The sequence below is a fragment of the Botryllus schlosseri genome, chromosome 3 (assembly GCF_051294905.1).
Source record: "Botryllus schlosseri isolate E-star chromosome 3, Bs_hap1, whole genome shotgun sequence".
Taxonomy (NCBI): Eukaryota; Metazoa; Chordata; class Ascidiacea; order Stolidobranchia; family Styelidae; genus Botryllus; species Botryllus schlosseri.
In genome coordinates, this window is record NC_137238.1 from 29,922,445 (window position 1) to 30,040,457 (window position 118,013).

At 40.4% G+C, this 118,013-nt stretch overlaps 7 protein-coding genes and 1 long non-coding RNA gene across 8 annotated transcripts; 3 read left to right on the top strand and 5 right to left on the bottom strand.

Moving 5' to 3' along the window:
• Window positions 1–365: 365 nt before the first annotated feature.
• Window positions 366–7,617, top strand: LOC145435416 (baculoviral IAP repeat-containing protein 2-like). Its single transcript, XM_080312692.1, has 5 exons — window positions 366–370; window positions 1,115–1,381; window positions 2,005–2,207; window positions 2,940–3,228; window positions 5,514–7,617. The coding sequence occupies exons 1-5, from the start codon at window positions 366–368 to the stop codon at window positions 5,686–5,688; spliced, it is 939 nt and encodes a 312-aa protein (XP_080168818.1). The 3' UTR covers window positions 5,689–7,617.
• Window positions 7,618–19,084: 11,467 nt separating this feature from the next.
• Window positions 19,085–22,844, bottom strand: LOC145435032 (uncharacterized). The gene is made up of 2 exons (XM_080312310.1): window positions 21,585–22,844; window positions 19,085–20,651 (listed from the first exon to the last, which is right to left on the bottom strand). Exons 1-2 carry the CDS (start codon window positions 21,975–21,977, stop codon window positions 19,203–19,205), a joined length of 1,842 nt encoding a protein of 613 aa, XP_080168436.1. The 5' UTR covers window positions 21,978–22,844; the 3' UTR covers window positions 19,085–19,202.
• A 4,894-nt stretch (window positions 22,845–27,738) lies between these two features.
• Window positions 27,739–29,906, bottom strand: LOC145435084 (uncharacterized). Its single transcript, XR_013913702.1, has 2 exons — window positions 29,212–29,906; window positions 27,739–28,166 (listed from the first exon to the last, which is right to left on the bottom strand). It is a non-coding gene; the product is annotated as an uncharacterized LOC145435084 (long non-coding RNA).
• Window positions 29,907–31,419: 1,513 nt separating this feature from the next.
• LOC145435024 (baculoviral IAP repeat-containing protein 3-like) lies at window positions 31,420–61,385 on the top strand. The gene is made up of 17 exons (XM_080312292.1): window positions 31,420–31,792; window positions 33,876–34,014; window positions 34,884–34,981; window positions 35,457–35,539; window positions 35,597–35,659; window positions 35,718–35,762; window positions 37,000–37,138; window positions 38,122–38,195; window positions 40,005–40,114; window positions 41,425–41,613; window positions 42,401–43,187; window positions 44,473–44,617; window positions 46,441–46,540; window positions 47,834–48,100; window positions 50,716–50,909; window positions 56,712–57,000; window positions 58,152–61,385. The coding sequence occupies exons 1-17, from the start codon at window positions 31,702–31,704 to the stop codon at window positions 58,324–58,326; spliced, it is 2,988 nt and encodes a 995-aa protein (XP_080168418.1). The 5' UTR covers window positions 31,420–31,701; the 3' UTR covers window positions 58,327–61,385.
• LOC145435417 (uncharacterized) lies at window positions 52,289–54,527 on the bottom strand. Its single transcript, XM_080312693.1, has 3 exons — window positions 54,469–54,527; window positions 52,798–52,888; window positions 52,289–52,695 (listed from the first exon to the last, which is right to left on the bottom strand). The coding sequence occupies exons 1-3, from the start codon at window positions 54,525–54,527 to the stop codon at window positions 52,465–52,467; spliced, it is 381 nt and encodes a 126-aa protein (XP_080168819.1). The 3' UTR covers window positions 52,289–52,464.
• A 924-nt stretch (window positions 61,386–62,309) lies between the features above and the next one.
• Window positions 62,310–79,197, top strand: LOC145435069 (baculoviral IAP repeat-containing protein 2-like). The gene is made up of 14 exons (XM_080312353.1): window positions 62,310–62,511; window positions 65,048–65,119; window positions 65,177–65,215; window positions 65,682–65,823; window positions 66,401–66,465; window positions 66,814–66,917; window positions 68,168–68,356; window positions 70,524–70,956; window positions 73,317–73,461; window positions 74,972–75,071; window positions 75,135–75,365; window positions 76,489–76,712; window positions 77,973–78,195; window positions 78,454–79,197. Exons 2-14 carry the CDS (start codon window positions 65,051–65,053, stop codon window positions 78,626–78,628), a joined length of 2,139 nt encoding a protein of 712 aa, XP_080168479.1. The 5' UTR covers window positions 62,310–62,511; window positions 65,048–65,050; the 3' UTR covers window positions 78,629–79,197.
• A 15,468-nt stretch (window positions 79,198–94,665) lies between these two features.
• LOC145435050 (adhesion G-protein coupled receptor G7-like) lies at window positions 94,666–100,785 on the bottom strand. The gene is made up of 8 exons (XM_080312332.1): window positions 100,694–100,785; window positions 99,405–99,501; window positions 99,137–99,247; window positions 98,278–98,404; window positions 98,058–98,218; window positions 97,626–97,796; window positions 97,162–97,304; window positions 94,666–96,963 (listed from the first exon to the last, which is right to left on the bottom strand). Exons 2-7 carry the CDS (start codon window positions 99,477–99,479, stop codon window positions 97,182–97,184), a joined length of 768 nt encoding a protein of 255 aa, XP_080168458.1. The 5' UTR covers window positions 99,480–99,501; window positions 100,694–100,785; the 3' UTR covers window positions 94,666–96,963; window positions 97,162–97,181.
• On the bottom strand, window positions 100,243–104,312 carry LOC145435418 (adhesion G-protein coupled receptor G1-like). Its single transcript, XM_080312694.1, has 6 exons — window positions 104,058–104,312; window positions 103,013–103,222; window positions 102,788–102,910; window positions 102,228–102,362; window positions 101,741–101,766; window positions 100,243–100,342 (listed from the first exon to the last, which is right to left on the bottom strand). The coding sequence occupies exons 1-6, from the start codon at window positions 104,223–104,225 to the stop codon at window positions 100,243–100,245; spliced, it is 762 nt and encodes a 253-aa protein (XP_080168820.1). The 5' UTR covers window positions 104,226–104,312.
• Window positions 104,313–118,013: the final 13,701 nt, after the last annotated feature.

Below are 118,013 nucleotides of genomic sequence, written 5' to 3' on the forward strand. Positions count from 1 at the left end.
ATGTGGACTACTGATAGGTTTGGCGATGAATTTTCTGGACACCCGCACACTTGTACAACCAACTACATTTTCAATTGGCGCAACTACAACTAATACTTTTATTGCTTCGAGTCACATTGAGTCATTTTCAATTCACCACTGAGTCAAATCCAAGTTTTGTTCAAAGGTTTGAGTCTGAGTCACAGTGTAGAGACTCGAGTCTGAGTCCAAAGTCATTGTGTTCACTGTTTGTTTTGGAGTTCAATCCTGTTCAACTTACGTTTCTACAACTCTGTTTGGGTCTTATTGAATGACTCGCATTCATAGTATAGTATATTCAATACAATATTTTACAAGCACCAGTACTGATAGATGATATACCAATAATGCGGTAGCTTACTATTTTTTGAATTTACAACGATATGTCTGTTATGCCTGTCCGAGTCTCGAGTCATGGGACTTCCCGGTTGAGTCATGCGATATGACCCGAGTACATGTCCTGTCAATTCACAAATAGCCGTGAGTCATTCACCATATTTAAGAAAGTGACTCGAGTCAAGTTGAGTCACCAAAAATCGGGGATGTAAGGTAGCCAAGTCACAAGGTCACGAGTCAATCTCGCTATAGTTTTGGCGCGAGTCAAGTCTGAGTCCAAGTCATCGAGCAGTGGGCCGAGTCCGAGTCATGGTATTATCACTCGAGTCCGAGTCCAAGTCATTGTGTTGACTGCTCAGTTTCCAGTTGAAGTCTTTTTAAACCCACGTTTTATAACTCTGTTTAGTAAAATCGAATGGTTCGCATAAATAATGTAGGCCTACTATTTTCCTGCACTTTTAGCAGGTTTTGGTCACATTTTTAAGTACCAGCACCAGTAGAAGAAATCTCAATAGTGTGGTTACTTTACTATTCTTTGAAATTATAATGAAATGTCGGTCTTTGCCATCTGACTCTCTAGTTATGACTTGGTTCGAATCATGCGCAATGGCTCGAGTCCAAGTCAAGTCAATATACAGATTGACTCGAGTCAAGTCGAGTCATCAATCCTGAGTTAAAACCTAATTCAGTACTCTGTTAGTACCAAGTAGATATAGATTTCGATTCGATTGTTGTGGTAACAATGCTTCCTTTTTCTTAGCTGCGACTTTCTGAAGCAACATCGCGGACCCGCCTGGGTCAAGAACATCGCGTCCAGACACCTAAATTCGCGACCGGTGCCAATCGACCAGCTCCGCCCAGTCGAATCTTCCGGGCCCCTGCCGCCGCCTCCGCCACCCATCACGGACCCGGTAGAACTGAGCAGGCACCGCGAAGAGATTTTCCACCAGGGCATGACATCAGAGCCGGTCCGGGCCGCCAGGGATGCGGGATATGCGGAGGATAGGATTAGATATATCCAGTGGACGTAAGATGGAGATTGATTGTTACTTTTTGGTGGTTTTGTAGTTATTTGTGAATGGAAAAGCCGTTTCGGTGTTTCGAATGTAACAATGTCTGTGTGATGGGATAATAACTAAAACCAATCAACCCCAGATCCACACTCTACATCACTTGTTTTTAGCTTTTTTGATCGCGGGCCCCTTCGAGATTATTGTGTGGTCGCCCCAAAACTTTTGGATGCTGATGACTGCAAAAAAAGTCATCACTTTGACCCAGTGGCTCTGCATTTTTCCAAGTTAAATTACAATTGCAATTGTCAAATGTCACCATCAAATGCATAGATGAATACTTTATGTGTCATTTGACTCTGTTGCACCCTGCCTAGAACTCGTGGAGAAGAACCAATTCCGACCATCACAATACTTTGACTGATTTTCTAATCAGCTAGTGGGCAGCATTTGTCGCGAAATTTCCGGGCCAAAATATTCGCTAATCTTCCCCTATCAATAATCCAATGTATATTTGGGGTAAAGTTTAGGTTTCCCTTAATTAAATCCTTACTGGCCACCTCGGCTGCTGCAACAACTGTCTCTCTTCCGCACACTGTCAGAGTGCTACAGGAAAAACGCAGTATCTGTTTCTGTACAGGAACGTGTGTAACCGCGGAGCATGCTATCAGTCGGCGGAAGCTTTGCTCAACGCCTTGATAGACGACGCTTGGTATCAGGACCACCATCAACACGCATCCCATGAGATTTTGTCAAGATCACCGCGGCACGAGATACACGACGATGGGATTTATGTCGACGGGATGCCGATGGAGCAATACATCAACAATCAGGCCAATCAGTGTTAGTATTCGAGTACGCTGTCATCAAAGACATCTCCGTCACATTATATGCAGGGCTGGCTAAAATTGAGTGCCTGTGTGATTTGATTTTGAATCGAATGTTATGCTTAGAGTTGAGTATTTAAGCAGGGTTGTAACCAAGTCACAAGGTTCTGAGTCACAAGTCAATCAAGTGCCTGTGTGTTTTGATTATGAATCGAATGTTAGGCTTAGAGTTGAGTATTTAAGCAGGGACGTAAACAAGTCACAAGGTTCCGAGTCACAAGTCAATCTCACTTTTGTAGTGTCGAGTCGTTTTCAATTCACCACCGAGTCTAGTCAGAGTACGAGTCATTGGGGTGACTGTTCAGTTTCCTGTTCTAGTCTTCCTAAAGCCACCTTTTAAAGCTCTGCTTGGTAATATCGAATGCTTCACATCCATAATATGTTAATTTTCCTCACTTGTAACAGTTTCTGGCCACATTTTCAAGCACCAGTACTAGGGTTACCATGTGTCCTGTTTCAAGAGGATTTGTCCTCTTTTTTCAATAAGTTGATCCAAGTGTCCTCGTAGGACGCCTAAATGTCTTCTTTTTTATAGTCAACACTGCAGTAATCTTGATCGAAAAATTTTCAAAATCGCTAGTTTTCTAGAGCTTTCAGAATTCAGAAAAGTGTCCCCTTTTTCGGTTCTCAAAATATGGTAACCCTAACTGACACTGCGGATTGAACCGATGTTTTGTTTCTTTCTCAGTAAACCTGCCGTTTTATGGCGGGGGTGACGTGGCGAGAAACTTGCCCGGCTCAAACGTGACAATGCATTCCATGCGCACCACAACTCGGAGGATCGTCAGATCACCTGCCCCGCAATCCCACGCCGCGGACTACATGGACACGGGACCGTCGCCCCAACACGCGCGCGCACCGGTGCCGAATGTGCCCCGGTCCGAGGAAAACTATGCGTCCGGAAGTCGCGACGGCATAGCCTTGAATCAAAGCGCTGCAAATAATGAAACCACGTCGGAACCATCGGCTCGCAGAAGGTGTGTTTCAGTAGTTTGGGCTCGTCGACTATCATTGCTGCCAGACTTGTAGAAGCTACCTTTCTAGTTGGTTCACAGTCAATTATCTGGTTTTTGAGTAGTTTTATTTCTACTTTTAGTTGCGCGTTTTGAAAAGTGAGCGGTCCTAGTTCTAGTTCTAGCTGCGAGTTTTGAATAGCGAGTAGTTCTAGTTACAGTTTTGGTTGCTAGTTCTGAATAGGAGTAGTTATAGTTTTAGTGGCGAGTTTTAAAAAGTGAGTAGTTCTATTTATAGGTTTAGGTACTAGTTCTGAATCGGGGTAGTTCTAGTTCTAGTTTTGATTACGAGTTTTGAAAAGTGAGTAGTTTCAGTTCTAGTTGCACATTCTGATAGTCCAATAGTTTGTGCAAGTCTGATTGTTGCTGAAGTCGAAGCAGCTGTTGGCAAAACACTACAAAGCATGTCAAACACTTGTACTTGTAACCGAGCAGACATCCATAGCAATGCCGGCCGGCTACTTTCAACAAATCCACTCTTAAAACTGGTTGATTTCTTTACAAGGCTTTGATTCCTCACTTCTAACCGAGCAAAATTTTACTTTCACTCGAATAGCAATGATGGCTCCTTTTACTGTGTCCGATTCACTACTAAAACTATGTCCCCAGATTCATCAGAACACGTGCATCACGCTCTGTGAAAAGCTCACCCTTAACTCATCCGCTTAAGATTGATGCTGATCGATCAAAGGCCATTAATTCTGCCATCCGCAAACATCTGTTAGATAATCCGATGTGCGCGAATAATTATCGAGAGGACCGATTTTGAATCGTTGGGCGAGGCCGTTCACAATTCCATTTGTGTGCCTTGGAGTCGTCTTTTATCAAAATACACCAACCAAAACTATGTCAACAAAAGGAGTTCGTGTACCACCTAAAAATAGTACATTGAACGCTCTCTTCTCATTCACGAAACTTCATGCTGGTGACGTCATATTTTGTGATACGATTGTTGATATACAATGTTCTTTCCAATTCTCTACTAGTTGCTGACGATTACCCCTGACGAGTGTCAGCCGGAAATATTCGGGTTCATTTCAATATGAATATACTGTTCAATTACTAAAACTGCGAGATCTCGACCGACTTCAAATTACTTGAATACTTTTCAAGCCTTCAATGTTCCGAGTAATTTTGGCGTGTATTTGCATTTGAAATCACCATGTAAATACTTATTTGAAATGTAGTATAAATTTAAAATATCACTTTTAATCCAGTAGCAATACTTACTGCTAGGGCTGGGTATACTGATTCGGATACTGGAATCTAATTCCAAAGATTTGAGTCGAGTGATGAGACGTGAATCGTTTGAGTACTTAAATTATGCGCCCCATGCCACTAAGAGTTAATATGGTTGCCCGAAATATGAGTATACGATACAATGCCAGACGATCAGCACTTATGCATGGATGACTTTGGCATGTGATATCACAACCGCAAACTTTCCCAAACCCCGAAATCGACACTTATATATCCTAACCCAAACCTAATCCGATCCTCGATCTACACCAAGGGCGGGCAACATACGGCCCGTGAAGATATTTTGAGCGGCCCGCGAAGAGTTTCTATCGTGAAAGTGAAATTCTAATCTGAAAGTATTGACAAATTTTACGCGTCGTAGCATGAATCCAAGTTTGCCAACCTGAGAAAGACGTTCATGAAATTATACTCGTTCTGCAAACATTTGCGAGCAAACATTTTCGACCATGAACATTAACAAGACACGGCTGCGTTTCAATCTAACCGATTTTCATATGTGCCGTCTTTACTTAGGGTTTGTACATCCGACATGCAGCCAGAGTTCAAAGAACTTGTTGTCAACTTTGATCGATCACAGATGTCTCATTGACTTCGACAGCTATTGAAGCACGGTACATTAGGTTAAGAAATTCATGAAATTCCGTTTTTGGTCTCTATGCTTCAAACTTGAAGTTGGCATTAAATACGACCTATTCCTTGTATACGTGGATAAATACGCGATTAATGTTTCGATTCTGTAATCCGGCCTGCCAAGAACTTCATTTTCCGACATCAGGTTGCCTGGAATGCCCGCCCCTGATCCAAACAATATCTGGCCCTAACCCCAAATTTCGAATACTCGAATATTCGACTCGAAGCCTGATACTCAATTTTGCCTTAGCCCTAATTACTATTTTGTCTGATCCATGAAATAAGCTAGCTACTTGTGCACCTGCTAAATGCATGGCTACTGATAGCTAGTGTCTATTTTTACCTGTACCGCTTTGCAGGTTGGAGATGCTGGAGCAAGAGAAACGTTGCAAAATATGCATGAACAGCGAGGCCAACGTGTTGTTCCTCCCTTGCAAGCACATATGCAGCTGCCAGGCATGCGCCGAAAGAACAAACCAGTGCTACGTGTGCCGCGCGCCCATCCAACGTAAAATCAACACCTTCCATTCTTAATGAGGCAGGTCTATGAAACTGATGAGTGGCAAGCTCAAAATAACGTTCAATCGAATGAAATATTGTGTTGTAGCGACGTTTTGTATGAATATTATAAAAATCCAAAAATTGGCGCCAATCTACGCATTCGGTGAGATTTTGAGTCCGAAAAAAAAAACATTTTGATACTATCAATTATAGACGCTAAGCGTTTTCAAAATAATGTCCATGAAATCGGGCTCCTATGATAAGTAGATTGGTAGATGTGTGTGTGATGTGATTAAGTGTGATCAATCTAGTAGTATAACCTTGTATGCGTTGTAGATTGTTTTGTGAATGTCTAAGTATAAGTATTTATCGATGTTATCGGGAGGTTGGTTGTGTAAGTCTGTGCAGAATGAATGAAATTTCTACTTCTCTCCAAATTTTCTGACACGCATTGTCACGAATGCTTCGTTTACGCTATTGCATCGAAGGCGTCAGCACTAACCATGAAGACGATTTTTATATATCGGAACCTTTCTAAACTTCCTAGGTATCTCTTTGCGAATAGCTAATATTTGAACTTTCAAAGGAAAAAAATTATGAATTTGGTTTTATTTTTATAACAGTCCGATCTTTTATCATAACAACGCCTAACGAAATGAAGTACTGTGATCTCTCATTTGAAATTGCTCTCAACCATTAGACTCCGATAAGAGTAATTTGCATTATAACGTAGAAGTGAAATGATTCATGTATCATCTATCATTCGTCATTTTATCAGCTACCGCTCGAGTTTATATGTAAGCAAACTAAATTATGCCTTTAGACATGTCTCCCAATTAGAATATTTTTCTAAAAAAACGCTAAATTCAAATTTCAATCATAAAAAAAAATGAGAAAACGATTGCAAATTTACACGAAAAAAGAGTATGATGACATCTTTTACGGTGTCTAAAAGATTCGAAGAGATTGGAATTAGTTTGGACAAGCAACAAATTGTTGGACTGATATCGCACTGGTTTGCTCCCTGTCATTGTATTCGGATTTCCCTTGTCTTACCCATAGCTCATTATATTGTAACTGTCTAACTAAACCAGTTTAATTTTGAACCCAGAAAAAATTGCTGTTCAGGGTGTAAATTTTCCAATGCTCGGTTTGACGTCACAGTCTTAATGGCGTTGCAGTGTTGCAAATGAATTTTGAGGAATACCCAACTTGAGCTCTGTCCTGATTCTGACCTTGTCAAAAATGTGGGGCTAGATTTAGCGAAATGTTACTGAATATCAAAAATCAGACATTGAATTTCCTTACCCTCTATATACAAACCAATTTACTCTGAAATGGCAAACAACCCTTAGTCTAACCCTGGTTGATCCCATCAGCCAAGTTACACACCCCTCTGAATGAATGCAACTTATAAGCCAGCATTTCTGTGGCACAAGGTCCCTTGTCTCACTGACGCCGGATTCAACATTTGTGATGTCACTGAGACTGTGATGTCATTTCCGCGACGTGCGTATGTTGCCCGGCAGCAATTTTTTTTGGATATTCAGTAGTAATAGGCTGTTAGCTACTAGATTACTAATTAACATACACGGAGAATGTTGCGTCCACATTATTGTAATGGTGAAGTGTTTTCAGCCGTGTGGATGTCGTCATGAATTATATTGTTGTCACATCTGGAATATCCGCCGTGATTATTTTTCTGGAACTCTTAACAATAGTTGGTATTTTCCCCCCTTGCAAATAATGCACAAAAATCTCCACATTTCGGCGGAGTCGTGGTACGTGACGAAAAGCAAATTAGGGCGTAATTGGCGTGTTGGGTTCTCATCAAAATGGAGGTACTGCGTGGAGATCTCGTGAAATGCGGAATGTCCTGGAATGTTTTCAAAAAATTTCACAATTATGCATCGCTTTACTACCGGCTGCAAATTACTTCAATAAACACATCATTGTAATGCATTGGCTGTCTGTGGTGTTCGTAGTTGAGGGTTTAATGGATGCTCCAGTTCATACCGCGTTCGTGCATATAACTCTGTAAGGAAAGTGAGAGAGAAGCTAGCTGCAGTGCGAGGACAATTGATACACGTAACGAAATATCAGGGTTGTAATGACTAGAGTCGCGATTTTTTCGAATGCGTAAAATGGCTCGACTCGAACCAAGTCGAATGACGCGACGCTAGGACGGCCAAGACAGACATTTCATTGTAATTCCGAAGAATAGCAAAGTTACCATATTATTAGTATTTCGTCTATACTGGTATTCGTCTGGTATTTCTCATACATGGTAAATAGGCCGAGAAACTGTTAAGACTGAGGAAACTTAGTATACCATGGCGGCAATTAAAGGCTTTGAGTCTATTGTGATCTGTATTAAAAATATAGGTAACCAATCTTCTTGGTGCTCGGTTAGGAGACATGGTCTGTTGCTCTTGATGAAGTTCTTCGTAACAGATATATACTCAATGCAATGGTTTACTCAAACGTTTTCAGTAGTTGCGTATAGAGTCTCACAATCAATTCCAAAACACGTGTTGCAGACACTTATATATCCTACGAGACTCGACACTCGAGTAATTACAACAAGAAGTAGTTCCCTTCTGCTAGATCAGTGGTTCCCCACCTTTTCGACTCATCGCCCCCTTTTCAAACTCCGCAGCGATCATCGCCCCCCAAATATTGGGAACCGAAAAATGGGCACACAGACTGCAATCACCGGCGAGTTGGCTAGGAAAAAAGGTCAACTTTTCGGCTCGACCTCGAACTTACACTTTCGCAGCTAAACTTTGGTGAGTTGACTAACAAAAAGGTGATTTCTCCGACTTGATTCCAAGAGGACCGTAACAGCAATTCATCAGCCTCCCTCCCCCAATACGTTGGTCTTGCCCGCCATAGAGCGATAAAGCAAACTTCTGCACCCCTCAGACCAAACTCCCCCGATACCTCTTTACCGCTACTTCTCAGCACAAATTGTTGGCCTCTGTAGTTAATTCACGCGAAGCGCGAAATATTTCTTTCTATCAATCATGATTGGATCGGTCAATATGATCGGGAATTGCATATATATTGCTGTAAATTTTTCATCCTCTCTCTGCTCATGTATTCAGATTTACCGGTAAAGCTGAGTGAGATGTCTTGGAAAATGTAGGGCCCGTAAATAATAATTGAACGTATTCGGGCGGACCCGTGGGTATAATGACTTCGTTACGTAATGGCATTTCGTGGCCTGTCTGCTGAAATATTGAAAGCAAATTTGGAACCAACATTACCTCGAACAAGATAAAGGCTCTCATTTCAAACTTTTTCGTGAATCCCTTCATCATAGTACACCAACTCTTGAAAATCGCATTAGCGACCGAATATTATTTCGATTGCGCTCAGGTCATTGCGGACTGAACGCACACTTGTTTAAGATTGGAATCGCACCATCGCCACATTGTAGCTCCTGCAATGAGTCTGAGACGGTTAAGCACTTTATAATAGACTGCCCCTCGCATGAATTTCATAGAACGTTCCTGCGCCGTGCTTTTGTTTGTATGAATATTCCATTTCGCCTCGTGAACTTACTAACGGATCCAAGCATTTTCTATTACGTGGTAGAATGTGCTGAGTTGTGATCGATATATTTGAATTGCTGCTAAATTAAAATTTAGTAATGTCGTGGCGCACAAGACCTGACGGTGATAGGCGCCACTCTTTTTCTTCTTCCAACAATAAATACAATACCCATACGTAGGCTACTAAACTAAAAGACGCACACGATTTCAAATTGGTACTTCTGCACTGGCCCTCTGCGAGATGGCATTTGTTTTGTGGGAGAGATGATATTCTTTCTCGCCTGCACCATCGAGATGCTTTGACGACGGAGTTGCGATACGGCCCCATAAGGTCATCTAGTCTGCGCCCCCGTTTTTTTCTCCTCCATGCTATCCGTGATTGCTGAGCGCCTAGCAGGATAGCTGCGGATACCATTAACCATTACACTATCTCGCTTGGCGCCAGTCATTTAGGCGCTTATGGACAATTAAATACATATGTATATCGAATATATATCGAGGTCGGTCAGCACAAAGGCAGTCCTTTTCCGCCAAGGTTTTCTCGTTCTGGCGCACTTCTTGGAGTCGCATATGTTACATGGCCTGAAACTTCATATTATTATGTCTTGATGCGTCATAGTGTGATAATGGCTGACGCCAAGATGCTCATTTCTTAACTCATGCGTATATTTCTTGCAGGAAGGGTATCCAATAAGCAAGAAACGTGACACCACGAAATGGCGCGCAGCGCCAATTTTTTTGAAAAAGTTGCCTAAATTTCCAAAATAATACTCTATAATTAATGTTAATTCACGAAAAAAACTTGTGGGCCTCCTTCAAGCTCGGGCGCCCCATCCCAATTGCGGGTTTGAGTGCGGCAGTTACTGTCACGGACGCCAATATAGCCATTTTAACGCGCCATCGGCCCCTTCGTCCGTTTTCGCTCCCCTGTCGCCCCCTTCGCTATTTTCGCCCCCATGGACCGGCAAATAGCCACATGTGGGGCGATATCGCCCACGTTGGGAACCACTGTGCTAGATATAACGGAGGGATATTCATGGGCGAATAATCACAGCAGGATGGCTGCACTATGAATGCGAGCATTCTATATCACTCGGGCAGAGTCTAAAAAAGTGGGTTGAACTCAAAACTGAACAGTGTGTAGGCCTACACAATGACTCTACGTACAATAGCTGTTGAACAGACTAATTTTAGCAGGGCATGGTATGGAATGGAACGGGAATTTTCCATGCTCCCAATGTTCCCCCTAAGCTGCGCACGTGCGCAAATGCGCAGTACTGAAACGGTCTCTGCGCACATAAAATCTACGTTGCGCACAAAAAATCAGAATTGATGTTTTTTTTAATAGTTGTTGCGCACTTTTGCCCAATGGACCACGCATGCGCGCAGATTCGTGAAAATTAAGATGGAACATTGCCACGGCCAAATACTGTTATTACTGAAGTCTGAAACCGAGGTACAAGTGCGCCCCGCAAAGGTAACTATTGCGCTCCGTGAGGAAATTAGAGTTCACAATGACCTGCGCCTCACGGAAGATATTTTTTTTAGTATGGCCTCGTACACGTGAGCGATACTGATATCATTTCACTAGCGCATTATTTTCTGGGAATGGCGAAATAACCTGGTTCAACAAAGTTATAAATAACAATGGGCTAGCTCGAAGTTAATTTGCGAGAAACTAACGAATGATAGTCTTCTTCGCGTGGCATGAACATTGCGTAAGATTTACTCACGACCGTAACTTTCGCACCCCAAACCCCCCAATTGAAGGAGCCGAGCTCGAAGGGGGTCCAAAATTATTTCGAGAATTAACATAAATCATGGTGTATTTTTTGAAATTTTTCAGGATTTTTTTTTCGCGCTACGCGCGTTTTATTATTGTAAGATATCTGATTATTGGGTACCCTTTCCCAACAAAAATTAGGCATGATTTATAGAAATGGGCACTTGGGCGTCGGCCATTACCGCACCATGACGCGCCAAGACATATGAAGTTAAAGGCTATGTAACATGCGAATCCAAGAAGTGCGCCAGAACGATCAGCAGCGTGAAAACCTTGGGCGAAAAAGACTGCATGCCCCGGTGCTGACCGAAAACTTCGATATATACAAATATATGTGTAATTGTCCATGTCCATGGGCGCCTAAATGCCTGGCGCCGAATGTTCCTGTCCTGGCGATCCGAGTAACACAACAAGACAAATGCCATATCGAGGGAACATTATTCTCCAGTTAGGAAATACCAATTTGAAATCGTGTACGTCTTTTACTTTAGTTCGTTTTGCGATTTCAATATCTTTTGACATAGCAGATAGGGGGTCACGAAATAGCAAAGTCATTATATCAACGGGTACGTCCGAAGATTTTTATTATTATTTAGAGGGCCTATATATTCCAACACGCCTCACTGGATCAGCTCTACTAGTAAATCTCATTATTTGAGCAGGGAGAGGATAACAATTGATAGCAATATATATGCAATTCCCGATCATATTGGCCGATGCAATCATGAATTATAGAATTTTTTTCGCGCTTCGCGCGTTTAGGGACGCTACTACTAAATGGGCACCCAAAGTACGTGATAAGTACCGGAAGAAGCCTAGAGCCGTAGGGGGGTCTGGGGGGCGAAGCCCCCCAGTAGTTCGTTTTATCACCATATTGGAGGGTGGTTGCGCACTGTTGTCCGAGGGCCTGCGCAGTGAGTTGGCGTGTTTGCGCAGACTCTTGAAAAATTAGAGGGAACATTGTGCTCCATACACGCCCAATCGTTTCATAACATACTTTGTAATTTTCCACACCATACCAACATTTTTCCATACTATATTTGATACTTTTTGATACTACTTGCAAAGCCTCTCAAGGGATATTCTATTTTTGATGTGTTTATGTTTATATTCTAATTATTTTGGATGAGATTTATCCATTCAAACGTATGGTATGGAACAGGGAATTTCCACATTCCATATAGTAGGTTACCATATACGTTCTTTTTTTTTAATGAGATTCTGTCCTCTTTTTTTGAGAATTTCGGTTAAACGTAGGACAAAATTCGATTACTATACAGTGAATCAGCACTGAAGTGATAACGCTCCATGGAGTATTTCGGGAGCTCATACGGAAAGTTTACCTTTTGTTGGTAAACCAACGGATAATGTAAAAGAAAAACTGTATTTCGGTATTTGAGCCGGAAATGTTACCATTTTTTCTCCTGTTTTGCAAGTCTGATAATTTTGAAAAAGTTTCCTCTTTTCAGATTTCCAGAATATGGTAACGTTGCCATATAGTCACAGTCAAGTCACCTCACGTGTTCCATGCGATACTTGCAGTTTTTCCATACCATAGCCACATCCTCCATACCATTTGGCTCATTTCCACACTTCCTCACTTGCCCAATATCTGATGCAATTCTATTCCAGATTTCTTTTTGTCAGCGTAGTCAACCCTCAAGATTACCGGACCACGGCCCGACTTATCGATCTCGCCAGGGCCAAAAAGAGCCAAATTGTTCAATAACGGTGTTAATAATACATATGCCTAATAATGTTAACAACGTCAATAACGTTGCAAATATTATATATATACCCATATACCAGGAGACAGGAGTCGCCAACTCAAAACGGCTCGCGTCCACTGTCCAAATTTCGAGGAGGCTGCGCGACGCATAAATTCAATATCAAGATGAAAATAGACCGCGCAAAACAACACGTATTTACGTCAGTACAACGCTGTGCTTTCTGAAATAGGTAACGGGTAGGGCTGGGCAAAATCGATAACCTGAGTGATTCGATTCTGAATCACGTAATATGCTTCGAGTCGAGTAATCGAATATCATTCATTATGACGTCACAACAGAATGAACTATGTCGAAGTTCTAATATGTAACTTTTATGCCGTGGGTGCTTTTATGTAGTTGCTTTATGCCAGGGGCGGGCAAACTACGGCCCGCGGGCCGCATGCGGCCCGCCACACCGTTCTGTGCGGCCCGCGAGAGTCTAAAGAACCTTATTAAATATATTAATAAAATGCGTACCAAATATAGAATTAATGCAGGCTCTTGAATTAACTTTTTCTTATCATATTTCACCATGATAATTCTTGGCAGTGGTTCTCAAACTGAGGGCGCACCCCACTTGGGGGCGTGAAAGCAACTGAAAGGGGGCCCGAAACTGAGCTCAACTGAAAAAAATTTTCGCGTTCCGCGCGATTTACAACCCATTCGTCATCATTTCCTAGTATTTAGTCTGAATTTCATATTTAAAAATCTCTCATCCACAGTCGTAACCTTCCATGCCATCAAACTATCAGCCCACGCAGTTTGAAAGGTTTCATCCGCTAAACATCGCAGGAATCCTAAACGAGATTGACATAATTCGGATCACGAGTGTGATTTCAGATCGGCCACTCGAGTTTGAATTATTTTAGTGATGTGCATAGAAAAAACGATTCGCGCGTGTCTTAGGTAAATTCGTTCTCTGTATGCGCAGAATTAGGGTATTTATATTTTATCTACACATAGTAGAAGCGTGTTTGAAGCTAACATGGTTATGATGCTGTCAGATCGCTGCTCAGAGATTTAAATTTCAATCCTGTTCTAAGAATCGGGACAACCGACTTTCATCGCTATAGTTTCGACAAATTGGTTATTGAGGCCGACCAGCCTATGAAATCTCGCCACTGTTTTTGACGCGTGTACGATATCATCAAAGCAATGTGTGGATTGTTGCAAATAAGCATATATATTATCTCCATGTCCTCACTATATAATCAAATACCAATATTGCGTTTTGGTTTATAGTCCCAATTTTATCTAGTGCGGCCCGCGAATGGATTCAGATGTTGAATGCGGCCCGCGAGCTCAAAAGTTTGCCCACCCCTGCTTTATGCTATGTCTGGTCTGGTGCGACACGGCCAATCAAGGTTTCAAGACTTCCTCAGTGGAAAATAGTATCAATAACACTATAATTCTCGTTAGTAAATTAACTTTCAGTTGCGAGGAGCGTATATTTTCAGTACTCGAAAAATTAGTCTTTTACTACTCGACTCGAATCATCAGAATTAATACTCGATTCAGATTCGAGTACTCGAATCATTGTGCCCAGCCCTAGTAACGGGCATAATTAACACATACGAAATAGTATTATATTATAAGCAATACAAGCACAACAAAAATATCATGATCATCACTTCCATTCCATTTCTAAATATGAGCTGCGCACGATACCTGACAACGCGTTTTACCGACTGAAGAATCGATATTGGGGTTAGCTAAACATGGTATCTGGAAAACTCTCCTCGTAAAGCTTGAACTTTGTGAGGAAAGCCCCAGTGGTTTTCTAAGCGCCTCGGTCTTAGCAGTGTCAGGGCCAATGCACGTCAAGGCAATATGCTCAACTCATTCATATCAGCTAATTCTACCTCTATGGATAGCTATTAGCCTACCATCGGCAAAGCCGTATCAGCTGGTGAGGAATAGTGGTTTTGGATACAGGCAAATAGCTTAATATTTTCAACAACAACAGCAACAATATTTTGAAAGCCAAAGAAATAATAATAATAATAATGTGCGTTACTAATAAGCGTTTTTCGGAAATATGAAATCATCATCATCATTGGTTTATTAGCAATTTTATCAGTTCAATACACCACAAAAAAGCGATACAATGAAAAGACAGGAAGATGTCGAAGCGACAAGGAGTAGGTCGCGGGTAGCCATGTATGACCTCGCAGGCCACGTTTTGGTGACCCCGTGCCATGGACCTTTTGTCAATCACCGGGAATTCCAGATTTATATTGTTGATACTGTTGGACACCAAATCAAGTGCAACTGTAGATGCATTGTAGGCAGGGCCGTCTGACGCACCCTAAACCCCCCAATTTGGGGGGGGGCGGACTCGAAGGCAGAGCTCAAAATTATTTCGTGAATTAGCATAAATTATAGACTATTTTTTGAAAATTTATGCAACTTTTTCAAATTCTTTTCGAGCTTCGCGCGATTTCGAGTTGCCAAATATCAAAGACACTTCACTCAGCTCCACCGGTAAATCCGATTACGTATGAGCAGAGACGTCAAGAAATGGATAGCAATATTTTTCTAAATGCAATTCCCTATCATATTGACCGATTTTATTATGAATTATCGAAAATTTTCGCGCTTAGCGCTTGCTCACTGAACAGTACGACTAATTTCGTGGTAAAAGCGAACACCGTGATTGGGGGTAGGTTTATCACCCTATGGTAGCCCAAGACCCACGTTTTTTTGGGGAAGGCTGACGAAGTCCTGTTTCGTTCCTGCCAACGGGTATACGCCAGAAAGATGTTTAATTATTATTGAGGGGTCTTATCGGGGCCTACGATATTTACGGCCTTATCTGGTACATTACACTTGCAAGAGCTAACAGGCCGATGCTCACAAAACAGAAATTCCCTATTACTCTTGACGTAATAATGGGCGAGAGTTTTGATAGGACGATTACTCTCAACGTGACAATCGGCGATTGTCTCGATTTCGCTTCTCATACCGGACTCTTCGCATTTTGAAGCGAGTTTTCGAGTTGAAGGTCGACAGCTATGTTTTGAGCTGCCGTTTTTACCGTCTTATACTATTAGGCAGGCTACAGTAATGCGATTGAAATACTCTGTAGCAGACCCCTCAAGTTTGAGTTGAAGTTTTTGAGCTCGTCGCCGCGTTTGAAATGTTACAGGATGATGCCGTGATTAGCTAAATGCTCCAGGGACGATATTCCGTATATATAGTGTAGTGGAAAACGTTTAGCTGTCGTTTTGACGGGCTTACAGCGTGACGTAGGATACCGCTATGCAGTGCATGGTTTAATAATTCTTTATGGTGCGTATGATGTATATGGTGATTGGTGAAGAATTGGTGGTGAGCTTCATGTGGCCTTTCTTCTAGTTAATTTTGACTGATTGCATATACTTGGTGACTCAGGTTTAGCTTAAGGTAAAATAATTGATAATGGTCAATAAATGCTGTGCTTATGGTTGTACGGCTGGATATTTGACAACTAAACAAAAAGTTTCAATTTCCATTTGAGGATTTGGAGTTACAAAAAAATGAATATATTTCGTGAATGGACGTGATTGGAAGCCAACGAAGAATTCTGTAATTTGTGCGTTGCACTTCGAAGCAAAGTACATTAAAGACTGTGGCTTTCGAAGAAGAACTGCTCTTGGATAGAAAACCAGTTCCTACCATCCGATCGGAGCATGAGGTGCGACGGCCTTCATTAATCCCGACTACGACCCCTTGCAGAAAACCACCGAAGAGAAGGATATTTCAGAATGATCAGTTGAAAGATTTTGAGCTGTCTGATAAAATGAGCAGTTTATAAGATTTGACCGAGTCCCACACTCCAGAAAGCTGTACCATGTACAAAAGAGAGTAATCAATATGTAATTTTCTACTGTATGGAATTCAATGACTAGGTGTGGCGTGGCGCATTATTCAACTTCCCGAAATATCTCAAAAATGTATGAGACAAAACGAGCACAATTTACTGGAAGAACTTTTCGAGCCAAGAAATTTGTCTTTCCTCCATTCTCATTCGCCGTTGATTCTTCAGGTGTATCATCACCCAGCGGATTTGTTGCATGGAGCGATCTTCACAAAATCAGGGTATATCATGATAATGATTTGAATTTGCGGAAAGCGCCAAAAGTGATATATGCCTCGTTACATCCAAGCAATAACAAGCAGAATGTCAACTTAGCTCTTGCTCCATTCTATGAGTCGACTATTGCAGCTTGCAAAAGTTACTTGCCTCTCACGGAAGATATGGCTTCATTCTTGAACCTGATTAATGCTTGGTTGACGATTCTCATGGTATAGGCAAATGTATGGGGGGAGGTTTCTAGTTGGTTCAGCAGAAGTTACCAATTCTGAAAAGATGATACTGCTCTGTTCCATCCTAAAAATTGACATCAAGCTCAACTCATTTTTACCATTTCAAAAAAGTCATTGTAGAAGTGGCTATCGAAATTACCGAATCATTTCTATCTCCTTACAGTGAGAAAGTGTCGTGTGTAGTTGCTGGGTAAATTGGAAAGCAAGTTCACGCTATTTCGACTTACTCGATCGTGGGGGACTGCTTACTCCCTCAGAACCACTTGCCAAATTTGATGTTTTAGCCCTAGATTGTTCTGATAAAATCATCTGCCCTCACCCTAAGTCGCAGTGAAAAAGTTTTGCATCGTTTTTTATTATTATTATTTTTTTTTGGGGGGGGGGGGGGTTATGATCATCGAGATCAAGCTTTGAAATTGGCGACAAAATCATTGTGAATATACCGTATATTACAATAACAAGCAGAAGCTAGTTAATGCCTCTGTGAGAAAAATGCTTTAAAACGGACTTTAAAACAACGACAGTTGAGCAAGACGTAGCTTGCATGCTTCGGTGATGCATTTCATTCTCATTACCGGTACTTATGGCCGTAGCTTGTATGCTGCAAGTTTGTTTTTGATACAAGTAGTTTCTAGTATGACATGTGTACCAATTCTTCTTCACGTGCTTGAATTGATTTTACCATGCAATAAAATGGTTTACATGAGCATGTCGGTGTTTTCTCACTACTTAGCCTACTTCTGCAATCGGTGGATAACTGCATCTGCGAGGCCGTCTCTTGTCACTTTCTGACGGTAAGGTACTAATTTGACCTGTTGTACGAATACATACAGCTTATCTGAGGCATGGCGTCTGGTAGCGAGAAGCGAAATCGCGCATAATCGCGAATTTCTGTTTTGTGAGCATCGGCCTGTTAGCTCTTGCAAGCGTAATGTACCAGATAAGGCCGTGAATATCGTAGGCCCCGGTCTTATCTTTTCAAACCTGTATATCTGATTACATGAGCAGATAGGATAAAAATCGATAGCAATATATATACAATTCCCGATTATATTGACCAATTCAATCATGAATCATAGAAAATCAGTGAACGGCCCTCAATCCAGATCACAAGAAGCGGTAAACATCGAATAGCCTGATGGGAGAAGTTCGGTTTATCATCATGTGGAGGGCCCGAGACCAGGGGGGGGGGGGCTGACGAAGTCCTGCTAGCGGTGAAAGTCTTCCATAATTTTCCACTACTTGCTTAAACGTCAAATTATAGTGACTGTGACCACGGAATTATCCGTGAGGATTGTTAGCATCCTGGTTGCATAAGGTCGATAATCGAGGTAAATTTGATCGGAAACTTGGGGGTCCCCGACAGCCCTAAGGGGGTCCGTGGAGAGGTTGAAAACCACTGGTCTAGCAGCGAGTCGCCTTTAATCAAATGTAAAAAAAGACGCGACGTCATCTCAGTGAGATCTGCTTGTGCCCTGTTCTTATACTCCAACATACAGTTACATCATAGCCTCTCTAACGACCTGCTCTACTCTGACCTGCTACACGGTATCAATTGAATCAGACAAATTGACGAATAAAAGATATTACAAGCTTGTGGCCAAGTCAATGCTTCGAGTCACGAGTCACTTTTCTAGTTTTGAATCGAGTCGTTTTCATTCACCACCGCTTCGCAGTCCACGAGGAAAGGGTCGAGTACGAGTCCAAGTCATTGCTACTCAGTTAGCAGTTAAAGTCTTGTTAATACCACTTTTTATAACTACGTTTGGTGATATCGAATAGTTCGTAATCATAATATACAAATATTACTCGCTTTCAACTGTTTCTGGTCACATTTTCAAGTACCAACACCCATTGACGAAATACCAATGGCGTGTTTCAGTTTGCTATTCTTCGAAATTACAATATAATGTCTGTCTTGGCAGTCTTAGTTTCGAGTCATATGACTTGGTTCGAGTCATGCGCAATGACTCAAGACCAAGTCAAGTCAATACACAAATGGACTCGAGTCAAGTCAAGTCATGACTAGAGTCATACAACCCGGTCTAAAATATTGAATTCCTAAAAATAACGAAAAAAGCACAGCCGATAAATAAAAACAATGAAAGAACATATAATCAGGATTGAACGTCATAAACACGTCGCTGAAATCCCGGCAATGTCTTTGAGCAGACGACGCGGGGTCTTACGTCCTTTTTTGAACTGCCTCCAGAGTTCGTACAATTGGCCGTCAACCGACTGACAATCCTTGCGGCGATGTTTTTTGACCTTGTTATCAGAGAGGAGTGCCTGCTGCTCGTATGAGAACGACCCTTCCTCGTGCAACAGAAGAATGAGGCTGTATATTGGCACGCCGCCCTTTGATCGTCGCACGTTCAGCCGAGCGTGCCACCCGTCCACGTCATCGCTGGTGCGGATCGCAGATTGGTAAACGCTCCAGTTATGCGGCTTCCAATCTTTGGATGTTACCCACGCGCTCTGAATGTAGTCGAATAATGGTTCGAGTTTGGGGTTGGCGTGCTTGCGCCTCAGCCTGGAAAAACTTGGCTGTATGAGTTCCGCGGGCATGTAACACAGACTCATCAACTGTCTGATAACAGCGTGAGTGGCTTTCCTGGCAGCGTAACATTTCGAAAGCTTCAAATCCTTAATTTCCTGGAGAACGCGTTGCGTGAAGTGGTAAGAACACCCCTTCACGTCAACCCCGGGAAACGCCGTGAAAAACGACTTCCAAATCGCCAAGTCAAAGTCGCACATCACTCTCTTCACTCTGCATTCGCCTACTTCGCCGATAACTTTGTTCAAAACAGCGACATAGTCCGATTTTCGATTTCGCGACATCAGGGCAAACAACAAAGGTATTTGCTTTGTCGCGTCCCCGGCTCGAACGAACGCGTGGATAGAGAAAAGTTGGCAGAAAGGTTTCCGCACGACTTCACATGTCGCGTCCGCAAACCAAGTTTTTGAATTTCTTAGAAGGTCTATCTGTTGCTCGGACGCAAACAAGAGGTGACGGGCCCCTCTCAGAATAATATCTGCGAGCAGGAAATTAGAAGGCACGTCCAAATCAAGTTTGAACTTGAGCGTCTTCGGTTCCTGCGGCCTCGAACATGCACGCGCATAGTTCGCGTTCCTACTTAAATTGTCAATAGGTATCAATCCCGGCATATCAAGCTCATTGTTGAGCAGGTATTTTCTGGAGACGGCTCGAGCAATCCGCGCGGCTGATTCAAAAGGATTCTTTAGCGCTGTGGACTTTGTCTCTTTAGAAATCAACGCCCTCATATAGACACCGGGGACTCCAGGGTGGTTGTGCTCGTGCGACCCCCTTGTAAAATTGCCGTCCTGCTCTTTCACCGTTGCCTGGCACGGCGCTTTTGAACGGTTCTTACACCTCCAAACAGTCGAGCCATCCTTGTTTGTCTTTTTCCTGGTGTAAGAGTGACCTTGACCGTCAAACAGCATGTCATATCCTCTTTCCGATGCCCCCTCCACTATATTATATGCTGATTGGTCCGTGCCGGACACTTCAGAACTTATCTGCGCAGCAGACAGCGATGATGCGACAATATCATCTTCCTGCAAAGAAAATAAAAATTTTAATACCATCAGGCGAGTAACCAGCCAAAAAATAAGGGAGGGGTTTCGATTTATTTCGAATTCACTAATACAGCATCAATTCATTAGGGTTAAGTACATGCGTAAATCACGATTATACAATCTCTTCGTGTTGATTATTATACACGTATGATAAGCTTGTCGACGAGACCGGAAAAGCTGTTCAAAACCTTTCCTCTTTTATAACTCAAGTCTTGACACACATCTTTCGATGGTTATGTTCGAGTATTAGCGGACACCAATTACGCATGCACGCACGCGTCGCACATGTTTACGGACATTCGATGCCATTCAGTTTCGGGATGTCACTCTTGAATCACAATCGCCAATCAGCATATGCTTAACGGCATTGTCTCCAAGCCATCAGAAGCCAAAGCATGCTAGGCCCGAGACGCGGCAGTTAGGCAAGCGATGATATCTTTCATACTAGGCCTATCGCAGATGCGATTGTGTAGGCCAGCTACGATATCGTGCACACAAGGCCAATGCAGATGCGATTGTTCAGGCCATCGATGGTATGGTACGCACCAGGGGTCTATTGCAGATGCGATTCTTCAAGACGGCAGAACTAGGCTTGTTGGAGATGGGATAAATCAGCGAAAATTGTCGAGCGCGCATCAATCAGTGACCTAATTTCGCAATCATCTCAGCGGGAGATCGTGTCGCGTTACATTGTGCAGTGCAATGTGCACAGACGAATCTCAATAATTGGCAATACGCCTGTCGCTAATTGGCCGCGCGCCACACTGATAATACGACTTATTGAATTGCAACCAAGTGTTAGAACGGTCATTTCAAAAAGACGGGCTTCGCGTTTATGGAGGGGGTTTCGCGCTTCAAAAGGAAGGGGTTTCGACCGCGAAACCCCCCTGGCTACGCGCCTGTTCGACTTACGTGGTTGTAAGATGGCACTGCTTGAGTCGCATCACAGTCACGCACCCCTTCCACAGCACCCCCACATTCCGGGGCGTCTTGAATCTCCAAAACTTCAATCTCGTAGACACGTGCCCCTTTAACAGTCCCCTCGCATTCCAAGCCAGCTTGGTTCTCCAATACTTCCACCTCACATACACGCGCCCCTTCAACAGCCCTCTCGCATTCCAAGCCAGCTTGGTCCTCTAAAACTTCCACCTCACATACACGCGCCCCTTCAACAGCCCCCTCGCATTCCAAGCCAGCTTGGTCCTCAAAAACTTCCACCTCACATACACGCGCCCCTTCAACAGCCCCCTCGCATTCCAAGCCAGCTTGGTCCTCCAAAACTTCCATCTCAATGCAATCATCCATCTTCCAAAAAGTCACGTCTGTCACGCCTTCAAATAACCAATAACGAGCACTGAGCAGACCACGCGTGGTCGATATGTTAGCCAGTGATGAGCGATATTTTTTAGTCTGAGTTCAGTCCTAAAAATATCCAATTCAGATCATAACATTTAAAAATCGACAATCCAATTCCATGACTGAAAAATATCATGATACGTTACTGAAAATGATGTAACTCTTGTAATAAAACTCCAGACTGGAATCGGTGGTTGTTTTCGACAACATGTTGTGCGTGACAGACGGATTTCTCGCGTGATTGGAAAATTTCATCCGCATGGCGGAAATATTTTTTGCTGATTCGATACTGAATTACTTATTAAACGACACAATGACTAAAATAAACCTGGTATACGCCGGACTAGGGTTACGCCGCTATTGAGCAAATGCCACGCTTGCTTGCGTTCATTGTTAAGCGCAAGCGCCTTATTCAGGATCTGGACTCTATTATCGCTTTGTGACGTCAACATAATTCATTAATCGGCGTGATCAGATATAAATGCTAGCCTCAAGTCGCGCGTGCCGTTGCCACCGATTCCACTCTGGATAAAACTTGGGTCTAAAATTCACAAAACGCATATGATTAGATTCTCCAAGTCTCTGGTACCGGTTATGTCTATACGACATGACGCCTATCTGCCACAAGTCCTCAATCACAACTGAACCATAGTAGCTTTTGTCTATTTCACGCATTCTCAGAAGATTAACTTTAAGTAAAAATCGTTTCATCTTCTTTCGGATTTATCTTGGCCACAAAATAATTTGATAAACAGGACAATGGCCAAGATATGGCCTAACAAATATGAAAATTTTACAATAACACGATTTTCAAACAATTTGAAAAATTCGACTACAATGTGAGAAAATAGACATACCGGTACACTATTTTATGATTCCAGATTCTACCACGACGATATACAAGAGAAAGAGTGAACAACGAATTCATTATCAGGGGGATCATTACACAACAAACTTGTGAAGGTAGTTTACTGAATGAGAGCTAAAATATCGTGGACGATAAAGCCAGACATACATTCAAATCTGCCTAGTTATAGTAGGCCTATGCACGGAAACCGTACCATAGGTCAACGTCAGTCGTCAGCCAGTAACGGTATATGCGAAGCTATTACAGCTGGAAAATTATCAATATATCAACTACATGCTTTTCTTAAATCGAATCTATGAATTAATTGGGTTTTGTAAAAATAAACGGTGCATCGCAGATTTGGCTCAATTCCAACCCATGGGAGCGAAGCCAATGGAGCACAAAATTTGGGAATTGAAATATAGGCTAGTAGGCTACTTATACGGTATATATTATTCATAAAACTATAGAACACTATTTATCAAACCCAGAATTTTAGGCACTTCAATGAATTTTTTCGACCGGTTGGAATCACGACGTCACAACATGCGTAGATCACGTACAATATTTTAAAATCACTCGGTAATACTATTATTAGTTTATCAATTCATATTATAAGTTGTTAATACATTTAATTAGAAAATTCTCCAAGGCCGAATTCTCCGAAGCCGAGTTCACCGATGGTCGAATGCCGAATTCACCACGTGCCGAGTTCACCAAGTGCTGACTTCGTGGAGCCGAATTTACCAAGTGGCGACTTTACTGGTAATCGACGAAGCGAGAAGTCTATAGAATCAGACACCTAACAGTTTTATGAAATTCCTCCGTTTTAGAATGCTTTCATGACTTTGATTGCAAGCATGCATTTTTTCAGTGAATCTCGATGGCTAAATATCTGATGAAGGCATTCGACTTTCAGCCACCGCAAGGTCGGTTTATTAGAAATTTTTATCAGTTCAATACACCACAAAAATGCGATACAACGAAAAGGCAGCAAGGTGTCGAGAAGAACTACTTTTGTATTGAAAAAGACTGAGATGCTGCACAAGCCCTCCTTAGTCTCCTGTTTTGCAGCTAGGCAATAAAGTTTAATATGGTTCCTCAAGTGCGAAGCAGACATGGGGTGATTACTTCATGAATGTAATCGATTGCGATTACGATTACTTCCGAATGACGCGATTACGATTACGATTATGATTACAGCAAAATCAGCAAGTAGTCGATTACGATTACGATTACATTGGAAAAGTAATCACGATTACTCACGATTACATTTATTTTGCATCTTAGAGATTATATTGGAAGACAATATATGGATTGCGCTGAAAAGGCCTAATGAGATGACAAACTTCCTTGAAAAAGATGCGTCATTTTCTTGTTACGTCATAATGTAAATATTGCCCATTTTTATAATGGACGATTAATTGCACCCAGCGATTTGCATTCTTGCCAGGTCCATGACTGCCGTACCCCAAATTTCCCAATTGGGTGGGGAGCGAGCTCGAAAGGGACTGAAAAGTATTTCGTAAACCAACATAAATTATAGAGTATTTTCGAGAGATTTAATTAACTTGAAAATTGTGTTTTTTCAAGTTGTAAAATTATGCCATATTTCTGTAATGCTTTCGAAAAAAACATGTTGTATGAGCCTACGGACAATTGCCGCTCGATTTAGCCGACATACATCGATATAGGTGGGTTGGAACCCCTCAAAATAGTCGGTTCAACCGTTATATTAAAGATATTTCGTCGAAGAAGCTATATTTATACCCTATATTTTCAATTGTCAATGTCGATTCACATTCGTGACGTCATTGCTTAAAAAAGAAACAATAAAAAACATGTTTTAAACAATGGCCGTCTTTTAAACATGTTTGCTTTAAATTGATTTTTGTTTTAAAAGCAGCCCTAATTTATAGTAATAGGGATTTAGGTTCCAATCAATAACGTGCCACGACACACCAAAGACATATGCAGTTTCGACCAACACGCGACTTCACGAAGTGTGCTACTAAAGAAAGACCTTGGCCCAAACCTAGGGTATGTGCCCATTGTCAATCGCCGCGCTGGGTGGGCGTGACTAATAGTCTGGTCCTTCCAATCTGAGCCCACAATGCAAATGCCTCTCCTGGGCACCCACAGAGCATTAAAGACATGACAATTTGTGTGTGCGTCGAACGAAAGTCTGCTTTTAGTCTGCTACGTTTTGGATACAATAATATCTTTTGATTATATAGCAGACCGAATGCCATGAATTAACAACATACACCAAATTAAGTATAACAAGATGCCAGACGTAAATCTGACCATCGGAGGCAGAGAGAGGATTAAAAATTAATAATAATATGATGCAATTACCAATGTTATTGACGGCATTCAGTCTTCAACTTGAAAATATCACCCTATGGGGGCTAAAGACCAACGTTTGGACTGGAAGACGAATTGCTGTTTTGGTTCTGATTCTAGCTATATCCCACGCTAACATGATATATAAGCCCATGGCTATGACGGCAGGTCCCTATGTTGAGTAAAGGATAGTGAAATAACGATTGGCACCCGTTTCAAGTAGAGTCATATGAGAATAAGATGAAGAGAACATAAAACTGCCTTCAACTTAATACAGATAATGAACTGCAAGCGGCCGTTACGAAAAACGGCTCGGTTATGATATTAAACAGTAGCTGTTGATGTTTAATGCTTCGTTTTATTTGACGAGTACAAAATTTCAAATCTTTGTCCGGTGTACATACGTACTACATGGGCCTACTGCTCGCCAATCAGTAACGGTCGGACTGCGTCTAACTAAGCATAACCAAACATCAAATACACAAGTTACTATTTTAAACTAGGCAAGTGGTGATTATTTATCCTGCTGCAATGTACTGTATGGCGTGTGGAACGTGTTGATAAGCTGATAAACAGCACGGCGGGTGTTCTTACAATCACACTAATGTACGTACATCGTACATCGAATATCCATTTACTGTGGATTCTTGTTACGCAATGACTTGCAAAGCTAATAGGCTACTTCTGACGTAATAATAAGCAATGGCATTTGAAAATAAGACGTTTGTGCTATCACGTAACTGGTATAACATCTCTTCCTTGTTCACGAATATTCAGTTCATTTCATAGTCCTTGTACAAATAAAAAGTAATCGTTCTTTCACAAAAAAATCGATTAGATATGGGAAGTAGTCGATTACGATTACGATTACTTCGGAATTTTTCGAATGTAATCGATTGCGATTACGATTACTTGAAAATGCTGTAATCGTCGTAATCGATTACGATTACTAATCGCGATTACCCCATGTCTGGTGCGAAGTACCATTAGCCCGTCGACACTCGATCATGCTGCAACTGCAAAAGCTCATCACATGATTAGATTACCATTGATCTCGGCCCATTGAACTCGGGCTGTGGTGGATTCGGCCTTCGATGCACTCGGAACACGGTGAACTCGGCACATGGTGAATTTGTTGATAAAAATTATTATATACGTCATGAATTGCATACTGCATAGGCATAAAAATTTTCGGACTAGGTTTAGGATTAGGATTCAAAGCTCCGGATTTGGATTGGATTAGGACATAGGAATTTCCAATCCGCTCATCTCTGGTAAAAATGTACAGATGAGATCAACCGTATCGCACGATGTTGCAGGGTTCAAATTCTGTACAAAAATGTTTTGAATGCATTTCTCCATACCACGATTCAATGTTGCAGCCTGCATTGCAGCTGCAGGCTGCAGGTGAGAGTGGAAAAGTGACAAGTAGGTGGTTCGTACTTCGAAGCATTGATCAAGAAACCAAAGATTGCAGACGGGTCATTATTCCGACACACCGAGCTAGGGGTAGTGAGCGGAGGAGACAGCGTAGTATAAAGAACGTCGCGTCTTCAGGATTACCGGACCACTACCTAACATCGGAGTAGGGGTTAAACCCGCTCAGAGGCCAAACGCCAGACGCCAAACGCCGAGCGGCGGCCGAATGTCTATACGGCGTTTGGCGTCTGGTTTTCTGAGACGCCAAGTAGCTATACGGCGTTTGGCGTCTGATATGGTGAGACGCCGAGTAGCTACACGGCGTTTGGCGTCTGCTATGTTCAGACGCCGAGTAGCTATACGGCGTTCGGCGTCTGGTATGTTGAGACGCCGAGTAGCTATACGGCGTCTGGTGTCTCGGTAAACTGAGCAGAGGCTAAATCCTTTCATGGCGCGACTATTAAGTTCCCGCAACTATATGATACCGAAGATTGCATATTGTTACATTTTTTTCATAATAAGCGTTGGCAGAATCCCAAATGATGATATGTTCAGATTCAAAAAAGATCTACTTGATCACCTCCTGTCGTTATACCACTAACTCGACTCACAATTTTTTTGCTGACCTGAGTTATTTTCTTAAAAATGGATTTACTCATTCTATGGCTTATTCAAGAATGGTATATCACGACTAATAAATGAAAAATAGGCCCTAAACCTGCCTTTTATCTGTTACAATAAACATGTTCAGAGTGGGAAAAATGAACATATGAAATATCCGAGGCCTTCGATATCACCCCCGAGAGTTCCACAGAAGTGACCTAAAGCTGAACTGGATGGGGGAACATTATACACCATGACTTGGACTCAACCCATTGCTCTCGGACTTGACTCGGTGTGAATTGAAAATCTGACTCGAGTCAAATTGACTTGGTTACAACCCTGTCACCACCCCATATCAGTGTTGGGATGACTCGAGTCATGACTTGACTCAAGTCACTTTGCTAAAATGACTTGACTCGAGTGAGTCAAAATGTGCAATGACTCGTGACTCGAAGGTAGTGACTTGAACACAACACTATAATTGTACACTCACAATGAATTTCAGACCCAAGTCTGTAGATACAGTATGTAATGAAACCACAATAAGAAATATGCAACGAATACCACAGTAAAAGTCATTAAGAAACAAGCAACGAAACCACAGAAAAAGTCACAAAGAAATCAGCAGTGGAACCACAGTAGAAGTCACAGAGAAATAAGCAATGGAACCACAGTAAACGTCATTGAGAAATCAGCAGTGGAACCACAGTAAAAATCACTATGAAACAAGCAACGAAACCACAGTAAAAGTCATTAGTAAATCCGCAACAAAACCACAGTAAAATGTCCCCAATAAATATATAAACATCAGAATTTACATCTGGGTAGTGGGTATATAGCATGCAATAAAAATCAGGATCAGGTATCTGCTGTCCCGGGCAACAGTGCTCGTGCGTCCATCGACCACAGCTATCACACGCAACCTGGAAACAAGTTAGAATCAATATACCTGACAAATGTAATCTCGTAATTGCATAGGAAAGATGTGGTACCGATGGATCAAAAATTGCAAAATGATCTCTGGCCCTCAAATCTTCAGCCGAGAATATATCTTTTGCTGGCCCAACACTTTGATCCAAGCTCTACGTATCTCGGACATTTACATGAATATCCGCTTTTTCAAAAAATATTTATGAACGTTCAAAATTTGTTGCTTGAACGCATCATTGGTCCCCACCCGGTAGGTCCAAAGGCACACGAGTGACACGACCATGGGACCTAAGAGACATACGTTCAAAAACTCAGATTTTTCATATTGTTTTGTTGTGTGATATAATCTAAGCTACAGCAAGTCAATGAAGAATGTTTCGTCGCCACCTTCAAGAATAAAATAGATTATTTGATTATATCAACTCAAATGTTGGAGTAAAATCACGTTTCGATTTACGCCCAAAATAACAAAATTATGGCACATACATATTACCCGTAAATCGACATTTTGACTTTCAATTACCTCGTTATAGCGATAAAACACCACAGGAAACTATGATTTGCAGCCTCTATATGTTTAGGCGTGTTTCTGTTGTTAAGTGATTATTTGATTCAAACATTTTGCTTGATTTGGTTATGGTACCATAGGTCCCCCACCCTATAAATATTGTAATTTAATTCAAAATAGTCAACTCGAGGATGGTATTGACTTGAAAAAGATGTGGCATTATATACCCTGATACAAGCCCTACACTTCACAATAAAAATAATGGCTGGTTTGTTAGTGTGAAAGATTCTGCCAGCATGCATTTGTAGACAAATTCGCGTACTGTAATCATAGGATTATCTCAGATAATATTTCAAGTATTTTCGGTCACACTGTCTCATCGGTACCACATCTCCCCTACCCATTTCATGTCTTTTTTTATTGGGTTTGGACTACTGCATTCAATGCAACAATCTCCCAATTCTTTTTCATCTGCATGCAAAACATACTACGTATTTTAAATGGTTTTAATCCAACATTGACTAACATACCCGTCGCATCAAGCAAGATTTGACCAAACTGCTGGCGGTAGCTTTCGCAAGCTCGTCAAAAATGATCAAAATCCAGGTTTGCATCGGGTAGAGTTCGGCGGCCTATTACGTGAAAGTAGATTGCAAATCAATTTTCTCAAATCTCAAAACGTGAACGCATCACAAACCTTCAAAGCAAGTACTCCCAATTTCATCCATCTTTTTGAACATCAATCCTGGTCTTCAACCTTGAACTTCTCACAACCGAAGATCATTTGTAGTATACTTGTGTTGTGTAGAATTTTGCGGAGTAATATTGAAACGAAATATTAGGTGTGTCTTGAATACGATCTCAGTGACGCGAACTGTTGATTTACCCCAGCATACGTGAAGTGGAGATACAAAGGATTTTGCAGCTGTGTCAGTGTAGTCTAGAATCAATCACTAACTAACTATACTAGAAAACAATAAAATATCTTGTTACTACACATCACATACTGTAATCTTCTTGCGGTGGTTAAGTTCCCAGCAACAAATCATGCAGTATCTGCAGTAACGTGACTGACGACCTGTCTAATACGAAACGTGTATGTTCTCAAGCAGCCAGATATTCAGTGTCGACCTAGCACCGGTCCACCGGAGCACACGCGATGTCGTCACCTATAGTAGCGTGTACTGTACTGTACAGTCAGTGTACGCACGAAACAACCATCAAATCACTTGCGCACTGGCCAATGATATGACATGCTTTGCTTAGATGCTGCAGAAAACTCCTGTTCAAGCCTCAACCTTCAAATCAAACCCTATTCTCAACATACCAAATGGCGAACGCCGTATAGCTACTCGGCGTCTGAACAGACACCAAACGCCGTATAGCTATTCGGCGTCTGAACATAACAGACGCCAAACGCCGTATAGCTACTCGGCGTCTCAGAAAACCAGACGCCAAACGCCGTATAGACATTCGGCCGCCGCGCGGCGTCTGGCGTCTGGCGTTTGGCCTCTGAGCGGGTTTAACCCCTGTTGTAACATCGACCTCGCCCTCCGCCACATGCCACCCCATTTTGTCGCTTGCGTCTTATATTCTCTGCATTACTTTTCATTCAGTGTGCATGCCTCTTATTTACTTCGCCTAGGCTAAGGTGGGTGTCTGATCTCAATGGCTACTCCAAGTTGTTTCGACACCCTCCTATCTTTTCATTGTATCGCAGTCTTGTGATGTTTTGAAACGATGAAAATATTAATAAACCTGACTGACTGACCTGGCGTCGGCCCGGGCAACTGATCGTTTCGATTCGGCATCTGTTCATTACGTTGCATTGTGACTTGTATATCACATTGGGGTCTGGTCTACTTTCCTACCCACGAAGAAAAGTGTTCCCCACGGACACCAAGAAATGTTTACCATGAACACGAACAAAAATTTATAAACGCCAAAATAAATTGTTTTTTTCTTGTGCCTTTAGAGAGACAAATTTTTGGGTTGGGGTGGATGGAAAGGGAGATTGGAAGTGGGTTAGGGTCAAAGTTGGGGTTAGGTATCCAAAGATTAGGGAAGGGGGATATTAGGGTTGCGGGAGGGGGGATATTAGGGTTGCGGGAGATTGGAGGTGGGTTAAACACCGGTTAGGGGTAATCTAACCCCAACGTTTGACCTAACCAAACCCCTAACCCCAACCCTAATTTCCCCCTCCCGCAACCCTAATATCCCCTAAGGCCCTAACCCCATCCCAATATCCCCCAACCCCAGCCCTAATACCCCCTCCCGCAACCCTAATATCCCCTCTCCCACAACCCTAATATCCCCCTAACCCCAACCCTAATATCCTCCCTCCCACAACCCTAATATCTCTCTCTCGCAATCCTAATATCCCCCCTCCCACAACCCTAATATCTTCCCTCCCACAACCCTAATATCCCCCCTCCCACCCTAATACTCCAACCCTAATCTTGTGATACCCTAAACCCAACTTTGACCCTAACCCTCTCCAAACGCAAAAACAACATATATTGACGTTTGTAAATTTTTGTTCGTGGTCATGGAAAACATTCATTGGTGATCATGGTGAACACTTTACGATCTCTGACTTTGTGGGTAGGAAAGTAGACCAGACCCTCGCATTGTACATCCTGACTGTGAGATTACAGATAGATAGACAAATGTTAAATGGATTTTTTCTCCTTTAATTACCAAGGCATGGTCACCAGAAACTGGCTCATTTGCAAGCTTTACTCTGATGACACTATATATGCATGTGATCCGAATCATTGCAATATAATCATTCGATTGGAGTATTTTTCTTTCTGATACAGTGATCGAAGAACATTATTCCTGTTGTTACAGACGTATTTAAGAAGCAAACAAATTATGATCTACGTTTTGTGGCTTCGAAATCATAGAATGATGGAATTAAAGACTCTGGGAGTCATGAAAGTGGAATATTCAATGTCTTCAAAAGGGACCACGATTACTGATCTTAAATGAAGTACGGGTACGAAGCATAAAGTGTAATGCCGACATCACGCGTTGAAGATAACAACAGCAACAGTGGATCGGGGCGTGCAAAGAGTGTAATCGTCCAACCTACTGATGAACAATCTGGTAAAGGAAATATTCTGTGAACTATAGTTATAACTCACCCAAGCCTGCTGTCATTATCGAGGTCAATAAGTAAATTTGGATAGTTGCAACACACTTTGTCGAAAAGTGCTCCCTGTGACCACAGAAACACAATCTATCATTGCTTTACATGAAATTCTGCTTATTGTGGCCTTTGGTTAGGGTTGAGTGTAATATCAATATGGGTGATAAATTTGCATGCACTCTGGTTAGAGGGAGGGTATGATTCCCATATGGCAGGGATCGGGAACCTATGGCTCGCGAGCCATATATGACCCTTTGCCAAAATTTATTTACAGCGACTTGTTAGTAAACTTTCATCACGGCCAGAAATTATACAATGTAACAGAAAATATGTTTTTTGTTGTTCCCAGTTGGTAATCAATTTTTCCCTATAGCTTAGGACCAGTAAGTGTCAAAAATCAACTTAAGACCACTAAAGCCTACTACGTGAATATGTCCAATCATTACGTTGAAAACATTTGATATTGTAACTAGATACGAATGCTAATGCAAGCATTACACCCAAGATAGCTTTGTTATCAAATCGCAATCACGAAGAAACTCTCACTGCAGTCCCCATTAACCTGTTGGTCTGTGGACCGCGGTTTGGGAACCATTGATCCAGAATCGGTTCCCATCAAATTATGTTGCTTTCAATTTCAAACTTGGTAAATACCATAATTTTCCGAATATAGTGCGCCCCCATGTATAGGCTAATACACGCTTGTAGCAATCAGCGACCTAATTTCGCTTGGGTACAAACGGCGAACCAACTCAGCAAGAGGTCGCGTGCTGTGCAGAAACTGCAGACAACCCTCGTTAATTGGCAACAGGCTTCTCTATTTGGCAGCTCGTTACACTCTATAAAATCAATTACGGGGGGGGGGGGGGGGGGGCTAATGGCTAGAGGTGATGCGCGATTCAAACAAACATGAAGAAAGGTCTGATTTCAAGTTTTTGATCGAGGGATATTTTTTTCAAGGCTTGCTGTACCCATTTATAATACGCACCAGGGTTGTAACCAAGTCACAAGGCTCCGAGTCACAAGTCAATCTCAGTTTTATAGTTTTGACTCGAGTCAAGTCGAGTCATTTTCAATTCACCACCGAGTCAAGTCCGAGTCCAAGTCACCGAGCAGAGGTGCGAGTCCGAGTCATAGTATTATGACTCGAGTCGAGTCCAAGTCATTATGTTGACTTCCCAGTTTACAGTTAAAGGCTTGTTAAATCCACTTTTTATGACTGTGTTTGGTGATATCGAATGGTTCGCATTTATAATATACTAATTTTCGTCATTTTTAGCAGTTTCTGGACGTGTTAACAAGTACCAGTACCAATAGACGAAATCCCAATAGTGTGATTACTGTACGGTACTATTCCTCGAAATTACAATGAAACGTCGGTCTTGGCCATCTGAATCTCGAGTCATATGACTTGGTTCGAGTCATGCACAATGACTCGAGTCCAAGTCGAGTCAATACACAAATTGACTCGAGTCGAGTCATTTCCGTATTTCGAGACAATGACTCGAGTCAAGTCGAGTCAGCTGAAAAACGTGACTCGAGTCGGACTCGAGTCAAGTCATGACTCGAGTCATTACAACCCTGATACGCACCCCCTATTTTAGGGCAAAAAATCGGTAAAATTTTGGGCATTATACATGGAAAATTACGGTACTTCATTTTCATCCCAAAGGGTGCCTCAGTTTTTTGTTAACCTAGCTAGATGGGAAGTAGTCATCAGCAATAGGATTATTACGATATTGCATTCATGATATTGAAATATGATGCCAAATCTTTAACCGGACTATGTAGATCCCGAACTGCTAATTCAACATTGAACATTTTGCAATGCATATTCACTGTCATTGCTGGATCCGCATCAGAAATCAGGATGATCGTTATTCGACCAAAATCAAATCATCAGTTGTAGTTTTTAGCAGTGTAGCTTGCAGGTTAGTTAATTAGCCACTAAAAGTTCTATAGAAGAAGAAAATACCGTAGGCCATTTGTTTCTTTGTGTTGCTCTGAAAAAAAGTCTGATGACCTAATATTTATTTGCAGTATACCATGACCAAGGTGAACGTACAGAAAGCTTCGACGTATACCCGCTTCCTCACGATGTGAATCTTCTTCACTTATCAAAAGCTGGCTTTTTCTACACGCCTCGCACTACCTCTGTACATAGAGTAACTTGCATAGGGTAAGTAAGCCCACTAAAATTGAATTGCATCACTCATATTACTCATGGTAAAGGTCAAGTTTAGATAGATGGATGCATAATTGTAGCCATCGAACATTCTTACCCATATCACATGTCAGAGTGTATCACCTTGAATGTATTCCTAGAAGTCACTGTAGTGTATTTTGGTTATCCACCATGTGAATTCATATTTTCAAGTCTCGTTTTGGCGTGAACCAGAGTCGGACTATTTTCTGTTGAGTTTTGGGTGATAAATGACGTTTCATTTCACCCCTTCTAATTGTAACGGGGGGGGGGGGGGGGGAAATTGAAAACAAATTTGAATTGCAATCATTACAGAATTTGAAGTGGAATGTAATTGTGTTGTATTTAACCAGTCAATTCTTGCAAGTACTGTACTCAACTCCAGCATTTGGCAGTCCGCTAGTTTAAATAATGTACCAATGATCTAAAATTGTAGCGTTAGGTCAAAAAATTGTCAAAAATTTTTTGCAACCTGCATTTTATTTGTATTGTGGATGTTTGCACTGTCAGTGAACTTATCATTTGACATTTTACATCTTGTAGCATACTTTATAGGCCTACCGTTGTAGAGAGCCCATTGTCTGCTTATCGTGGATCATATAATATGGTCAAATGACACAATTCTAACACTATGTGCGAAAACGCCTAATTTACATTGCATGAGGACAAAATTTTGTTTAAATTAACCTTTTAACATCAAAATTTTCAATGTTTTGGTCCAAATTTTGTGGAAATTAAGTTCGTCGAAGTCAAAAAATGTCAAAATTTTCATTGTTTAGGTCATAATCTTTCGTCTTTTAGGTAAAAAGTTGTGTGGCATTAATTATGGTGTACTATTTCTGCAGATGTTCTCACATTGTGAATCAGTGGATGCGTGGAGATGTGCCTTCGGACAGGAAATTTCATGAGCCATATTGTGGATTCATCAAGGACAGTGTGCCAGGCAAGTCGACTAATATAGTGCATCAGAGTTTAGCCCAATGCTGCATGGAATAACTGAGCGACCGTTGACACTTGTTTGCTAATACTGTGTTGCATCAAGGCAAAAACCCTGCATGCGCTTTTTGCGCCACCATTAAGGTGACTTCGCGAAGAAAATGACTGCGGCCAAGAATTATTATTTTTCCCAATTCTGTCTTCGATTTGAAACTACGTCATATTTAGAGCACACAGTGCCCCTTTAATAACAGACGCACTGACTGAAGCCTTTTTCCCAAAGTTAAGAAATGGTGGCCAGCGATACGATCGCATGGTAGCCTACGGTTCGTGATTTATATTATATTATTATTTTGCATATGACCCAACGATGTTTTCTGACGTACATCTTTCGGCATCGAGATCTACACAGTCTATACTTGCTAAAATACCGTATAATAGCCTATGATTTCATGTATCCTTATTTTAAATTATATTTGTAGGCACAAGCGGGGTAAGGCCTCTTGCCCAATCACCAGTAGAGTCTACAAAACCATACGTGGTCGCGAGAAATCTGCTCCATGAGGTAAGGATTCGGTTATGTTGACGGGTCACTCAACATTGCACGATCGTCTTTTTGCAGAGCCTGCCAGAAAGGCAATTGGCTGAAGAGAGAGTCTCGGCTTATATACAAAGACTTCCCACTGTAAGAGATTCTTCTCAAAATAAAATTTTATAGTGAGATGTGGTAATTTATTTTGTAGGTTCCTGGTGCGCCCGAACACGCAAGTGCACCTGCGGTAATAAGGGTGAGAGCTGTTTATTTTATGGTATATTGAAAAGAGGTAGCCCTAATGCGCGGCGCCGTTCCGAAATTCTACTTGGATATTGGATGCAGTCCTATTTAAACCTTGGAATTGTCCAATTTTTTTTAATGCTCAGTTGAAATATAATTTGGTTGTATAATAGCAAAATAGAATTTAAATGTAAAAAGCATCAGTCTTTTGTGAAACAAATATTGGGTTGTCAGAAAGCTAACTTTTAATGTTTGTGGCTACTTACTGAAGTAAAATTGGATAACGATTCTTGTGGATATGACACAACTTTGTATGAGGAACAAAGTCATCATACTCGAGAAGTGACTGTAATCTATCATTTTATTAACATATTTAATGATATTTGTTGATGTATGCACATTAGGGCTCTTCAAAAATGACTTTTTTTTTCTCAAATCGTACTGGCTACTTGATAAAATTGTTGGGTCACCTAATTTAAGCCTACACACAAAATCTGGTTCAATTCCAGCCAGGAACCGCTTTGCTACAGGAGAGGTAAGTTTCTATTTATTACCGGTATACAAAAATAAATAATAAAAAATTTGAAAATTTTCTGTTCACCGCATGAAAATGTTAGGCTCTCTATAGAAACGATGCTCACCAAATTTGGTTCAATTCCAACCAGTGGAAGCGGAGTTATTGCCGTCGAAAATTTTGGATTTGAATAAAATAGTATTTACGGTGAGCACAACTATAATAAATAAACAAAGAATCGGTCACCGTAAATACTATTTTATTCAAATCCAAATTTTTCGATGGCAATAACTCCGCTTCCACTGGTTGGAATTGAACCAAATTTGGTGAGCATCGTTTCTATAGATAGCCTAACACTTTCGTGGGGTTAGCAGAACATTTTCAAATTTTTCGTGATTTATTTTTATATAATAAATAGAAACTTTCTTCTCCTGTAGCAACGCGGTTACTGGCTGGAATTGATCCAAATTTGGTGTGTAGGCCTAAATTAGGTAACCTAACAATTTTATCAAGTAGCCTGTACGATTTGAGAAAAAAAGTCATATTTGAAGAGCCCTAATGCACATCTGTACATATCTGCCGAGGCTAGTGCTTGATTTCTCTAGTACAGTCGTTGCCTACCTCATTACATTGCTCTTCTATACATATCTCTGGTACCGGTAGCCAACGCCTGTATGCTTTATAATTGCCATCGATCAATGTTTTTGTTGTGACATACTATTTTGTGTTTCTGTAGCAATCCTTTGTTCGATCCGTCCGTAATGCTGCAACAGGTGACGAGGAACAATCCCTTCACCATTTTGAAACAAGAAGTAATCATAGTTCAGGAAGAGGTATTTCATCAGGACACCCTGTGCGCCACAGTTCCAGTTCAGGTCAGTTTTAATTTTTAGTCATTTGGGTTGAACGGATGTATTCCTGCATTTGAAAAGTGGTCTGGTCTTGTTTGATTTGATTGCCGTATAACATCAATTCTTATTAAATTTCTATGAAAAATTGTGCACAGCAATTTCATGACCCCACACAGTGAATAGGATTAATAACTAAGCTGCAACAATGCGAAATAATTGGAATCAGACCGACTTTTGAGCATTTAGTATCACAAATTTGCCAGACTCCTGTATTTTGTGACAAAATTTCGATACTTTCAAATCAATAAGCGTGTACCCAGCTGACAAAAAAGCGGAGATTTTGAAAAATATAGGGTTTAGAGTTTCCAAAATTTACTAAAGTAGCATCAATACCGATAATACAGGGATCAAACTGCAGCTAAAAGATTTAATAATTTATACAATAATCCTCATTGCACTCTAGCCGCAAAAATAAATGTACGCTGTTTCGAGGTCTTCGCTTTCTAACCCTTTGTGAAATATCTCTCATGATACATTAACTGCTGCATTAGCGTGACCAAAGTTCTCGTTGTGACCTCTATCTCAAAGTCTTATATTATGTGGTCAACATACTGATGTGTCACTCTCTTGTCTTCTACATCATGCAACAGCACGGCCTCTTTTCCTACTGCGATGCTTTACAAGCCTGCTGCTGCCTGCAGCCTGTGGTTGCTTTGGCTCGTTTAGCGATTGCCTGTCATGCGGGGCTGATTTACATTGCATATAAGCTTACATTGACTTTGGCTGTGATCGATTGACGATTACCTTTACGGTTTCCATAGCCAATAAATTTACTGGACACTGGATACATTAAGATCGGTGTTGTGTGCCAAATTTCAGAGCAATTCTTCATTGGTGCAATGAGATATTTTCAGCTGTGCCTGTATTTGGCAATGAACGAATCTGAAGTTCACCAGTGGACAGTTTCTTCAGTCTGTGTTTGAATGTAATTTTTTCAATATTTTCAGAAGGCGGGCGTACCGTGCCACCGACTGACAATCCTACAACTTCCCGTCAGCCTGAAGAGGACCACAGATTTGAGGTATTCTTTGTTGGTTGCAATGATTAGCAAAAACCCATCAAAGAAATACAGCCGTTCCTAAAGAGTTGCACCAAATTCAATGCATTCCAATTTTCCAACACATTCAGCCTTGTCTCAAAGGGTCACTCCACTCTGTACAATCACAGTCGATAGTTTGAGAAAAATTTAGCAGCCACTGTGTATGCCAAGTACAGAGGTAAAAGATTCTGAAGATTTGTACCATTCCACTCTCCATCTATGTGATATGGTCATCGCTTCTTAAATCTTTCCAAAATTTTTGGCACGGATTATCGTAGAATGATTCCCGTTCTTGACGTGATTGAGCAGCAGGCTTACCCAGGGTTGTAATGACTCGACTCGAGTCATGATTTGTTGATGACTTGACTTGACTTGAGTCATTTTCTCAAAATAAGGAAATGACTCGACTTGGACTCGAGTCATTGCGAATGACTCGAATCAAGTCATATGACTCGAGACTCAGACGGCCAAGACCGACATTTCATTGTAATGTCGAAGAATAGTAAAGTAGCCTCACTATTTGGATTTCGTCTGTTGGCGTTGGTACTTGAAAATGCGACCAGAAACTGTTAAAAGTGAGGAAAATTATTATATTATAAATGCTAACTATTCGATATCACCAAACAGAGTTATAAAAAGTGGATTTTACAATACTTCAACTGGAAACTGAGCAGTCAACACAATGACTTGGACTCGGACTCGAGTCATAATACCATGACTCGGACTCGATCCTCTGCTCACTAACTTGGACTCGGACTTGAGTCGGTGGTGAATTGAAATTGACTCGACTTGACTCGAGTCAAAACTATAAAAGTGAGATTGACTTGTGACTTGGTTACAACCCTGGGCTTACCCCGTCAAGTTGCAATCCTTGTTTCTTTGAATTTTATCATAGCTATGGAATATTACTATAATGGAATTTTTACAGTGTATATACATGCGTAGCCTATAATCTCACACTGATGTAGGCTACTTGTAAACTGCAGTTTAACCATCCATAAAATACTCCTTTTTTGCTGTGATTACGTTGTGTGCTTGCTCTTCCACAGCACTGGTGAATTCAAACTAGGTGCATCCACACGTGAAGCGTTGTGTAAGAAGTTTTTTATAAAATAATTGTACTAGTGTCGTTAATTGATACCTTTTTGAAGGTTTGTATTATCACAGTAGCTGAAGCTTTGCAGCCTCTTGTATTGCTTGTGGTCTTTAGTTCAACCAGGTATCGTCGCTGTGGAATTAAAGTAACTAATGTCCGTTTTAAACACAATGCCAAGTTTTGATTTTCTACCGGTCATGTCTTAGCCATGGTTAACTTTGAAATAACATGAAAAACATAAACATGGCCGAGAAATCGCCGACAAAAATATAGAAATTTTACAAAAACTTCATTTTCTATCATTCTCAAAACTTGAAAAAATGATGATACACAACTTTGATTTCACCGCGACGGTAGTTTCTTGTACAATGAATGCAATGCTATTCGGCAACTGTTGGTTGCAAATCGACAGCGTGAAGTTGCTGTTCTTTCCATCGGTGTTGTGCTGATTTATTATCCTTCAAGAATGCCGTTTAGCAAACAAGTCCGTTATATTAATCAAATACCGGTGAGTTAACCATTAACATTTGCAGAATGCATGAAATAGCAATTAGTAACTTTTCCAGAAAGCTGGGAACGGATAACTGTTGTTACAATATAGTAGACACAATTTTATTAGTCTAAATTGGGCATGAGAATCTCGCTTTCTCTTTTATCATTCATAAAACTTGATGAAACTGGTGCCGAATTTCTAGAGCCAACGATCAATATACCCTCAAAGCGGGTACCTGTCGAGAATCGAAAATTCGCAAGGTCTGGACACGTTCTTGTCGGGTTTGGATATGAGAATCGCTCAAAATCGTCTGTAAGTTTTGTTCTGTACAGTGTACAATGTACATGCTTAGCTTCAATTAACAGTTTCTGATTTGGCATATCGTAAGGCCCGACCATGTTTTTTGACGTACAGCTTACGGCATGAAGTTGTGAACGTACTATACTTGCGGAAATACCGTCATATCGGACCATTTTTTTTAAATGCGTACTATTTAGCTACTGAGTAGTATCTGCGACAATGCGTGTGTTTTGCCAATTTAGGAATATGCAGTTTATGCAACCTTTGTTGTTTTGGAACAGAGCCAGAGTTCAAAGAACTTGTTGACAACTTTGATCGACCACAGATGTCTCGTTGACTTCTATAGCTATTGAAGTACATTACGTTGATTAATTCATTAAATACTATTTTTGTGCTCTATGCTTTAAACTTGAAGTTTACACTGAATACGATTTATTCCTTTATATAGTGGATAAATAGGCCTACCGTAGGCCCTTTCTATATCCGACAAGGTAGCGTAATGGTTAAGCGTCCTGCTTCTTGATCGGCAGGTCGTGGGTTCAATTCCCGGCCGGGTCAGACCAAAGACCTGATTAGTAACACTGGTATCCATGGCTTCCCTGCTTGGCGCTCATGCATTACTGGGATAGCATGGAAGGGTGGTGCATAACTTAGAAAGCTGTAAAGGCTATATCTGCACTTCCTTGTCCAGCGGCATATGCACATCATGTACTCATGGTATGCATATGCGCAGATCGTGTGTATGTGTATCATGAGTCGGTGTATATGCCGCAAAAACATCAAGGACAAAAATAAACTACGTCCTTTTCCTTTCTCCGGCCCGCTGACTGGAGAAGTTGCCTGCCCCTGTTTTGGATGGTGTGATGAAGGCACACCCAAGGCTTGTTGTGACAATTGTGTTGGCTGATTTTTCAATTCTGCCGAGACCTGCATTTTCTTGGAATACTAGAGTACCATCAGAGGATCGCTTTTGCCTTTAATATGAATCGTTGGAAGCGTTGAGGGCTGCGCAAGTGAATTGAAAACCTTTATCATTCTTAGTCTCTTATGTGCAGACACTCATGGAATCGAAAACGGCTGTAAGTCTTATTCATTAGTTGCTTAATGTCTCAGGGTCTGTTGTGTGTTGGCATTGTTTTCTTATCGTTGTGCAAATGGTCAAAAATTAAAATACACAGTGTTTGTCTAAGCATGACGTTATGCTAAGGATACTTGATTCTGAATTAAATCAGTTACATTGGCTTACTTGATTTTGCTTGCCCACCATTTTTGCAAGTTGAATTTGTTTTAAACAGTTATTTTTTCGTTTTCATCCTCTACAGTTACACTTTCGAAGAACTATGGGATGACGATAACGAATTTCGGAACAAACGTTTGCTCGTTACATGTGGATTCTATTGCATCGGACAAGGAGACGCGGTCGAGTGCTTTCACTGTCATGTCGTGGTGGCTAATTGGTCTCGGAACGACAACCCACGTACTAGGCACGAGGAAATGTCACCGGACTGCAGGTATGCATTCGTTTAATACGTAATGAGCGAAGCGATTTTAAGAACTGATTGTGCGAAGTCGTTTTGCCTTATGCTATTTTGTACTGTTGTCGGACTGAAATTTTTTTTTACCTAAAAACGAAAGATTTTGACCTGAAAAATCAAAATTTTGATGTTTTTTGACCTAAAAAAACTAAATTTTGACCTAACATATGCAAATTAGGTGTTTTCCCACATAATGTTAGAATTGCACCACTTATCTTCATTTCTGGTTCGAACTGTCTGTCCTTGCGAAGTAGTTTGACCTGAAAATATTGTTTTTGACTGGAAATCTGGCACTGCTATGAAGAATTCTAGTAGTCACGCCTTATGGTAGAAATAATTAACATTTGTTGTAGTACAACGTTAGGCCTATAAACTAGACCACAACCTGTAAAATGTCAAGTGATAACTTCACCGACAGTGCAAACATTTACGATACAAATGAATGCAGGTTGCAAAATATTTTTTCTTGGTAAACTATTTTGACATTTTTTGACCTAGCGCTACAATTTCGACCTAATTTTGACTTTTTTGACATGTCAAAAAATTCGCCCTAATGATCAGCATAAATTTATTCTTAGGTCATATTATGAACTCCTTGATAATGTGAATTAGAAGCACATATATTTACACTGGCCTACCATGGACCCCTTGAAACTAGTTGGCGAACCTCGAAGGGGTGTAGCACCAAGTTTAAGAAGGCCTGTTGTACTGCTTCTAATTTGCAAAGGCCTGGCCTTTGTGTGATGAATATTTTTGCGTCTAGATTTCTGATCGACGGTGACTGTGGGGACCAGCCGCTGTCGCTTCAAAGGACTGGGCGTGTGGCACCAATCCCATCCACATACACATACAATAGATCTCCGTCTGCCGCAGGCAGTTATCACAAGCTGAATCTTACCCGCCCCGTAGTAAATACCACCCATCATGAAGAATTCGGGTCGCACCCTTCTTCGCGTCAACCCCAAACAGAATATACGAGTTTACCTCACCGTCAGAACGTACATTATGAAGCCCATAGTGTCCCGAATTCTCCTTTTCGAAATTTGCGGGACCTAGGTCAAAGGGAAAGGAATTCACCGTATAGAGTAGCTCTGAATTCCAGTAGCAGAAATTCAAGCCAACCCAGTCTTACTGTGGAGACCCGGCATTCTTCCATTTCCCCACAACGCGGCGGTAGGCAGAGGTCTCACCCACGCGGCCGTACCCTTTCTGGGTCTGCATCTTATCACCCGCATGCATCATCAGCCCCGCCTGTGTCACCCCATCATGGTGTAATATCTCAACTGTCCGAAGAGCTACCTGGAGTGAGCCGGCCCTCAGCTTCTAATAGGAGGAGATACCCGTGGGACCCTACAAGTTCACAGCGACCCTCGGCGTCTGGCGGCACAGAAGGACCGTCACCCCCCAAAAGGCGTGCTTTGTCGCCTCTTAGAAGGCTCGACCCGCAACCCCCACCGTATCACAGTCTAAACCCCCCACCCCCAAGGGCCGAACAATCTCAACCCACTAGAAGTCAGCCAACGTCGTCCGCAGGCAGGACAAGTTGGGCGGTAAGTGGGTTGGCTCTATTTTCCTTTTGCAAAATATATTTCTGAAAGTTATTGTTTTCTTCTGAGCCCGAGGTAGGCATAGTGTCCGACAGATCCAATAACATAGTTTAGCCGTAGTTGTAATAGAGCGGCATTCAAAATGATGAGGCTTTCACAATTAAAGTCTTTTTGAATATGAACAATGAACATACTATCCAATTGTACGTTGAATTTATGTACGTCTAATAGTTCATTGAAATTTAAACAGTGTTATAATTGTGTGGCCTTGAAAATAACCTAAGGTCAACCAAACAAGCTAACCCGACTCCCAACTTTAACCCTGAACCTTTTCCATAACACTGTCCACAAGAGAGAGGGATAGATAAAGCGATTTATTTTTTTCTCAACCGGGAAATTTACAAAAAAAAAACAATTTGATTCTGTAAAAATAATACCCATAAGATAGAAACATATACAATAATAAACCCATGCAAAACCAGTCAGTGGCAATCGTCAGTAACTAGTAGAGTATTGGAGGAAATATTGTATATCAACAAGGGTATCACCTAAGATGATGCCACCGCCATGAAATTTCAAACAATGGAAGCAAGAACATCACTTGAGCAAAACGTATTATTTTTAGATGATACTGGTACAACATCTCATTCTGTTGACACAAACTAGGTTGACGCATTTTGATAAAAGCAGACTCCAAGGCTCATATAATATTTGTGTGTGGGCAACTGTATAATGGTACAGTGTGGTGCTGGCGATATGACCCGTAAGATGGTCATGTCAAACCGGAGCCCTGGAGATTATATGCAATGTATGTGCACATTATACATATTGACGGTATATGTAGAAAAAACAGTGGGCGATGATGAACACATTCAAGTACTTAGTCAATAGCCCAATGTAGTGAAACCTGTAATTTTAAACCTCAACTGCGAGCCGTGACAACAACTCAATATTTTGAGTAAATCGGTAATTTGGATGCTTTACTATTATGACACTGGCTATTTCGTTTGTGACGCTTATTCGCGCAGATACCATTATTGCTGATGTTTCCTTTCGGTGTCGGAATTAGAAGTAGACCTACTAATAAGCGGCAGTGATTTGAAAACTTTGATTCTATACGAGCTCCATTAATTTATGACCAAAATCCGGCTGAGCAAGAAACCAGTAGGCCTACTTCCGGTCCAACGGCCAACCCTTTTTGTCGGGAATTGTCAAAATGACCCAACAGGGTCTGTGAGCTCGTAAGCATCCCTGATGGATGTACTAGCATATCATCTTTTTTGTGCAGAGAGAATATCCTTGTCCGCACCCAGCTAATCCTAACATGGTTGACGCCCGTGCGAGGGAGGCAACGTTTCGTCCCCCGTTTCCAAGATATTCAAGACTGACGGCGTCGATTAGAGAATTAGCCGAAGCTGGGTTCTATTACACAGGTGTGACGGTGATTTTGTATCTTATAGCTTGCCCAACCGTGAGTTGGCTGGAACCAATTTGTTATACAAATTGTAAATATAGTGCAGTTCCTGGATTAAGAGCGCTGTAGTCTCTTCTTTACAGAATATTGGGATCCTGGGCTTGTCGTGTATGCAATCATATCCAATCTGCTGAGAAGCTTCTCTTTTGTACTTTTGTTCCACAGGCCACGGTAGATTAAGGATGGGAGGTGATGATCACCAGAAAAACGTGTTGTCAGGAATTAAAGTTTCCCAGCAACATTTGAACAGTAGATGTCAGGTTTCTGGGTCAAAAATGATGTACAACGCTTATGAATGCAGCTGTTACTTCCTCCTGTAGCCTTGGAAAGCAGGAAAATCCTTTGGCGTGGTGTAGTTTATCACATAACCACCCATAGCTTCATTCCGTCCATTTGCTGAAAAATATCAAGGTTCACTCTTAAAAAGACGAAAAATGATAGTGTCAAAATATTTAGGTTATTATATCTTCTGCTAGGGATGGTGCGAACCCCTGAAAGGTTCAGGTTCGTGTGAACGTGTGAGGGCATATTGCTGATTCCAACCCTACATTTAAGTGAAGTGATATATTAATTAAATAGTAGATTCCTATTGAAATATACCCGAATATTATCGGCTGACACTCGTCAGGGGTAATCGTCAGTAACTGGTAGAGAATTGGAAAGAACATTGTATATCAACAATCATATCACAAAATGTGACGTCACCAGCACTGCAACGATTGTTCATATACCGTACAATGTTCTTTCCAATTCTCTACTAGTTGCTGACGATTACCCCTGACGAGTGTCAGCCGAAAATATTCGGGTTCATTTCAATATGAATATACTATTCAATTGTATATGAAGTTCTGTACCTCCGAGAAGCTCTTGATATATTAATGTACATTGTACATGATACCTAGCGATGACATATTATGCCACAATGCTGAAGTACATGCTCACGTTTTAAATTGGAGCAAACAAATGTTATAGTAATACCGCAAACTCAATATCTTTCGTCGCTTTGCCAACAATTTCGACAAGGACTTGCTATGGAATATAAGCTTACGACTTAATGGTCTAGGACAGACCGGACAATGTATTCTGCGTTAGAGTATTGCTACATTGATATTTAGCAGAGTGTAAAACGGATTTCTATACTTGCTACCGATATTACCCCATGAACAAGTTATGCAGTAGCCGACACCCCAATCATACAGATTTGGTTTTTATGGTACAATAAACATATCAAATCAAGATGGATCCCGGATGTCTGTTAGATTTTTTACATTAAGCAATCATGTATTCTTTATTTCAATTTCATTGATTGATCGAATAAGCATCATACGCTGACTACCTACATGCAGTGTATTTCGGTCTTGGTTTTGTGTGATTGCGGATCAAGCCACGGCAGAGAGTCACTGAATTTTGACAAACGGAAAGCTGAATATTACGAGCAAACTTTTGTAACAAAGCTAGTAAAAGTTTTGAGATTGGTAAGGTGGATGCTTGTTTATTTTTTTATGCTATCAGCGCCATGCATAGAGTGGTCCGGAGCTGAAAGTCAAAGAATTTCAACCAAAGATGTTATAATGACGTGAGAAATTGTAATATATGACAAAGGTTCACGGTGCAGAACCTACCAAGGCTCGTTTGTGAACGTGAAGCTCTAAATTTTCGAGGTTCACACAGAGAACGTGAACGAGAACCTCCCGTTCACACCATCCCTATTGCTATTCTGAGCAACTTGGATTAATAGCTCCGTTACGTTTACCAAGTTGCGTGATCAAGAAATATTTTCAGGTGAAATGGACCGGGTCCGATGCTTCTATTGTCACGGCGGTCTTGCGAACTTTGAACCCAACGACAACATCTGGGACGAGCACGCAAAATTCCATCCCCAGTAAGTGTTCGCCATGGATTTTATTGGGTTGAGACCATAGCCCCACCGATATATCAGCCTGGCGGTAACTGCATCTGTAAAAATATTGGTATCAGCCAACTCTTGTCGGCCTGTTTAATGGCAGCATCACTTTGTCTGCCTCTTTGGTCATCACGGTTGTCTTATATTCCTTGCTCTGAGCCAGTGGGATCTTAACAAGTGTTCCCTGAGCAAGTCTCAGGGGTTCCCTGCTCACGACGTACTACATATAATTTGTGATGCAATTGTGACGTCACCGGCATGTAATTTTGAATAATCGGGGTGGAGAGAGCTCTCAAGGTCAATGTACTCGAACTGCTTCTGTTTGCACAGACTTGGTTGGAGTATTTTGGTACAAGACGTCTCCAAGTCGACTAGATGCTGACGATTACCCCTGACGAGTGTCAACCGAAAATATTTGGGATTCATTTCAATATGAATATACTATTCAATTGTATATTGAAGTTCTGTGCCTCCAAAAAGCTCTTGAAAATTTAAAAGAGAATCTTGTGGTGGCAGGGAATTAAAACTGTAATCAAATATTGCTCCCGTTGAATCTGTCGAGTGTGCTTTGGAAAGTGTGTCGTTTTTCTCCTCAATTTCACTCGTATTGACTGACGCAAACTCATCATGAAACTACTTGTGCTCGGTTTGTAATGACTCGAGTCACAATTTTCTGATGACTCAACTTGACTCGAGTCATTTTTTCAAAATACGGAAATGACTCGACACGACTTGGACTCGAGTCATTGCGCATGACTCGGACCAAGTCCATACGACTCGACACTCAGACGGCCAAGACCGATATTTCATTGTAATTCTGACGAATAGTAAAGTAACCGGACTCTCGGTATTTCGTCTATGGTCACTGAACCTTGAAAATGCGAACCGTTTGGTATCACCAAACAGAGTTGTAAAAAGTGAGTTTAACAAGACTTCAACTAGAATGTGAACAGTCAACATAATAACTTGGACTCGGACTCGAGTACTAATACCATGACTCAGACTCACAATATATTAGGGTTGTAACTTGTAACCAAGTCACAAGCCTCTACTCGCTGACTTGGACTCGGAGTTGACTCGGTGGTGAATTGAAAATGACTGGACTTTGCTCGAGTCAAAACTAATAGTGAGATTGACTTGCGACTCGGGTGACTTGGTTACAACCCTGGTATATTGTGAGTTGTTTTGCTGAAATATGTATAAATGGAACTCCGTACGACTAGATCTACCTTGCCGTACCGATTGTCTCAGTCACAATGCATTCTTTTGTAGCTGCGACTTTCTGCGGCAACAGCGCGGGCCAAGCTGGGTCGAAAGCATCGCGTCCAGATACGAGCATTTGCGACCAGTACCGATCGATCAGCTACGTCCGGTCGAATCTTCGGGGCCTTTGCCCCCTCCCCCTCCGCCGATCACAGACCCGGAAGAACTTAGAAGACAGCGCGAAGAGATTTTCCACCGGGGCATGATGTCCGAACCGGTCCGGGCCACCAGAGAAGCGGGATATGCGGAGGATAGGATTAGACATGTCCAGTGGACGTAAGATGGAGGATAGTATTTTTGTTCTGATTTTCATGGTTGTAATGACTCGAGTACAGCCTGAGTCACGATTGTTTTGTGAATCGACTTGACTCAGTTTCGTAAAATAGAAAAATGATTCGAGTCAACTTGAGTCAATTTGTGTACTGACCTGACTTGTACTCCGAGTCGTAGTGTTGTGACTCGAGACTCGGACGGCCCAGACCAACATTTCCTTGTAATTTTGAAGCATAGTTACGTTACCACACTATTGGTATGTCGTCTATTAGTACTGGTACTTGAAAATGCGACCGGAAACTGTTAAAAGTGAGGAAAATGGCTGAATCATGAATGCTACGCATTCAATATCACCGCAGATTTGTAAAAATTGGGTTTACCGAGACTTCAGCTCGAAACTGAACACGGAACAGCCAACTTGGACTCGGGGTTGACTCGGTGGTGAATTAAAATGACTCGACTTGGCTCGAGTCAGAACTATAAAAGTGAGATTGCCTTGTGACTCGGAACCTTACGACTTGCTTGCAACCACTGTGATTTGCATATCATCAGTTTTACGCTTGAGTAGTCAGCAACTAAGTACTACTCTAGTGGGTATGTTTTTTGATGACTTCCATTTCTGATCAACAGTTCTGACTCGGGGAAAACTACATTCTTTTTATGCCTGAGATTTAGTGGCTTCGGAATTTGTTTGTGTCACCTTCACGTGTGAAATCAACGTATCCAATGGGTGAAATTGACCCTTTAGCACCTCACGGTCACTGTACAAAAAAACATAGTTTAAGAAATGTCTTTGGGACATGTAACTGTAGATAGACAAGTTGTCCCATTCAGCCGTAGTCATATTCTGTGACTGACGTAACAGCAGAGGTGAAGAACTTCACTTCTTTGAGTACTCAAGTAGGATTTTCCTAGTAGCAAGTTATTTTCTTTTAGACAAATTGTTCTTAACCTTTTTAATCCCGCGCACCGGTAAAACTACCAAGCAAATCTCGCGGACCAGTGAACGTTCACAAATTAAGATTAAACAGTAATTTAATTGCGACAAATGTGTGTAATTCAATTGTTGTGATACCAATGACAATTAGTTGTAAAGCTTCTAGGGGCTTAATTACAAATATGAAGGTATTGTTTTGTGTAGTAGGCGAATAAGAAATTTGAAATGGAAATCTTCTGATGATTACATTGGGTGCACTGTATCTTTTGGTGCAGTCACTGTTTGAAGTTGCAAGATGCATCTTCGACGCTAACTCAAAATGATTACTGACACTGTCAATAGGTGAATTAAAAAATGTAGTTAGTTATCAGGACACTGGGGACATTTCCCACATGCATTTAGACCATTTCACTTATAAAAGTAATGCAAATTTATCTTGAAATTACTCTCGCGACTTAACTACAATTTATTGCTTTTAAAACAGCTACACACTGCCTCAAAGGTTGAGAAGTGGGGTTTGTCTGAAAACATATCCTATTCACTTTAGCAAGTATCGTAAGTAGCAGGGTTGTAACCAAGTCACAAGGCTCCGTATCCCAAGTCATTCTCACTTTTATAGTTTTGACTCCAATCAAGTCGAGTCATTTTCAATTCACCACCGTCTCAAGTCCGAGTCCAAGTCATCGAGCAGAATGTGGAGTCCGAGTCATTGTGTGGACTGCACAGTTTCAAGTTGAAGTCTTGTTTAACTCATTTTATAACTCTGTTTGGTGATTTGAATGGTTCGCATTTATAATATACTAATTTTCCTCACTTTTACCAGTTTCTGGTTGCATTTTCAAGTACCAGTACTAATAGACGAAATCCCAATAGTGTGGTTACTTTGCTATTCTTCGAAATGACAATGAAATGTCGGTCTTGGACGTCTGAGTCTCGAGTCATATAACTAGGTTCGAGTCATGCCAGGGTTGTAACCAAGTCACAAGGCTCCGAGTCACAAGTCAATCTCACTTTTATGTTTTTGACTCGAGTCAAGTCGAGTCATTTTCAATTCCCACCGAGTCAAGTCCGAGTCCAAGTCAGCGAACAGAGGATCGAGTCCGAGTCATGGTATTGTGACTCGAGTCCGAGTCCAAGTCATTGTGTTGACTGCTCAGTTTCCGGTTAAAGTCTTCCTAAACCCACTTTTTTAACTCTGTTTGGTGATATCGAACGGTTCGCATTTGTAATATATCAATTTTCCTCACTTTTAGCAGTTTCTGGTCGCATTTTCAAGCACCAGTACCAACAAACGAAATCCCAAGAGTGTGTTGGCTTTGAAATTACAATGAAATGTCGATCTTGGCCGTCTGAATCTCGAGTCAAGGACTTGCTTCGAGTCATGCGCAATGACTCGAGTCCAAGTCGAGTCAATACACAGATTGACTCGAGTCGAGTCATTTCCGTATTTTGAGAAAATGACTCGAGTCGAGTCGAGTCATCTGAAAATCGTGACTCGAGTCTGACTCGAGTCGAGTCATGACTCGAGTCATTACAACCCTGAGTCATGCGCAATGACTTGAGTCCAAGTCGAGTAAATACTCAGATTGACTCGAGTCGAGTAATTTCCGTATGTTTAGAAAATGACTCGAGTCAAGTCCGAGTCATCAGAAAATAGGATACAGCATTCGTTTGTGTACAGGAATGTGTGTAACCGCGGGGCATGCTATCAGTCAACGGAAGCACTGGTCAATGCCTTGATAGATGACGATTGGTATCAGAACCACCATCGCGACGCCTCCGATGACATCACGACCGGTTCGCCGCGATCTGAGATACGGGAGGATGGGATTTATGTCGACGGCATGCCGATGGAACAATACATGGCCAACCAATGTGAGTAATAACCAGGCAACTTAATCACTTTACCGCAATCATTTTCCTGTTAAAAGAAGACCCATATAAGATATAAGAGTGCTAACAGCCTACTAAAAATATAATTTGTGATTAGCAACTTCGCATCCAGAGGGGCTGTTTTGGGGGCAGGCCTATAAACCGCTTTGTTTCAATATCGAAACTAGGTCATTTCGAAATGCCGATTGTATCCAATATTTCTTGGCTCGTTTGCGCGGGATCCTGTTGCGTTTGGATAAGAAAACAGAAAGGCCTTTTTCTCATGCTCTTTCGTGTGCAGACCAGGGTTGTAACGACTCGACTCGCGATTTTCTGATGACTCTACTTGACCCGAGGCATTTTCTCAAAATACGGAAATGACTCGACTCGAGTCAATTTGTGTATTGACTCGACTTGGACTCGAGTCATTGTGCATGACTCGAACCAAGTCATATGACTTAAGACTCAGACGGACAAGACTGACATTTCATTGTAATGTCGAAGTATAGTAAAGTAACCACACTATTGGGATTTAGTCTATTGGTACTGGTACTTGAAAATGCGACCAGAAACTGCTATGAGTAAGGAGAATTAGTATATTATAAATGCGAAGCATTCGATATCACCAAGCAGAGTTATAAAAAGTATGTTTAACGAGACTTTACCTGGAAACTGGGCAGTCAACACAATGACCTTTACTTGGACTCGAGTCATAATAACATGACTCGGACTCGACCCTCTGCACGATGACTTGGACTCGAACTTGACTCGGTGGGGAAATAAAAATGACTTGAATGGACTCGAGTCCAAACTATAAAAGTGATATTGACAACGTAGGCCTACTGTAACTGAAATTGTAATCAGGCAAAACATTTATCAAATTACAATTACGAATATACAAAATAAAAATCATTCAATTGCAATTACATGAAAAGTGTGATTAATTACATTAAGCTCAATCGCAAATCACAACTGATCCAACTCTGGTGGACACCAACTGAAAGCAGTGTAACGCATTGTCTACGAGTGCCGAACATCGCAAAAGATTCACCGACGGCTTAGACGCCTCACCTAAGGCGAGCCAATTGAGCTAAAAGCAGAAATCATGGAGAGACTAATCCAGAATAATGCTCGCAATAAATAAGCATAAAATGATACAACATAGGATTAAATTGGACCAGGCGATGGAACTAAATAAGGCAGGAATAATCAGAGATCTGCAATAAAACATGTGGAACTCTAAAAGTAGACTAGAAATATCTAACGAACTAACAAAAGACGTAAATGTACTTAAACTTCTTTTGAGCTTACCTTGACATACTTTACATATTGGGTGTTATTGGTCTCGTACAATTTAGAGGTACATGGTTGCTTCATGGATTTGCTCTTATTGGATTTTCTTTATGCGCTGTATGATCTGTATGATCTGTAAAAAAAATGTATTTATTGACAGACAAGAAAATGTACAATGCGGTAGACAGGACGGATAAAATAAGATATCAACAGATAGAAAAACTTCAAAACGACCAAGAACGTTCTATATTGTCTGTCTGGTGCTTCATATTCCCTCTGCATCACCAGTGGGATGAGCGATGTAAGGCCTTGCGCACCGTATTTCACCTTCTCCGGCATGAATCGGACGATCGATGCGAGTGGGAGTCTTCCCTGATTTCGAGTAGAGCAAGTATAATATTACCATAATAGCGGCGCAATTACAGACAGCAATCACGACAAGGGATATGTTCGTTTGTCTTTGAGACTTGCATTCCGCTGTGATGCAGACTTTTTCCTGCAAATTGAAGATCAAAATTCACCGCGCTGTTCTATCTATTTAAGCTTATCATATCTTATCCCAGATCGGCTTCTATAATATGTATGCAATTTTACATACCTGTATATACGCCAAAGCGGTCGTGTTCTGGTGCTCTGAGGAAGTCGTCGTGACGCCATTTGCACAAGAATTAACCAACAGAATGCAATAGCTGAAACATAATTATTAGTGTTAATTTTCCATGTGTCCATTTAGCTGTAAATCTTGTTTCAAGCCATGAAGAATGTGGCATGGTATTTGAACGCCGATGGAACTCATAAGCGAAGCAACATGAAATGCATCAGTGTGTTATTCCGTGGCGGTACTTCCCATTGCATCTGGGGCATTGCCTCACCCGGTAATTCTGTGTTTTGACCAATTGACCATTTTCACATATATTCATTTAATATAGTCGCAGACCAATTAAAATAGAGCCCTTGATTTTGATTTCTGGATTAGAATGCCTTGAGTCAAATGAGTCAATTGAGTCAAATTTGGTGTGCATCGTTTTCTTAGACAACCTGACGATTTGGTCACTAAGATAGTGAGCTTTGGATTTTTTTTTTGAACAAAAGTATTGTACATTAAGCTCTTATCATTAACGAACCAGGAGATTCCAATCACATCATTTTGCAAACAAATGAAGAACAACCTATACGGAAGATCGCGCACCGCTGCCCAGTCGATTCTCGGTGATTGGAGGCACTGATAATATGATTTGGGGAATTGCGAATGAGCTAAGAAATATCAGAGATACGTTCGGCATTTCATAAAGACATTTAATAAACGAGGTTATCATTGTAAAGAATTTATTTCAAGTCTGTTTTATTCCCAACCAGAAACCCTAAATTAGTCACCAGTTGGAAACCACTGCATTAAAATATATCTTAAAATATTATTTTACATCACTACAATCATTTTGCGATGGTGGATCAAATGTCCAACACTTGTTAGATTCATTAGCCAACAGCAGGATGTCCAACTGTCCATTCTTTTATCATAGATAACCAGATTTCATGAAGTTACAATACGTCTTGGAAACCGGCATATCATGACAAGCTACATATTTTGGAATTACAATGATAGCTATGCCAAACAGATATTGCGCGATGATCCTCCGAACAAAGCGCAGAAAATTATTTCCAAGCTCAACACATTGATAAAAATAATCATGTAACTGGTAGCTACATTCTTAGAGCCTAGGATTTCAAAACTCACTTGGTAGTTTATGGAGTTGAAGTTACGATAAGCGGAATGCAAGTTCCAATGCGACAGCGGCCGAATATCATTCGTTTTTATGATATTTTGATTGAAATAATTAACATTGATATTATTTTCATTCATATGTGCGTTGCGCAACTGTCTTCAAATAGATGTAAACCGGGGTGGGTGAGCCATGAATCGCAATTTGAGATATGAATATAGACCGTGAGCGATTTTCCTAGGTATGCAATCAGTTTAACAAATTGAAAGTAGACTCATTGTCATGGTTTTGGCAAATCTGCCAAAGTATGGAAAACAATTCCAAACCCTACTTGAAAAACATCCATACCATAATTGCACATTTCTATATTCCAGACCGAAATTTCGTTTCATACCATGCCCTGCCTGATAGTCCCGTTAATGTGGGCTTCATATTTTTAGACTGAGATGGTGTAACAGCTGGAATCGATACTATAGGAATATTTGGTAATACCAATGATACACCGATAGCACGTAATTTTTATCCAACAATACTAATATTTCACTCACCAAAACATGTTTTCCATCTCTTTTTCCACGCGTTTGGCTATTATCAATTCCGTCTGCATTTATATAGAACACCTGACTTGGCATTTACCTGGAAGCTGTACCGGTGCCAGCCACCAAATTCTTAACCGGGGACATCCCCTGCTCAAATCCTTGAGAGAGGTGGTTTGTTTGTCCTAGTTCAATAAACTACGACCACCACCTCTCCTACTTCTGGCCACAGTAAGTTTGGACTTTGGACGTCTTGCTTGAATCCAAACTGCACGGTTTGTACGTCTACAGTACGTCTGCCGTCATCAATGTCATGTATTCCTCCGACAGCTGTCTGTGCTTGTGACGCAATTCATTAATAATCTGGTTTTAGTGAAATGGGCCAACATTGCTAAAATAATTTCTACAGGATTTGTTGTTTTTCGCTGTTCCCTCGCTTACTTGACACATTGGTATAAAGACAGGCGATGGGTATCCTTAGCTAGTTGATCTGTTGGTTAATTGTTTAGGTAAGTGGTAAGAAATGAGCATCTATACTAGTGGTTCCCAACGTGGGCAATTTTGAGAAACAAGGGGGTGAAAATACTAAAGGGGGCAGCTGAGGGGGGGGGACGAAAATGTTAGAACGGCCAATGAGATGTATTTAATTACCACGGAAAACTGCATACAAAGACGGATAATTCTGCATACGACGTGTAACCAGATCAACTCAATGTAAGCAGACGCAGAAATCGGGTTTTCCGAGCACCTACCACCTCGGAAAATGGCCTTTTTTAGTAAATTCACCAGCGATCAGAGTTGGGTGAATAAATTTCCCGTTTGTATGTCCTCCTTTTCAGATTCGTAAATATTGGGGGGATTTGTGTCGGGATTGGTAAGGGGGCGATCAGTCGAAAAAGAATGGTATCGTTATCGCGTTATTAAATATCACGATGCATCACATTCATTTGCTGTATCACGCTGTTTACAATCGCATCACTCCCGCGTATGTAACACTGGTCATCAAAATGAAAAATATAATGTCGGAACATCTTGGAGTCGTTGCAAGGGTTTTCTAGGTTACTGATTACGAATATCATAACAATTTAGCCAGATTGACCCTTGTTTAGAAAATATGATGCCCCTAAAAAGCCCAAAGTAGTGTATCTATGACTCCAATATTTCGCTTTGCAGCAAGTAAATCCTAGCTTTTTTGCCTTCATTCTGCGCATAAATAGATAATTGACTATGAGGAACCCTCATGTCGTCCTCATTTATTCAATCAATACGAACACAAGCTGATGCATCATCTTTGTTAGTCAAAAAAGCCTAAAAATCATACTTTTGAACAATCAAAATATGTATGTTCTCTTGTACCAATTGGTAATTCTACCAAGATGAAAGTGCAGTATAGAGCTATCAAATTTGTTCTTGGAATGCTTCATTCCAATACTGATGTGAGTCTTGTCTTTTTTGACCTGTAAAAATTATTCTGCTGAGCCTATACAAAGTGGGTATACCTAGTATCCCTATCAGACGAGCAGCTTAAAGCTGGCATCTTTGATGGACCTAAGCCGGGCTGTAATGACGATTTCCTGATGACTCGACTTGACTCGAGTCATTTTCTCGATATACGGAAATGACTCGACTCGAGACAATCTGTGTATTGACTCGACTTGGACTCGATTCATTCGCGAGACTCAGACGGCCAAGACCGACATTTCATTGTAATTTCGAAGAATAGTACAGTAACCACACTCTTGGGATTTTGTCTATTGGTACTGGTATTTGAACATGAGATCAGAAACTGCTAAAAGTGAGGAAAAATAGTATATGATAAATGCGAAGCATTCGATATCACCGAGCAGAGGTATAAAAAGCATGTTTAACAAGACTTTAACTGGAAACTGAGCAGTCAACACAATGACTTGGACTAGGTCTTGAGTCATAATACTGTGACTCGGACTCGACCTTCAGCTCGCTGACTTGGACTTGACTCGGTGGTGGATTCGAAACGACTCGACTTGACTCAAGTCAAAACTATAAAAGTGAGATTGACTTGTGACTCGGAGCCTTGCGACTTGGTTACAACCCTGATGCAGACTATCTCATCGTTATTCTGAATGCACTTAATCATTGATATTATAAAAAAATATCACATCGAACTGGTAAATCACCAATTCGTAGCAGACGAGAAATTCTTGGATTTACAGAGAGCGAATCCAGCCCGTCAAAAAAACTGATTTTGTGTTGGTTGACTTTTGTTTGTTTTTCAGTAAATACGCCGTTATTCCGGGGAGCTGACGTAGAGAGAAACGTCCGTGGCTCGAACGTGACAATGCAGACCGTGTACACCAGAACTCGTAGGAATATCAGAACGCCGGGTCCGCTGTCCCAGTCTACGGAAGCCAGGAACACGGTACAACCGTCCCAACACAGGCCTGAACGGATGTCGACTGTACCAGGGTCAGGCGAACACTATTCGCCTGGTTCTGGAAGTCGTGAAGCAGTAAATGGCAGAGCTACGACTGACGAAAACACTTCACGGCCATCAGCACGCAGGAGGTTGGTTTTATGGGTTTAGTCTTTACGCCCCTGCTACCAAACGTGAACCACTAGAAAATTTTCACCCTTTTCCAAATTAGATCTTGATATGGATTACAGCTACGCGGTTTACCCGAATTAGACTGGAATTAGAATTACTGAATTCGCAACAACTTGTAAATTAGAAAGACAACAAAAATCATGTTCAGCTCATTTGAAATCAGCATTCATCCAGGCCAGTATGAGAATGACAAATCTCTGTACACTAGGATTGTTCAAAAAATCTTTTTCTCCGGATTCCGAGGATTCATCGAATAAATTGTTAAGTCGCCTAAAATAATGTTTGGCAAGGTTGTAATGACTCGAGTCAATCTGTGTATTGACTCCACTTGGACTCAAGTCATTGCACATGACTCGAGACTCGGACGGCCAAGTCCGACAATTCATTGTAATTTCGAAGAATAGTAAAGTAACCACACTATTGGGATTTCGGCTATTGGTACTCCTACTTGAAAATGCGACCAGAAACTGCTAACAATGAGGAAAACTAGTATATTATAAATGCGAACCACCAAACAGAGTTGTAATAATTGGATTTACAAGACTTCAACTGGAAACTGAGCTGTCAACACAATGGCTTGAACTCACACTCGAGTGATAATACCATGACTCGGACTGGAACCTCTGCTCACTGACTTGGACTCGAACTTGACTCGGCGGTGTCTTGAAAACTATAAAACTGAGATCGACTTGTGACTCGGAGCCTCGTGACTTTGTTACAATCCTGGTGCTTGGCACTAAATTTGGCTCGATTCCAACTGGTAGATAGATGTGAAGGCATACGATGTTTGGAAATTTTGAATTATTTTATAAAAATATTTAAAACAATACTTCAAATATCACTGTCAACCCCGTGAAGTTGTTGAGTTGTCTACAAAAACGGTGCAAAACAAATTTGACGCAATTCCAACCAGTAGAAGCGAAGTTATTTGGGTTTATTAATAATTTGGTTGGCTACGCGCCTCGGTCTGACTACTACAATGAAGGCATTTCTGTAATAGAAATGCTGAACACTTTGAATGCATCTGCATAGCAACTACTTAAGTACCGAGGACAAAAGCACCTGTACATGTTTTTGCCGAGTTTTACGACTGCCACTTTTTACTTCGCAGGTTGGAGATGCTGGAACAGGAGAAACGATGCAGAGTATGCATGAACAACGAGGCCAGCGTGTTGTTCGACCCTTGCGGGCACATATGCAGCTGCCAGTCATGCGCGGACGGGACTAACAGTTGCTACGTCTGCCGCACGCCCATCCAGCGTAAAATACAAACCTACCGCTCCTAATATAATAGCTGTGTATTTCCGCATTAATCTTTATATGTTCAACACGTAGGTTGATAATAACTGATAAGTTAATAGCTATTAGTATATGGATTCTATCTATGTTTAAGCTAGGTATTTTAAAGTAGTAACTTTTGATACTCGGGTAGAGGTGGTAGTGGAAATTCTATGCTGTAAATTTATCAATGTGGAATCGAAAATGTAGGTCTGAAATATAACTTGATAGTTACCAAAGTTAGATTTAGTCCAGATGTCGCGTACTTTTGGCGGTTATTCGGGAGAGAATACTTTCGAAATTGCAAGTTGCGACAGCTTAAAATGACTGATGACACCATAAAAAGAGCAGTTTTAGAAAATATATTCTGTTGACGTGATACAGGGGCCATTTGGCCAGGTTATTATGATAATTTCACTCGGAAAAGGTATTCAAACCAATCCATTATCTACTTTGTACTGTATTTAAGCAAAAGTGTGTAAAGTCAGGTTTGTATCCGAGTCACAAGTCAATCTCACTTTTATGGTTTTGACTCGAGTCAGGTTGAGTCATTTTCAATTCACCACCGAGTCAAGTCCAAGTATGTGAGAAGAAGGTTGAGTCTGAGTCATGGTGTTGTGGCTCGAGTCCAAGTCATTATGTTCACTGTTCAGTTTTGAGTTCAATCCAGTTCAACCCACTTTTTTCAACTCTCCTCGAGTGATATAGAATGGCTCGCATTCATAATATCGTAATTTTCCTCAGTCCTAACAGTTTCCGACCCTATATTCCAAGTTTCAGGACTGTTAGACAAAATACCGATAATGTGGTGACTTTACTATTATTCGAAGTTATAATGAAATGTCTGTCTTAGCCGTCCTAGTCTCTAGTTGAATGACTTGGTTCGAGTCATGCATATTGCACAATGACTCTAGTACAAGTCGAGTCACTACACAAAGTGACGAGTCGAGTTATTTTATGCATTTGAAAAAAATCCCGAGTCAAGTAGAGTCACCAAAAAATCGTGACTCAAGTCATTACAACCCTGTATAAAGTAGATGGTTTTCCCTGCATAAAGGGTTGAGTAGAGGTGGGAGAAGTATCAACACATGACCACAAGAGTAGTTGGTTTAAGTAAGCAAAACTTTGTGAGTACTCTGTAAAAGTTGTAGTACTTTGTGACTGGCCACCTCTAGGTAGGGACCATGCGCTTACTATGGCACACCTAATATCTAGAAACCCATGTAGCTGCATAAATGCTACTAGATAGTGGTAATGGGTTTTCTGAAACAATTCAATATGGATGAATTTTATTCAATTGTCCTGAAAAGGCTTTTTTGCTAATCTACAGTTATATAGACGGTTAGTGTGGTTATTCCGAAGGCTAAAAAAAACTTTTTAAGACCATTTTCATACAATAAATTATATAAGCATTTTCAAAATATTGTCTGTGTAATCTGGGTTCTATGATATATTGCTATGTTTGATGTGGATTGAATGCTTTGTGATTAGTGTGATTGATTTAGCAGTCGTAAACCTTGTACGCATTGTAGAATGGCATCTAGATCCTCATTACTTTATGTACGTGTTAGAAGTTATCAATGTTTTCAATGAATTTCGGGGAGTAAAAAACCCAACTAAAAGTTTGGTTGTATTAATTTGTGTAGAATCTATCACGTATTCTACCCTTGACACGCATTGACTCGAAATTGCATTTACACTGTTGCATCAAATGTGTCGGCAGAAACCATAAAGACGATTTAATGCACCTGAACCTTTATAACTCTTTATAAATATTTAAACTTTCAAACCAGAACAACTTGAAATATGTAGCAAATTCGTAAATTTGGTTACATATTAGTTTTATGGCATTACAAATTTTATCACAACAGTTCATAACGAAACGAAGTAACTGTCATCTCTCTTGTGAAATTTCATTTAAGCATTAGATGCCGATCATAACAATTAATATAATAAATAATAAAAAAAATTAATAACAAAGTGATATGATTGACATAATTTACATGTGTTGGCTATCATTAATCATTTTATCAGCTACTGCGCGAGTTAATGTAAGGAAGCTAAATTATGCCGTTCAATATGTCTGTAAAAGGGATTTTTTCTTTACAAAAACACTAAATCAAATTTTAAATATTTGACAAAAGTGAACAAAATATAGTAAAATTTATTATATATATATTTATGGTATTAAATTGGTGCTCAATGCAGAAATTTTTGGTGATGCTCGGTTTGACGTCACGGTCTTAATAGTGTTGTAGTGTTTGAAATGAATTTAGAGCAATCTCAAACATTAACTTTGGTCTGATTGTGATCTGGTAAAAAATGTGGGCATAGGTTTAGGTAATAGTTACTATAGAAGTATCAACTGTGATCATTGCCAATCAACGAACAAATATTTGATTTCCTTGCAATACATAAAAGACAGTTGACTCTGAAATGGCAAACAGCTCTTATTCATAGCCTGGCTGACCCCATTGGCCAAGTTACACCCCTCTAAACTACTGCAGCTTACAAGCTAGCATTTGTACCGCAGAAAGTCCCTCGTCTCACTGACAACGAATTTAACATTTGTGATGTCACTGAGACTGTGACGTCATTACCGCAACATGCTTATGTTGCCGTGCAGTAGTTTTATCTGCGTATTTAGTTAAAACAGCTCGTTTGCTATTAGATTACAAATTAGCATGCACGGAGTATGTTGTGTTCACAGTACCGTTAGTTGTGAGCTGTTTCAGACGTTTGGATATCGTCATGAATTATATTGTTATGTAACATCGGAATATTATTTCTCCGGATGTCCTAATAATAGTTGGTTTTCACCCTTGAAATAATGCACAAAAATCTCCACATTTCGGCGGAGTCGTGGCACGTTCAGTAAAAGCGAATAGTATGTAATTTAGCGAGTTTGATTGTCAAATGAAAAATTTGGTATTGCATGAAAATGTTACGAAATATTATGGAATGTCGCGGAATATCTTCTGAAGTGTCGCAATTTTTTATCAGCTAATTATGTGGTGTTTATATATCTGGCTGCAAATGACTTCAATAAACACGTGATTGTAATGCATTGCCTGTCTGTTGTGTTTGAGGTTGATGCAATATTTCACTCAATATTGTAACGTGAGATATCAAATATCATCGAAATGCCAGGTCGTGGTCCGGTAAACTTGAGGGCGGATAGCATTCATTCAGTATAAATTGCTTGTATTTCGACTTGAATGTGGACACTTCATATACTCGACGACTGTCGGATAGTCGGCGAGATATGTCACAATTCCGGTCCGGCATATTTGATAGAACGATGATCTTTCCTGTCGACCAGATGACAGTTGGACGACGAGTACGCGCCTGTATTGTAGTTATACACTTTTGATGATTGCCTACCGAGGTAAAGAAGTCATTGAAATTTTCGGGGCAGTGACCGCACTGATACATGGAGTCGAGTCAAAGTGATGGCCTGTTCTTCTATATTCTTTAGTTCTGATAACCCAGTGCTTCCTTCCAGAAAATATCTTGGGTTCCACGGACTAGTTTTACGAGATAAGATGAAGACGAATTTCGGAACTACAGTTCTGAAAATTCATTATCCTTCATAATTTCTGGTCATATTTTTGACAAAGTCCGTATTTTGCGTAGTTTTCAGCGCTCACAGTAGGCCACGAGCGAAAGTGATATAAATAATCTTTCATTAGTGACCAGTTAGGTTTTCAGCCTACAACTTCACCAGACGGCAATATGAGGCGCCATGATCTGATGGAACCGCGGAAATGATGACCATTTTGTCATCACTTTACCAGATTTCGCGGTCCGGGTACCACGCAACCACCTAAAAACATTTGGGGTACCAAGAACACTGCCCTAACCTAACGTCTAACAGACCAGACACTAATCACATCAAATTATACTCCCCCGACCCCCGGCAACACCATCTTGGCAAACCCGATGACATCGCTGTATTCGCTGACATCGCCGACAACGCCAATCCATCCAGTTGCATACAAATACTTCCTGTTTTTGCCTGTCCGTATCCGCATTCCGTTCCGTTCCGATTTTCCGAAGTGCTGATGCGGCGATGCAAGTAGTCTAGTAGCGTTGCGGGAGTAATGATTAAAGATTAATGCCGAGATTACGAGTGGAAGATATATGGATCCATAGGTAATCTCCGAATCAGGAACAAAAATCATTATCAGCTGGTAAGAGGTTGTACGGTATTTGTTTCAAAATGTATCAATTATATATATAAGCTGTTCTCCTGTTCAACTTCCTGTTAAACGCATCAAGGGGGGCAAGGTATATATAGCATCTTTCTGATCCCGGCGCCTGGCAGTGTTTTGCAGGCAACACCAATAAGAATATACAATGTAATCAAGATGATTTAAAACTATTACAATATAATTGAATAACAAACGTGACCTCCCGTCCATTTCCAAAAAAATCATTTATTATGCTTTAAGCTTTACCAAGTTGACAAGTTCAATAACCCTCAGGCGTCAGACCTAACTAAACATTTTCAATCGTAGGAAGATACGATGAAACTGGACATATTCTTGGTTCAAATGGTTTTTCCACATTGCTGGTGCTTGTGTGTTTGAAATCAATTTTAAGTTTTAATAAAGCAATCAGTTTATGTTTAGTTAATAATCTCGTCTCACCACAACATTACAATAGTCAGCCCCCAAGATTACCGGACCTCGATCTGACATGAGTCACATGACCCATCAACCTCGCCTATGCTATCGATACATCCACCATTCATTTTCATCAAGCTATTTCTATGCCTTATTTCTTTCCATCTGGTGTGCATGCCTCTTCTGTCTTCTTTACATCACCTAAAGCTCAGGTGGGTGTCTGGCTTCAAAGACGTTAAGGCACCTTCCTATCCTTTCATTGTATCCCGATCTTGTGTTCTGAAAGGATGAAAATTATTAACAAACTGATACCTATGATACAATAAGCAACTGTCAAAACAGTTTGGCTTGGGTCATTGGTTCGTGCTTAGGGCATAGTAAGACATCTGAATTCTAGTCACTGCTGACGGATTAAAGCCAGGCAAATTATGCTGAAATAGTATTACAAATACATGCCTTGGTTTTTCAGTGGAATGCTTATTTATCAAGCGTATTATAGCCTATGGGGCCTATCGTAGTATTACTGGTCATAGCCCGGGCTCTATTCTTGCACACATTATTCGCTAACAAGTCTGTTGGCAATAATACAATTGACCGATTGAATAGTTATTTTACAATATTAATGCATTATACATTAATTGAGTAACCAAGACTGTCGACTATGGTGTTGTTGGCGTCATCGGTACGGTAGACCGTGTTATTGTATTGTGACGCAACAAATGCCGTGGTCGGCCTAACCTTAAGCCACGGAAAAGTGGTGCTATTGCCATTAATTTCGAAAGAATATCTTCAGATCATTTTTTTTGCATTTGATCAACTAAATATCGGACATTTATACACACACTTCTGATACTCTATGGATAAAACAACAAATTAGTGAACATGAGATCATAGAATTTGAAAACATGTGAATGGGAGTAAAATCAGCACGATTGGACAGGACAGCTGAGACCAAATAAATTACTTCGGAAACCAAGATGACTCGGAAATCTTATTGAACTCTGATGTGGGAAGAGACGGCAAAGGGTCCGTCTACTTTGTGCATGTCAGCTATGTCGGTAGAAAATCATCTCCAGATCGGATCATTCATACCAATGTGTAACATGTAATACTCCTGTATGCATGTCAGCTAAATGACTTTTCAGTAATTTGCAAACCGAGACCACTGGCATTACTAAAATGCCACGAAACTCTCATCAATTCAGCCAAATCAAATTTGTGATCAAACTCATGCATGCATCATGCTGCATAAAATCCGTGTTATTAGTCTTTATGGAGTTACATGTTTCCGGAAATGGATTATACCACCTGGGGCAATTTAGAGGGGACCTTGTAGTTTGTGGGTATTTCATTGCAACACCACACACCTGTGACATAGTCGACTTGCACGTAACAGACAGACCAGTCAGCAAATAGAACTTCGGTCTTCTCATGATGCCTGGGTGCATGGATATGCATTCAGGGAATTAACAGCAGTGATCATTTTATTTTTAAAACAGGCTTTACCACTTAATAAACCACCAAATCAGTGGCACTTTACCTGCATTGCTATGCTGTGCCTAGATCTTATATAAAGTTGCCATATGACAAGTTGGATATCTCTGCGTAGTGAGGAGAGTTGTATTGAGATATCCTGGTATCTGATGATTCAAAATTTCTGATAGTACTCCTTATCATATCTGAATTCTCCAATGCCACTTTTCCAAAATTGTTTATTTGATCTCTAGTATGGCTGAAACTCATAGTATCTTACACACACTCGAGTGGATAATATGTTGGGAGCTTGGATGACATAGTCTACACAGAGGAATATCTGTGTTGTGCCTGCCGTCTTGGCTGAGGCAGTTCATGGGGACTATTATTTACAAAAGAGATAGGTACTTTATGAGTACGATATCAGATATTGGTATGGTAACGGTGTAAGAATGTCAGATCATTAGTAATTCCTGACCTTGATCAGATGTTTTCAAATTAGTATTAGTTTTCAAAATGAATTTATTTTTTTCGCGATACCACTGTTATCGCGGATCATTGTAGCTACGCCTTTGGGTTTTCAATGATACCTGCCTCTTTTGATATAACGAGATCATGATTTTTGCAGACCATGTCCGCCCCACCGCAAAGACCAGGGTGTGAAGAGAGAGACCCGGCTTATGCACCAAGATTTCCTCCGGTATGATCCCCCCCACAACAAAACCCATCAGCTTAATCACGGCAATATATTTTTCAGCCTCCTGCCGACCCTAGACATTCAAGTCCATACATGACGGTGAGTGTACTTTATATACTATACAATGCCTATGCAACATAAATTCGTATTCATAGGATGCAATTTTCATATTAGTCCCACAGTGGTCTACCTTATTATCTTGTGGCATAACTTCTGTCAATTTTTGATTTGGCTCCACCACTCAAAGTATATATACTTCAAATTATTCGTCCATGAGTCACTCGATGAAAACTGAACAGTTGATATGTGCGAATGAATGTATGAATAGCGATAAAAATCTCTAAGGTAAAAATATTGCTTGGAAATAGCATTATGTTATCACTATTTCATGAAAATTGTAAGTAGAATATATCATTTAATATCTGTTCCTTGGATTCAATACCACTTGAACGTGATATAATATATTTGTAACATGGTACACACGGTGATCTTCTTTCCTGTGGATGGCTGCGAGAAACGCGTTGAACAACATCATTCCCACATAACATTTCATTTCATCTTGTAGAGACGACTACATGTACGCAATGTTTTCAACCACACAACCGGTGAACGTGAGCAGTATCAGTATTTTGAAGTTACGGGTAGCTGCAGCTCGAATGGAGATGTTTATTCAACCGTACAGCGTAACTGTCATCCATCGAATTCAGGTTGGTATTTTTGATTTAGCTACAAATGTAGCCTGTCCGATTATCTCAATTATTGATTGAAATGATATGAAACAGACTGTAATTTTTAAAATTTATGACTAGGGCGATTTTGTTAACCTAAAAAAAGGAAGATTTTAACCTAAAAAATCAAAATATTTACCTTAAAAAACTTAATTTTGACAAAATTTTGACCTCATGTATGTAAATTAGATGTTTTCCCACAGAATGCTAGAATTGTACTTCTTATCTTCATTTCTGCTTGGAACTGTGTGTCATTACGAAGAAGTTTGGAAGAAGTTTGGGCCTGAAAAACTTTTCTGATTCGAAAGCTGACAAATTTTTACTTGAAAAAACTTCATTTTAACGAAATCTGGACCCATGAAGAATTCCAGTTGTTACGTCACGCGTTATGGTAGAAATGATTAAAAAAAATTGTAGTGTACAACGAAATATAGTAGCCATGAATATTCTCAACTCTACCTGTAGTGTTTGATGGGGGTGGTTATATGAGGTGTCTGTCATGAATTGGAAAATGGTTTGTAATCCTGTCGAAAATAAATATCCTTTTTGCTTCCAGGAAGACCGCCTGTTCAAGCAAATCCTTGCCAATCATACGAAAACGGGGACAATTTTCGATCACAGGTAAGGAATAGTATTGATCATCGCTATAAATGGCAGGTTCGAACACTGGAAAGTCACTCGCATTCCTCAGTTACTTCCGCATAGTAACATACAAATTCGTCAATTCACCAAGGAAATTGTTTTATCCTAGGTTTAGTCATTTCTGTGATGTACCGTACTTACTCTTATATTTCTTAACGCTAGCAAGGTAAGATATCGATAACTTGGCAGGTTTAAATAGATTCAAAGTTCACTTTTGGATGACAGCAGACTGACTAATGACAAACTTTGATAATGCCCTTGATTCATTTAATATGCGACGTAATCTTAGTAGGCTACTGTTGGTATATTAAAACGTTCCTTTTCCAGGCTCAGGCATCAACATCGTACAGCCAAAGTTACCCGCCAAGATACGAAAATACGCGTGTTTTGGAACCTTTTCAGAGAGATATGAGTGTTGCCCATCACCGGCAGTGAGTTGGATCACCTAATTTCCCAACTTTGAATCATAAATTAATGTAGGCGAGGCAATCAGTATGAGCGACGTATCTTGTCACATGATCTGATATTAAGTTGCTACTTATGACTATGGTGTCTTGTGAAGAGCAAATAACGTAAAACACCGCACCTTAGTTTGCTTTGTTGCGGCATGGGTGCAAGTGCTTGGTATGTGTCAACATTTGACTTTCAGTAGCGTTGAGTTTGAGCAGTGGTCTCCGTTTAATCAATGGTATTGTATGTAATTCAGAGGTTGTCAGAAGGCTATAAAAGTACTATTAATATGATGATGTGACGGCTAAGCTTATTTTTTTGAACGAGGTTCCCTTGCATTGTTGACAAACATACTTGCATTTCGTCCTCAACTCCAAGCAGTCTTTCTCTTGCACAGCTATTAGTTTCAGTCAATACGAAGAAGCTCTGTTGATCATGAACGGATGCGAACGGCAATACAATTATGATTGCTTTGGTAACTGTCATGATATAGGATTTGAAATGAGACAGCCATAACTTGTCCATTTTTGTGGAAACAGTGTTTTAAAAAACGTTAGGTAGATCAATGAGCTGTTCCGTCTGCGGAAAGATTGCTTGATTCAATGCTTCCAAATGAACTGACTATCCATACAAAACGTACACCAACGAATCCTGGGAAGTAGTATTGCAATGCAAGTTGAAGTCCAGGCAATGTGCTCAGGTTTTGCGTAGTGTTTTTTGTTTATGAGTTGATTCACCAGGCGCGTGAAATGAACTAAAGACTATCTCCGACACTATGATAAAAACAACACTAATCATCGGCAATACCTTGATTGGTTCCCTTGTAACCGTCACGAGTATCGATTTATCAGCTATGAAGCAGATAAATCGCCTTCCGAGTCGCATATGCTTGCCTGCATGCCTGTTTATGAAGTTCTTTTCCCAAATTACAAAAAGATTCGTGGCACACAGTTTGGGAATCACTGCCCTAACCTAACCCTATACCCATCCAAACCCAACTCAATCCTAACCCGAATTTTAAATCGTATCCTTATGTGTCGCATGCCCAATAGTCGCATACTTTAGCAGCGTTTGCTATTATGTAGCTACGGACCATTTTTGCCATCTGTAGGATATTGTTGATTTTACTAGTAATGAATGTGTAGCAACACTGACAATTTTGACCACCTGATGAAATGCTTGACGACTCTGATAGATGCACTTTTTATCTTGTCATTCTTCAATTTATCAGGAGCACCTTCGATCAATGGTGGGATTGGGGACACGAATTTCACGACACGCATCGGCTTGTTGACTCGGGATTTTACTGCATAGGACAAGGTGATGCAGTCGAGTGCTTCCACTGCCACGCCACTGTCGCCAATTGGTCGTGGGATGACAATCCACATGAGAGACACCGGCAGATGTCACCAGGGTGCAGGTGTGTGTGTACGGTGGCTTGTCATTTAATCCCGTGGTTCGAAGCCTATCGCAATTTGTGGTGAAACTATCAATTCAGAGGTGGTTGTAGTAGTCATTGTGGGTGCTGGAGTGCAGGTAGCAGTGATGTCATAAATTTCTGCTCATTATCAATAACCAAGTGATTTTTGAAGTAGGGCTAATATTGCTTGAGATAGCAATAGTTTTGAGTAGGACGTAGAGGACGTAGGCGTAGAGCCCCATCGCTATCGGATGCAAATAAAGGACAGTTGAAATTCCAAACCGAGTCTGTGAAGACATGACTCGTCAGACCAATAGTTGTCAGTTGTCTTCTTCATCGCGTTTAGAAAGCGTAGCAACCTTTCTGAGGATGTAATGGCTGCTGCCAAAATGCCTTTCACATTTGCAACTGGGTAATTTCCTACCAAATCAACAAGGGGGTTGCACCAAGGTTGGAGAATTTATATGAGATTTGGCACACTGGCTGATGTAGCTTTAGACAGGCCAAATCCAAATTTTTTTTTGAAAAATTCTGAAAAAGTAGTAAGTTATGAGGCTTCAAACTTTGCACATTTTCCTTGTCACGCTTCATTGAACACTGTCAATAATTTTTTCAATGTCATAATTTTAAAGGTAAAAAGCCGTCAGCGTGGCTGGAATTTGGGGACATGATACTACTGCTATCCAAGAATTCTTAAATTGATGGCCCAAACATTTCAGAGTATGTTATCCTAAAAAATAATGTCACCAAAGACTCCTACTGCATGTTTTGGTACCGAAAGTTTACACTCCCACAAATAAAAAGGGGAAAAATTTTAGAAGCCTAAATTCTGAAAAATTGATCTTGAATATATTGTCTTTCATTTAATATTGATTCAATTCATTAATTTCCAACTACACCAGTAAAAAACTTCAAATTAATAATTGGATTAGATAAACAATGAACTAAAACTTGCAAGGCATTGTTCACTGTGATGTCACAATGCATGGATTGTTAAAGGTGGCTGAATGGAGTAAACTGACCATGGGAATTGAAGTACAGTTGTGGCTGAGTAACTAGTCCAGTTTTAGTGAGTGAGTGACTTTATTGTCTTAATTTCAACAGGTAAATAACTCATTTGAATGCATAGTTAGAAAGGTGATGTCTCAGCTTGAAAATTGCAGTATTGGAAGAAATTTGCCACAAATTACATTTTACCGGAAAAACCCGGACCAATTGGCATGGGAAATTTGGATTGAATTACATGTATTCATTTACAGTAGGCCTATACAACCATTTTATGTGAATTTCGTTTGTTAAGCTTGTTTGGTTTGTGACGTCATAATTGGAAATGCTAAAAATTCACAGTAATCAGAAATTGTCAAATTTCCACCAGATAACGTGGAAATTAATTGTTCATTTTTTGTAGCAAGGTAGAATGCTCATTGAAAACCATTAATTCATGAAAATGACCTTAAATTTTTTTTCCCCTTTTCAGATATACCACATTCCATTTAAGCTGTAGGAAAATGAGAAGCTGCTATTCACAAGCCTCACTAACATGATATAGACTTCAAATGGTTCATTCAGCTCACTTTATATGTTAGTCAGGCTCTTGAGGAGATTTCCACCAAATTTTAGGGTTATCAAACTATCATAGTAAGATATATTGCTGTTTCACTGCAGATTTGATGAAAATCACTGAAGCGTGACATGCAAAAAGCATAATTTTGTGAGGAGTGTAACTCGGTCATCAGATTGAATTTGAGAAAAAAATTTTGGATTCCCTCATGATAATGACAGAAGAATCAATCTGCCAAATTTCATAGCCATCCATTAACCTTGGTGCTCATCTGAAAATAAATTTGCTCATTTGGCAGGAAATTACCCAACTGTAATTTTACTCCACATCACATTTGGAGTGCAGAGCCCCTTCAATAAGTTATTGGAAAATTTGGCTAGGAGAAATTTCGTACCTGCATGAGTGGATACACAGAGGTAATCTAAGTAACTAGCATTTGTACTCAAATATAATTAGAAGTAAGACATTGCAAAATTGCTTCGAATGAAAGAAATCAAAAGTAGTTACAAAAAGTAGATCTGTTGGAGGAATTGCATAATCGCGTATCCTACTGCTAACACGCTGCTTCTGCCTTTTATGAGCTCTATTTTTTTTCTTTGCGTTTAGATTCCTGCTTGACGGCGGAAGTCTGAACCAACCACCGTCACCACAAAGACCAGGGCACTTGCCACCAGTCCGGTCTTTCTCGATGCCACACCAAAGATCCCAATCTGTGGCAGGGAGCCATCATGAACACCATTATGAATACCCTTCTGTAGACCCGCCCCGGTACGAGGACCATGATTGGTCGGCCCCTGTGTCGCATTACACGCTTCCGGAAAATCAGAGCAGCTATCCAAATTCTCAGCAAAATTCAACTCCGCCCGTCCAAAGTGTAGGAATTGCACCACAATTAGGACCATCGACCCGATCCCGATCTGACCCTGCAGTTTTTCAGCCTCACTCGGCTAGGCCGCAGCAAGGCGTGCAATCTCAACCAGCCTTGCAGCGGATGCATTCAGATCAACCCCTACCAAGCGTGAACAGGGATAATTGGGAGGTTTGTTTTGGTGCCTTATTAGGTTTTGTATTTTTATCCTGTACGTTCTAAATATCGACTCCCATAATAGTGAGTCAATGAAACTAACTCAAATATACCATGTCTAGGGTTGAGCAAAATGATTCCAATACTCAAACCCAGATCGAGTGTTAATTTTAATGCTTCGAGTCGATTATTATGAGACATTTTGTTTCAAGTGCTGAGGATACGCGCTCCTTGCCACTGTGAAGCATACGAACATGTAGTATAAACGGAAAAAAATCAACTTTCATGCTCAAACTCAATGAAAAAGAGTTATGGATAAATGAAAATTGGGGTTTAGAGCGAAAAAGTTGATTTTTTCCAATTCCTTGGTCCCAGAATTGGATCATTAGATATTTTAATTGGTTCCCTACCGTCATTAACCCTTTGCGACCGGCGGACCAGTACACTGGTCCGCGATCGTTTAACACGGAGGAGTCGTTATTTATTCTAAGATAGCTCGACCTGCATTACATTCTAAACTGTAACAATCGATTTATATGGATAGTTATTATGAATACGCATACATAAGACCACGTACAACCTATTATATCAATGTATATCCTGCTTGAAATGCAGATTGAACACGCAAAAAACGTTTCCCGCAAAAGTGAATTTGTAATGATGTTCGCGTGAATGAACGCCGGGAATATAAACCATTGTATCTTCCGTTCTAGACGTCATATAACCAATTACAGTTATCTTCTATGACTTGTTGTTGGTCATACTATTCTATGAAGTCCTTATATCGAAGATTAGCACGTAGAGATGTTTCAAATCGACGTGAAAGAAAGCAATACCTTATTACGTGAAAATCATGGCTGCGTAAGTTCATCTGACCTGTTGCGGCTTCAAACAGATGTACAATTGCTTCAGGCAATTGCAAATTGTACATATGGTTGGCCATTATCCTGGCATATTCATCAATATCCCTATCATGGGGTTTAGTATTGTATAAGAAAGCCGACACCAGCCCTAACACTACACAAATAAGCGTGAGAGTTAGGCTATTTTGGTACCAGAGCCTGTAATAACAACATCATATAGAGGCAGTTATATATCGGTTTAGATGGCACACGAAGTTACTGTTGGCTTCTATGACTACTGTTGATCATACATGGAACATTAGCCGTGTAGAATACAGTTCAAATTGATGTGAAATATAGCAATAATGTATCACATGAAATGACTTCTCGAGCGTATATGGGCACTGGGCAGTGTCGAATAAGCCAATATGTGTATACTTACGAATCCGTTATGCAGTTGCAAGTTACATATAACAAGCCACTGGGGTTGATACCACTTCAATAGCATGGAGATATATAAAATAGTTACTATGTTATGTAGAATTGGAAGTGAATTGCCTTCCACGAGATTACGCGATTACGTAATCGATTACTCATCGGCGACGACTGCATGATTCGGCTTATCATGTCTACCTTTCCAAGATTGTAGCGCTGGGCTATGAAGCGCTATAGCAGCGTGTAATGTCTCGTTGGAACGTAGATGCGAAACGCATTCAGGAGGTCATATACCAAGAAAGGGCCTAAGTATGACGTCAGAAGATATAGAAGAACAAAATTGTATTTTATTTTCAAGAAATCGAGAACATTTTCTCGCACACCGCTATTCCCTCTGGCGTCTGAGCCGTAAGAGTATCTCAGACCGCTAGGCGGCTACTTCAGGTTTACGGCAATATATTGGGCGTCGATTTAAGCCATATGGATGACATTTTATCGTCTTTTTTGTGGATGCAGTAAAATTTTGGTCAGTAGGCCGGCCGAAAGGGTTAAAGCAAAAAATCTCGGTTTTAAAGATTTTTGCATGCAGCGCCACCTAGTGACAATAGAAATGTGAATTGCATTATCTTTTGAACCGTTTGATATTTTTCAATTTTTTTTAATCTACTTAGAATTCAAAAAAGAACAGCATTTGTAAATATTGGACAATTCTGGGGGTTTGCATTACAGCCCTTGGTAAATTATCATTATTAGCCCACAGCATTATAACAAAGTGCAACGAAATAGGTATATCCTAAAAAAAATCCTACATTATCTTCAAGGAGACGTAGCACTATAGTATTAGATTCTTTGCGATCGTATAAAAGGTACGTATCTGAACTTTCCACGTCATACCTACTGTTCTGGCATCATAATGAGTGATATTCAACTGCTGCTTCACTCTGAGCCTAATATTCTATTCCAGTACGGTACTTGATTTTGCCTGCTTTAATGTAACACAAGCTAACCCTTACTCAACTTAACCGAAATTCTTTGTGTTTTAATTGCTCGCTATTTTGGATGTCTCGCATATCGTAATCTTGAAATTCTGTGTTGCAGACAGGGCGCCCATGTCCACAGCCGGCCAATACCAGCATGACAGACCCGCGTCTGAGGGAAACTACGTTCCGCCCCCCTTTTCAAAGATACTCGAGGCTTCACGCGTCAATTAGAGAAATAGCCGAAGCTGGGTTCTATTACACAGGTTTGTGTGACGGTTTTTAACGTTTTAGCCTTAACTTGTGCATGTGATTACTGTTTTGTTGGCCCTTTCTACTTATTACTCATACTATCATTTATTAAAATTTCTATCACATCAATACACCACAAGAACGCGACGTAATGAAAAGATAGGAGGGTGCCCATACGACTTGGAGTAGTCTTTTAATCAGACACCTGCCTTGGCCTATAAGAGGCATGCACACTGGGTTTAAGAAAGGAACATTCAGGGAAGCGACAAAAAATGGATGCTGTTAGTCTGTAGGCCAAACTGAAGTGGACAACGCATGGAAAAGGTTTTAGAATTGGAAGCGTTTTGATTTCACACATACTGTAGCCTAAAAGAGCATATTTACCCAATATTTCCTCCAGCTTGAGTGGGTATTTAGCAAGTGATTGCTGCGAGAGAATACAATTCTCCAAAATGTGGCTATGCTACATTGCTACAGCCGATCTTATTTCATTCGTTCTGGTAGATGAATCCCGATGCTTGTTTCAACTGCAAATCAGGGTAATATCTATGAGATTTGCATTGCTCAATTCTTGGTGACAATGTGTTTTTCATAATATTTAACTTTATATCCTTAATGTAGACTTTTGATCGTAACGGCACATTGCCACGGAAATACTCAGTTTTTATCCCAAACATTTTAATGTCGGAATTCGTAGTCTCTTCAGACAGATATTTTGTGTTGGATGCATCCTGCAATTTCCATAGTAACCATGGTGTGTGACGTCTCGAGACAATTTACTCCTCTAAACAACTTGCTGAGTAAATTAACATCATCACTACGTCCCAGGGTTGTAACCAAGCCGAAAGGCTCCTAGTCACAAGTCAATCTCACTTTTATAGTTTGGACTCGAGTCAAGCCGAGTCATTTCGAATTCACTACCGAGGCAAGTCCGAGTTCAAGTCAGCAAGTAGAGGGTCGAGTCTGAGTTATAGTGTTAAGTCTTGAGTCCGAGTCCAAGTCATTATGTTCACTGTTCTGTTTTGAGTTCCCCACTTTTTTCAACTCTGCTCGAATGATATAGAATGGTTCGCATTCATAATATAGTAATTTTCCTCATTCGTAACAGTTTCTGGCCCTATTTTCCAAGTGTCAGAACTGATAGACGAAATACCAATAATGTGGTAACTTTGCTAATCTTCGAAGTTACAATGAAATGTCTGTCTTAGCCGTCCTAGTCTCGAGTCGTATGACTTGGTTCAAATCATGCACAATGACTCAAGTACAAGTCGAGTCAATACAAAAATTGACTCTCGAGTCGAGTCATTTTACGCATTTGAAAAAATGACAAGAATCAAGTCTAGTTAACAAAAAAATGCGACTCGAGTCATTACAACCTTCCTACATCCACTTGAAGTGGTTTTGACCTGTCTTGAAAATCGCTATTTCCGTTTGAGTAGGCCTACCGACAGTGACCATTTTGACCACGTCATTAGCCTACCTCTTGCCCCTAGCTTTGTTTGTGACTGTAAATTTACATTTTAGGGGAAACGGATCGCTTGCTCTGTTTTCATTGTGACTGCTTGCTCGAGAACTTGGCGCCTGGCGACGACATCTGGGAAGAGCACGCAAAAGTTCACTCTCAGTAAGTGCTGGGCATGGATTGCGATATCAATAGTGTATCTATTTGCAATTCATTCTTTCATAGTTGTGAATTTCTGCGTCACCATTGTGGACCACGCTGGGTGGATGATATTGCGGCGGCGTACCAGCGTTTGCGATCCATACCGTTAGATCCGCGTCCAGCTGTTGGCTCCTTGTCGGGAACTGGGCATCCGAACGTGGAAAGTATTTTTCATTTGGGCATGGCGTCCGAAGCAGTAACGGCCGCGCAAGACGCAGGATACACGTTTGACAGGATCAGACAAGTCCAATGGACGTAAGAATGATATCCGTGTATATTTTGTCTTATTTATGTGCTTGCGTACCAGCCGTATGGTATGGCATGTAGATAAGTAATGTTACTGTTCGGAGATTGTTGAACAAGTGAAGCAACACTGGTTTCCAGAGGACGATATTAGTGGTGCGCGACTGTCTTGACAAGTATGTTGGGGTGACACATAGGCTTTTTTCTGTTTGTTATGCAAAACTACTTACTTTTCAGTTGAGTGGAAGATGATTTTTTGATAATTTTACATCGCTATTCCCAGTCAAATTGTGGTGAGAGTCGTTTTGCGTTAGTCACCAGGATAGATCTTCGAATTTTGAAAGTAGCCAACTGCAATCAACTGCCAAAAGTGCCGCGACCCTTGACCAAATCTAGTTTTTGAAACTACCTATCCTATCAGTCTTCGGACCTTCTTTTGTATGTGTGGTGTTAAATTGGTGCCGGCTTCAGTTTTGTGCTGATCAGGCTTCGTCGTAATGTACTGTAATGGATTGGAACCTATGTCCGTTTTACGTTGCTGTTGTCTCAACTGTTGGTGTTGCGACTTTCGAGTATCATAGTCAAGGTATTAGTTCATTCGAACGGAAGTAATAAACTATATATATTGTTTTGTGCACGCGACACCTTCATTTTTCACTTCAACTCTAAGGACAAAGATCGTAAAGTGGGCTTCTCCGAGATTATCATACTAATCGTCTGAATATAAACAGTTGATCTTGGCAACTCACTGGATTTCTGGGTTCACCAGACAACTCTGGAGCGTGCGCTATGACTAACAGTTTTAATCAAATTATTCGCATTCATCCAGATTGTTGACATACAATATTCTTTCCAATTCTCGACTAGTTACCCCTGATGAGTGTCCGCTGAAAATATTTGTGTTTATTTCAATATGAATATACTATTCAATTGTATAGTGAAGTTCTGTACCTCAAAGAAGCTCTCCCGCTTCATGATATCCACCCCTAGTAGTTTAAGCCCATCTCGGAAATTCAAGTTGTTATTGAGTAGAAGTTAATGCCGTTAATGTTACTCGAGTTGCAACGCTTACTGCTTTTAAACACTTCTGTTAACTAAAAGCTACATGCCTGACACTGCTTTCATGTCTATACAGCAACGTGTGTAACCGAGGGACTTGCTATCACTCGCCGGAAGACCTACTCCACGCATTGAGAGATGACTGCCTGCGTCAGGACCGGCTGCACGGCAGGTACAATGCGACACAACCTTGCCACAATACACAACTGGGTCATGATTCACGTAGCAACATGAATCAAAGCGAAACGCACGGTGCTTATGCCGACAACGTGCCGATGGAACGGTACGCGGACGGACAATGTAAGTAATAACGAATGTGTGATGTGTGTGCCAGAGGTGGGCAAAACAGACAGATTAAGTGGGTAAACCTACTTCAGAACTTCAAAAAAGTAGAGGTACTTTGCTACTACATCTGGTGGGTACCTGCGTGAACAAAGTAGCATGCTTAGATTCAAGTTTTCGATTATCACTTATTGTGATATTATAAAAGTATGAACAGTACGGAAAGTTCAAATATGCAACCGCTAAGAAAATAATACCGGTTCTCTGTCAGATTAAAGATAATTTACGCAGATTAATCATAACGATTCAAAGTTAATTCATATCAGGCTGTCGAAAAATTTGGATTATGTATAAAATAGTATTTACAGTGACCAATTCTTTAATTATTTATTAATAGTGGTGCTCACCGTAAATACTATTTTATTCAAATCCACATTTTTCGACGGCAATAACTCCGCTTCAACTGTTTGGAATTGAACCAAATTTGGTGAACATCGTTTCTATAGACAACCTAACACTTTCATGGGGTGAACAGAAAATTTTCAAATTTGTTGTTATTTATTTTTATATAATAAATGGAAATTTCTCCTGTAGCAATGCGGCTACTGGTTGGAATTGAACCAAATTTGGTGTGTAGGCTTAAATTAGGTAACCTAACAATTTTATCAAGTAGCCAGTACGATTTGGGAAAAAAAGTCATTTTTGAAGAGCCCAACTGCGCAGTCTCAAAACCTTATTCAAACGGCTATGAACGAATTTTTCTTGAAGCCAGCCTTTATATGAGACCCGACTTGCTTGAATGTTTTGATATGTTTTTCAGCAATACGCAATCTACATCGTATAACACCAGACTGATTTCAGACCATTGATCAAATTTACCCTCCATTTAACGTTTGACCCGACCATGCGAGGCATTAAATGGCACTTGGAAATATAGACCATCAGACGCGCTACTCTTAAATCCAAGTGCCAAATCCAAACTGTCTTCCAACTTCTAGCTACCCCTTATTGAATATTGCTATGATAAAACCTGAACTACCCAGACCCGAATCGCGCAGACAATTGTCAATTTACAAAACGACGTAACTTTTGACCCGAAAGTTCAATTTTTGTAATTAATGAAGTTCATCCTGTTTGGAATTAGCTTGTCGATGCTTGCGTCAAATTTCAGGAGATGTCAAAAAGTGATGTTGTTAACAACGGAAGTCCAAGTTTGGAATGGCCCTATTATTACGATGCAAAATGGCGATGCGAATTAAGGGCTGTGCTTGTTTCCAGATGATAGGCCTGTTTTTCATGTGGAAGAGAGGGTGCCGAACGCCAGGGACTACGACTCACGTGAACTGAATTTACGTGCCGGACCATCGTCGAGAAGCAGACCTGATGGGCAAGTGTCGTCCTGTGGACGCAGTTATTCTGGAGACGATAATATGGGGACAACTTCATCGAACGAAAACCCGTCAGAGAATAGAGTCACATTAGAACCGGCCGAACAAACAAGGTATGTATTACTAGCAGAGGTAGATACTGAAGTAAACACAGCGCAGCACAAGAAGTACCGATTTTTCAGAAGTTTTAAGATTACTTCAAATGGTCGTAACACCGTTAATTTCTATTCAATTACAAGTAGAAGAGTAATTTCCAAGACGCTTCAAAACTACTTCAAGAAGTTGAAAATAGGTCTCAAAATTACTTGAGAATGTAGTTTCATAAGAAGGTTTTTTCAAAGCTGTGCTGATCTATATTTCGCGCTTTGCAGGTTGAAGACTCTCGAACAGGAAAGACTGTGCAAAATATGCTTAAACAACGAACACAATGTGGTGTTCGACCCCTGCGGGCATATGTGTAGCTGTGAGGATTGCGCACGGAGAATTAACAGATGCTGCGTGTGCCGGGCCGATATACGACAAAAAATTAGACGCAATAGCACTTGATGCTATTCGGCGTACATCAGGGTTGTTCAAAAATGACTTTTTTTACAAATTGTATAGGCTAGTATAGTGGTTCTCAACCGGGGTGCCACGGCAGACTAGCATGCTAATGGGCCACGGTGCCGTGGCAAACAAGGTCGACAAAAATTGAGGAATCCAAGTTTCTCAACCCCACTTTTTCATGTTCTACTGGCTACTTCATGAAACAGGACAATGTTATCAGCTATCCAGTAAAATCTAAAAGACATATTTTTTTAACAATCCTAGTGTACATTTCTGCCTTATGTGTTCACTGTCCAGCTTCATTATTATCATTGTACAGTACATTCTTTGACTAATTGTTCTATCGTTGATCTTTTTCTTCCTACAGTTCAAACGCTTTCAACATGATCAGTATTTCCGTCTCCTAGGCCGAACAGTACGTCATTCTTAATCTTTCATTTGTACATATAATTTCAGACTGTTCCATTTTGACTACAGTGCAATTTTATTGCGGGATTTGATTCCAAGTTTAGAGGAGAATTATGTATATTACTGCTGACGAATTATATGATGACGTGATTGCAGCGTTATAGCCTGTCTGTTGCCTTGTTTGTCATGTGCTGTATGTAGGTGTAGGTAGATTGAAGGTCAGTGACGAAATACGCTATTTCTTCTTTCTCGGAGCACTCGAGTTTGTTTTGACTGCCTGGACCAATTTTTGGACTACTTCCAGTTCCACTCGTACACTTTTTGCAGGGAAAACGAATGTAGAAAGTGGTTTTAGATGTTGGTATATCACTGCCATGAGTGAAATTATCACAAAAACTGTGCATACCGGTACTAGCCTTCATGTCACCGTAAGTAAATATAATTTCAGTAATTGTAGTGTCATTAATCGAGAAGGAGTGTCTTGCAATTTCGAAACTATAGCCAACTATTGACTAACTGCTAAAAACCTGCACATTCCCATACAGGACTGATTTGATTCGATTTTCGAGAAAGGGTTATTGTTAAGTCATGCACGTGGCGAGCAAGTAAGTTGAAATATCTACCCATTACGCGACGACAAATAGAATATGGCCAATTGCACATTACCAGGAATAATTTCGTGTTCAAGTGCTACCAGTTCCAGACTAGTTCAACTGCGCCGGTAGAAACAATTCTATGGTTACCGGGTAACGATACCATGTCCTTCTTTTTGGCAATTCGTCCTCCCTTACAGCTAGGATAATGGATAGGTTCGACTGAAAATCGACATAAATGACGCTAATACGGACGACGACGACGAGTCGATTGACAGTGACGACCTTTTTTTGTAGTCAACTCCACAAATTTTCCAGCAAAAATAGCAAAATCGGCTGGTTCAAGTCTTGATCAACTACCTTTTCTGATTTGCTAAAAGTGTCCTCCTTTCCCGTTTATCCGAAATATGGTAATCCTACTACAGGGGAACTTCGCACAACGGAGAGCTCTTTACGTGTTCTGTGCCATCACTGTCTTCGTGAGAAAAACCTTGCACATAAAAGCTTACTAAATCAGCACCAAAATCGCGAGTATTAATGTTATGAAAAGTTATTGGGATTCGTATTCTAGTCATGAATAAATTTCGTCGATAATATTGGTAGGCTAGTTGCACATGATATCGAGAACTGCAACATATCGATCTGAACACATCAACCACGGAAAGCCTCTATCCGTGTAAAATAGAGATCGACGTGTGCTTCCCCAATGCCGCGGTCATCAAGCAGGCGCATTTTACACTACAGCGATAACAGCTTCAAACATATAACATCAATTCCAATGACTACGGACAGCCAAAATCATTAAATTATATCACAGCACACACATCATCCAATTCACAATATCCATCTGAGCGCAGTGCCATAAATCGAACTCAAGCCTCCATAGCAGTGGATCTCAACGGTCTTGTTGTCGTGGGCCCCTGTAGAGAAATTGTTAATTCTGCGGACTCCTGCTTAAATTTGCCTGAAACTCAATTAACGTACGAGACTGCAGGGGTGGCCAACCTGCGGCCACAGAAGAAAATTTGTGCGGCCGTCGACGTAATTCAATTAGTAGCCTATGTGTCGGCGGCCGTCGACATGCAAATTGAATTTACGAATTGACTCCCGAATTTCGGAGAGATTTTAATCAATCTTGAAATTTTCTTCGCGCTGGGCACGATTATATGCGATTTCATTTTTCGATTTTAATATGGTAGTACCCTTTGCAATCTGAGCCCTACCCTACAGTACAGACGCGAACAGTATAACCATAGTGTCCTATATGGTGTCGACACAAGCAAATCTCACGGCTCAGTGAAATTGTATCACGTCACAATTTCCATTTGGCTACAGGCAATTTGACGGTCATTTTTGACCGGCTTGCCGAGCACTAAATCTCGTAAAACGGGTATCAATCGAAAGCTGGCTCTGCACTGATTACGAAAATATAAATTTTATTCCGCTCGTAGCCCTGGAACTCCCACAATCAGCCTCGAATTTTTCATTGTTATGGAGATTGGTATTGGGACGCAACAATGCTGTCTGGCGAAACGAGAGTGTAGCTCAAGAGAAAAAGGTCCAAAAAGCGTTATTGCGTCCCAATGCCAACCTCCATAACAATGAAAAATTCGAGGCTGATTGTGGGGGTTCCAGGGCCGCAAGCGGAATAAAATTTATACTTTCGTCATCAGTGCAGAGTCAGCTTTCGATTGATACCCGTTTTACCAAATTTAATGCTCGGTAAGCCGGTCAAAAATGACCGTCAAATTGCCTGTAGCCAAATGGAAATTGTGACGTGATACAATTTCACTGAGCCGTGAGATTTGCTTGTGTCGACACCATATAGGACACTATGGTATAACGGCCCTGTCTTCGGATTGATAATGCTTTATTAGGGAGCTTCAAACGCAAATTGCAACGTATCGACACCACAACATAAAATGGCCTTAAGCCGGCGGTCACAAGACCAGCCGGCAAGACGTCTAGACCAGAAAGGTCGAATCTAAAGATTACAGGAAATCACGTGCACAGTTCATGACCAACCACAGATATCATAAATAACAAGGTGTGCCGCTGAACCAGGCCCGCCACAACCGCAGAAGATAATGATGCGTCCCATATAGATATATCAACTCGGAATCGTGTGCTCCTCACGAAAGAAATTTTTTTTGGTACGTTTGGCCGATTCCAATATATTCCCAATATACCGACAATCCTGATGGGAGACAAGGTGACTAATAACAATTGGTCCACCCAAAGATGCATCATGATTTATAACTGGCCCTAAATTTCGAAGACACCCCGGCCCGATGAATCTGATGCTGTGATCACACGGGCTGAGAAAGGATAAGTGCTTGAAAGTAATATGTGCATTGAGCAATTACTAACATTAATGACGAAATTCGTCCCTGAATCTGGAAAAATTTCCGCGCTTGGCGCGACCCTATCCATCCACCCATCGCCATATTACGCAGGGCGAAAGTCTTCGTGATGTTAAACTTGTGTAAACTGACTCCATAAGGTTACTTGTAGAAATCGCTGCGTATCTTCCCTTTCGACAGGACCAGCATCCAACGGCAGTGAACGGCTTTGACTGACGTAGGGGAGACCGGGGACAAATGTAAGGAAAGGAAAGGAAAGGACGTAGTTTATTTTTGTCCTTGATGTTTTTGCGGCATATACACCGACTCATGATACACATACACACGATCTGCGCATATGCATACCAGTAGTGCATGATGTACGCATATGCCGCTGGACAAGGAAGTGCAGATATAGCCTTTACGGCTTTCCAAGTCATGCACCAACCCTCCATGCTATCCCAGTAATGCATTAGCGCCAAGCAGGGAAGCCATGGATACCAGTGTTACTAATCAGGTCTTTGGTCTGACCCGGCCGGGAATCGAACCCACCACCTACCTATAGATAACTAACCTACGGATAGATATACAACACTCGTCGTCACGCTTGCTTGCTCGGAGAAAAATACTGCTCAACAATTTGAACGCAACGTAATTGGAATTGCCAATCCTACAGCTGACGACCCGAGCGCTCAAATTAAATAAAGTTGGTCTTATTTGAAAACTATTGTCGCACTGATTCCGAAAATATACATTAAATTCAGATCAGGACGATGGAACCGCCTCGAAATACACCGCAAAGTCTGAAAATCGGCATTGTTCTAAACAATCGCAGCGACGCACCACAATGGCCATAACAATGCCCCTTGCACGGTTGCGATTGTTCAGAACAATGCCGATTTTCAAACTTTGCGGTGTATTTCGAGGCGGTTCCATCGTCCTGATGAGACTGTATTGTACATATTCATAATCAGTGCGACAGTAGCTTTCAAATAAGACCAACTTTATTTAATTTGAGCGCTCGGGTCGTCAGTTGTGGGATTGGCAATTACGTTGCGTTCAGATTGTTGAGCAGTATTTTGCTCCGAGCAAGCAAGCGTGACGACGGGTGTTGTATATCTATCCGTAGGTTAGTTATCTATAACCTACCGATCAAGAAGGCGGACGCTATCTTGTCGGTCGGGGCAAATGTAACAATCGATCTCACCGCTAGTAGGGTGGAGAAATCGCCTTGATATTTTGAGTGCGAATGCGATAGTTATGTCTCCTAATATACCTGAAGTAACGTTGAGCTACGACGCAAAACCCCGGAATAATTTGAAAAAAACGAAATTTTGGACACTGTATTAAATATTTTCTGGTTTGGAATAATTTGTTCAGTAGAATAATAGCTCAAGTGGTTACAACGTAATATATGTAGCTGGAACAATGTTACCATAGTCTACTGTGATGATAGGAAAACCAGGACTTGGATGCTACTATTATACTGAGACACTAATCAGTAATCATGATCGAGCGTGTCTGGGGCAATTGTAACACTCTGTTACTTTTGCCCCGTTACAATATCTTTTCAATGCTGACGAATATCTTATTTGTTCCTATGTTGGTATTTATATTTATCTACTACAGATGAATCTTGCAACAGCCAGAAGTTCAATACCAGAACAGATACTACCTTGCCATACCAATTCTAACATGATCACCTGTCGGAACGGCCATACAGTAGTTGTGATGTGAATCTTAGAGTTCGATTATTTCCGCGATTCTACCACCCCTTTTCAGATTGATCGACTTTTGGTATGTCGACCTTCAATGGTCACCCGTGACTGAATCATCTTCCCCTGACTTAGAGTATAGGCCACTTACATTTTGTCATTTGGTGTGAACAATTTATTTTAATTTTGGTACAGAACAGAAGAATGCCATTAGCCGTGACGCCCCACAATGTTGTGTTCTCGTTTTGCTACACTATCATCGGCCCATTCAACCAAGATATTTTAGCCAGGTCACAGGTGACCGAATGCCCAACCAAGGGCGTAGCCAGAAAAATTATTTGGGGGGGGCGAAAAATTCGATGACGTAAATGAGCCCATCCCCCTTAAAGATAAGGAAAAAATAGGTTAAAACGATGGTCTTGGTCCCTTATTGGATGATTAACACAACATCCGGGGCACATATTCCACTCATACATAAAGTGATGTGATAATACAATGATTGTAGAAAACTCGGGCGTGAAGACGCTATACTTTAAAGATCGGAATTGCTGATAGCCTACATACAGACCAAACTAAAAAAACTCCTTTGATCAGACTCGTGCGATTCCAAATTAGCACTTTTTAACGGGAGGTGTGCCAGTCGAATTAATGTTGGAGGGGTCTGATTGCAGGGGCAGGATCATTAGGCACCAGCGGCCAGCCATTTAAGCACCCGAAAATCTATACTGAAGGCTTCGGAATACATGCGTCGGTTTTATCGTTGTCAATCATTTTGAGAGCGGACTTTGCGGAGTCTCAAGTAGCCTACTTTAAATGTCTTCATGTGTCCCGGTACGGAAATTGCCGGAACTAACGGTCCCCAACCCCCTTACTGAACTGACACCACCCCTAGACCCAATCAACCCAACGACCTCGAGCTACTCTCGTGTATCTACCAGACACGGGGTAATCGTGATTAGTAATCGTAATCGATTACGCGATTACAGCATTTTCAAGTAATCGTAATCGCAATCGATTACATTCGAAAAAATTCCGAAGTAATCGTAATCGTAATCGACTACTTCGCATATCTAATCGATTTTTCTGTGAAAGAACGATTACTTTTTATTTGTACAAGGACTATGAAATAAACTGAACATTCGCGAACAAGGAAAAGATATTATACCAGGTTCGTGATAGCACATACGTCCGATTTTCAAATGCCACTGCTCATTATTACGTCAGAAGACGCCTATTGACTTTGCGCGTCATTGTGTAAGAAGTATCCACAGTAAATAGATATTCGATGTAGGCCTACGTACGGTCGTACGTCGTACATTAGTGTGATTGTAAGACACCCGTCGTGCTGTATATTAGGTTATAAACACGTTCCAAACGCCACTACCTCACAGCAGTATAATTTATCTCCGCTCTGCCTAGTTTAAAATAGAGACTTGTGTGTTGAAGTTGATATTTGGTTATGCTTAAACGCAGTTTGACCGTTGCTGCTTGGCGAGCAGTAGGCCTATCCCGTATACGTACGTACACCGGACAAAGATTTGAACTCGTCAATTAAAACATTGCCGTTTCCACAACGAAGCAGTAAAAATCAACAGCTGGTGCAATATATATCATAACCGAGCCGTTATTGCTGTTTCTCGTAACGGCAGCTTGCAGTACAATATCTGTATTAAGTTGAAGGCAGAATTTTATGTTCACTTCGTCTTATCATATGACTCTATACTTGAGACGGGCGCCTATCGTTATTTCATAATTTTTTATTCAACATTGGGACCTGCCGCCATGGGCTTATATATCATGTTGGTGTGGGTTGTAGCTGGAACCAGGACCAATTCGTCCACCAGCGGCCCAGCCCAAACGTCGGTCTTTGGCCCCCATAGGGTGGCAATCTCAAGTTGAAGACTGAATTTCGTCAAAAATTTTAGTAATTACAATATATTACTAATGATTTTTAATCCTCTCTCAGCCCCCCGATGGTCAGATATACATGTAGAGTTTATTTGTTTGGGGTAATCATGGTGTTTGTCGACTACAACGGTCATTTACACCAGGCCGATTTTCTGCATTTTTGATTCCGTATCTGCCGACTTATAGCACGGGTCATTTCTAAGCTTTTTGTAAGGCACCGCTTACGCGGATGAGGCGGCGAGGAGAAGCCTACATAAACCTCCAACACTTAGGTAGGAATTCTGAAGTCGACCTCGGTCAGACTCGAACCCGCAACCGTGGACTATACCACCGCGCTATCTCGGCACACAATTACCTACCTGTAGAGCTGGGGGATCGTAATTCATAATTATGACCTCTGGTTTCTTGTTATAATTACTTTAGTGTATGTTCTTAATTCTTGACCTACGGTTTGTTATATAATCAAAAGATATTGTAGTGGCTCAAACGTAGCAGACTAAAAGAAACACTTTCGTGAGACGCACCAACAAATTGCTATGTCTTTATATCTGACTGGATATCTAGCAACTCAAGTAAATTACTATAGGGTCAGCGGCCACATTAACTACAATAGGACTTCAAAACATTTTCATCATAGGTAAGAAAGCAGCATTCATTCCGTCAATGCTGCCGTTGAACTTAACTATCAGGTCAAATAATCTCTTGGTTTGCTGGTCAGATAGCGTTGTAAAACGTGTTGTAACACCACCTGCACATAAATTTGAGTGCCAGTCCAAACGCATTTGAGTGTGAGCATACTTTTCGACGTGAGTTGAGTAACGAAATCGTTGCTGAGTAAAGAATCGCTACTCGACACCAAAGGAATTGGTCTTCACCCTTAATTATAAACTCCAGATTCCAAGCCATGCTAGTGAAATTTTTGAATATCAATTTTTCGTTCGTTATAGATGTTTTTTTTTTAATTATTTTTGTTGGATTTTCCAGCGTCAATGGGAGCCGCAAGTAGGCTAGCTGAGAGCCGCATGCAGTTCTCGGACCCGCGGTTGGGAATCATTGATCTAGAGAGGATTTTCAAGTTAATTAGATCTCTCAAAAATACTCTATAACTTATGTTAGTTTACGAAATACTTTTTGAGTCCTCTTCGAGCTCGCTCTCCATCCTATTGGGAAATTTGTGGTGCGGCAGTCATGGCCCTGACAAGAATGCACACCGTTGGGCGCGATAAATTGACCTTTATGAAAATGGGCAATGGGTACATTATGACGTAGCAAACAAATGACGCGTCTTTTTTAAAGGGAGTTTGTTATCTCATTAGGCCTTTTCAGTGCAATCCATATATTGTCTTCCAACATAGCTTCTAAGATGCAAAATAAATGTAATCGTGAGTAATCGTGATTACTTTTCCAATGTAATCGTAATCGTAATCGACTGCTTCCTGATCTTGCTGTAATAGTAATCGTAATCGTAATCGCGTCATTCAGAAGTAATCGTAATCGCAATCGATTACATTCATGAAGTAATCACCCCATGTCTGGTATCTACTGGTACTGTCGTAGTCTCATGAGAATGCAGCTAAATTCAATTATGGGTATTTGAGGAACATTTTTTTCGGGATACCGATAACAAAATCAAGACGTGTATGGACACTAAATCGCGCAAAGCGCGAAGAAATTTATTAGGTTGCATTCATCTATCTCAAAATACTGTTATATTCATTGATTTTACGAAAAGTTTCCAAAAATTTGGGGGGAGCGATCGCCCCTTTCGCCCCTCTCTGGCTACGCCAGTGTGCCCAACCCATTATGCACGCTGAACAACAGCACCTTGGTAGAAGAGTCCGAAAAGCCGTAGATAGATGATGGAATGAATGTCTTTCTTGCACACATTGAGCTAGTGAAGTAGGCACAAAGGGTGATACCGTATTCAGATGCCATAAATGCGATGGGGCGTAGCCTGGAAGCGTTCAAATTTATCTTTCTTTAGTTTAATGCAGTGGTTCTCAACCTTTTTGGCTTCGCGGACCCCTTTTGACCGTCACGGACCCTCGCGGACCCCCTCAAGTTTTAGTTCAATTTTAGCTCTATTATGGTGCAACCTTCATCTGTCTTGTGCAAATATGAACTGTAGGCTTGTGATAAACAGCAAAATATTGATTTTTCTTGAAAATAACATCATACCATTTTTGTAGAAATTGGTAGACTTTAATTATTTCAAAGCTATGTTTGCTGCTGTATTTCTTGAAGTAGGCCTACGTGGTCGTGTCTTGTAAATCCGCGTCTTCGTTTTGATATGAACGAGGTGTGCCGAAAACCATTTCCGCAAAGATAGATGGAGGCTAATGCAATATTAACGCATAACGATTCCGACGATACTTCTGGTGTGATCGCAACATTTATGGCACCAAAATGAAGAAATGTATATTTTATGAACATATCACGTCCAGCATCTAGCGCAGGGACAGGCAACAGAGAGCTGCTACCGTCAGAGTGAAATCCTAATCTAAAAGTATCTACAAATTTTATGCGCCAAAGAACGGATCCAAGTTTTCCAACCTGATAAAGACTGTCATGAAACGACTTCTTATGTTCGGGTTTACATATATATTTACGAGCTAAGATTTTCGGCCATGAACAATTGAACATTAGGAAGACAAGGCTGCATATCAATATAACTGGTGATATGAATTTCAGGGTTGGAACGTAATAATGGTTTGATAGCAACGAAACACTCCTTGTTCATCAAAAAACAGCCTTGTCGATAGGGAATCCGCAATAAGAATGTGCCAAATCTGATAGCCAAACTTTAAGAGCAGGTATATCATTGTCCGATTTATGACGAGTGTCAGCCGAAAATCTCGAGTTCATTTCAATATGAATATACTATTCCAGTGCTTTTCAACCTGTGTGACGGTTCGCACTAGTGCGAATGAAAAAAATTGCAGTGCGAATGACGAAGGTGGTGCGAACGGTGCGAATGAAAATCCCGGATGAGTGCGAATGACGAAGGTGGTGCGAATGGGGCGAATAAAAATCCCGAATGAGTGCGAATGAAAATCGTGAATATTATTTGTTAATTTTTTCTGACCTGTAATAATTCAAGTAAACCTAATAGGAAATTCAAGGGCAGTGTAACTTTTGTTGTTGCGACGCAATTGTAAAAACTTGTTTAACTTACGATTCACCTCTCTCACAAGACGTAGTGAATTAATATTTTCGCACTATCATTATTACGTAACAAAAAGCCAGGTTTGGAAGTTATGTGTAATGTGTAGTTGCAGACATATAGTATATCAGCCCGTCTAAGCCTGCGACAGGCTGAAAAAATGACGTCAAACTGACTTTCTGCTTTCTTTCGCTAAACAATCATCATACTTACGCAATAACTGTTCGATTAGTGCGAGGCACGAGGATAGTAGTAAATACCATCATTACAGACTCACATTTGCAAGGTGTTGTAACGCAAATTTATACCCCATCAAGGGTTATTAAAGTATGGACCGCAAAGGGTATAATTTTGGGTCGACACGGTGCCAGAGTTATCTGTGTGTATATGTATGTAATATTTGTTGAATTTATTACAAAAAAATCCTGCGATAGTTTTTACAAATCTAAAGTCCTGGTGTTGGGTACTGTAGCCAATAAGCGAGACGCAGAAAATATGGCTTTATCATGAGAATTCATGATAAGATTTGACCGACTGGTGAACATGGTCGAAGACCGTTGAGATGAACTAGTGTAGGGACTAGGGATGTGCAACGAGCTAGTTCATGCCTATGAGACTCATTCATTTCCCTTCTACGTCGGGTCACATGACGACGTAATGTTTTGGCCAACAAACCGCTGATAAAGTGCGGTGTCAAAACATGAGCGTCGACAAAACCCTGGCTACAAATGACCGACGCTGGACGGCCAAACCACTCGATACGGATATGTTCCGTTGTCGGCACGGAATAGTCCCGTTCTTGCAATCTGAGTAGACAGTAGTACAACTGCGACACGCAGAGGAATTTAATTCACCCTAATTTGAAATCGCGTGCGTCAGACATATTTTGTAAAGCTGTGTTAGATAGAATTGTGGTGTGCGCGTTCTGTATGTCATACATGTCCGTAAAATCGTAGCATGCTACTGTAATATTAAAAATGAATTCCTTTTCATGGGCGAGGCTTGGGTCGCGAGATGCCACAAAAACTCAGATTTTGGTGATAGTCTAAAACAGTGTTTCTCAACCGGGGGTCCGTGAAGCTTTTTCATGGGGTCCGCGAAGCCTCTAAATATGTAAAATGCTTGGTAACCTAATTTTTATTTACTTTCTTAATTAGGAAAAGCATTGGTCTGTTTCGCTTCATGATAGCTAAAACGTTAGGACTCACAACATTGAAATGGTCGTCTGAGTTGAAATATCCGACTGTGCCAACTCATTTTAATTGTCAAATTGTTAATAGCCTGCTGATGTGAACATATTGCTGTTAACGGATATTTTGTTAGGTTTGTGTAAAAATGAAATGTTGGAGATGTGGTGGTCAGACAAGCAAACATTTCGGATTAGGAGTCGTCAGTCTCAGCAAATTAGTAAACAATCGTTTGAAATCGAAATTCCTGAGTTTTTTTCGAACATGTCCCTATGAAGGAATTGAAACCTCGTCACGAAATCTATTTCTCGTGTGATATAACCACTAACTAACTTCAATATCAGATGCTATATAGAAATGACTATAGGCTGGGCCCACGTGGTATGTTCATTAAAAACTCACACCAAAAGCTGTCGTCGGAGGCGGTACGCGTTAGTAATACATTCGCGACCAATATATCTTTGTGGAAATGGATTTTCGGCGCTCATTTTCTGGACAATAAATACGGATGTAAAATTACATTCGAAATAAAATAATTCCACCAAATTTCTGCATATAGTTTTCTGTTATTTTCAAGAAAAGTCATTCTGTGGCTGTTTATCACTAGCCAACATTTACTATTTGCACGAGACAGTTGACGGTTGCACGATAAGTGAGCTAACTTTGAACCAAAACTTAAGGGGTTCGCGGAGGTCCGTGACAGTCCAAAAGGGGTCCGCGAAGACAAAATCGTTGAGAACCACTGGTCTAAAACGCTGCTTTAACGTTATTGAACTGTTATGAATTCTCAAGTTGGATTGATATAAAGAGCAGAACACACAGTATCGTGAGTTTAGTTGCTCTTCCCACATACTCGCGAGACAGAAAATGGTAAATCGAAAAAAAGTTGGAGCTACTTATCATAAGGTAGCGAACTCTAATGTGTCTACTGTGCTTGGTCGTTTGTACCTTATTTTCCAAGAGATAAGGCAAAAGCCTCAACACAAACAAGTGGGTTTTTTACCCTTTCGACATACTGGAGCCTCCTAAAACTTTTTGTCAGCTCTCAAAATCGATTTCTTCCAGCAAGCATTTTTCACTCGTGAAAAAAATACGTTTTATTTTGGATAGGAGTGCAGTACAGATTTTAAGACCTGGCCATCCAGCACTAGCAGACGTTCTTGTACAAAATCCAACAGATGGTTTGGCCGAGAAGGGTTTTAGTGGGATTGTTGAAATCAAAACGAGCGAAAATAGTAGCCTTGTTAATGAGACACTTGATCGCTTAAGATAGACAGTAGCCAATTTGTTGCACATCTGAAGAAATAAATGTTGTATTTTCATCATCTTTTTGTATAAAAACTTTCGGTTAGTTTGTGCGAATGGAATTTATTTTACAAAAAAAGTGCGAATGAAGCTCAAAAAGGTTGAAAAACACTGTACTATTCAATTGTATATTGAAGTTCTGTACCTCCCAAAAACTGTTCAAATAGTGGTAATGTATATCCAGAGGTCAGGTCAGTAACGAAGTACTTCTACTTTTTCGAAGTACTCAAGTAGTTTTCCTCTACTTCTGGTACTTACTCAAGTAGATCTGATGTTCGCTACTTCTACTTCTACTTCAAAATATTTTGTGATCTGCTTACTTACTTCTCGCTATTTTCAGTTTGTCAAGTAGAAATAGTTCGATCCTCAAATCAGGAAGACAGCCTGAGGAATTTCGGGGCTGTTTTCACGGAGTATTAACACTTAATTGTCATAAAAGTTGAGTAAAGCCTAGAGTTTTCGTCGCGCTTCGCGCGCAGTGGACACGGAGTAACCGGTACGATTTCACGAAAGTATCGGTGAATATAATTTACGTAGCAGGTTGGCGTGGTTCTGTTCACACCACATTGTCGCCCTTCGCCCATATGAAATATTTCATCACAGTATATATAGCTCATCACAACGTTTGAAACTGATGCTTCGCAATCTAGCATTTACTTATCATATCGCAGTGTTGGGATCAAGTCACTACCTTCGAGTCACGAGTCAATTCGAGTCATTACACGTTTTGACTCGAGTCAAGTCAAGTCAATCGATTTTCGATGGTGACTCGAGTCAAGTCAAGTCAGTCGATTTTCGGAGGTGACTCGAGTCAAGTCGAGTCAAGTCATGTCAAGTCACGAGTCAAGTCACAATTCAAGTCAAATTGCCTTTCCGAGATATGAGGCGTGATTACGTCATTGTATTTTGCTAGCTGTCTAAAATACAGATTGAGTGGTCATTGATTTTGAACCGATAAACGAATATGGAGTTAAATATACACGCAAGTAAGGCGCTGTATCGCTCGCATATAAGTAAAACTAATAAACTACGTAAGTAATTGCACAGCCTCAGTTTATAGTTACCAGCCAAAATAGAGAATAGAGAAACGATCGAATTGACAAGATGCAATACATTACCCTTTTGCAAATTGATATGATACAATTCGAGCCTGCGCCAATGGTTGAGGACTATATGAATTATTTGCGAATTCAATTTCAATAAAACAAGAGGTTTGGTTAAGTTAAGAACACAGAACAGAAATAGACATTTTGCTATTAAATTACTTTACTATACTATAGTTTACGACAACGTATGCTGTCAGCTTCGATCAGTTCGTTTGCGATCAATATATTTGTGAGAGAACAATGAAAGTTCAGTAAAACGCACGAATGATTGGTCGCGGGTTACACTGGGTTACACCAGCGTTGCGCGAACAATCCGAACATATGTAAGATACAGTGATTTTTATCGACACCGATTACTTGATGACTTGAAATTGACTCGTGAATTTTGCTCCGAGTCACGAGTCAATCCACATTTCTGATACGCCGAGTCAAGTCAAGTCAAGTCATTTTAGCAAAGTGACTCGAGTCAAGTCAAGTCATACGAAAAAGTGACTCGAGTCTGACTCGAGTCAAGTCATGACTCGAGTCATCCCAACACAGTCATATCGTAATCTAACATGTTCAATGTTCATTGTCCATGGCGTGTCCTAATCTGGAAAAGTGGACTCTGACTTTTTTTTAGTTTTAGAGCTGTTTTAGCATACCACCTTTGAAACTTTCTGGACTAAAAACATGAAATAGATATTCTACTTTTAGAAGTAGTATTTATATTTCACTTTCAATTCCCAGTTCATATACTTTGAGTTCTAATTAATATCAGTTCTTTTGTCTGGATAACATATATGTCAAAGTATAAAAGCAAGTGTAGTAATGCCTTTAATTGCCGGAAATAAAGCTACACAATATGGCATTTTTACGGTCCACCATATTTTTTATTAACGTTTACCAATCGCGCAAAGTGTTTACACCGTATCCTAGACAACTTCTCCGTATTGCTCTTCGACTAAACTACAGGCCTTATAATATGGGGGAGGCCGCCATGCCATGATATTTTTGAAAACGTGCTGTTCGAGAAAACAGAGGATTAGTATCGCATTTCCATATCAATACTATCATTTTCACCTCATGATGAGGACGAATGCTTATGCTGTCGAAAATTGGATATCCTCCTGGTATGCATCAAAATAAATCGAGCTCGGCACTTTTCGCATAGCTCAATTTACACCTTTTGACAATCCACGTGGAACGAATTAGGATCGTTTTCACAACTACTTACTTACTTGAGTAGATTTAAAGTCAGTCAATTCTACTTCTACTTCAAGTAGTTTTAGGTTGCTTATGGAAGAAGTACTTCTACTCGTACTTGAGTAGATTTATTCGTCGCTACTTCTACTTCTACTTGAGTAGCTTTTTTGACTACTTTGACCACCTCTGTGTATATCACAGGATAAAATGGATTTCGTAGCGAGGTTTCAATCCCTGCATTGGGACAAATTAGGGAAATATTTCTGATATTTTTACTTCAAACGACTGTTCACTAATTTGATGACAACAGACAACTTCGCATCGAGAAGGTTTCGCAGACATTACGAAGTCACCCTGATTGACGTTACTATCTCCATACTTTTTTTTTCCACAAACCCCAACAAAACGTCTCTAACAGCAATATGTTTGTATCAGGTTATTGGAAAATTGGCATTAAAAATGATTTTTCACACTACGATAGCTCATATCAGACGATTATTATGATGATATGAGTCATGAGGTTTTAGCAGTTGTGGTGCGAAACTGCCTCATGCTTTCTCAAATTAAAAAATAAAATAAAAATTAGGTTATCAACCATTTTAAAAATTCAGAGGTCTCGCGGACCCCCTGAAATTGCTCCGTGGACCCCCGGTTGAGAACCGCTGGTTTAATGCAATAATAGAATTTGTGCTCCCGTTTTCGTTGTTAATTTCGTTTATTTTTAGTTATAACACTGTTATAATTGCCCCGCATGGGCGTTACAATTGCCCCTATGGGTACGGGGCGATTGTAACATTTGAGAGGCGATTGTCGCGACACGAATTCTCGTTGGTTGATTGTTGATTGAGTTCCATTTTAGTTGATTGAGTTCCATTTTAGTTTTTATATCAACTATCGAGCTCGTGACTTCATTATATAAAACTTTTTTGGAAATCAAATTTCCACGAGAAAAACACGTAATGTTAGAAAATAGTGTTACAATTGTCCCTGGTCTCCCCTACGACAGATCCTGTCTTGCACACCCGTAATTGATCACACGAACAACGTTGATTTTGTTTCTGTCTCCCAAGACTTGTGAATTTATTGAATCATTCCAAACCGTAACGTCGAATTGATATGAATGAATGACTGAATCCTGTCTCCACCACTTGTAACTCTTATTGAGCCAATCGTACTAAAGTGAAAATGTCGAATTGAATCTAACCGAATGAATTAATGAATGTTTATGTTGTCTCACACAAATATATATATATATATATAGACGCATTTCACTATACACGTATTATATCACATAATATGTCCTGTCGAGTTCTCATTTCCTGTATAACGTTTCGAGACACTATATGTGATAAGCATAACGCGGCGCTAGCAATATATTTCATTTCCGATCATGTTTCACGATATTCTACTAACTTTATCGTATGTGTTATTTATATTAACCAATATAATTACCAAGATATATAGCCTACCGTTCGTTATAATTCCCACTTTCACCAAAAACACACTTGGTTGAAAAATAAAACGGTATATCAAATTACGTACGTGGATATTAGACTAATCATAGGGATTGGAAACAGTAAACAGTTGTAAATGCAGGGGTAAAATAAACTAATAAACAAAATACCATCATAACATGTTATTCGGCCGATCTTGAAATGACACGAAGTATCATCATACTGTTTATGCAGGCTACTGGAATACCAATCGACAACGGTAAGCGTTCATAAAACAACAAAACACCGAAAGTTTAAAGCACATACGCGATACTACGGCAACATTAAAGGATACATGACATTCGACATTCAGGAAACCTACCATATCACTCGCATGCAAACTAATTAGCAAGATACTAGTTGTGGGCATCAAAGGTCAAATTTTCACCAGCAATCATTTTATTCCAATTGATTGACCCTATATCCCAGAACATGACCAGTCGCGATTTCGGGGCGTATAGTAAGCCGATATCAATACATAGATTAGTCCGGAGTTTACCGGAAATGGACTTGGGTATTTGGCTATCAGCTAGTTCATTTCGACCATGTCCTCGAATGCGGCCGTAGGCTACATGATCAATCGAAATGCGGCCGTGAATAGCAAAAAAGGTGAACACCCCTGGACTATTGTAATATTTATGCTACTCAACTATACAGTACTGTGTCAAATTGTCGGGCTGTTTTGCCTTTCCTGAATTAAACAGCATGCTTTCTATTACGTAATAGACGAGGAAAATATGATTGGACTGTAATCGACATGCGTTGTGGTAGAGGTAGTAATGTAGCGTGTGGTAGAGGTAGTAATGTAGCGTGAGGTCAATGTTGTACACACTGTAGGTAGCATTTAAAGAGAGAAATGAATGTAAAAAGATGTCTTTTCGTTTTGCGCAAAGTTCATCAAGGAATCACTAGGGCGATTTTTTTGCCATGTCAAAATAAGTCAAAATTTTGTCAAAATTGTAGCAACCTGCATTTCGTTGTCGTAGATTTTGATCAGTGGCGAACTTATCGTTCGAAATTTTACAGCTTGTAGCCTACTTTCTAGGCCTACTGTTGTAGACGGCCCATTATCTGATCATTGTGAATCATAAACGGTCAAATGAAACAAATAGGTTGACATGGTGTTATGCTCAACGTACCGCAGTATCCTAACTGAACCAATACTACGCGGGCATTGCGTGGTTCTTATATCAAAAAGCGCAGGATGAAAAATTGTGATGTAGACAACATTGTCAGAATGAAGTCACACGGTGTGTCATCAGCAGTGTACGCACAACTTCAGTGTTGTCAGCCGACAACTGCTGCTGTTGAATGTTCTTTCTCCATTCTTGGCAAGCTACTTAGTAAGGACATCAGGCACTTTCTACCCGAGAATGCGGGAAAGAATCTTTCGTTGTATTACAACAAATTTTAATTATTTCTATCACAATACGTGATGTAACTATACTGGAATTCTTCATAGGGTCGGATTTATTTGAAATAAAGTTTTTTCATTTAAACATTCGTCAGTTTTTAAGTCAAAAAAGTTTTTCCAGCCCAAACTACTTCGTAAGGACAGACAGTTCCAACCAGAAATGAAGATTAGTTGTTAAATTCTAACATTATGTGTGAAAACACTTAATTTACATACGTGAGGTGAAAATTTTGTCAAACTTTCATTTTTTAGGTCAAAATCTTTCGTTCTTTAGGTAAAAAAAAGTCGCCCAGTAATCACGGACCCCCAAATGCCTTCTCACGGACCCCCAAGGGATCCGTGGACCTGAGGTTGGGAACCACTGGCTCCACAGTCTACACACACTGGAAAAATGCAGAAATATCAGATAATTGGTGATACAACCACACATATCGCAGCTATGGAAATGTGTCTAATAAAGTCCGTTCTTTTGGGACTATCACACTGTACATTGCACTTCACGAATCCTGTCGAGTTCTGAAAATAAGACAAAAATTCAACAAAACGTCACGACGCTCCAACTTTGGTACTAAATAAATTCTGAAATGCAACAGGAACACTTATAAGAATTGGAACCGACCGAAGTACACACCGTCTTCCACAATTTGTCAAGATGCAAGTTCAGATCGAGTGGATCGAATTCTCCAAGTCACTATATCGGACGACTCAACTCACATTTCTCCAACGACACGACGTTAGTTTCTACCGTAGGTCGTAGAAAGTTCGGTAGACAGCACCGGCGAATCAGACTTCTGCGGAGAAAACAGCTTGCGAAGTTCGCCCGTTCTGATCGCCGTGAGGTAGAAGATTATGACGCCCTGTATAGGATTATATTATGGTAACATCGCCTCGCGCTTCGCACCATAACTTGAAGCAGGGCCGCAAAGTCGAATTTCGATAAATTTTCTGTTGATGAGGTGGGAGTCAGCGATATTTTCTAACGCTCTTTGTAGTCAGAGCTTGATAAAATGCTCTGACTCCAACTACGTCTAACCAGACATTCTCTAATGCTATTAAAAGTGCCGTTGTAAAAACCGAGGTTACCAAGTTTTTCACGGACTAAATTTCTTTATGCGAGCACTATTTTATTTCCGCGAACCTAACGCCTACCCACTGTAGTCCACACTAACACAACTTGCCTGAAATGAAATGGTGATAGTGAACTGGTAGCTCGTCACATTTAAAAAATCCCCGTCATCAGACACCAGCATCAGGTAGCCGGATGCCCAAGACAGGCCCATCGTCGCCGCCAGACACATACACGTAGCGAGGTTTTGCATTGTGCTTCTTTTGCTTTTGGTAGATTGGATCTGCGCAAAGCAAATGATTTCACTTGAAACATAGGTGTAATAAATGTTTCAGGTAAAGAAGATCAGAAGAGGTGGTCAAAGCAGTCAGTGTTGTTACCCACATTTATACTCAAATAGGACTAGACGTAACCCAGTAAATTTCTTGTACTTATACATATATTCAGAGATAATAATCGGCCACGTAAACATCAGTCATCGCTTCAAGATACCTCTTACATTATTAGAATCACAAAATGACTATCCATGCACGAAATACCTCACCTGGGCAATATTGCAGGTAATTTTCGGTATGACGATGCAATAAACCACAACGTTGAACAACAGCAACAACGCCACAGGCAGTAAAAATCCAAAATACAGAGAATAATGCCGTAGCCAGCAATGATTCTGAGCCCTGTAAGATGACTGCAGAGTCGCGTTTCCTAAAATCGCAACGAAAAATTGAATTACCTTTCAGAGGACGCAGTATGTAAAGAAATACCTGTGACGTGGCGGTCTATGTACCCGAGTGTTATGCCTGCGTTTACTAGGACTATCACTGTCGGCACTCCGTAGCCGAAGAAGGCGGCATACTGGATCTTGAACCTTTTACTGTAGGATGCTATTACCTGCAACAGTCGGTTTGAATTGATAAGTACTTAGTAAGCGGCGTTGAATTCCGATGTCTAAGTAACATATAGGAAGGGCAGTACTGATGTTTGATTAGATATAGGCCTACGTTACAAAATCATAAACAGAGTTTTACTAAGATTACTAAGACGAATTTTGAGTGGCAACGGTCAAAGAACACGAAATTCAAATCCACTCTTATGGACACATATAGGAGAATAACACAGCGATTCCTAATGGATATTATTACCAAAATAGCAATACAAAATCGATAACTCGAATAATTTGATTTTTTTACGGTTATTTTCAATTATAAAAAAATTGGCGATTGTTAAAATAACACCAATCTAATATAATACAGCGGATAATATTTATAATATTATTTATAATATAATATTCAATAATCCGAACCAAAAATCGGTGCTTCTTCAAAATACGTCTTTTAGCATGCCAGCGTCCCCCATGTACATGAACATGTAAAAATATTGTGATTTGCCTTCTGGGGAAGATAGGGGTGCGGTTTCGGGACAATACGGTAATGTTAGGGGTTAGGGATATTACAGTTGGGTGTTATTACTGTTCGGGTTCGGTCGGGGTTGTGTTGACTTGACTCTTTGGTCAGTGCGCACATATTTGGAACCAGACCCTCGTTAGGCCTGTCTGATCAGTGATCAAAGCTGTATAAAATCGACGCAAATTCACGAGTAGGAAGCCCACCGGTCGGCACTCACCTGAGCTATGTCTTGATAGATAGAGTAGCTGTACACGGAGGTCCATGTAAAGGTGGTCAGAAAGAAGAAGTGCATGAGAGCGGTCAGAATCGTACAATACACGTCGTCCACCTTAAAACAAAAGAAACGATCGCTTCGGCTCAGGTTCACTATCCGGTGTCCAGTAAGTTGGTTCTCATCAAACAGGAAATCTATAAAATTCCTATCCACTTTAAATCTTAGCACCAGACCCAGTTAAGTGTACAATAAAATTAGGCAGTCTTATTACCTGATAATGCACTCCAGTCACAAACAGCGTCAGTGCGGTCGCAAGACATAGGCATATGTTTCCGAGGATATGCATCTGATACTTTTTACGCAGTCTCCTGCAATAAGTGTGAAGAAATCAGAGCCAGCAAAGAGTCCAGTCCAGTGTTTTTAGCACTCGTACCCCTTGAGCTGTCATGAAATGTTCTTGGTACCCCTATCCAGGATCGAAACAACACTTTGTCAAGCCACCCCCAAAGGCTGTTCCTTGGCCCCCATAGGATTTTCAGCACAACTTATTTGGATTTCAGGGACAGGAGACATTTTAACAACTGGAGATATTAATATCGAAGGTTTCGTCCCAGCAGGTTTCATACCCCTCGACTTAATCACCCTATAATGGCCTCAAGGCACCATTCTCTCATAATTGCGAAAAAGTCTAGACTCATATCTGCAACTTATGTTATTATTAGGTTACCATTACTTTGTCGAAGGGAATGAATACCGAAATTTAAAGTAAGAATACTCTTGAAATGGAATCGCGCGAAGCCCGAAGTTAATTTTCGAGGTGAAGGAATTCGGCTAATGATATTCTACTTTATCTAAATTTGCATCTCGTACCTCGTACTTTGTTGCTTCGCACCCTCACGGGGTCCATGTAATCCTGTTTAAGAATCGCTGGTCTGGACTAACGATTGAGACCCAATCCCAACCAACTATATACGTAAGTCAGCCAAGTGTCTTGCACAAATTACAATGTGAGTAGGGTGAGTACACGAGTAGAGGTAGAAGTAGCAATTTTCAAGACACGTCAAAGCTGCGGCCGGTTATATATAGAGAGAGTTCTTTTGATATCTCTACTAGTTGCTGACGATTTCCCCGACGAGTGACAGTGAAAAATCTTTCGTCCAGAAGTTCTTTGAGTGAAAGTACAGTGTGAATGTTTGAAGGTGCCGCTTCCTATCATGTACGCAGCAGTTACTCTGATAGCGGGACTATTTCACCCGGTTGTCATGACAATTTCAGATATTTGATGCAAACACATCCCAAAACCACTTTACTTTGCTAAATCCTATGTGTACAAAGTTATTAGTATTAGATAAACTGTCAAGTAGTAGTATAAATACTCTAAACTCAACTACTTGAGTGTGTAAGTAGTGTAAGTTGGTAAAATATGATAGAGAAAAAGTAGAAGTACATCGCAACCGACCTCCTCTGAGGCCAATCAACAAAATACAATAAATATCATTTGGTGATTGAAGCTATCCATGCACAAATTAGGATCCACAATAACCCCAAATCATATCTTACTGTGACAAACATATGACGAGCAAAGTCAAAAGGAGTCCGAGTATAGATAGTCCAAACCCAATGTACGTGATTATGCTCTGCACTGGATCCGCAGGTAGGGGAGATGTGGTACCGATGGATCAAAAATTGGAAAATGATCGCTGGCCCCAAAATGTTCAGCCGAAAACAGCAGGTCTTTTGCTGGCTCAGCACTTTGATACAAGCTCTACCTATCGCGCTCATATACATGAATATCCGTCTTTTCAAAAAATATTTATGGACGTTCAAAATTTGTTGCTCGAACGTGTCATCGGTCCCCACCCGGTGGGTCCAATGGCACACGACCCGGGGACCTATGACACATATACCCTAAATACCTCAGATGTGACAACTTTTCTTGCTCAGTATTATATTCTAAGCTACAGTAAGCCAAAGAACAATGTTTGATCGCAACCGTCAAAAAATAAAATAAATATTAACTCATATGTTGTCATAAAATCACGTTTCGATTTAGGCTCGGACATATAAATTTGAGGGTACATACATATTGCCCAAAAATCGACAGTGTGACTTCCAAATACCTCGTTATAGCGATAAAACATCATATGCAATTATTAAATAAAGATTTTCTGTACGTAGGCATGTTTCATTGGTTTTATGATTAGTATGCTTGATTATTTTGCTTGATTTGGCTATTGTATCATCGGTCCCCACCCTATGAATTTTATACATAAATCGAAAAAAATTCCACTCAAGAAAAGTACTGAAAAAAATAATAGGTGCCATTATATAGCCTGATACAAGCCCTGAACTTCACAATAAAAATGATTGCTGGTTTGTTCGTGTTGAAGATTACAAAGAAAAATGTATATGTAGATATAAATTTACTTTACACCCCCCAAAACAAAAAACATCTGTGAGAGACCCCATAGCTCGCGCACGTCGAATTTTTTGTATGTGAGGAAAGATTTTGCCAGCAAGCAATTGTAGACAAGTTCACGGAGTGTAATCATGAAATTATCATAGAGAATTTTCAAAGTATTTTCGGTCCCAGTGATCCATCGGTACCACATCTCCCCTAGCTCCACCCGACTCTGCAAAGCAAAGCATGAGAGTAGTGATTCTAATAACGGGTATGTTCTACTTCTATAAGCAATCTTCATCACTAGCTGAGGTAATATTTTAACTTGACTGCAATAGTACAGCACCGATAAACCACCAAAAGTACGAGACCAATTGCCCAAAAGTACTTTTCGAAAGCACTTACTTGACTACAATTCATGATTTTCATTTTCTACTTCCAATTTAAATGTTTTTTACATGTCGTGGAAATTGCTACTTGTACCACGGCAGCAACGAGCACCTCTACATAAAACACCAGTACAGCTTTTTAAACAGAGCTTCTACACTGTACTTGGAAGGTAGCCTAGGTATTACAAAACTACACTTGATGTTCGCCGCATGCAATCCGGCATGGATAATATTGCATGAACATTGTTGTTCAGTGTCCAAACATAAATTAACCATAATAGAACTACGAGTCGAATTCACTTACCACCAAAATTGCGAAATTCGTCAAATGATTGCATTGGCATGTTGCAGGTTCGCTAGACAGCAAAGAACATCCTATAGTCGACCAATTTCCAATGTTAAAATCCCAAAACACACATTCGTAACTTGTGACCACTTTCTGTGATGTAACAGTTGGTTTCGTCAACGCAAATTCTTACAGGGCATGTATTGGGAAAATTACGTGACGGGCAAACATTTCGATTTCTGTGACTTTCAAGATATAACCTACATACAATGGAGAATGTGGCATGAATAAATAACTCTTGTGCAATAATATTCTATTTGGACAACAGATAGGCTTTCAATTTATAGCTCTGTATACTTAAATTCCATCTATTAGTCGAAATTAGCAAGCATTTAGTGAAAATTTCTCACTTCCAAGATAGCAAAACGAACTTGTCATTTGTATGCAAATTCGTATTTGCGATCAACGAACAAAATAAAAGAATATACAAAAAATACATTTCTCAGGAGACCCACTTTTGTTTCGTCGGACATAAATGAAAAATACAAGGAAATATAAAATTGGACATTCGAAACTACCTTGTTGTCAACAATTTCCATCCCCACTGGATCTAAAATACCGTTACTTCTGATAATAACTGGATCGTTTAGCACGATGCCCTCCAACGAATGCGTGAAATTACTGATGCTACTGGATATTACCTGCAAGTAAGAAAACAAGTACAAATTATATCAATTCAGCTATCTATACTAAACTAGTTTTGCTACTATTGAAATTGCAAAACAAAAATAGCACAAACTCACCCAGTCAGTCTTTATTTGAGAAGGGAAAAGGACGCTCGATCTATAACCGACAGATACGATGCGCAACGTAGATAGCAAAGATTGCGCTTGAATGAGAGCTCCTACAGGTATTGTTATCGTCATCGGAAATGACATGAAATTGGATGTTTTATCCTCGTAAAACGTTGCGTTGAATACGTACGGAGAGTTTACCTCGAAGATATCGCTGACCTTCACAAAGAAATGCACTTACGTATATCGCATATCGATCTAGAGAGGCAAAGTAGAATCCAGATCGGGTCGCAACACGGCATTTCTTTTGAGCAGCTTGGTCTACAATTCCAATTTGAGACGCTGCTGAGACCGAAACGGAACGTATATTTTGTCGCAACCAGTGTGTTGTGAGACGATGCTAGGTGCGTGGCGGTGTATTTGTATACAATCAGAGGTGGACAAAGTAAACGGCGTTGCTGCTCAAGTTTCAAAATGGGGAATTGGTCTTGGGTTCGCGCGATTTTAGCAGCTAACCGGAGGTGGCAACGTTTGGAATTACGTCATCCGTATTCGCAGCTAACGCAAAAGGACAAAATATACTGCCAATATAGGTGTAATTTCACCCAGCAAGTATTGGAATTGCACTCATTAGAAGAAACCTATAAGATAAAGGGTAACATGTATGTAGTCTTGTCGCCCCCAAATTGAAATGTATGACTGGAAGTGGTCTAAAAGGGTAATCACTTGAGTTGACAAGTGCAAGTAGATAAAACGTACTTAAGAGCACCAAAAAAGTAGAACTACTGCGTTATTGGTCCCCCCTGAGTTTCAGGAATGGCCAACGTATTTTTATTTATTTTCGGATATAAAAAAGGACCGGGACGGTCACACTTCACACTGTGTATATGATATGAATACATTACACGAGCCGAAACTCCAAACTGAAGAAGCGGATGGTACCCGGTACATGAAACTCATTAATTAGGTTAGACCCACATAAGACAAATATGGAAAACGTAAAAGGAATTGAACTGAAAATCGTGAAAATGAAGCCCATAACAATGGTTCAAACCTCCACATTAACGCGACGAGTGTACACCGACACGCTCGAAGCGTTTCCCGCATCGAATCGTCTCAATATCCTCTCAAACGAACGCACCAAGTTCTGACGTTCTATCGGAAATTCGTCAGCTGGTGGGAAGCAAGCCATTACGAGTAACGCCAACTTATAATCAATCATGGATATTACTCACCTGATATCTGAATATTGTTGTAATATTCGGATATGTGACTCATTATTGACGCTGCCTCCAATATTTCCTTTTGAGAATACTGGAAACACAAGAAATGTATGACAGAGCACAGCTACACGAATATTAGGGCCTAGTGTCTATGAAAATGACCGGAATCGACGCATGACTTCTGTAAATTCGCGAGCCTTGATATTATTTCATCGATCAAAGTTTGCAGGGCTTGTACTTCAAAGGATTTGCGTAGAATGATTTTCCACTAACCCGTGCGTCGAGATTGGAAATATTGTTGAGATACTCCACCACCCGGTCTACTTGGGTTTCATTCAAAGTCGATACGTTTGCTGTAGCGAAATCGAGATCTTCCAAAGTAGTGTTACCGAATGGCTGAGAAAACAAATTCAAGTTATTGGCCACCTGACTAGATATGTCAAGGATCAGATATTTTGGCTTTTATAACTCATTAATTGTATTGGACTCATACTCAGAACAGATGTGACCGGTATGGATCCAGATTTGAAAACAGCACGATCCAAATGTGGATTTATGTGGATGAGAATAGGGACACCGATTTTTAAATAATAATAAATTTTCGACCGACTCCACAAATAATAATCGCAGACAGTAAACAAACAAATAGACATCGGGTATGAGACGATCTGTATACATGTGTTGGTATAAATTTCAAGAATAAAAATACAACTTTATTTGGATTTAAAACTCATGATCTGTAGGCACACACACAGGCATAATAATACTCACCGCAGATACCACCGAATCGATGGATTTACATTGCGACTCTTTCAGCGTTGTAGCGTCATAATAGTCCTCGATTAAACACAGAATAGAGACGAGTGATATGTTTTCATCATCTATATTGAAAAATTACCAGTGAGTTCTGCATATTGATATATACGGGCATTACGGAAAATGCAATCAAAGAAATGCAGTTTTTTCAAGAGTTGACATATACAATGATACGACGACGCTATGAATTAAAGTATTCGCTGTGGGGATCATCACAATTGATATATTACGTTATTATTACTGATATTTTACATATATCTAGGTCTCGCTATTAGATATACCATGACCTAGCGGTCTGTTTTGATATGCAAAACATGATGTATGGAACAGTATCCCGCCGGCCATCCGACAGTCGACGAGCATGTCCACATTCAAGTCGAAATACAAGCAATTACTACTAAATAAATACAGTCCATCCTCAAGATTACCGGACCACGACTGACCTATCGATCTCGCTTCCCATGACATGCCGCCCTATTTATTGTCGCTTTCTTTTTCTATACTATCTTCTTTACTTTCATTCAGTGTGCATGCCTCCTCTTTACATCGCCTAGGCCAAGGTGGGTGTCAGATTCCATAGACTGCTCCTTGTCGCTTCGACACCTTCCTGTCTTTTCATTGTATCGCATTTTTTTGTGGTGTATTGAACTGATAAAATTGCTAATAAACCAATGATGATGATGATGAAAACCAACGATCACACGGAATAGTGCTGTATATTATAAAGGCGTTAGGCACGCCCACTCTACAGCAGCTACTTTCGAACGCATTTAGACAAATCTTACGACTTTCCTGTGAGCCTATTGCAGGCCCATTGACGTTTTTTTTTATCAATAATCTATAGAATGGGGCATTGATACGCATCATTTTTGAGATTTTCCAAATTATGGACAACCCTATATGCTGCATATCGAGAAATAATCTCTTGAATCATAATTCTTTACAGATTAGGGGTATGATTAGCATTTATGTAAGGTGTGACTTTGAGCCATGTAGTAGCTTGACTTTTGCGTTCGATTGATATTATCAACTGGATCCAATCCGAAAATATCAACCAGATAGAACGCAATATATATCAAATCGTAACTGTAAATGACCAAAATATATACATGCCTGAGCATTTCTCTTCTGAATACGTGGTAAGTCCGGGCTGAGTAAGCGGAAACGTATATCCCGAAATTGACTGTACCACACCGCAGCTAGCTTTTGAAGATAGAATATCATGATGATAGTCCCCATTCTTAGCATAAATGCACATTATTATCAATATAGGTAACAGCTCGAAATATATTTCAGTTTGGGATTTGCAATATATGGCATGAGTGAATATTTGGACTTGAAAAGAATGGATTCTGAAGATATTACTGTGTAAGATTAGAATTAATGATACTAGATCGAGGCTGGAAAACTGGACATGGACATTATTCCAGCATACAGGGTCTGCTGATGAAACCTTGATTCTAGTTCAACGCTTACATCTCGACACAACAAAAACTGAATCACGGATATTTACCTAGAATACAGACAAGGATTTGGATAGGCCAATTTATGCGAATATTTAGATTTGAATTAATCGGTAAAATTGTTCTCATTGATTCTTGCGTGTATGATGACCTACATTTGGACATACCATCAGCCAACCTCGATGTGGCGCGATGGCGCAGTGGTATTATTCACAGCTACAACACCAATGGGTTGCGGGTTCGCGTCCGACCGAGGTAGACCCCAAAATTCCTACCCAAGTGTTGGAGGTTTATCTAGGCTCCTCTCCGCCATCTAATCCGTGAAAGCGGTGTCTACAAATACTACAAGTCAGAGCTCCGGAATCAAAGTAATGAGAATCAACCTGGTGCAAGTGGCCATTGTATAGTCGACAAACACCGTGAATACAACAAACAACAACTACAACCAACTTCGATGTTCAGCTCAAGTCTAGTACGGAACATTATAATTATCAATGTTATATACAGACGAAAAATTACCAATTATATTCAAGACAGAAAATTATCGAATCCATGTGAGTGACACAAGTTCGCACATAAGAACCCATATATGCCGACATACTTGCTACCAAACTTTCATTCACTGATGATGAAACCGTTGTGCGTCTGACAACTGGTTCTGTATTGCTCGCGGCAGATGATACATCAATAGCTGACGATATTGCAGATCTAGCGGCCGTTGTTTCAGGTTGAAACAAAGCTACGGCAGTGTTGTTTGTAGGCCTGGATGTCGTAACAGCGCTGGTAGAGTCTGAAAGTGTGGCAATGTTGGGTTACGCATGCATTGTGGATGTTATTGTACTTGATGCTGGTCTCGACATAGTGTAGGGGCGGCAGCAGTTTTAGAAAAGGCATTTATTTTATGCCGTTGTATAGTTGTTTCAGCGGACATTTCTGTTGACAAGTTACCACTCGCTGACGGAACGGTTTCACAACCGTTGTAGTTGACTCCGATATCGTTTCAGTCAATACTGCAACGTTGTCATAGTGATAAAACAAATATTTTGTATATATTAGGGTTACCATACGTCCTCTTTTAAGAGGATTTGTCCTCTTTTTTGACTTTTTTGAAAGTGTCCTCGGAGGACACCCTTTTGTCCTCTTTTTTGAAAATTTTGGTCATATATATAGCAAAATTCAACTGTCATGCCGTAAATCAGCACCAGAGCTACGCCCGGGCCGGTATTTCGGGAGCGGAGTGAAAAGTTGACCTTTTTTTCTTTTTATTTCAGTCAACCACCCGACAGTGTGAAGGAAAATACTGTATTTTGAACACCGAGCGGGAAAGTTGCCTTTTTAAATTTTATCTCTTCATTAGTCAACACCCGACAGTGTGAAGGTAACTACTGTATTTTGGGCGCCGGGCGGGAAAGTTGACCTTTTTCTTTTTTTTAGTCAACCAACTACAATGTGGGAAAAAATTACCAATTTTTAAGAATTCTCCTCCGGTTTCGCAAGTTTAGAAATTCTGAAAAAGAGTCCTCTTTTCAGATTTCCAAAATATGGAAGCTTACTCCATCGATTCCCTAAACCCAGGGCCTGCTACCCGCGGACCGCTACTCGCATTCAGCTCTTTCATGCATCAGTTGCGGTTCTTTGTAGGATCGAATCAAAATAAATGTATATTCCATGAATAATTGTATAAAATATTATTTCTTTTCAGAGTTTTTGTATTCTCAGAGAAGTTTTTCGCTCATTTCATGCTGCTCGAAGCCAGACTAAATACTAGCATAATATCAAGCGCAACTTTTGTACGACATTGCATTTTCAAATTGATTGTGGCGCATGGTGAGAGATCGTTAAGTTCTTGGGTGTTGTGCACGCCAGCCACATGCTGCAGAAGTCAAATAAAATTGTTAGAGATGATACACGGTAATGAAAATATAGGGCAGATCTCTATAAACAGCAACTGCGCAAATTTCGTGGTGAATGTCATAATTGCGTCCGGGACTCTCTGATGGCACACGGAAGTTCGCCTCGCGATACTGGCCCAAAAATAACCGCATCGGTGCTCCGATATCTCCGCATTTGGTAATCGATCCTTTTGCATTCGATTTCAAATGTCCAGTCGCATGCATGATGCAGTTGTGACCAGAATATTTTGCATTCATGAAGAAAGACATGGCAAGGTATTGTTCACCATCGAACCCTTACATGATTTCCGCAATAGTACCGCTACCCAAAACTCCCATGATATACCAATAATGCCCGATTATCATGCGCCAAAACTCATACCCCTAATGTCGTACATTATGTTGACTTTTTTGCAGTATATAAAGAGAATTTTCAGGACCGGTTTATTGAACTAGAAAAGCTTCCCTCGCGCTGCGCGGGATCATTTTGGGTATCACGTGAAAACCAATCGCATTAGCGCTCGCTGACGACCACTGAAGAGATTTCATTAAACGACAGCGCGCAGCCGTGAGATAGACTTTTGTCAAGAGTTGCATATCTTCCTTTTGTGATTTATTCACGACACGGTATGCGTTATGCGTTAGCTTCGACGACTTCAGCACCACTGTAAGGTGTGATCGTGGTAATTTGAAAGTTGCTTTTGTCATTATCCTAGAATTGGTAGGTTTCCACAGGCAATATTTCGGATCGCGAAGAGATGTTCAGGGTCACTGTTCTAGTCTGTCATCAGCGTGCGGCTCTTGGTTGGGTTTATTTGATCGGAAATAGGTTCAAATGGCTCTTTGTATGCTGCAGGTTGCCGACCCCTGACCTAGTTTCTCACATGTACATTGTACAATCCGAAGCTTGAGACAACCCAGCACCACAAGCTGGCGCACGCAGGCAAGTACCATTGTATTGACAATATATGACTCGTCAAAACGAGGTAAACATCCCAACCAATAATGTTCCCTCTAATTATTCATGAGTCCGCGCGCACTCACCAACTCGCTGCGCCGTCCGTTGGACAGCAGTGCGTAACGACTAAAAAAAGGTCATCACCTCGAATTTCGGATTCTAGATTATATCTGCGCAGAAACCGTATAAGCGCGTCCGCAGCTTAGAGGGAACATTGCCAACCAATTCAAGTAATCGAGACGAACTGATGGTGCGAACTGAATGCGCCATTTTTAGAATTCTCTAGTTCGAAAAATAATCAAGATTACAGATTTTGATTCATCAGGACAGGCCGTTCATTTTTTCAATTTGTGTGCGTTGGAATTGACTTTGATCAAAATCGGCCAACCTGGTTTGTATCTCGATTATTAAATTTACATGCCTGCAACATCATATTTGGTCACATGCCTTTTTATATACAAAGTTCCAAGTCAACTGAATGTTCGGGTTATCTGCAACATGATATATTAATCAATATAGTCTATTGAAGTTCTATAAGTATGTAGTTAGTTATTGACTGAAATCTATGCACTTACTTGGACTCACACAACCATAAACAACATTGAGATATTTCGTTCTGTAGGCACAAAGGTCGTCATCGAAACGCGCACGTGGATTAAGAGAACAGTTGGATCGTCCGTTGCACAAATCCGCTACAATTGATAGCGATTCGCTCAAATGACATCCCTCCACAGCAGTATTAATTGAACAACGGCTGAACAGAAAAACCACAAAAGATCTCATTCAGATCGTTCAAATCACTGAATTACTTTCGTTTATAACAATGTCACAAAACTCTTCACTTTGTGACCTCGATCAATTGCAATAATTATAAACGAATGTTGAATGTTAGACAAGTTTGGGAACCAGTTCTGTAAAGCTTTAAATAATGTCACATTAAATCAGAAGCAGAATGGAGATTAGATTACATAGCACGCATGCTATAGGATAAAGTAGTATGAGCTGAGCAAATCAACACTGTACAATGCAGAGCCACAATGCAGTGAACGAAACATGAGCTCATCTAATCAGCTGATCGGAGAATTGTTGTATCACAGTACAAAAATATGAGATCCGTAGTAATCTGCGTCCTGCGCGTGTTATGTGTGAACTACTGCAATTATTTTTAAAAATTGATGCGCAAATCGGCCTGCGTCTCAATAGTCAATATTCAAGTAATCATTGTGTTTGAATCAAGGATAAAGAAGATATCAATGGTACAAATGTTCACGTGAGTAACCTGCGTGCAATCTTACCTTGATGGGTCCAGTCTGCCATAAGAAGCATGCAGAACAAGGATTTCTTTGTCGTCAGAGCATTCAATTACACCGTCTTCGGTTTCGCAAATGTGTACTATGCGTATTTCATTGTCTGAAAGACGTAATCAATGATCACGGTGTGCTTTTTATTGACTGGCATTACCTTGTTAACATCCAATTTCACAATATACAAGGGCAAATTACATTATTTTCGATGGCATTGATCTCCAGCATCGAATAGTCAGAGTAGCTCGAAGGTAGGGCTACCATACGTCCTCTTTTAAGAGAATTGGTCCTCATTTTTCCAGAAATCGAAAATGAAGTAGTTTATACATTTATATTACTCTTCAACAATAGGTGCAGGCCGCAGGGCTACGTTGTATCGTATCGATCTCTAGTTGCATTGCGAAGGCCATTGTATCGTAGTAATTTGTTTCATCTTTCCGCGGTTTCACATTGTATCTTCCAATTGTTACAGTTACAGACGAAGTTTTGCCGTTCTAGGAATATGTGAGCAATGTAACGCCCGTTGAAAGTACAGTTACTTCGATTTTCGTTCCTAGATTCTAAATGAATAGCTACTGAAATTGAAATGCAATGACTTGAACCATGCCAGATAGACTCCGAAAGTTCGACTTGACATTAAGACTTGACTTGTGACGTGACTAAATTTGATTTCTTTTAAATATTGATGAACATCAACAACGAATGCTATTAACCATCGCTAATCAAAATGCTGTCTGAGACGATCCCGGCAATCCGTGTGCTCAATGCTCATGCTCACTTTCAGTGAAATGAATAAAATGAAATTTCAAGAATGCTGTTCTCTTGAAGCACCACTGGACATGCTGTTGTTGTCACCATGATATGTGCAATTTATCAGCGAAATACCTGTGGTCGGTACCACCCAATGTATATCATGTAGTAGTTCAGGTCATGTAACTTCAAAATAGCGAAATCTGATGAGAGTACTGGTATCATATGAACGAGGGAGTGTGTATACTCCATTCTACACCTTAACATACTGTTGCGTTAAAGTAGAATCCAGTGGATCAACTCCGCTGGTGCTACTTATTACGTCTCACGTCTCATCGTAGTAATAGTGGAAGGAAAAGTGACAATTTATGCACCAGCCAAAACGTCATCACAGAAATCAATTCTTTCAAATCCCACGTACCCATTTCGCAAACATACGCTTTGTTTTGAGAGCATTCTTCATCGATCCAGTAGCCATTATTCTCATCCAACATAACGCACTTATACCTGGCATCTGCTCCGTTTGGTTCGCCGATATCCCACTTCCTAAATATATCGATGAAGTCTGCGTTGTTACCTACCCCAAAATAGGTGTGGTAACTGCAGTTCCAAACACAATAGCGCCTGACAACCAGCAGAAATACCGGTATGGGTAATTATTCACATTGCTTGCCAAAATGAAGAGTTTTGTAATGTTCTGCTAATACTTTCCGAGCTATTAAACTGGAGGTAGTTTTACTGACATACATGTAAGAAAGTGGTTCTCCATCGGCCCATTTCCAGACGTTGGTTCCGTCAGTATCCCGCAGACCTATCCACAACATGTCTGGGCTTGATATCCGTCTAAGTGTCGAAAGGTAAGACTGTACAAAACATATGCCATTATAGTAGATTATACACCATTGATATGTGTTAAAGTTCACAAAATTTTATACAAGTATTCATTGACGAGTAGTTTGAAATGTACGAAGAGCCACAGTAAAGGCATGGAAGAGCCTCGGCCTGCCGACCCACAGTCATCTCCCTAACAAAACCCTGTTCCATTCAGTTTCAGGCACTTAACCTGATGTAATCCCCAAACAAGCGCTTCTATGACTGTTCACCTACGTCGATTGTATCTTGTATGACAGTATAACCGAACCAAATGTAGCCGTAATACTAAACCTTGATCCGCAAAAATAGTTCTTTAGTACATCAACCGAAGAAGCGTTGCGAGCACAGCCTAACCTAGCCTACAAACGTTAATCCACTGTTGAATCTACGGTAACCACGAGCCAGATTGTATTACAAACAAGATGGGGGGGGGGGGAGAGAAAAACTCTAAATCAGTGGTTGTCAACCGTCTCGACTCATCGCCCCCTTATCAAGCTCGACGCGAAATTTCGCGCCCCATATTTTCGGTAGCGAAATAGAGGACATATAAACGGGAAATTGTATACAAATAAACTCTGATCGCTGGTGAATTGACTAATCGCTCCCTTCTTACGTTTTCGACCCCCAACCGCCCCTTCGTTATTTTCGCCGCTCCCTTGTTCTCAAAATTGCCAACTGGGGGCGATGTCCCCACGTTGCGAACCACTGTTCCAAATGATATTGTTTCATGTGAGAATTTGGCTACAGCTGTAAGTTCACCTGCAATATCCCAGACTGTCAGGTAGCCTATAACGTACCTTGGTAAAGCGCAAGGGGCGAACGGCGAAATATCATCACTTAAATCAAGAAAACTACGAATGAATGATTTCGTTAAAGCAAAATTCTAGTTATGAGCCTTGATCAAAATAATATGACTCGATTGAGGTGCCGTGTTCAGCTCATCTACTATAATTTAAATGGTCAGATGGACAGTTGGATACACATACAGTTTTCATCATAAATTCAATGCAATACGCATGATCTTCAAATTCTGCGTAGTAGCATAAATCAATAGACATGCTACAAAGAAGATAATATTTTGCCCTCTAATTAAATAGCAATAAATGCAACTATCCCCTTAAAATGATTGTCAAACGGTTTCATTGCAGGCATGTATTGATAACTCAAAAACTGATCAATGAAATGATCTGGAAGTCACATGAATTCTCTGCCATGGACAAACCATGCCTAATCTTGATGAACTCTTCACGGGCCGCAGTCATTTCCTCTGTGAGCCTCAAATTGCGTAAACATGATCTATTTATAAATAGCACACATTCAAGTAATAACTACTTAGCTAGAATGCTTCTGATTCCAGAACAGTGGTGGAGGCCCACGAATGGCCCCATGCCTTGAGCATCAGACTCATCACTACAAGCATCATATTATTGTCTAATTCATATCCGTTACAATTTGTTATAGTTAGACCAAATTGGTATTTTCAGAGAAATCACAAGACATTTTGCATATTAGATTGGGTAATATTTTCAACCGTGTCTCATTATCATTATTTGATTGAAATTATCATCGAATCAAAACACGATAAGATTCCGATATAATGAAAAAATTAGACATATTTATATCTTTTTCTGAAATGCGTCACAGGTGAAATAGGCAGGGGCAACGAATTAGAGTTAATACCTCTAATAAGCTCTCCGGTATGATTAGGAGCAGAACAGAAACAGCACTTTGTCATGACACCCAAAACGTTGGTCCTTGGCCCCCCATTGGGTAATAGACCAAACTAATGGGGGGATTCGCCTCCCAGACCCCCCCCATCCCGCAGGCTATACGTTTTGCCGCTACTTATCAGCGAGTTATGTTGTAATGTTTAGTGAGTCGGGTCATGTCGCGTGAACGCGCGAAGCCCGAAAATTATCTATTATTCATGATTGAATAGATCAATATTATCTGGAATTGCATAGATATTGCTATCAATTTTTATCCTCTCACTGCTCACGTAATCAGTTTTATCAGAAGAGCTGAGTGAGGTGTCTTGAGAAATGTAGAGCCAGTAAATAATAATTTAACATATTCGGGCGGACCCGTCGGTATAATGACTTTGCTACATGATGTTATTTCGTGACCGCCTGTCTGCTTTGTCAAAAGATATTGAAATCGCTCAAACGTACTAAACTAAAAGACGTACACGATTTCAAATTGACATTTCTTCACTTTCAAATAATTTTTCTCTGCGGGATGGCATTTCTTTCGTGGGATTCAGATTGTCAGGACAGGAGCATTCGACGCCAGCTATATAATTAGCCGTATATATGGACAATTAAATATTTATATAAATATCGAAGTTTTCGGTCAGCATAAGGGCAGTCCTTTTCGGCCAAGGTTTTGCCGCTGCCGATCGTTCTGGCACACTACTCGGAGTCGCATGTTACATAGCCCAAAACTCCGTATGTCGTGGTGCGTCGTGGTGCGGTAATGGCCGACACCGAAATACCCATTTCTACAAATCATGCGTTTTTTTGGGAGACGGTAACCCAATGATCAATATATTTGGCCACATTAAATCGCGCCTAGCGCGAAAGTCTTTTTGAGAAGTTGCATAAATACTCCATAATTTATGTTAATTCACGAAATACTTTTGGACCCCTTCCAGCTAGTCCCGCCAATTGGGGGGTTTGGGGTGCGGCAGTTACGGTCCTGAATTTAGCAGGGTGGCTGATGAGCACGTTTTCTCAATCCAGACAGTCGTGGCGCAACGTTTGCTGGTTACGTCACCATGTATAGGTGAAAATTCATTGGTACATTATTTAAACGAGATATGCCAAAGTGCAAAAGAAATTAAAATTTGGAGTTAATCTTGATTAATAAAATATAGTCTAATTCTTGGCTGATAATAATACAAACTGCTGAATTGGCCTATTTCAAAGTTTTGCAATAATATTATTATATTGTGTTCGTCTACAAGTCAACATTTCCAGTAATGGTGCTGCGCGGATAATAACAAGAAGGATGAATGCACCTGCACAGGAAAAAGGTCGGGCATCTCTGCGCCTTAGACACAAAGGAGAAAAGTGTGATTACCGGTTATATATAACAGCTGAAAACATCTGGTTAGATTCTTCTTCACCTGCCGTAGTAAAATCGATTTATCACGCTGCATAGGTATACTCATACGTTTGTGTTATTGTGTATCAATCGGCATCAGTAACCTGGTATTGACAAATTCATACACGTCTTGTGATAACAATGATCAACGGTATTAGACGTAACAATGAATGAAATATTTTAGATGGTTCGATGAGATATTACGATTCAGAATCTTCCGCAAACGACAGATTCCCGATTTACAATGAACAAGATGATGTTGTTGTTTTACAGAATGTTTGATAATATATACTTCATTCCATTCTCCAGCAGATCGTGTTGGGCATCTTGATTACTGGACGAAAATATTGAACCATATAGTTCACCTACTTAAAATCAACCATGTTACCCATATTGGGAAGGCGCTTTTACATTTCATCCAATTACAACTAGAAGCACTATTGATCATAGAGACAGAATTTACGTGCCTACCCACTACCCAACTATGTAACTTGAGACGTTGAGTTTCAGATTTGAGTTTAACGAACATGAATCCATATTTCGAAAATCAATTTAAATTGCACCAAAGGAAGGATAATTGCCGTACTATCGGAGTTGGAATGCCGAACGTATAGCATTTTTGCAGATGCAAAAAGGAAACCGTTTTCGAATTCAGATTTCATTACCTATTTCTGATCACGAAAACGCTTACTATGCAAAACAAAAGTTTTAATTTGATATATTAAAACGTTTCACTCGAAGCATACTTTTGTGAGACCAAAGCTCCAAGATTAAATAGCACCAGTAAGTCAACCTATTATCATACACACGCACCTATAAAACCCAGAAGCACACTTATGCCATTATAGTTACTTATAATGCATGGAATTCTACAAAAAAATGTTTTGTTTAGTATCCACCTGCTAAAATGTGATTGCTTTAACCCGGAATCGTATTACAATAAGCTTTTTAAAACGGAAGCACGCAGATATAGCTACAATATCTATTTCCTGTGCGTGAGCTGAGATCATACCATAAATACTTACATTTTCGTCGGCATCATCAATTGTCACCAGGTTTGATCCCATCCTCTGGCAATGAGATTGTGCATCTGCCCACGAGGTATCCACCCTTATGCCATCCGACATGTAATAGCATCGAGAATCTTGCTCCTCCCATTCTTCGGGACAGGACGACTTGATAACTGAACGAAAAGGTAGCACAAAAATGTAGACTATACGTGAAATGTTGGCATTAAATGAAGAACGTTATCGGGAAATGTGATAAAATTTCGACCAACAAGAATCGATATATCAAATCTATGCGTAGCCTAACCCATATCCTATATGCAATATGTATTAATTTTGAGTTCTGTATACACTTTACAGCAGTCCGGATGTGTTTCCTGTCTCAACAATTTATGCTACATAAACTATACGGACTTGATGCCGGGCAGATCTGGTTAAACTATCAGGCTCTTAGTTATAGGCTCAGACTGTACTTATAGGCTCAGACTTCTTCAAATTAATTAGATTCATATTGATCAGATGGTGATGAAACGCTTGCAGTGGCATCTACTGGGGCATAAAGTCAAGACCATCTCTTCTAAGCACAACTATCCTTTGCGTCACACGATGAGGTCGAATTATAATGCTGTCGAAAATTTATACATCCTAAAATGTAGCAGCACGAGTCCACATCCCTGCAGCGTCCACATAGCCTACGTCAGTTTCCTACTTTTCACACTTCATAGTACATGTGAGTGCGCCTATGACTGATTTTCGCTACTGCTTACTTGAGTATTTTTCAAAGCGAGTAAAATCTGCCCCTACTTCAAGTAGTGTTGGACTGCTTTAAATCACAACTTTACCTCGTACTTCTGCCTCCACTTGAGTAGTTGTCTCGGCTATACTCTGACTAGGGTTACCATATTTTGGAAATCTGAAAATAGGACACTTTTTCAAAAATTTTAGACTTGCAATACCGGTGGAAAATCCAGGTAAATTTTTCCCACGTCGTGGTCGAATGACTGAAAAAGGGCCAACTTCCTGGCTCAACTCCCGAAATACAGCTTTTCTTTCACATTATCAGTTGGCTGACTATAGAAAATGGCAAACTTTCCTGCTCAGCTCCCAAAATAGCCGCCGGAGCGTTACTTCATTGCTGATTTACTGCATCTGAGTCGAATTCGAGGATAAAATCTAAAAAAAGAGGACATTTGGGCATCCTCTGTGGACACTTTCAAAAAAGTCAAAAAAAGAGGACGAATCCTCTTAAAAGTGGGCGTATGGTAACCCTACTCTGACCACCTCGATTATAACATAAGTTTTCCTTTGTTATTACTGTCTTGTTGATCTCAATTATTACAATATAGTTTCGCATGTTGCGATCTATAAACGATGCCATTGATGTGTAATACCGTAACAAGGATTTACTCTCTCGTGATATTTCAGGTATCCTATAAGAATGAAAGCAGATACTGCACAGTGTACAGTGTGTGTGCCTACATACATACCTATGAAATTATCGATGAATAGAATTACAAACAGAGTATAGTCGATTCCACGATTTCGCATTTTGTATCCTTCTGATGTAAGTAATTACTAGCTTTAATGCCAGTAACACAGTCTTTCTTAATAAATTTACC

Bases quoted from the DNA above. Each gene is read 5' to 3' on its own strand.
- LOC145435050 (XM_080312332.1), bottom strand. From the start codon at position 99,479: ATGCATATCCTCGGAAACATATGCCTATGTCTTGCGACCGCACTGACG. The intron at 97,797-98,057 runs GTGAGGTATTTC...TGCTTTGCGCAG, and splicing joins TTACCTGCAATATTGCCCAG to ATCCAATCTACCAAAAGCAA. The intron at 97,305-97,625 runs GCAAGTTGTGTT...AATCCTATACAG, and splicing joins CTATCACCATTTCATTTCAG to GGCGTCATAATCTTCTACCT.
- LOC145435416 (XM_080312692.1), top strand. The intron at 1,382-2,004 runs GTAAGATGGAGA...GTTTCTGTACAG, and splicing joins ATTAGATATATCCAGTGGAC to GAACGTGTGTAACCGCGGAG. The intron at 3,229-5,513 runs GTGTGTTTCAGT...ACCGCTTTGCAG, and splicing joins GAACCATCGGCTCGCAGAAG to GTTGGAGATGCTGGAGCAAG.
- LOC145435418 (XM_080312694.1), bottom strand. From the start codon at position 104,225: ATGATTGATTATAAGTTGGCGTTACTCGTAATGGCTTGCTTCCCACCA. The intron at 103,223-104,057 runs GTTTGAACCATT...TTCTTTGTGAAG, and splicing joins CTCGTCGCGTTAATGTGGAG to GTCAGCGATATCTTCGAGGT. The intron at 100,343-101,740 runs GTACCGATGGAT...CGTACATGATAG, and splicing joins GTGGAGCTAGGGGAGATGTG to GAAGCGGCACCTTCAAACAT.
- LOC145435032 (XM_080312310.1), bottom strand. From the start codon at position 21,977: ATGGATGATTGCATTGAGATGGAAGTTTTGGAGGACCAAGCTGGCTTG. The intron at 20,652-21,584 runs GTAAGTCGAACA...TTTTCTTTGCAG, and splicing joins CAGTGCCATCTTACAACCAC to GAAGATGATATTGTCGCATC.
- LOC145435069 (XM_080312353.1), top strand. From the start codon at position 65,051: ATGTCCGCCCCACCGCAAAGACCAGGGTGTGAAGAGAGAGACCCGGCT. The intron at 66,918-68,167 runs GTGAGTTGGATC...TCAATTTATCAG, and splicing joins AGTGTTGCCCATCACCGGCA to GAGCACCTTCGATCAATGGT. The intron at 73,462-74,971 runs GTTTGTGTGACG...TTTACATTTTAG, and splicing joins AGCTGGGTTCTATTACACAG to GGGAAACGGATCGCTTGCTC.
- LOC145435024 (XM_080312292.1), top strand. From the start codon at position 31,702: ATGCCGACATCACGCGTTGAAGATAACAACAGCAACAGTGGATCGGGG. The intron at 31,793-33,875 runs GTAAAGGAAATA...ATTTATTTGCAG, and splicing joins ACCTACTGATGAACAATCTG to TATACCATGACCAAGGTGAA. The intron at 35,540-35,596 runs GTAAGGATTCGG...GTCTTTTTGCAG, and splicing joins CGAGAAATCTGCTCCATGAG to AGCCTGCCAGAAAGGCAATT.
- LOC145435417 (XM_080312693.1), bottom strand. From the start codon at position 54,527: ATGCAGACGGAATTGATAATAGCCAAACGCGTGGAAAAAGAGATGGAA. The intron at 52,889-54,468 runs GTGAGTGAAATA...ATTATGTTTCAG, and splicing joins GAGATGGAAAACATGTTTTG to CTATTGCATTCTGTTGGTTA. The intron at 52,696-52,797 runs GTATGTAAAATT...TTCAATTTGCAG, and splicing joins CCGCTTTGGCGTATATACAG to GAAAAAGTCTGCATCACAGC.